We start from the raw sequence: 113,504 nt of genomic DNA, 5'->3' as shown, positions 1-113,504 counted from the left end.
CAAAAATTTGGTGGTTTGGGCACTATCATTTTTTTTTTGGGGGTTAAGCTTGCTTGTTCTTTTTTATTTAACTTTCTTTTTCATCACAAAACATAGAATTAATATTTCTTGTCATTGATATATGAGCTACGATGTACTTTGTGTACTTTTTTTGTCCTTTTATCTGCAGATTGATTTGATGGCAAAAGTAAAAAAGAATCAGAGATTATATGCATGCCCTTTTTTTTCCCTCATCTTTGTCATGTGATTGTGATATTGCTAGCATGTCATTACTTTAAAAAATCTCATATGCATGCGTGAACTTTCCACCTTTATATGTTGTGTGAGATAAAAATTGACCTTTCTTATTTTTCATGAGAAGAAGAAGAGCTAAATTACAACTCTGTCCAAAGAGAACTTTTAGCTCATTACTAAACAATTTCAATTTTAACTAATTAGTGAACATTTTCAGCCGTACCTCTTTGTTTGTTTGCATTCTCCTTTGAGATTGAGATAAGACCTCATCCGTTCTGTTTTCCAACTTATTGTACCGACTTTTTCGTTTACATTGCAATCTGTTGCTTCTTTGTTCGTTTACATGCTCTTTTGGGATTGGTATAAGATCTCATCCATTCTGTTTCTTAATTTATTATACCGACTTTTCCATTTACATTGCAATCTGCATGCTCTTATAGGATTGGGATAAGACTTTATCTGTTCTGTTTTCCGACTGATTATAACAACTTTCCATTTACATTGCAATCTCTTACCTCTTTATTTGTTTGCATGCTCCTTTGGGATTGGGATAAGACTTCATCCGTTCTATTTTCCAACTTATTGTACCGACTTTTTCATTTACATTGCAATCTGTTGCCTCTTTGTTTGTTTGCATGCCCCTTTGGGATTGCGATAAGACCTGAGCCATTCTATTTTTCGACTTATTGTACTGACTTTCTGTTTACATTACAATCTGTTGCCTCTTTATTTGTTTGCATGCTCCTTTGGGATTGGGATATGACCTCATCCATTCTATTTTTTCAACTTATTGTACCGACTTCTCCGTTTACATTGCAATCTATTACCTCTTTGTTTGTTTGCATGCTCTTTTAGGATTGGGATAAGACCTCATCTGTTCTATTTTCCAACTTATTGTACCCACTTCCCTGTTTACATTGCAACTTATTGTACCAACTTTTTTATTTACGTTGTAATATGTTGCCTTTTTGTTTGTTTACATGCTCCTTTGGGATTGGAATAAGACCTCATCCATCCTGTTTTCCAATTTATTGTACCGACTTCTTATTTATATTACAATATGTTGCCTTTTTGTTTGTTTGCATGCTCTTTTGGGATTGGGATAAGACCTCATCCGTTCGGTTTTCCTATTATTGCATTGCAATCTATTGCCTTTTTGTTTGTTTGTATGCTCTTTTGGGATTTTGTTCTATTTTCCAACTTATTGACCTTTGGGGTTCCACTCTGTTTTCCAACTGGCCTTTAGGATTTTGTTTTATTTTCCAACTTATTGGCCTTTGGGATTCCTTTCTGTTTTCCAACTTATTGTATCGACTTTTCTGTTTACATTGTAATCTGTTGCCTCTTATGAAATTAGGATAAAATCTCATCTATTCTATTTTCCAACTTATTGTACTGACTTTTTTTATTATGATTATATAAACTCTAATACTGAAAGCCCACAATAATGGGCTTTATAATCCCATTATTAATTATGCTATAATATGTTCTAATATTAGCTATTTATCTACATATTTATTATTATTTATTTTATAAACTAATTATCGTATTTGGTGTCTTTTACAAAATTATATAAACCTGTTCAAAATTTATTAAAAGATGTTAACAACTTGGGTGAATTTTCATCATGCTAATATGGCAGGGCAAGAAAATTCAATATAGAAGGGGGAAATACAAGTATTTTTGTTCAAATTTTGAAAACCATATAGAATCTATGGAAGAAATAAATTGATATTGAATTTGCATGATGAAAAGGAGGATGCATTTTTCTTACAAAACCTTTCATGAGAAATCACACGTTTGAATAAATTTTGATGTAGCTAAAGGCTTAGATTATCGATCGATGATCTCCCTCTAGAAAGAAAAAAACTGAGCAACAAGGGCGTAATCAAGATAAACTCACACATACTTCTCTTCCTCATCCACGTCAACCAAGGTCTGGCAGGAAGAACAACAAGGTCTGAAATGGATTTCCATTTGTTGAACCAACCCACTAATCTTAAGGAGTTTCCAGTTTTGAGCTTTTCAAAAGGGTAGAATGCATCTGCAAGTATATAGACCTGGGACCCTTTCTCCTCTCAGAAACTAGTTCCAAGGAGGGGGCACAGTGGCCATAGTAAGAAGAACGTCAAAAGAACGTACTTCCGCTTTGCACTAAACTATATCATATAAAAGTTCTGTTAGATGCCGACATATTTGAATGCTTTAGGTTCTAGCATCAGCTTCCAGACAGCTCGCCAGGCTTCAGTAACCGTGCTGAACTAATTCTCCGAAACTGTTATAATGAATTTTGCATAGATAAAGGCCAGTAGACAATGGTAGAGAGAATTCTGCCATAATATAATGCTGCTGTTACAGTTAAGATAGTTTTTTCAGAAACGAAGATATCCATATATAATGGCTCACTTCATCATTCCAGAATCAAAAGAACACCACAAAATGGCGATAACTCGAAGGTTTTACCCCAGTACCAACAAGAATTCAAAGGAGTAATAGAGAAGAATCCAGGTGACATGATGAAACCAGGAGAAAGCTTGCTACTCGTCAACTATAACAACAGCTGCTGAAGGTGATGAAAAGCTAGATATCATACCAAGAAAATCTCTGAATCCGTAGGCATCAATCAATATTTATGCAGACAACCGTTTCACCACCAGCAAGATCTTCAACGGGTAGATGATGGCGTAACTCCACCATCAAACGGGCCGTTGCAACCTATATGAAACTACTCCTTCAATTCTAAAACTCAACAGCCTCATTATAGGAACTAAAGCGATAGCCAATGTTTTCCTTTGGGGTGGAATCTCGAGATAAAACATTAAAGAACTGCAAAAAGGGGAAGAAAAAACTCAAACCTAAAGTTCTGCAATCAGATAGAAAATATGACATCGATGGCCTTCATGCATCATGGCAGATCTTCATGTATCACGGTGGATCTCGATGTATCGTCGCAGATTGTTTTCTCAACCGAATCATCTTCATCACTGACACACAGGGAATATGAAAAAATAGCCTGCAAAGCAATGTGGCAAGAACAGGTCAGAGACTTGCTAAGGTGGAACAGACGTAGACACAGAAAAAGCATGCACGCAAGCATAAATGCACACACCAAAACAACCATAACCGACCCCCTTTCCTGAGTGAGAAAAGAGACCTGTGTATAATCTATTGTTACATCAATCATCAAGGTAATAATAAGATCCAGCAGCTTTCTGGTCCCTATCTTTGGTAGAGTCCAACTTGTTTATCCGAGGTCTGTAGTTAGTGGGATCCCGCCTAAAAGTAATATTGAGATGCTGTTTCCACAATAAACCAAATATACACTCTCATGGTCAATAAGGTCAAAATATTGTAGATGGGATTATGCTTGGATATCATGAAATTCAAAATAACTAATATATAAACAGATGAAAGAACAGAATATATTAGATAAATAATGAAATATATTTTGGCACTTACAGATAAGAAGCGATTCATCCCAGATACCAATGACTGAGGTGCATTGGCTGTACAATCCAGAGAGGCTTTCCCCTCATATACAATAACTTTGTCAGCCAAGTAAGTCGCCATGATGAAATCATGCTCAACAACGAAAGCAGTTTTCTTTGCATGAAGGATAAATCTCTTTATCACCTTTGCGGCAACAATACGCTGCTCTGAATCAAGATAAGCACTTGGTTCATCTATCAGATATATGTCTGCAGGCTGCACAACTAACCCCAATCAATACCAAAAGCATCAAAAATGAAAAAAAAACTCAACATATTCATAAAATGCGTTTCTTCTAAACAATTTCTTATGATCCAACAGTAAAAGTATTATGAAACTACAAATTAGCAAAATCAATAATTACTCCAATGCCAGATTTTTCCCTTGCACAATACAAAAATTAAACACCAATCTACTCGGTTATAAATTTCAAATATGTTGTTTTGTGTTAATGAAAAATAAGCATATTTGTATGATGCAACCTAATATGTGAAGACATGGAGCAAATAGCATCACTATATTAGCTGTTACTTGAATAAGAAAATGATTTATAAGCAGAATAAACCACCATGGGCAGCCATTTGCTCTCAAACGTAATCATTGCCTTTAGTAGTTAAGCTAAGAAATAAAGATTATCAGAACATCAGACGGAAGAAATTGGAATGGTAAACATATTCATGGTTGTGACCAAACATCTAAGCGAAAAAGGAATTCCATTACGGCGACTGTTCCCAAATGGTAAGGTATGGAGGTTTCAATTGGTCAGCCTATGTGATTATAGCCTACGACATTTTCCTTCCGAAAGTAAGTAAACTAAGTTTGATATGGGAAGCTGTTAATGTAGCGAAGATCTTTCATTGATTTTTCAGATTTTTCATCCATCCAATTCAGGGAAGCTTCGTCAAGTGCTTCCTTCTCTTCCCCAGATTAATCTCACTCCACCAGGGAAGTTGGCTTTCACAAAGCAATAGACAACTATGTAAAGAAACAGGAAGCATCTCAGTCATGGAATGCCGTACCGCTACGTACCGGTCCGGCCGTGGACCGGTACCGGAACGGATAAAAAACCGGTATTTCCCGGTTTTTTATCCGAACCGGCCGGTTCGCACCGGTACGATTTTTTTTTTTTTAGAACCACAGCGCCGCGCGCTGTGGTTTTTGAAACCACCGCGTACCGGCCGGCACGGGACCGGTACCAGCCGGTACGTACCGGACCGGACCGGTACCGTACCGGTCCGGCCGGCCACCGGTACGCCGACCGGTACCGGTACGGCGGACCTTGATCTCAGTCCTTTTTCTGATCAGTGCTCGAGAAGGGCAAACCACTGCCATCATTCAGAATGGAGCAATTTAAGAAGGTATGCACCTCTCGAATAAGGAATAACCTACCAGTTCACGTGCACTCTGTTCTGATCACTGCCATAGACCAGTGTCAAATTCCTAGCATATCCCTCTATTTTGCAGGAAATTGGGAATGTTGAACATTTGCATGAAAAGAAGGTTGATGATATTACAGAGCAAGCTGATAATGGGATTTAGCATTGAAGAGATTCTTCTTGTCCCATGGGTGTACTTGGAAAGTTGAATGGCAAGTCAAGAAGCCTATGAAAAGCTCATTAACCCCAGCTAGGAATAAATGTTATTAAATAATAGTGTTTTAAAAAAATTCAACGTCTATAGCATGTTCAAAATGCAAGACTTACAATACAACATTTGCCTTATGTGCAATAATGACCAGCAGGGATTTTTATGAAGGCTTATAATACAATATTTGCACTGTGTGCAATATTTTTTTCACACAACTAGAAACATAGGAGGATGGTTTAGATCCACATGTAGGTTTTCATATTATTGTAACATCAGTTACTATTTTAGGTGAGTTTTAATTGGACAAGGACAATATATCTGGAATTAAAATTTAGATTTATAGCAGATCTATAGTTATAGACAGATTCTGCCATTCTTCATAATCTAAAGGCAGGCATTTTACAAGCATAAGCAAATGCTTGGGCAGCTGCACTAGATAGCCTATTTGAGGTCGAATACTAAATAAAATTAATTTCTGTCCAATTGAGAGGGAGAAATTCCTAAGCAGTTTCAAAGAAAATTAAGGGCCCATTAGGAACACAAAAAACAGTATGGTCAAAAAAGGTATCTTGCAACAGTCTCCATATGAACAAAAAAGATTGACCACTAGATGTAATTATTCATCATGTTTTCTGAAACTAATTTCATAAAGAGAAATTCCTTTACCATTTTATTAAAAAATTATGACTCTAAAGTATAATAACAGTAAAACATTCTATAAGATCACTGTAATTTTATAAGGTACTCGTTACATCGCAATTCTCCTTTCCAAATAAAATTAAGTTTTGAATATTTAATGCAGAAAATAAATTTATGCAAAAATTATTACCATGAAATCAGAAAAGCAAAACAAAAAGAAAGAAGCATGTCAATGGTAAGTGCATAAGTTGCCAAAAAAATAATTATACAAACCTTCCCAAGACATAGACACAATGCCACCCTTTGCAGCTCTCCACCAGAAAGATTTACAACTTCTTGGTCCATTAATTGCTCAATTTGCAAAGGTTTCATGACATCAGTTGTGAATTGAGGATGCATATATGAATCCCGAATTTTTTGATGCAGCAAGTGTCTCACAGTAGATTGAAATTTTGGACTGATCTTTTGAGGCTTATATGAAACATTGAATTCAGGTATTTCAACATCTGCATCTTCCACCACATCAGGCTTTAACAATCCAGCCTGTGAATTTGCAACAAAATCAAAAAGGGAGGCCAACAAAGCAAAGTTAATAGTCAGTATACAACAACATCAGTATATTTTTCTCTTTCTTGAAAAATTTTTTATATCATCCCCCTACGAGTCTATCCATCATAAAAGAAGATGAGCAACCAACAGCACACACCAATACTGTATACAGAGAGGAAGAGAGTTATTTTGTAGGGTGATGATGCAACAAGTTGGTACATAAGGATTATGCCAAAACACATATGAAATGACAACTACGCACAGTTAATGCTGCTCACATAACCAAATCATTTAGTTGCGTCACTAGTTATCCAAGTTTTAATCATCAGTTGCACATGATTAAATAACTAAAATCTCAATTCCACCTTTGATTACATGTGACTAATTTTAAAGCATGTGTAACTCCTCATACATTCACCATTGTATGAAGAGAACTGGAGTGGGACATACAAAGCCGGAATCGAGAAGTGAAGTTTCCTTCTGTAGGACCCACAATGTAAACATGAAGGGGCACTTGAAGCCAAACTCCCCCCCCCCCCCCCCCAACTTTCCCTCTGATAGGCGCATGCATAACATGTGCAAAAATACTAGCATTTTGAATTATAACTTTCGAAGGAAAAAAAAAATTAGAAACCTGTCCAATTTAATTAGCTTGAGTTTCATGAGGGCATCATGTCACAAGCAATACGTTATACTCAGAAAATTTGTATTCTTGTTCAACACCTCTCTCACCCTCAAATTTGATGTGAAGTGCCAACACCTAACCTCTCTCATGTGTACAATTGTCCATCCAAACCCTCTCTCATGAGATATCATGAGCAGAAAACAACCTCCTTATATGGCAACCGTAAGGGTCTTGCTTTGCAAGTGAGGTCACAAAGCTCAATTGGGTTAAATCATCTGGTTCAAGCATATTCTGCAATATGTACCAGATCAATCAAGTAGACGACAGCTATGATCTGCAAAACGTCATCACAAGTCATGGAGAAGCGTCGACTGAGTCAAGTGTCTAACATGAATCAAGCATTATTTCGAATCCTCTTAAAGTTACATATGACCAATTAAATCCCTTTCACCTGCAATAGCATGTTCCCTTCAATTCCCAAATAAACTTGTCCAACCTCAGGTTATCACCGATTATCGACATAATTAAGCTAGCTTGCATTATCAGGTCAAAAAAAGTTGAAGATTACAGCAACGGATATCCGGATCAAAAGATAGAATAGTATACCAGCATCCGAATAAATGTTGTCTTTCCAGTTCCATTTTCACCCAGCATGACAATGATCTGAGAATCAGTAAATTCACCCCCGATCACAGATAACTTGAAATTACCCTGTGTTTTACTCATGGTAGGGTATCTGTATCGTTGGTAGCCCTGGATCTCCTCACCACTCTCTTGAGGAGTCTCGGCAACCTGGAAGGGGCAAGAATATCAAACCATTATACTGGATTATCATTGTATAGCAAATATAGACTCCAAAATGAGAATGTTACCTTAAATGTGAGAGATTCATCTCGAAAACGGAGATTTTCTGTAGGAACAAAACCGGCCAAGAAAATGTTAATTCCTTCTCGGACAGAAAACGGTAGAGTAACAACTCCATAAGCTCCTGGTTTCCCGTACAAGCAACAAATGAAATCTGATAAGTAATCTAGGACACTGAGGTCGTGCTCCACGACAATCACATAGCTGAGAAAGGAAAAATGAGTGAGTTATAGAATATTATTTCACAATGGAACCATTAAAAAAAGAAAGTACAAACTAGAAATCGCCAGTACCTATTAGGCCTGAGCAAGGACCGAACAACTTGTGCAGCTTTAAGCCTCTGTTTTACATCAAGATAACTTGATGGCTCATCAAACATATAAATTTCTGCATTTTGTATAGCAACTACAGCAATTGCAAATCTCTGCAACTCTCCACCAGATAAATCGCCCACATTACGATCAATAACCTGATTCAACTCGAGATCAATGCACAGTTCAGCCTTCATATCTCTCTCATCTTTTTGGTCAAGCACCTGACCGACATTCCCTTGAACAGCTTTGGGAATGTGATCAACATACTGGGGCTTAATAATTGCCTGTTACGTGCCAGAAAGTAATTACTGAAAAGAAAAAAACTGAAAAGGAAGGAGTCCTATAATGAAAAATAAAAGAAACCAGAATCGATCATCATAGTTCAAGCAGTATTAATTATAATGACAACTGGACCTGCAGACTGAAATACTGACATAATGGCAGACTTGTAGATGGACGTGGTGAATGCTTGCAGTAGAAAAGCTACTTATACAACTTTTAGGACAAGAAATTATTAGAGCAAAAGTTTTAAATAGCAAGGGCTTTTAAAACCCAAAGCTATAGCAGAAAATTTTCTGTTACAACAACTAAAACATTCAATCTAAGGCATGCATTAGCCTCATAATAAAAAGAATATAAGAGAACAATCACCTAAAGCAGCTAGCTCAGATTGATGTTCCAAATCATTATAAATCACCTATAAAAGTGTTCTCTTCAAAAGATATTCATAATACAGATTTGAAGTTATAACTGCATCCAAAAATATAGACAATAATCTATCAGCATCATAACCATCATCTTTTTGATATCCATGATGTGTCACAATATCCCCAGAGAATTCCCTAAAAGAGAATCAAAATCCTAAAGCATATACTGAGAGGCATGTGCTCCTTATTTTAAAATGACAACTGGTGTGGCAATTAAAGGCACTGGCCACAGTTGGTTAAATTCCACCAACCAACATTCTAATATTAATTGCAAGCATGATAGTATATCCAGAAAGGTTCAAACTGCACCAGACAGAAACCTAAACATCCCAAAGATATAAGATGCTATAGTATAACAGGATATCTACTAAGGGTGCAGTAGATCAGTTCCTGATTGCAAATGATATAAAATTTGAGGTCACATAGCAATACAAATATCTTACATTATACATAGGATATGACATATGTTTTTTAAAAAAATATATCAAAATGTTAACATTAATGCTTTCCATGAAGTTACTCTCCAAATATAATGTGATGGAGCTATGTAAGCAAGCATTATTGGAAACCATGACTTACTTAAAAATGAAAAGAATACATTTGCATCTAGGTCCAATCAAAGTTGCATAAGAAAGGATTTAGTCATCTGACAATTTACATCATTGGACATCACAAATGCACTGTATCTCCCAGAGCAAGATTTCATAACCAAGCGGTTTATGATTAATATAAACCTAAAATTTACCACTGACAATAGCAATGTAGTATTATATAACATGTGATATAAACAATGAGAAACTAATAGAACAAATTGGTTCACACCCACATTCAGTTTATAAAAAATCAACTAAGTTTGTGCGCATATGCACCTTCAGATTGTCCTCCAGAATGCGTGTAAAATAATTCTGGAGCTCAGATCCTCGGAAATATGTCAAAATTTCCTGCCAATCAGGAGGATTCTGCAAAGAAAGAAAAAAATAAAGTCGTGTACATAAATAAATCCAGAAACATATACAGATGAATAGGTCGAATGGGCATTACATTGTATCGACCCAAGTTGGGTTTCAACTTCCCAGCCAACACCTTAAGGGCAGTCGACTTGCCAATACCATTTGTTCCAACTAGGCCCAACACTTGCCCAGGTCTTGGAACTGGTAACCTACAGTTGTAGGGTTTTATCAGTGTCTTTCAGGAAAATTTAAAATTTTAAAAATAAGGATAAACATTTCATTTTCTACTAACCTGTGCAACTTGAAGGTATTTGGTCCATAGCGATGGGTTGTATCTTTATCTAAATCCTTTGGTAAGTTGATAATCTGAATTGCCTCAAAAGGGCATTTCTGCATCACAAGGCAATACAACAACAATGTTAAGGAGACATACTAACCAAAAATGTAGATGTTGAGCAGAGAACATATATACCTTGACACAGATACCACATCCGATGCATAACTCCTCAGAAATGAAAGCAATTTTTGATGCCGGAGTGACTTCTATACAAAGTTTTCCTGCCAAAACAGAAGCAAAATTAGTCTTACAGAGCCAAAAAAAAAGCATACCTACAATGGTTCTACTATCCAATAACAATAACAACAAGAATCATACAATGATAATAATAACAATAACAACAATAATAATACAATGATAATAATAACAATAACCACAACAATAATACAATGATAATAATAACAATAACAACAACTAGCCTTCTTTCACATGGTAGGAAGAATGATGATAAATAATTTAATGCATCTAGTACTAACAGAAGAGACAGAACCCCCTACTAGAGAGAGATACTATTATACGCATGCCACAACCTGCAAAGGTCCATCCCAATAAACTAAGCAACAAATACATTGTATAGGAGGACGATGAAGGCATCTAAGAATTTGGAACATTAAAACCGACCATCAAGAGTAGTCAAAAATCATCAATTTGCAAGGTTAAACCTAATGATGGCTTCTGGACTGGAGCCTTCCAGCACAGCTCATTAACCAAAGTTCAACCCAGGCCATAAAATGTTTAGAGGTTTTTAATTCAAACTAGTACAGCCTTAGAATTCAAAAAATTCATCAGTTGCATTCTCTGCTACAACACTGTAATAACACCCACACTTTACAGCCAACTTCACATGGCATTTCTAGGCAAATTATATGAAAACGTGCATAATGAAAAGTTGGCTCAGAATTCATACATCAGATAAACTCCTGCACCAAGAGGCGGAGTCGTGGGGCATATATTCTCACTAACATAGTAGCAGGAAATATTAAAAAAAAGGAATCAACAAGGGAAGGATTAGAAGAGATCCTAAAGCATGTTTTGTTGGACGCCAACTTTTGGATCGAACATCCTCAGCTGTTAGGAAAATATTGATAACCAAGGACTTGACTGTATTTTGACTGCAAATTCACATGGTTATCAAGGAAAATATCATTACTGAGATTCAGCTAAACTATAACTCGAACAAACTATGTGGAAAATGGCACACATTGCTTGGCATAATCTAGATTCAGAACTCCAGGACCCTGTGCAAGCCCAGCTCATTGCTTGCAAGGTGCAGATCCATATATCCAAAAAGTGGAACCTTGAGCATGATTCCTCCAAACATTTTGGTGAGAAGTTCACAAAAAAAGAGAGTCATAATCGCATCTTCCAATGAATTAAGGGTATGTTTGGTTGTAGGGATAATTGCCTAGAAAACTTACTTTCCTCGAAAGAAACTAGTTTTTTGATTGTTTGTTTCTCTAGAAAATTAACAAATTCGGAAAGTTTAGAACTACTTTCCCAGAAAACTTTTGCTTTTTTTAAAGTTCGATATTTCCTTATCATTTTCCATGCATTTCCTTGCAACAAACTTACGCTAAGCAGAAATATGAATTTGGGAGAGTATCTTGTTAGACAAGGAGTACTATTTGAGCAGTCCTTACGGACTTATGCACATAGAATGGAGGCAAAAGACTAGATTGCACTTTGTTTACATCTTTCTTTCTTTCTTTTCATGTTCCCTGTAATCTACTTAAACTCCATGACCATCCCCTCCCCCCCCCCAACAAAAAAAAAAAAACCCTGGAAGGAAAAAAAAGGCACCGGCCAGTGCTCTTTCCAACTCAAGGCTATCATCTTTCCAGTATCTCAACTGAGATATCAGTTCGTATCAGTATCAGGCACTCATTGATTTGATCTAACTGACATATCATATCAGCCTTTATTATTCTGGTCGATGCATATAGATAAATCTCAATATATTCACCAATAACTTATTCAAATATCAGCTTGTTTTTCATAAACCATCCATTACAATATTAAATATTCAAATTAATACCCTCAAATGGTCATTAAATTTGGGCTTACTATTTTGGCCAAGATCATGGTATCTTAATTCTTAGGTCCTATCATACCAACCGAAATCTCAAAAATCTTGGTCTCTTTCCATTTTTGCTGATTTTAAATATCACCTGAGATAAATCAAGATCTTGATCCATCTAAATATCAACCTGTTAGATGAACTCCAGTTTGTGAGTTGTGTGGAGTGCATGTCTAAGCTTTGGATCCTTTCAATACATAAAAATTTCTTCTTATGAAACCATGTCCTAGTATAATACCTATGTTTAAGTGCCTGGGTGCAGATATTTTAGGGTAAAGTGAAGGGCCCAAGTAATATAAGTATCAACCACCACTAAGATTTTTGAGATTTCTAGTAGTAAAACCTTGCTTTCACTTCCTCTTCTCACCAACCACACCCTACTGCGCCTACAAAACTGCCCAACTTGGCCTCCATGATGACTCCCCATCCTCCTCTTTGCCTCACCATCCTGCACCCTTGAAAATTCTATGTTCAAGGACAACATAGATTATAGACCCTATCTAAAAACAAACCAAACCAGGATCAGTATGGAAGCAGTAGCTCGTGTCGTGGTCATATATTCTTGATAGATCCTTGTAAATTCTATGTTTATATACGCATTAGAAGCTATCAATTCTTGATAGATTTTGGTCCAGAATTTTTGCAAACCTAACTCATTTATTATATTTTTGCACCCAAACATTTTTTTTTCTCTTTTTTGGCTGCTTGCATCCGGTCCTTATTTATTAGATAACTTTTCTCTGATGAGAAAAGAAGCAATAATTTGAAACACACATGCGAACGTTTCTCTAAGTGTCTGTGCTCTGGAGAGCCATGCAATCATGTAGCATAACAGAACAACAGCGAATCATTTAAATTAATGGGGTTGTAGGAAACCTGAGTACCTTTAGAATACCTCCTAACTATGAATTTCCATTTTGTGTGTTTTGTGCTGGTGTCCCCAGCTTCAAGTGAAAATTTTGATTCAAAATTAAAACCTGCTGCAGGTATTTCCTCCAGTATTCGCACCATCACCTTCGACAGTGTTCCATGAGGAAAATTAAAAGAAATTGAAAAAGAAGATTCAATTGTAGGCACATTATACTCATGGGCTAATATAGGTTCAATAATTAGTCAGCCATTATTTTTTCATTAACACTTTCTTTATTTTCTCAACATCCAAACAAGATCACTTATACATATGCTGACAACGCCCAGATCAACCTACATAAAGAACTTTAATATTTGACTCTCGTAAGGAGCTGCGGAAGCCCTAGATGGAATCAGCAGAGAAATGGATTATATCAATTCTGCTCCCATTTACACAAATTACGACATATCGCCCTTCATCCAATACAATATTCTTAAATTCAGGTATAAAAAGAGCTAGGTACTTCTACTTCTCACAGGAATCAACTAGCATATAGTATGCAAACAGGTCTAGATCAACTAGCAACTCATAACTTTCCAAAATCAACCCTCCCAGCTACCACAAGAAAAGAAAAGGAGCAAAAAAGGTCTCCGCCCAACATGGATTGGTATTATAAGCCAACAGTCAGAAGTACAAAGGCCGCGACAGGTGTTCCAGAGAACAATCATCGAAATCCTTCTGCTGAAGCTAAACATATGCGATGGCATCTCATATCCAATTCCTCCAACAACACCCATAAAAGAATAACTTTTCTCAGCTCAAAAAAAACAGCATGATCTTTTATCGAGATTAAAATCAGAGTTTAGATTAAAATTATAAATTCATCGAGATCCACGCAAAGCCACTCCGACAGATCCCAGGAAACGAAATAGCAGGCACAGAAGCTCAAAATTCCCTCAACTAACTTTAATATTCTATATTAAAGATTTTTCTTTGAGAACAATACTTCAATAAATTAGACTTCAAAACACGAAAACACAAAAAAAAAAACTTCCCTAGAATCAAAGGATAACAATCTTTAACTAGAAAAAATCCCAAGTTTTAGATCAAGAACGCATTCTTTTCACGAAACAGGAATTTAACAAACCTGTTTTCACGACGGGGCAGCTCTTCTTGCACTCCTGGCGGCATTTCTTGGGCTTGCAGCGATCGGAGCTGACTATGGCGATACGAGTCAATCGATCCGCCATCGCTCCCCCCTACTCTAGACAAGCAGATCGCCCTCGCGCCGATCCAAAACGGAACCCCGCTCACAGAGAGAAGCAGAGAGGAGGCTCCCGCGTCAAATAAACCTACGACGAACGAACCCTAATGGGAGGTGAGAAGGATGGAAGAAGAGAGGCGCCTGGATACCTCTCGCTGCGGGTGCTTTGCGGACATAGAAACCCTAGAACCTCTCATATCGGAATTGGAAGCATAAACTGGTAAAAGTCGGAGTAACAGTATGTCGGCGTGCCACGCGGCAGGCGCGACAGGTGGCGCGGTAGGCCCAACAAGCTATTGGACCTGGCCAGGTTTAATCTGGGCTTCGGCTCTATAATGTTGGGCCACATGAAGCGGATAGTTTAGGGAGATGTGCGCGGATCTCAAAGCGATAACATCATGTTCACCAATCTAGACGTGGGGACGTCTTTTAATCCCAAAATATAATTTTTGGTAGGTAAATTACTAAAATTCGAACACTGGCATTTGTTTGATGCTTTATGTTTCTCTTTTTTTATGCCTTTTTTTCTTGGTTGATTTGAACTGTACAAAGAGAGGTCAGATGATCAAACATATACATAAGTCTCTCGAACAGATCTCACCCACTGCATTGCATGACTTTTATTTGATTTTAAATGAGTGTTCGAGTTTCATGAGTGAGTGAGAGAGAGAGAGAGAGAGAGTGAGAGAGAGTGAGGGGGGGGGGGGGGGGCTCATCCATATTTTAATAATTCATATCTAAATTTTCGAAATGCACCACCCAAGAACCGGACATATAACTTTGATTGCTAGGTAAAGAATTCTAATTTCACATTATAAATAAATTTAGATGCTTGCATGCATGCCTAGGTTTCTATCGAGTTGCTGACCTTGCTAAGTTTTGCATTTTATTTTTGCACTGATTATTTTTATCCATGCATGTACAGACTAATATATGCAATGAAATGTTCTAGTAAAACAAAACAGATAATGCGATGAATTAAAGTAGAATTTTAAGTTAAATTAATAATATTCATTTTTTAGCAAAATAGTGGCAAGCCACCCCACATTTTATTGATAAATGAAATAATATTCATATAACTCATACATCGCCTGTTCTTTGGTAAATCATAATAATTATTTCATATTCTTGATATGGATAGGACAAAGGAATGGATAAAATTACTTAGCAAGTTATTTAGTGTAGATTGCAATGCATTTTATAATGAATACAATGCTTTGGCATATATATCAACATCTAGTGTTGAATTGTCTTAAAGATAAAATTAGTCTATTCCAGTTTCAAACGAAAAGTGAGGCCATAAAGGTTGGAGCTCGGGAAAGAAGTTTACATAACTTGTGGATTCTACTGAACCATTGATTAGCTCCATCCAAAACAACTTGTTGATTCAGGAGATATCTATTTATTTTAGGAATGAAATATTATCTACTAGGTGGAAGGTGATTAGATATGTTGGATGGATGTCTGATGGAGACTTTTAATATTGAATGTTAAATGATGATCAAGACAAGTCAAAAAGAGTAGATTCAATATAAAATCTAAAAAAAATGATATATTCAGCTAAGAAGGACGAATGACAGCATATGCTAGCTGTGAGGTGGTTACATATTTTTTGTACACTTGTTTATGTTTTCCATCTATCCTTAAACATACCGAAACATAACATTGGAAGCTACTGAGGCAACATAAAAAAGTAAACAAGGGAAAAGATAAAAAAATTGCAGCAATATTCATGGAATGAAATATTATATACCAACTTGGAGGTGGTTAATTAGATGTTTTTGGTTGATGAGTTGATGGTTTTATATTGTTAAACTTTGGAAATATATCAGTCAATAAGTGTTGAAGATGCAATAAATTTAAAAAGAAAACTATAATATTTATTTTAAGCAAGGGAAAAGTTTATATCAACTAGGACTTTGATGTTTTCTTTGTATATAGTGATGATCGTTGTCTATCGTTCAACTTTCTAAAATCAAATGTTACACGTTGGACAAATAATATAAAAAATAAAGTGAATTTAGAGAGAAAATTAAAAAAACATTGGAGCATTTATTTAGTAGAAACGAGATATAACATGCTAGACTTTAAGCTTTTGAAATGGTATGTTGGATGCTAGTTGAGTAGAGTAAAAAATACAATAAGTTTAAAAAGAATAAAAATTACTGCAACATTTTTTTGGGTGAACACAACAATTATTTATGTATAAATAAAATATTATATGCTAGCTAGGAGGTGGTAAGGTGTTTTTTTTAGATGCGGTGATGGTTTCAATCTTCTGATAACCTTTGTAATAGAATGTTAGATGCTATCCAAGCAGAGTAAAAATATGGTAAGTCTTTACAAAATGCTATAATATTGATTTAACTAGAAATAAATATTACAAGCTAATTAGGATGTAGTTTGAAATTTTCCATGGATAATTTGATGCTTATTGTCCATCCTGAACTTTTTGAAATAGAATATCCTATACAAGTCAAGTAAATTCAAAGATATTAAAAAAAATAAAAAAGTGAAATAAAAAAGTGAAACTATTTATTTGAGTATGAAAGAAATATACATGCCCATTGCCAACTAGGAGGTGCTTATATGTTCTCTCTGGATATGATTATGGTTTTTATCATACTTAAACCTTTTAGAACAAATGTTAGATGCTAGTCAAGTAAAGCTAGAAATGCAATAAATTTAGAGACAATAAAAAAATGCTATAATATTCATTTAAATATAAATATATATCACATGCTAGTTGGGGTGATTTGTTGTTTTTTTGTGAATGTGTTGATCGTTTGTATGCTCTAAACCTTTTGGAACAAGATCTTAGATGCTAGTCAAATAGAGTTAAAAATATAATAAAATTAAAGAAATATAGAGGAATTGTGATAATGTTGATTTAATCAAGAATGAAATGTGCTTGTTGGGAGGTGGTCAGGTGTTTTCTATGGATATTTTCATAGTTTCTATTTGTCCTTAGATCTTTTGGAATAGAATAGCAGATGCTAGCTAATTACAATGAAGAATATGATGAATTTAAAGAGGAGCAAAAAGAAAATTATATAAATATTTATTTAAAGAAAAATATAAGAATTGCAATAACATTCGTCTATCCATGAATAAGATATAGATGAATAAGATATGTGTGCTAGCTGGAAAGTGGTCAAGTAATTTATGTGGACATTTTAATAATATTTGTCTATCATTAAACCTTTTAGAACAAAATGTCCAACAATTAAGAATAGTCAAAAAAATATAATAAATTTAAAGAAAAGAAAAAGAAAAGTTTGTTATAATAATTGTCGTAACATTAATTCGGTTATGAATGAAATATGTGTGCTAGCTCGGAGAAGGTCAAGCATTGCTGTCAATGTTTTTAGAGCTTTTATATTCTTAAACCTACTGGAACAGAATATAAGATGCAAATTAAGTGTAGTCAAGAATAAGAGACTTTAAAGAGAAAAAAAAGGAAAATATTGTTACAATATTAATTTGAGAAAAAAAGGAAATTTTGCGATAACATTTATTTAGTAAGTAGTGAAATATGCATGCAAGCTGGAAGGTGGTCAGGTGTTTTTCATGGATGCTTTATAGTTTTTTGTCGGCCCTTAAAACCGTTGGAACAGAATGTCAGATGCTAGTTAATGGCAGTCAAGTATGTAGTGAATTTAAAAGAAAAAAAATATATTAATATCCAATAAAAATATATATAATAATATTCATTTTGCCTGAACGGAATGTGTGTGCCAGCTGGAAAGTAGTCAGGTATTTTCTGTGAATATTTTCATAGTTTTGTCTGTCTTTAAATTTTTTTGGAGCAAAATATCAAAAGCCAGCTAAGTCTAGGTAAGAATAACGTAAATTTAAAGAGAAGTAAAGAAATTTTTGTTATAATTTTTATTTAAAAAACATAAAAGTTATGATAACGTTCAATTAATGAGGGACAAAATATGTAGGTCAGCTGAGAAGCGGGCGGTGTTTTCTATGGATGTTTTCATAATTTTTGTCTCTCCTTAAACTTTTTGGAACAAAATGTCATATGCAAGTTTAGAGAGAGAGAATAGAATAGCAGATGCTAGCTAATTACAACGAAGAATATGATGAATTTAAAGAGGAGCAAAAAGAAAATTGTATAAATATTTATTTAAAGAAAAATATAAGAATTGCGATAACATTCGTCTATCCATGAATAAGATATAGATGAATGAGATATGTGTGCTAGCTGGAAAGTGGTCAAGTAATTTATGTGGACATTTTAATAATATTTGTGTATCATTAAACCTTTTAGAACAAAATGTCCAACAATTAAGAATAGTCAAAAAAATATAATAAATTTAAAGAAAAGAAAAATAAAAGTTTGTTATAATAATTGTCGTAACATTAATTCGATTATGAATGAAATATGTGTGCTAGCCCGAAGATGGTCAAGCATTGCTGTCAATGTTTGTAGAGTTTTTATATTCTTAAACCTACTGGAACAGAATATAAGATGCAAATTAAGTGTAGTCAAGAATATGATGACTTCAAAGAGAAAAAAAAGAAAATATTGTTACAATATTAATTTGAGAAAAAAAGGAAATTTTGCGATAATATTTATTTAGTAAGTAGTGAAATATGCATGCAAGCTGGAAGGTGGTCAGGTGTTTTTCATGAATGCTTTATAGCTTTTTGTCGGTCCTTAAAACCGTTGGAACAGAATGTCAGATGCTAGTTAATGGCAGTCGAGTATGTAGCAAATTTAAAAGAAAAAAATATATTAATATCCAATAAAAATATAAAAATATAATAATATTCATTTTGCCTGAACGGAATGTGTGTGCCAGCTGGAAAGTAGTCAGGTATTTTCTATGAATATTTTCATAGTTTTGTCTGTCTTTAAATTTTTTTGGAGCAAAATGTCAAAAGCCAGCTAAGTCTAGGTAAGAATAACGTAAATTTAAAGAGAAGTAAAGAAATTTTTGTTATAATTTTTATTTAAAAAACATAAAAGTTATGATAACGTTCAATTAATGAGGGATAGAATATGTATGTCAGCTGAGAAGCGGGCGGTGTTTTCCATGGATGTTTTCATAATTTTTGCCTCTCCTTAAACTTTTTGGAACAGAATGTCATATGCAAGTTTGGTTAAGAACACATCGAATTAATGAGAAAAATAAAAAACATTACATCAACCATCTAAACGATATATCAATTATCATGTCATAGGTTGAACGCAACTATTTTGAATTAATGCATCAAGTTAATAGTCTATCTAGTATGATTCGTAGCCCATCATACAATATGTATCATGCATTGACACATCAATTTGTAACCCTACATTCATCTCAAAGATGATAGTGTGGCACGTCAATTTATAACGTTATATTTTTCTCAAAGATGATAGGGCATGCCCTTGAGGTTCTCCATACATGGTCATTCCTCAGCTACAGTATGCTACGCTAAATAGTCCTGAAGCAAACCCCAATCCTCACTTAGAGGGCTAAACTTGTAATGGGATGCAATTTTTTTGGGTATAAAAATTTGTTTTGCAAAAATTGTCCCATTTTTGTCGAGGGCTGCTGCAACGTGGGAAACTAACTTCCAGTTTCAGGACTGGGAATATCAGCTGCCCATCCCAAACCGCATGCACAATTATTCGCTATTCACTGCTCAAAAATGAAGCACAATTATCCAAAACGTCTACTCCTACGATACGTTTCAGAATTTTATGGTCTAGTTACGTGTTTGCTGTTCCCGATTCGCATACCCGATCTGCACTCCTTCGAGCGCTGATGAGGAGCACCTAAAGAACGTAAAGTTAGAGTCCTGCGCACAAGATACAGATAAGAAGTTGAAGACACACCCGAAACTATACCCAAGTCATTAATGTTGGGCCCACTGGTAACAGTACACGGCTGGCGTCAATAAAACCACCGTGGTCTTTCCAAGGGGGTACAATTCAGTGTCCCTCTTCGCACTTTATATAGAAACAAAAGCGGAATGGAAACCCAAAGCTCTCCTCTTGCGCTCTTCCCCTCCTCCTCCCCTCGCTCTCTCTCTCTTTCTCGGTGAGAGGTCTTCAAAACCGTCGCCGGCCGAGCCAGCTTCGGAAGCCAGCAAGCCGAGCCCGAGCCGATCCGTTCACCCCCTTTCTCCTCTCCCGTCGTCCGCATTGGGCGCGCTATTCCGAGCCGGCTCCATGGACGCCGACTACTCCACCAACGGTGATTCCAAGTAAGGACGTCTCCGTTAGTCCGGGACCCTCTACCGCCGTTATGTCTGTGTCGACTTATAACGGTTTCCATCCGCAGGCACCACCACTTCGGGGGGAGCGCCTCGTACCAGGATCATGATGTGTCGTCTTCGTCGGGATGGAACTCGGCCCAGCAGAAGCGCAAACGTTGTCCGGTCTAATGCCGTCTTCTCCCTTCCCTTCTCTCCCTCTCTCCTTTTTTTTTTCCTCTCTCTCTATTCCCCCTTTTTCTCCCTTTCTTTCTTCTTTGTTTCTTGAATTCCCAATTTTGTGCTTGGGTTTTTTGTTCTGTTCGCATGATTGCACGTGGCTTATGGTTGGGATAGACAAAGCTGCAATCTTGATGGTTTCTTTTTTTGGAATTCCTGGTCCTCTGGTTTAGTGTAGTTTGATTTGGTTAGTTTCGTGACATGCATGATCGATTTCATGGAAGTCCGCGAGATAGGGTTTGGTATTGTTGCGTTTAACTTCTGAAAGTTGTTTTTTTTTTCTCGTTATTCTGGGTGATCGAAGTTGTTCGATTATTTTTTGAATAGTGATCTTAGGGTAGGTAGTGGAGATGATGCTTGTTTATGCTGTCACTTTGGTTGGATTTTTGTGATGACTTGACTAGGGTCAACTTTTTCAAGCTGGGCATTTTTTGTCTTGGTAAATCAAAAAATTGAAAGAATTGCGTGCAGGATGAAGGTAGCTGGGGGCCTGGGGCTTCACTTTGAAGGGTACAATTCTGAGGTGCTGAAAAGGAAAATATAAAAAAAAAAAGAGAAGAAGAAACCCTTGTTAAGGTGTCGTGGTTATTATCACCATCATTATTATTTAGTAACATCATTAAATTTTAGCAATAATAATAATAATAACAACAACAACAACATTATTATTATTATTATTATTGTTGTTGTTGTTGTTATTGTTAACATTGTTATTGTTGCCGATCATTATTACTGTCAGTATTAATCTTGAGGCATTGAACATAGACTCATTATAGGTCTTTATTGATAGCATCGAGAGAGTTCTACAAATAAAATCTGAAAGATTTTTTGTTGCTCATGCGGAGAATAAAGGATAGATCACCACTCATTCCGTTGGGTTGTATGCTTCTTTTAGCTAAGTATGTGTAGAACATCTGTCCAAGGAGTAAGAAAGAAATGGTTAATGCGCCTAATTGATTTTACAAAGATAAAGACCAACACTCGCCATCTCAGTACCGAGCCCCTACTGGTATTGTGCTGGTACTATGTCAGTATGTTTGGTACGGGGATGAATTCGGTGTACTGAGACTTGGTACACCTCCCGTATGGAGCCTCGGTTTGGTACCTATATAATATGGTACACCTGATATGGGGTAGTACGCACCGGTACAGCTCACCATGCTAAAAACAAATGCGAGAATTTTCCATATGTAGAATACTTGGAAAATCATTCTTGAGAGGATCAAAGGGGTATCTCAAAAAACCATCATCACTTCTTCTTTCTTCCCTCTCTTCATGTCGGTTAAGAACTTCATGTATGCACAATTTCGATTATGAATTACAAACAAAAGCAAGAAAAGTATTAAGATCAAGTAGTTGCTATGGTGTGCTTAAAGATCTAAATGTTCTTAGGGTAAACTGAACCCAGGAAATATCGGAAAGGTTTCCATTTATTCTTTATCTTTTGTCAGTCTATCATAAATTTATCCTTACATGAACATTTCTTTGAATTATTGGAAACTTAAATTCTTTGTTTTCTCTTTTTTTGTGTCTGCTTGTGGAATAATTGACATCTGCCTCCTCCTTAACAATTTTCTTTAAATCTCTCCCCATCACTTAAGAATTTTGAACTTGTGCTCTTTTAAATAAATATGGTACCTGGCCTTATAACCTGCCTATTGCTTCAAGCCTTCAACTGTCTAGTAAACAGACTGAAAAGGTGGGCCTTCTGGTTCAGCTTGTGCCTATCATTGCCCTGCCTTGCATTGGTGTTTAGATGAAAAGAAAATCAACTAGAAAGAAGTGACTAGTTCCTACTAATCATTGCAAAACATTGGACTGCTTTGATTTTGAGATTTGATCTATAATGTTTGATTTCTTTAGTTTCAACCTGCTTTGAATAAAATGGAAGTTCACTTCAATTTGCTTGGTCCTCTCTTCTTATACTATGTTTGTAATACCCCTAAAAAAAAAAAAAAGGTCTCGTGGGCCGGCCCGGAGTGGCCAGGCCCACAAACTTGACCCGTGCCTGGCACGGGGGCGGTCGAGGAAGAAAACCCGGCTGGGGTCTTCTTCCTCCCCGAATCCAGTGGAGAAGAGGGCATCTCAAGAGATTTTGCTTATATAATTCCCCCTCTCCTCCTCTGATTTTCTCCACCCAAATTACCGGAAATCACCGCCGAATCCGAAGCTCCTCTTCCGAGTCCTTCTTCCTTGATTTATCGTCGGAAAGCCACCGGAGCGCCACACCGGATTGAGGTAAGGCTCCTCCTTCTCCTTCTCTTTCTTCTTTGTTGTTTCCGGCCTTGTTCGTCGTGATTGGAGCCGATGCATCACCAGAAAATCGCCGAAACAGGGATGCCCTGTTCATCCCTGTTTCGGTCCTCATCCCTTTTGTTTCGGCATTGCCGGCCGCCGGTTTGGCGGGGCTGGGGCCACCGGTTTGGCCGGGGTTGTGGCCGCCGTCAAGTGGGGGCCGGGCCGCCATGGCCGCCGCCCTTGGACCTCTGAGGGGGGGAGGGAAAGGAGGCGGCCGAACGTAAAGAGAGGAGAGAGAGGGTTTCTCTCTCTTCTTCCGCTCTCCTCTCTTTCTCTCTCCTCTCCCTTGATTTCTCTCTCCTATTTCTCCCTCTATGTTTCAATCTCTTGGGACTCTCTCTATGAGACTTTCTCACTCTATGGGTTTTCTCTCTAAATTTTCTCTCTCCAATTTCTCTCTCTAGATTGGAGTTTTCTCTCTCTCTAGTTTGATCTGGGGAGACCATTGTTTGTAAGGACTGCTGGATAGTCGTGATTCAATGGAGGATTTTGGGTTGTCAGATACTCCAGATAATTTTTAATATTATTTGGTTCTGTAGGGTAACAAACTGTTGGACAAAGAGACATTGAGCAGGGTTCTGTGCACCCTAGTTCGTAGATCAAGGTGGTCTGTCTAGGTTGTCAGCAAAGGGGTAAGAATCCTTGTACGCCAATCCTGCATGATATAAATATTTTGCACCTATCTATGTATGATGTTCTATGATCCAGATAAGTAAGAAGCAAAAATAATTTTATATTAAATTGTATTTTGATCGTATTCGCTTGTGGTTGGTATCATGATGGATGCATCATGCATGCATGCGCATAACCTATACTTGCATAATTGGATTTATGGATGTGGTGCTATAGATTAACCTTGATATTATTGGTTGCCTGTCATGGGCTGGAAACATGACCGGGTTAGTCTAAAGCTGGAAATTAATAAAATGGATTGATGTGTGGATGTGAAATTGATTAAATGAATATTGACTTTGGGCCATCTCGTTATTATTGGTTTGTCCGTCACAGGCTCTAAGTGTGACAATATTGGTTTGCCCGTCACAGGCTCTAAGTGTGACAATGTTGGTTTGTCCGTCACAGGTTCTAAGTGTGACACTATTGGTTTGCCCGTTACAGGCTCTAAGTGTGACAATGTTGGTTTGCCCGTCACAGGCTCTAAGTGTGACACTATTGGTTTACCCCGTCACGGGCTGAAAACGTGACCGGAATTTGGCCCGAAGTCGGAAAGATAATTGATCCGAATCAAGTTAATATAGAATAAAAAGAAAAGGCATTGAAAACAGTAATGAAGATTTATGAGCTATCATATGTTATATCATTCTTGTGTGGCTGGATTTTCATTGATGGTTGATGTACATACTTATATTGATTATTTGAGCCTGTTGGAAGTTGTTTATGATTTCATGAAATGTGCATCAATTTGTCGTGGTTTTCAAATCTATATTATTATTGTGTTGGAGTGGATGTGTAGGGGTTCTTACTGGGCTGTAAAGCTCACCCCCTTCTTTTTTCTCTTTTCAGAGTTGCAGGATGCATAAACATGGATGGGTTGGGAGAGCGAGTATCAAAGTCATTAGCTAGTTAGTTAGTTTATGTTTCTTTGATTTCGATGAACATTTGAACATCTTGTAATTGAACCAAATTGATTATCTAGATATGTTGAATTTGTCAATTTGAATTAATTAATTAGTTGTGTATTTATTATATTTTTGTTTATCTTAGGCCTTGCATGATTTTTAGGGCACTACTCTAGGGCTCATGCGGCCGGTTGCGTACCGGACCCGGGTGCTGGGTTCGGGGCGTGACAATGTTGCTTGTTCTATGCACTCCAACCTGAGTATCCTTACAGAATTTGGTAGGAAACATCACTTGGAAACCATCCTAGCTAATAAGAGAATTATGATCAGATCAGCTTGGAAGTGGCGTGACTCATAATTTCAGTATATTGCTTTTGCATTTGGATGAAGTTGCACCAATGAATGTGCAATATTGTATGGTGGGTCCACTATCAATTGGATCTTGAGCCTAATCTACATTCAAGCATTCTTCGACTGATAAATGATTTTGTGCTTTGTAGTAGTTGGTAAATTATTATTATTATTATTTTGTTGGAGAACCATTAAGAGATCCATGCAGTTGGTAAATTTTGCATCAGAATGAGGTATAGACATTTTACACTATCAACAAAACCAATGTCTTTCTTGGTAGTTGTCAAGAAGGAAGAGTTTTTATAAATGATCTAGTTATATCTCCCAAAGTCATCTAATTGTTTCCCCTTAACCTGCTATGTGCAGGTATCAAGTACCTTAACATTTAAAACCTTTTAGATGGTTCTGAGATAGGGTAGTATTTATCTTGCATTCTGCCATTCCGGTAAATTTTGCATCAGAATGAGGTATAGACATTTTACACTATCAACAAAACCAATGTCTTTCTTGGTAGTTGTCAAGAAGGAAGAGTTTTTATAAATGATCTAGTTATATCTCCCAAAGTCATCTAATTGTTTCCCCTTAACCTGCTATGTGCAGGTATCAAGTACCTTAACATTTAAAACCTTTTAGATGGTTCTGAGATAGGGTAGTATTTATCTTGCATTCTGCCATTCCCAGAAATGCTAGTGCTGCTTAATATTCCAAGTACACAAATAAATAAATATATATCATGTATCTATCAAATTAAAGGAAATTAGTTGATACGAGGTTCATGCTTGATTAATCTTACCCATCATGTCGCCCTTTTAAGGCCCCCCTCTTTCTTTTTCTATTTCTTTGTATTGACTGGTCCTGGTTAATTGCGATCATCACTTTTTGGTATGCAGGGCTCTGTTACATATTGAAATATCATGGTCTTTAATTATTGAACCTTCAAGCATCATATTTGCAGCGATCGCAATAGGCCCTTTTGACTCTTTTCCTCTAGCACATCAATTTTAAGTGAAAATGTCAGCCAGATTTCTGTCTTCTTATAACATGTCATATTTCAGTTTGTTAAAGAGATGCATCTGCTAGGCACCATACTGTTCTCTCGAATACTATAAAATGTCAAATCAGTCTCTTGATGCACTTTCCTTGTGTGTCCTAACAGCAAAAGTATCATAGATCTGCAAGAATCTGCTCTCTGATACCATTTGAGATAAACTTGATTTAGATGCTTAGACAAAAAAAAATGGTTGAATTTATAACTTCAGGTGAATTCTCAGTCCAGTTACACAAAAAAAAAATGTAGACATGCCATGCTTATAAGGAAAATAAGTGGTACATTCATTCTGTTTTCTCAAAATCTAACATAAAAGTCTTAAACTTAAGTCAATCCCACCTTTTATAAATAAAACTAACCAGTCTTCATCTTCGAGGATTAGTCTACGATGCAAACTCCCTGCTATTGCTTTAAATTTCTAACTTTTTTAAAAAAATAATATACAAATATTCATTGAAGTGAGGTTGGGTTCTTGCTTATTTCTGCCCTTTTGTTGTCTTCACAGTTGGGCCACAACAACATAAAATAGGGTTGATTGTGCTTTATAGTTCAATGAATGGACCCTTTCGTCCCAACACTATCCGATTCTCCATGAATATCTCCATGAATAAAATCTGAAATAAAGTAATAAAATTAACATAGTCTAGAACTGTCGAGGGAAAGATGCACACAAACTTCATAAGAGACTTAGAAAAGAATTCTAATCGTATTCCCATGTAATTATTGACCACATCCTCATATCTGGACTAAATAAACAACATGAATATAGGCCATCGGAAGGAAAGAGAAAAAAACTAGAGCAACCTCAAAGGTGGGTCAAAAAACGAAAAAGAGTAAATTCTAATTTTATGCATCATCTTTCTCTTGGTTCCATCTTCATCCATATCTCTTCCTCTCTTGCGATTGTGCTTCTTATAAGTTGCCTTGGATAAATTTAGCTCTCTAATACATGCAGTGATGTCCTTCTTGTAATTTTCTTTTTCTTATGAGTTAAATTGGCATTTATTGCACAATATTGTCCTCCAAGGATTCTCTGCATCAATTATTGATACCATTGGAGCCACATTGATCCTCCTAGCCTGACCATCCCACCATCCTTCCCCATGAAAACACCCAGAGTCCCACCCAGGACAAAAGGAGAAAAAGATTTACCGAGAAAGATGAAGTTTTGCTCTTATTGTAGAGCTGATAGTAAAGAGCAGTGTCAATGGGTCGGACCAGTCCAAAAAATTACAAGCCCAGGATTGGAATGTAGGCCCTCGGCATGGCTTAGGGCTAAGAAGTTGAAGCTCAAGCTAGTTTGGGGGAGGCTTGGGCTTTAGATATTAAGAAAATCTAAGACAGGCCTCATGCCAAGCCTGACTTGGCTTGACAGAAAAACAAAGCCCTGGCCCTGTATGTTGATGTTACTTTCAAGCTACATTATGGTTTAGGCCTAAGCCTATTGTTTCCATCTCTAGTTCAGGCTCAAGCAGACCTTGTCTTGATACTGTTACCTGTAAGAGTCTGCATGTCGAAAGGTTTGTTTATAGCTTTATAAGAATTTGTTTTGGTGATTTTATGTTTGGATTTAGATCTATGGTGTCTTTTAAATGATAAGTTTTACTCCTTGGGTCTATAAGGACAAACTACTTGTTTTGCTTGATCTTTTTGCTATTATAATTTATGATTTTGAAGTGCCTTGAGGATAACTTATTGAATTTTGCATGTGATATCTTGAACATAGTAATTTTAACTCCTGTTTAGAGAAGTATGGCTGGCTTATTTAGAGAATATTCAAGGAGGGGAAGTTGTAAATAATATCTAATCAGTTACAGGGTAGTTTGTTAAGATATTGTAGACTTATAGTAGATTATCTCTGAAACACTAAAAGTTGAACTCTAGAGAATTTGTTCTTAATATGGTTCGGTTGTCATTTAGCTCAGAAGAAGCCTTAAAATAATTTACTCCAGCTGCAAATTGTGTTGGGATTGAACAAGATCAGTTTGTTCGACCCATTTCTACCTTTTGTTCTGTCAAATTTGTTTGTCACTCTTAAACTATTTTACCGCCTTTTCCGTGAATGTCATTTACCTGCAAGTAAGCTGTGGTTTTTATCTGCTGAATTGGCCATGCTGGTAATAAAGATAGTTTTTCCATCTTGTTCTATGTTCTTAGGTGTTCTTTTTTTAATCTTTGGCAGGTCTGTCATAAGATTAAGAAGAATGTTTATTGTATGACTATACAATCTCCATTACATTATATTTCTGTGATCTCACTAACTCTCTTTAAATGCTCTTGCCAATAGCAAATGAGATTATTATATAAGATTGGATCTCCGTGATTTTCTAGAATGCCATTTGGTCTAAAAGCATTCGAGTCAATTTACTGAAATTTATTATTACTGAATAAAAAGGCTGATGTAAGTTTCCAATGATTTCATTGGCTTCCACTCTTCATTTTGGTGATAATACTATTGATCAAGAAAGGGTCCCTTCTTTGCTACTTATTATAGAAACCAGGCGGCATGCCTCTATATAGTATTTACTTGACTATATATATGTATATGTGTGTGTGTGTGTTTTATTACTCATACTGTTTCTGTTTATGTTGTCAGTTTTCATTTCATTAGTTTGAGATATTATGAAATAAAACACGACTTCAGCAGTAGTTTTGTCTTGTGGCTGTATAAAGTGGATTTTCTATTTGTTGTTCAGGAAGGATTTCTATCATGGTTGTTCTACATTATGACATTCCATGACATATGATCTGAACTTGCAGCTCTTTTTGTCTTTCAAATTTACATAGATAAAATGCTCTTCCAATTGTATAATCAGTAAGATAAAAATGGTTTCTATAGACAGAAACCTATCAATATTTCTGTCTTGAACATTTTTTTTACATGATATGCTCAATTTAAACCAATTTTGTTCATATTAGTTGGTTAAATTTTTCATTAATAGGAGGGTATTATTTCTAATTATGTTTGGACGATGCCCTTTGCTAATTACCATTTTTGATTATCTAATACTCTAACCGTTTTGTCTCTGGATGCTCTTATTATATTTTAACTTGTTTAATATGTTTATATAATTTCACTTTTTTATCCACTCCTATTTGTTTGGTATGCTTCTCAAATATGGATGCAGCCTTGTTTGGCTGAATAAGGTAGAGGTATCAAGCATATTGGAGAAGCTAGGATGATGAGATCTATTATATCGTGATATTTTTGGTATATCCAAATAGTTTAACACAACACATAAATATAGTATTGTCGCATATTTTTCCAAACATTCTATTAGTACGAGCTTATATTCCGCCGTGGTTCAATTTATTCTGTTGCATTGATTAGTGGACTTTTGAAATAGTTTTCATAGTTTTGTACTTACTCAACTAGCAACTTGTTTACATATTGTAGGTTGTTCCTCATGAGGTCATTCAAATTGATGGGGATGATAATCCAGATTCAGTTGTGATCATCCAAGAAAGTAGTTCAGACTATAAGAATAAGCAAACTGTGGAATATGATATGGATAGGCAAAAGGAAGTAAAGGTGTGAACAATTCTTGAATGTATACAGAATACTTTTCATGATCAAAACCAACTACTTTGCAATTTCTGGTACCAGTATCATTTGATAACATGGATATAACGAATTCTTTTTTCCTTGAATAAATTCTGCAGGGTGTTTATTCCAATGAACTTATAGGTTCTAGTTCAAATAGTTCAAACCTTGGTGTGCAAAATGACATTCTCATGCATACTGTGGCATGCCCCGAGCTCAGCCTAGAAGATTTTCCCTACATGGATGAAGAGGAGGAATATGACTATGATGAAGATGATGAAGACTATGAATATGATGCTGAGTTGATTGATAATGATTGTAACTATAGTTTGGTTGCTAAGTTTGATGATTTGGATCTACCTCCAGGGGTGGAGGCTTCGGTACCATGGTTGCAAAAGTCCGAACCCGAAAGGCCAATTGATTTCAAGCTGAGGACACAGATTGAAGATGAAATTGACAGCAAATTTAAATCATTCAAGCAGTTCGATACTGTTGGGGATTACTCAGACCATTATTATGCCAATTCATCTGCATTGAATAAGGTAAGTTTGTTAATTATTTAAATTCCTCTTGTTTCTTCTCAGCTTTGGCCATTGTTATTTTTTTCCCCATTTTGGTATATTAATATCAGCCATCAAAAGATTGGACAAAGAGGATTCAGCATGAGTGGAAGGTCCTGGAGAAGGATTTACCAGGTGAGTGTGATCTGTTGAAAGTCGTGCAACTATAACCAATTTGTGATCTGCTAACTGTTTCTATCTATTGACTTCTTCCTTCTATTTTCGTTATTTAATATGGTTTTAATGATATGTTCCTCATTAATCTCAAAACAATTTTTTTCTAATTAATTCTTGGAAAATATTATGCATCATCTAGTTAAGTATGTTTCCATTTGTCAAGCTTGAATGACTTAGCTGATGTGTTAGAACCCAAGAGGATTGTGCAACAATAAAAAATATGAGATGTCTTAGGGTGATCTTGTTTTCCACTGAAAAAAAGGGTGATCTTGTTTTGATCTGAAAGAGGAAGATTTAAAGCTAGTATTGATGCCTGAATTATTAAAAGACCCTCTTCACATATTCTTGGCTAGCATATATATGAGCACCATATGCTACAACTGAAGCTAGATGCTCTTTTCATCATTGTAGTCGTTTGCCTATTTTAAATCAACCATCCACAATGTGGAGAAATGTTCCTACTCTTTGGAGGTTCACAAAATTCACTTTATATATGCCTACAAGATCACGATTTCACATCAACCATCTCTTGAATGGAGGGGAGCAGGGTTTAGGGCTAGTGGTGCAAAGAGCAGCAAAACCTGTCCTGTGGATATGTAACCTAACTTTCAGGTGTATGGCCTGGAGCTAGATGGTCAGCCAGAGGTTTAACCTGGCAATCCACTGCTTTGAGGAAGCCTCCTAAAAATCCATCTGTTCAGAAGGTGCACCCCCTTTGGAGAACTTGTGGTCCAGGGTTGGCTAGAGGGAGATCTCAAGGGTCTTGGGAAAGGAGCGCTGCAAGCGGAGAGGTGAGGTGTTTACAAGGATATCTTTACTAAGTAGATCTTGTAGACAAGTCTATATGTAATCAGCAGAGCAGGCTTATGGATAGGTCCATAGCTTCTGCTTGCATGTCACTATGTTGTGGGGTCTCGAAGCTGCATGAACCAGCGTCTTGTGATTTGCCATGCGGAAATGTTAGACTTATTTACGAGGCTGGCTGCTGCTGATATCTTTGCACTTAGCCACATGGTGGCATAGATATAACTAGTCCAGCTGCTTTTGTAGAAAAAAAAATTGGTAGTTACCACTAAAATCTGGACCATGTTATTTAACTCCAGAATTTGGTCTCAAGGAACCTCAAAGGAGAGGCTTTGCTCGAGCAGTTTCACCCAGAAATTTGTTGAAGTGAAAAGTTCTAGTGATAGTCTTTTCCAGCATTATCATCCACTAGATTTTCTCGGGCTTGTAGTGTAATCTGCCTTTTGGTTTGAATATCTGTTGCACCAGAAATAATGTTTGCTATTGCAGAATCCTTTGATTGCACCATTTATGACATCGTAAGTACATCAGTTTTCTATACTTTAATTCATTATGATGTTTTTGGTTGCTTAGGTTGCACAAGGATATGTAAGTTGAAGCTCGAATTTCATTTAATTGTGTTCACTTTCTAGTACTTAATTTATGTAATCATATTGGTTTTGTTATACTTCTTCAGAGACGATATTTGTAAGAGTCTATGAAGGTAGGATGGATCTGCTGAGGGCTGTTATAATAGGACCAGCAGGAACTCCTTATCATGATGGCCTCTTCTTTTTTGACATTCAGTTTCCTTCTACCTATCCACAATCACCCCCGGTATGTGAGTGGTCATGTTCTCTACTGACTTCTCTATCTCCAACTTGAATAATAAGAGAACTTTCTTAAATGTGCAGGCTGTACACTATCTTTCTGGTGGACTCCGACTTAATCCAAACCTGTATGCCTGTGGGAAGGTCTGCCTTAGCCTTTTGAACACCTGGTCTGGCAGCGGTTGTGAAAAGTGGAACCCGTCAAACTCGACCATGCTGCAGGTCTTGGTCTCAATTCAAGCTCTGGTTCTGAATTCAAAGCCATACTTCAATGAACCAGGATACTCTAGGACTGCTAACACGCCCCAGGGGGAGAGGAATTCCTTGGCATACAATGAGGAAATCTTCTTGCTGTCCTGCAAGACAATGTTGTACTCTCTGCGGAGGCCTTTAAAGGTGAGGACTATTCCTTATTATCTGTAGCACCTCATGCTATAAATACAAAGTAATATGTATAGTTTAGAAGGCTTCGTGTACCCTCTGGTATATTCATGATCACAAGAAGCTTTTAAGAATACTAGCATATTTTGAGCAGCGGAAGCTTTACATGCGTAACTTCATATATGGGTTCTTGCAGCATTTCGAGGACTTTGTTGCAGGACATTTCTGCAAGCAGGGACGTTGTATCCTTGTCGCGTGCAGAGCTTACATGGGCGGTGCTCAAGTTGGGTCTGTCATTAATGATGAGGTGCAAGATGCTGATGAGGATGATAAGACTCCGATAACAAGATTCAAAGTCACACTGAAGAAACTCTTTGAGGAACTTTTGATGGAGTTCACTGTCAAAGGAGCTGATTGTGATGAATTTCTTGCTCAGAAAGTCAATGCTGGAGCAGTTGATGTCGCTAAAGACTGTGATACTACACTGAGGCTTTGAGTTAAAATTCCAGTACCAATGAAGCAATTTTGCCTAGGTAGACATGATAGTTTCCATTTTTATATAAGTTTAGAATGGACAATGGTAACTTGTGAAATTTTCTGTGCCTAGCTTATGCATCTTGTAAATTGGGCATCTAGATACCCCTAGGCCGAGGTTTTGAACTTTTGATGCTTATGGAGGATTCTTTAGAAAAAGTACATTGCTTCCTATTGGTATCTTTTTTCTTTTAGACACCATCCTTGAGTTCATCTCTTTTTGGCATTTCATCTCTTTTTTGTGCGATCCTTCTAATCAAAAGTTTAGTTGTTGATATCTGAAGCTGAGGAAGTAATTTTGCATGGAGACATGTTTAATACATAGCATGCAATTTCATCAGTTGGCAGGCAGCATACTGCTTATGTTATGAGTAATACATCAAGTCATTCCTAGGATGATAATGACATGCTAGATATTTGCTTCCTGATGAGTATATGATATGCTTTAATGTAAGGTTGGCTCTTTGCTGATATTATGATGCTGTAATTATGATATCATATGACTGAATATCTAAGGAATTCATGTATTTTTACTGACGTTTGGAACTTAACAGAATATAATGCATTTGAAAATCGTATAATATGATACTGCACAATGTACACCATAATGTACTGAACCACATCACATATTATTTTAATTTTGTTGTTCCCAATCTCTCGAGAGATTTTCTGGCATTTTGCTATGTAAAATTATGGGATGCATGGCTTTACATGGTTCTTTTCCATCCTTATCTGGGACGGTGGCCATCTTATTTGTCTCATCAATAATTGAGTAATGCACCACCTTACACTCAATTGTGCTATGGCTAAACTGTTGAAAAGATCTTGCTAGCCTAGCATGCTGGTAAATTTCCCCTCAAATGATCTCTTCTGCACTCCACTCCTCTTCTCATAAGATCGAGGTTTCGAGAGAGAGCTTCTTCCATCCTCTCCGTTACCCTTCAGCCTAGTTTCCTCTTCCTGCTCGCTATTCACTAAGCCATCATTCCTCTCTTCTCCCTTTCTGCTGGCCAATCGCTCTTCTCCCATGATGACTGTTCCTTCTCGGCTCACCAACCCCAGCCCATTGGAGAGAGACTGGTTCCCCATCTGGCTTGGTTAACTCCACACTGAATGTCAAATTTCTCATCTCGATTCCAAGCCCCCCATCATCCTCCCACATCCCCAGAGTCTATGCAGCACAATTCTTCCCTGATGATCTATGAGAGACTGCTAGTCGTCGTCCGTCTCAAAGCTAGCCTGCTCTTCCAAACAGCCGAGAATGCCTGCCGCTCTCCTGCTCGGTCGGATGCCTGACTCCCCAGGTGAGGTGATTCTATCTATCTGTGGTGGGGTTTGGATGTTTTAGCACAGATGCTTGGATCCGGCCATGGTTTTTACAAACGAGGTAAATTGACACTTCAGAACTACATCTTTAGGCTTTAGTTCGCACTAAATTTGATTACTGGGACATTTGAAAGTCGATATTCGGGTACTGATCATTTCGATCCTATTTCCGTATTGGGTTATCATGACAATGAATAGAACTATAGATTGATCTCAGAATCTCAATGGACACTGTTTTGGTGTTGAGTGTGGGGATAGCTCAGTTTAGAGCAGAATATAAGCATTTCTTCACTACTCAAATCGTTGCATTCCAGGTCTGCAGGTAACTGCAATCCTCTAGGTGAGGATTTCAATTTCTTGCCACCTTTTGTGTGTCTCTGCCTCGTGTCTTGTTCGGATGTTGGGAAATTGCAACCATAACTCCCATTCCTGAACCTGTTCCTTCTCTTTGCAAAATGACACTGGAATTATCCACCCTTCCAATTCCACGGGCCATTACCCTTACTCTTTAAGTAAAGAGTATAGCGAGAAATAGCATTTGAGGAAATCATGTGGCATAAAGAAGGCAGGAGGCCATTCAAGCGAGTTGCACCAAGATGATGCTTCACCTAGAAATTTGGATTTTGGCATGACTGCAAGCAATAACCATGCATGGACTGATGCAAGTTTCTATCCCTTCTTTCCAGGTTACAGATTTGACAGAGATGATTTCTATTTTGATTCAGAATTGCTGCCCAGCAACTTGCAGAATAAATATCTATGGTCAAGGCTTTAGTTCAGTGCCTTATACAGGATGGGACGAGGATCCTTCATTCAAACTAATGGAACCATTGTAACCCAACTGATAAGAGCGGCCAAATCAGACCGTTTCTGTATCTAGAATTTGGATCTAAATGTTTCCTATTTATCCACTAGACGATTTAACTTGACTCTTTTGATTCAGAATCAAACATCATCTTCTTTTGGATATCTAAAAAATTTCTTCTCTTCTTTTGAGGAAACACATGCCAAGCATTTTGAATGGTTCGTTATTGTGCATGACCGAATAAAGAGTTGGAAGGTGTTCTGTTTGGGTAAGCGAGTGAGTGTTTTCAATCTTTTGTCTCCCCTTATTTCTACTGCCCGACTCTTACTTGGTTGCTTTTGTTCTTTTTTCCGGGAAAATCCCCTTCTTTCTTGTTTCTTGTCTTCTCGTTTGTAACCTTTCTTCTGTTCTCTTTTGGGGTGGCACACACCCGGGCTTGTATATTCTTTCATTCAATTCAATGAATTTAGGGTGGCTCAAACGTTCCTTACATTAAAAAAAAAAGTAAAAAAAGAGACTAGTTGATTATAGATCCAAGTCCACCCTATCCATTTGCATCTGGTTTATTATGGCAGAATCTGCCGATCTCTCAAATATGATATAGGTGGAAAAGATAATGAAAATGATTTGAGAAGGATGGATATGTATCTTTGGCACGAAACAAGGATTCATGAACCCATCATTGGATCACCCATTGGTTGCTTTGACAGGTTGATGAATGATAGAGTGTGGTAAAGATATTGGTATAAAGCTTTTTAAAATTTTGATTTTAAGAAAAAATTCATGAAGTTAAATCCACACGCAACGATGCAAAGTCAATATTTCTTAGTGATCTTTGTTGCCCAATGCTTTGAGTTTGTCGGGCGAGCATATCTTGAAATATTTCTTCAGAAGTGGAAGATACCATCTCATTATAGAATCAAGCCACACACGTAATAAATGAAGACCAAAGCCCCAACTTCTCCCCACAATTGCTCCATTATCCTTTTTCTTTGAATGATAGCTGTGGAAAATCTAGCTATTCCAAGTCTCTCCGCAGACTTTGAACAGTCCCACCAAAAAAATTAAATTCCTCTAGGACCTAGTGCTCCATTTCATTGGATTAAGTGACTTGTATGGACTTGTCTTCTACGTCCATCAAATTTACTAATTGTCAAGCTTCCTTGACTGAACGACGGGTCTGGGCAAGTTTTCCTAAAGCCTACTGCCTATCCAAGAAATTTCTTTCTTTTCTTTTTGTAGGAAGTACTGATCCAAGAAATTTCGAATAGCCTAGGAATAATGGCATTGACTTACGGCCTTAGTGGCATTCCTATAATAATTCAAATTAAAGTTGAGCCTTCTTTCCTTTTTATTTTTATTTTATTATTATAATAATAATTATTATTTGATTGAAAGGGAGGTTAAAACCACCCATCTTTTATTGATTTGAATCTAAGTATACAAGAGTCAGTTGCTGCCAAAAGGAGGCAGCAATTCAAGAAAGAAACAAGATTCTGTTGCAATTTAACAAGGAGCAATCTGAACGTGAGATCGGAGGCTAAAAAAGAAAACAAGAAGTTTCAGCATCCATGCAGAGAACTCCTCTTTAGATCGCAACGTTGCGGACAGCAATTGGGCGGCCATTTCAAGATCTATGTGACATCAGACTTCAGAAAAGAAACTTGTAATTCCCTGGACCTTATGCCATATTGCCCCAAAGGCCGGCTGCATTTTGCTATCACATAGGCTAGGCCAATCATTTAATAAATGAATACCTTCAATAGAAATAGACAAAAGGGAAGCTTGCTTATTTTGAAAAAAAAATAATCTTGTATTTCGTTCTTTCCAACGTACTCAGGGTTGGGCTGATTTTATAAAAAATCCTCTTCCTCCATGCAAGACAAAGGCCTTCAAATGTTGAAAGAGAGGGTAAGACTCAAAGGGAAGAACAAATTGCCTTGAGAAGAAAATGCAATTAGAAAACGATTGATCTACATAAATATTCGTGATTGAGTTCAAAGCGCGCAACTACCTAAATTTTTTTTAAGCTTCTTTCAATTTTTTCTTCCTACATAACCAATATATTTGAGGCACATTGATATTACCCTCCTTATATTAAGAAATTGATACAGAGATAAAGAGATACCCTGCTTCGAAACAATATAATCTTCGGCCCTATTTAGAGAAGCCAATGTTAATAAGGTTGGCATTTCTGAGTGAGTATAGATCTTCCATGGTGCGTAGTTTACATTACAGAATCTAATGCAACATTCAATAGTCATCATTAGAAGATGGATGATAATTAAATATGGTATGCGTATGTGTCATGCATGACGTGCGTGTGGGGGTGGGGGGATTAGCCTAAGGTGACACGAGAAGAAATCTAAAAGCTAGACAATAAAGCGGCAGGATATGGTTGAATTATGGCCCTGTCCCACGCAGACATGGGATAAACTAAAAAGATAACAGGGATTAGCCTCTATAAGCAACATGACTGGCTTCCATTGATGGAGAGTAAGGATTGAATGAAGCCCACTGTATGATATGCCTCTTTTTTTTTTTTTGATGGCCATCGATCTATATATATATATATCCGTGCGCAGCGCTGAGGTTCTTGGGTTTTCTTGAGCTACCATTGCCTGCAAATTGGGGGGCTCCTGTTCCACGTCCCAACTACCAACGGTCAAATGGCCCCTCCCTCTCTTCGTCCTCCCCTTGTTTCATTGAAGAGTTCCGTGCTTCGGCTTGGGGTTAGAACTGGGTTATCTCCCTTCTCCTCTCCTCCATGGTTCCTCCTCCTCCTCCTCCTCCTCCTCACTTGCATCTCCCCTTCTTGCTCCTCCTCTCCCGGTGGAATTTCCTACGCCAGCCACTGCAACTCCACCGTCCCGGAAGCCACCCCCGCTGGCCTCTTGGGCGATTCCTCCACCTCCTTCCAGATCCCCAATGGCTACTACTCTGGTGGCGGCCGCCTCCTCGGCTCCTTCCCTGAATCTTTTGGCTTCCGTGCCAAAAGCCTCCACCAGACCCAGACCTCTGGCGTTCTTCAGGTCGATGGGACCCTGGTCTTCGACGGAAGACGAGGAGTCGACTACTATCCGAATGGGACAGATAGCCGCTATATCCGCCATAGGAACTCAACCGCGAGGAGAGAGGCTATCTTTCAACTCTCTGGCTTCTGGTCCGAGTCCGCCGGCAAGCTTTGCATGGTGGGGCGTGGGTTTCTCCGGGGCAAACGAGTAGGTACCTCTATGGATCTCTCTGCTGTTTTGAAGCTCAATTACCCTGACAGTTCCAATATCTCCACTAGCATGGCAAATGGCACTGTCGAGAGCTTGGATGAAGCCCAGAGCCCGAATCACTTTGATCCCATTTCAATTTTGGCCTACGCTCAGAAAAATTACGAGTACACGATGATTTCCCAAGCGAATGAGTCGTGTTCTCATATTAAATTTGAGGAAGAGCTGGTAGGATTCAATCCTGGTACGGTCTGTTCCAATCTCCAGCCCTTCTTGGATAGGCCCTTTATATTGGACACCGGGAGCAGCTGTTCTTCCGGGAACTGTGACCCTTTCGGTAAGGGTCCCAGGATTTTCCCAGGTTTCATGTTTTTCAAGCCGATCCAGTGTTCGGACGGTGGAAGGATGCATTTTCAAATAGGTTTCTCCAATGACACTATGGCTGCAAATGATAGAATCTTGGTGCCTGACAAGTCCTTAGTTGGAGAGGGGTTTTGGGATCAAAGTGAAAACCGTCTCTGCCTCATGGCTTGCCGAATACTAGACGCTAAAGGGAGTTCTTTGGCCAATGCCTCTGTTGGTGATTGCACCATTGGGCTTAGCCTGGGGTTCCCTGCATTTTGGTCAATCTCAATTCGGAGCACCACCATCGGACGTATCTGGAGTGGAAAGAACAAGAATGATGCTGGCTACTTCAGCATGGTTTCGTTCCGAAGTTTGCAAGACGGTGTTGATCCAATTCCTGGTTTGAAGTATGAGTACACCAAATTGGTTGCTGTCAAGAAATTTTGTGTAGAGAACAATGTTACAAAGCTGGGGAAGTGGAGATATCCCAATGGTAGATACTTTGATGACATGAGGTTTTCTCTCTCTCTCAGAGATGTGAATGGTAATGATGCATGGGGACAAGCAACTCCGGTATTCATTGGTGAGACGTATCATGGGAATGATGACTCTGTCATGACAAATTCAGGGATGAACCACACCCTCTGGAATGTAAGTTATGAGTTAAGCTATACATTCTGGAATGCCTCTTCTGTTGTGGATGAACCAACTGTGACTACGGCAGAAGGTATATATAATGCTGAAACCGGAATGCTTTGCATGGTTGGCTGTCGATATCCAATTTCTTCAGTTGCTAGAAAACAAGCAAATGGTGCGGCCTCTGATTCCATGGACTGTGAAATCCTCATCAACCTCCAGCTCCCCCCTCTAGATCCACGGGCTGGAGAGCATTTTAATGGCACAATTAGGAGCCTGAGGGAGAAATCAGACCCACTTTTCTTTGATCCTTTACAAGTCTCATCCTCTAGTATATATAGAATCCAAACAGCTGAAATAAGCTGGAGGATGGACATAGAAATCATTATGGTTCTGATCTCTCTCACACTTTCATGTTTTTTTATCAGAATGCAGATCTACCACGTCAAGAAGCATCCAGATGTTCTTCCTTCCATATCCATCCTAATGCTTGTTATTCTTGCTCTTGGCTACATGGTCCCTTTATTCTTGAACTTTGAGGCATTCTTTGAGCATCATAACCGATATAGCATTCTGCTATGGAGGGGTGGATGGCTTGAGGTTATCGTGAGGGTCATGACAATGGTTGCTTTCTTGTTAGAATGTCGTTTGCTTCAACTGGCATGGTCTTCTAGATCAGCAGAGGATGGCAAGAAGGGACTATCAGTCCCCGAGAGGACAGCTCTCATGTTGTGTTTGCCTTTATATTTTGCCGGGGGACTAATTGCTTGCTTTGTTCATGTAAGTTCTCACAGGCATAGTTATGCTATTTCATACCACCGTCATTCCCTGTGGGAGGATCTGATATCTTATTCTGGGAATCTGATATCTTATGCTGGTCTGGTACTTGATGGCTTCTTGCTTCCTCAAGTAATTCTTAATATATTTGGGAACTCCAAAGACAAGGCTCTCACTCCTTTCTTTTATGTCGGTACTACTGCTGTTCGTGCATTGCCTCATCTGTACGACGCCTATAGAGCTCACCATTTCTTTCCCCAACTCGTTTCATCGTACATCTATGCTAGTCCTGATGAGGATTTCTACTCCTCCGCATGGGATATCATCATTCCTTGTGGAGGTCTCCTCTTTGCAATGCTTATATACTTGCAGCAGCGGTATGGTGGTGGTTGCATCCTTCCTGCAAGATTTAGAAGGCCTGGTCATATGTATGAGATGGTTTCTATGGTTAGTCTCTAGCTCTTTCATAAGAAGATCCTGGATGGAGATCATGGGTTGCACGATACTTGGGACAAGGAAGCTATATCTAGTTGATGTATGTGTTCGACATGTGGATGGAAATCTAGCCATATACTGGGACAGTAAGTTTGTGTTTTTCTTCTTTCTTTTTATTGTAGTTCTAGTACTGCTCTATTAGGGAATGGTACAATGACTATCATAATGGTCATTGCTTATTGTTATATTGAAAAATAAAAGGTAACAATGTTATTGACTCAAATGAATATATTACTGAATTAGAGTTTATATCTTTTACCAAAAAAAAGTGGATTGTGATCTTTTTGTTCAAATAACAATTAAGGTGAAGCAGGGTCAGGAACATTTTGAAATTAAATGTAATGTTATTCATGTTGGAAGTGGAATATCAAATAATGATCATTACTTTCATTGTACGAGCAAGCAGGCATGTGCAATGCATGCCAAATAGTGGATAATTAAATAAAATAAATGTAAAATTTATGAAAAATAAATTAGAAAGAACCGACCTTATAAAGTTTCAGAATTGAAAGTTTCAAAGCAGTAAAAATTTAAATTTGTTTTTGATTAGTCACTAATAGATCAAATTATTTCATAATCAATGAAGATCTCCAAGTATTTTAATTAGATTTAGATTTTGGCAGATTGCCTTTTTCATTAGGAATTCCATACATCAATTGTAAATTCGATTGGAGAGCAAAAAAGTTCATTAAGTAAATATATAGAAAGTATATTTCTTGTCATTGTTCTAACTAAAAGCAATTTATCGATATATTACCATATAAGGAAAGGGTTACACTACTGAAAAAATTCCTTGAAACATCATCTTAGTTTTTATAGGCAGAACTTCTTTGAGTTGTTCGTTGTTGTGCCTAGTTGAATTGGATGGTGGAATTTATTTGGGTTGAGCTGACTACTGCACTGTCAATATTGAAACTCAGATTTTAGTTTGGGACTAGGCTTGCTCCATGCTCGCGTATGGAATCGATTCAGTTAAGACTAAAGGCGTGCCTACCTATCCATTTGCATCCAGCCACCAGAAAACACTTTCTTTTGGTGCAACATAATGTTTCTTGAAAAATTTGTTTGCATTGCATATTTCATAGATTAGCTCATTTACAAGACTGGCAGAAGACAAGCAAAGAGATTGACAGAAAATCAGCCGAAAACCTTTCAAATATATGCATATATTACCAGAAAATCATCTTCTCTCAATGATTTTCTCTGATCTCATGTTTTGGATGAGACAAGTGAAAGCAACCTCGATGATTTCTCCACCAGCAATGTAAGTGAAGTTTCGTTCCTGTTGTCTCTTTTTTGAGGAAAAAATTTGCTCCGATTGTCAAAATCAAATTGCTTGCAGTCTACATGAAGACCCTAATACCCGACTTCTATTATGAGCTGTGAAAATTCTAGAGATTCCAAGTCTCTCTGTATACCAAACCCTGCAAAAAAGGTAACTCTGTCTGTGGACACAGTGCTCTACTCTCTTGACTGACTGGCATGTTGATGACGAACACCCTTTCTATTTCGAAAAAAAAAAGATGATGAACATGGTTATGATCTAAAGAACCCAAGCAGTTGAAACAATCCGGAGGATGAATGTAAAAATCATTGTGGTTCTGATCTCCCTCACATTTTCATGTATTTTTATCAGAATGCAGGTCTATAATGGTAAGAGGCAACCAAATGTTCTTCCTTCCATCTCCTATCATAATGCTTGGCATTCTTACCCTTGGCTGTATGGTCCCTTTATTGCTAAACTTTAAGGCCTTCTTTGACAATCATAATCAAGATATGCCAAACCGTTCCGAACCAAATGATACAGGACGATCCCGTACCGTACCGTACTCGTTCGGTACCGGTAATATGGTATGGGAGGTGTACCGACACTCAATACTCCGAACCAGCTTCTGTATCGGACGTACCGACATAATAATAGAGTGGCATTGGTACGGGGTTTAGTACCAAGACGATGTACCTCGATCATAACTAATAGAATGTTCTGTTGTGGAGTGGTGGATGGATCGAGGAGAATGAGGTTGTTGTGAGGGCCATGACAATGGTTGCGTTCTTGTTACAATTCAATTTGCTTTAAGTGAAACGGACTTCTAGATCAGCAGAGGATGGTAATAAACTCTATAATTAAGAGATTCATGAATTAAAAATATAAATTAATGTATATTTCTTATTCTTCTTGCACATGCATCGCACGTGCAGAGCGCTTGTATGCTATTCTATGTATTGTGATGCAGACTACACTGTTTCCGCCAAGGCTTCTGCTGTCTGATGCGTATATTTCTTGGAATGGGAATATTTATTGGATGTGACCCATATATAAGCAACAAGTGCATTCATTTGGATTATATCCTATCTTCAGTTGGAATGAAATATCATCATAATTTTCCTTGAAATATCATCTTTATATAATATAGGCACAGCATTTCTAATTGTTCTTTGTTGTGCTGATTGAATTGGGAGCTGGTGGAATTTATTTTGGTTAGGCTGACTTCTGGAACATCATATTTTAACTCAGATCCTAGTTTGGGATCGAGCCTGCCCCATGCGCTCGCATATGGAGTGATTTCTGTCAGGATTGCATGCATGCCTGAGAACACCTTTACCTTTTTTCTTGAAACAAAATTGTGACATAGTGTTTCTTGATAAAATAGCTTGCATTGCATATTCCCTCCATTAGGTCATTTCAAGACGCACAGAAGGTAAGAAAAGAGATGAGAGAAAATTAACAGAAACATATACATGTATCGCTGTAAAATCATCATCTCTCTCTGTCTCTCTCTGCCCGAGAAAAAATGAAGGTGGGGAAGTGGAATTGACAAAGAATCCAGAAAAGAGGCAAATGTTCTGGACGTGACAAACTAAAAGCAACCACAATTATTTCTCCACTAGCCGTGTATGTGGAAGCCTCCCTCCTATTTTCAAGATCAAATAGCACGCAATCAGAACAATGAACAAGAGACTTATCTTGTTGCTACCTTTCAGTCAATACAGTATGAGAATTCCAAAAATTTTCCAAGTCAGTCTGTGGACTCGACAAAAGAGAAAGACCAGCCTTCTAGTCTTCTAATCTTATCTGACAGCTGTTAGCCACTCTTCCTTGTCTTGCAGACTTATACTCTGCTCACAAAAATTATAAACACTATTAATATACCCAGCTGACCCAGGGACTGGGCAAATTTTCTTCCACATTTCCAATCAGAGAAACTTCAGATAAAATCTATTTGTATTATCAATATGCCCAGCTGACCTCAGGGACTGGGCAAATTTTCTACCACATTTCCAATCAGAGAAACTTCAGATAAAATCTATTTGTATTATTGTATTGTATATACACCACACACCGCACATTCCCGATATGCCCTCGTCTGCTGGAAAATTGAGGCAGCCGTCTTCTGGCATTCACGTAATAGTTTTAACAATTTATGGACTTTCTTGTCCTCTCAGTTTTTTTATTTCCTCCACGTAACCGGTCCCTACATATCTCAAGAGATTGGCGCCTTGTCCAGCGTCCCAACGGTCCAATTGGAATTTGGAGCTGCTTCCCTTCTTCCTCCTCCCCTTTCCTCCCCCAAAGAATTCCATGGCAAGTACCGCGGTTCGCATTTCTCCCTTCCTCTCTCCTCCATCGATCGTCCTCCTCTTTCTCACCTTCCTCGCCTCTTTTTCCTCCTCCTCCTCTCCACCCACCGAAATCTCCTATGCCGAACACTGCAACTCTATCGTCCCCGAGTCCATCCCCACCCGCCTCCTTGTCGACTCCAACTCCTTCCAGATCTCCCACGGCTACTTCTCCGGCGGTGGCCACCTCCTCGAGCCAGATTCCAGCTCCGGCCGCTCTAGACCAAAGTCCATCCGATTCCGACCTGATCACCTCCACCAGACCCAAATCCCCGGCATCATCCAGGTCCGTGGGACCCTGATCCTCCGCGGTGGAAATACTCATATCCAGGCGAACTATACGGATTCGATAGACGGCTCTCTTGTCCATTATAACCACACTGTGAGGAAAAAAGCCAGCTTTGACCTCTCTGGCTTCTGGTCCAAATCTTCCGGCAAACTTTGCATGGTGGGACGCGGCTTTTCCCAACACGCTGCAGGAGGTAGCTCTCTTGATCTTTCTGCTGTTCTTAAGCTTAATTATCCTGAGACATCCGATATCAATACTAGCTTGGTCAATGGTACTGTCGAGATCTTGGATGCAACCAATAGCCCAAATCACTTCAGTTCCATACAGGTTTTAGCCTATGCCCAGAAGAAATATGGGTACACGATGATCTCCCAAGCGGAGGAATCGTGCTCCCATCATAAATTTGAGGAAGAATCGGTAGAATTTGATTCTAATTCCTACTGTCCTAGATTCTGGAGTTTAGCAGATCAGTTCTTTAGATTGGACTATGGCAGTGATTGCTCTAGTCCGAATTGTGGCCCTTTCGGTACGAGTCATGACTTATTCATGTCTTTGAATCAAATCCAGTGTACAGAGGATGGAAGGTTTCATTTTTATATAGGTTTCTCCAATGGCAGTGAGCATCCCTACAATAGCTTGTTCGTGCCTGAGAAGTCCTTAGTTGCTGAGGGGTTCTGGGATCCAAGTCGGAACTGGCTCTGCGTCATGGCTTGTCGCATACTTAACATTCAAGGGGATTCTCTGGCAACTGCCTCGGTTGATGATTGCACAATTGGGTTTCGCTTATGGTTTCCTGAAGTGTTGTCAATCAAGAGTACCAGCAGCGCCGTCGGTCATATGTGGAGCAACAAGAATGTGGATGATACCAGCTATTTTAGCAATGTTTCATTCTTTAGTTTTGGCGACACTTTTGGGTTGGCTCCTGGTTCAAAGTATAAGTACACCAAATTGGATACCGTGAGGAACTTGTGTGTAGTGAATGATGTTGCAAAGTTGGAGAAGAAGAAATATCCTGATGGACGGTCCTTCCGCGACATGAAATTTGGTTTCCATGCAACAAACTCCAATGGCAAGAATGCATGGGGACAGGCAACACCGATATCACTTGGTGAGACGCATTATCAGAATGCTGATCCATCGGGATATGTAACTCCAATATCAGTCGATGAGACATACTATGGAGATTTTGATTCCTTCGTAGCAAAACCAGCACGAACATTGGTAAAGAAGGAGCAGACCCACTGGGATGTAAGCTACAGGATGAGCTATACCTTCAGTGGTTCAACAATGGATGAGAATGTGCAAACTGAGATCTCATCAGAGGGGATATACAATGCAAAAACTGGCATGCTCTGCATGGTAGGATGTCAGTATCCAAGCTATTCATTTTCCAAAAAACAAGGAAAAGGTGCGAATAACTCCATGGACTGTGAAATTCTCATCAATATCCAGCTTCCCCCTCTGAATCCAGAGACTGGAGAGCTTTTTAGTGGCACAATTAAGAGTACAAGGGAGAAATCGGACCCTCTTTTCTTTGATCCTGTAGAGGTTTCCGCATATGCTTTTGTCACAACAGGCGAAACGGTCCGGAGGATGGATATAGAAATCATTATGGCTGTGATCTCCCTCACACTTTCATGCATCTTTATCAGAATGCAGTTTTACCATCTCAAGAAGCATTTTCCTTCTATATCCATCACGATGCTTGTTGTTCTTACTCTTGGCCACATGATCCCTTTGATGTTGAACTTCAGAGCAATGTTCTATAAGAATCATGACCCACAGAACATTCAGTACCGGAGCGGTGGATGGCTCGAGGCAGATGAGGTTATTGTGAGGGCCATGACAATGGTTGCTTTCCTGTTGCTCCTCCGTTTACTTCAAGCGGCATGGTCTTCTAGATCAGCGGAGGAGGGCAGGAAGGGCCTGTGGGTCGCTGAGAAGAGAGCTCTCATGTTGTGCTTGGCTTTGTATCTTGCTGGTGGACTAATTGCCTGGTTTGTTCACACGAGGCTGTATGAAATTAAATGGTGGAGATCTGAACATTCGGTTAGGCTCCAACATTCTCTGTGGAAGGATCTGATATCATACTGCGGCTTGATACTTGATGGCTTCCTGCTCCCTCAAATCATATTAAATATCTTTTGGAACTCCAAAGACAAGGCTCTGAACCCTTTCTTCTATGTCGGAACCACCATTCTTCGTGCAGTGCCTCACTTGTATGATGCTTATAGAGCTAACCATTTTGTTCCCCATCTCAAATGGTCATACTTCTATGCTAGCCATGATCGAGATTTGTACTCCACTGGGTGGAATATCATCATTCCTTGCCAGGGAGTGCTCTTTGCATTTCTTATATACTTGCAGCAGCGGTTTGGTGGCGATTGCATCCTTCCTAAAAGATTTAGAAAGTCTGGTGAGTACGAGACAGTCCTGAGTCCTTAGCTCTTTCAGATAAACTTCGTGTGGAATTCGTACTATGCACAATAAAGCTATGTTTAATTGCTGTAATGTCTGATCCCTGAGTGGAAATCTAGCCATATAGTGGGCCATGAATATTTCATTTTCCTCTTTGTTGTTGTACTTTGTGCAGTTCTATGTTGAGTGGCAGTAGTATAATGCCTTCTTGTACTATTTTCTTGAGTGTCGAGCACTGTTTTATCGCAATGTATAATTTACTTATAAGATGGAAAATAGTGTTAATGAATTAGTAATGGGTGTGCCTATTGGACGATACCCCTGATTGGGCGGACGCGTCTCCTGCAAACTCGTGGACGTGTGGATCTATTTTTGGTAATTTATCTATTTTGGTGATTGTAATCAGTGGAATTCTTTTTCCTTTTATTTGGCAATATAATAGGAACTGTTTTCCTTGATTTATGGAAGCCGTTCCTTCTCCTCTTCTTCTACTTTTGCCTATAAGTGAAAGGAGAGCTATAGCCCTGTAACAATAATAAAAAAGTGTAAGGGATTTCTACTGTGGATGTAGGCTTACTACAGCCGAACCACGTTATCTCTTGGTCTCTACTTTTTCTCTCTTCCTCCTCCTTTCCATTAAAATCTTCTTTAGTTGCCTAGATTTTATCATGGTATCAGAGCTTTGATATCACACCCATCCAGTATCATGGCAGATTCCAGTAGCACCACGAGTTCTGATTCGGCTTATGTTCTCCATCCTTCTGACAATCCTGGTATTTCTCTCGTCACTCAAAGTCTCACCGGAGACAACTATGCTACCTGGTGTCGGGCCATGCACATGGCCCTCATGGCCAAAAACAAATTTGGTTTCGTCGATGGAACCATCAGGAAGCTTGATTCATCCGATGCTAAAACCTCACAGTGGGAGCAATGCAACCGAATGGTATACTCCTAAATCCTAAATTCGGTGCATCATGACATTGCCAATAGCCTGATGTATGCTGAGAAAGCTAACGAAGTATGGAGTGAACTCAACGACCGTTTCTTCCAACAAAACGCTCCTCATATATTCCAACTCTCTCGGGCTATCGCTACTCATCAACAAGGTACTTCTCCAATTACTACTTATTTTACTAGCCTAAGGGCATTATTATGGGATGAACTATCTTCCTATAGCACTATTCCATCTTGCACCTGCAGCTCCTCGAAGGAACTCACAGCTATTCAATAGCAAGAAATGGTGATGCAGTTTCTTATGGGCTTAAATGAAAGCTACAATGCCATATGTAGTCAGATCCTCTTAATGGATCCTCTTCCCACTGTTAGCCATGCATATTCCCTGTTACTTCAAGAGGCACGACACTGCAACTTGCATTTGGTTACTTCTTCTACTGATGCTGCTGCACTTTTTGTTAGTCGTCCTCCTATTTCACAAAAATGTACCTTGTATTGTGCTTTTTGCAAGAGGACCAATCATACGATTGATCGATGTTTTCTTCTCCATGGATTTTCCAATAAAAACAATGGGCATCCATAGCATGGGAGGAACAAATCATCTTCTTCCAATCAGCGCAGCCAGCAAGCTTCTGCCTCTTTGGTCACTACCACTAAAGGCCACGCTCATGAGGAGCCCTTCACTCCAGATTAGTATCAGCAGTTGATAGCCCTTCTCTCTACCATGGCTCCTACTACTTCATCTAGCCCAGCAGCCAATGTTTCTGGTAATATCTCTTGTCTCTCTGCTTCGATTTCTTCATATTGGATTATTGATACAGGGGCTACTCACCACATGGCTTGCTCCAAGTCCTCCTTTGTCACACTAACCCCACAATCTACCATTGCTCCTGTCACTTTACCAAATGGTCACACTGCAAATATCTCTTTTACAGGAACTGTTATTTTGCCTAATGGGCTTCGCCTGGATGATGTTCTTTATATCCCTTCCTTTAATCTAAATTTACTTTCTATTTCTCATCTCACACGTACTTTTTCTTGCCTTGCAATTTTTCATCCCGATCATTGTCATATTCAGGACCTTCAATCAAAGAGGGCGATTGGAGTGGGTGGACCTTCAATCCAAAACTTCTGTTTACCTCTAGGATTTCGAATACTTCATTGCTGGGAAACCCAACTCCTTCTCCTCTTTCTCTATTGCTCACCCATTTTCTCATTGTCTCTCTTATTCTCGACTCTCACCTCCTCACCGTGCCTTTGTGACTGCTCTCACATCCTCTATCACACCCACTACCTTCACTCAGGCCAACAAACACTCACATTGGCGAGCTGCCATGGATATTGAACTTAAAGCATTGGCTGACAATAACACTTGGCATTTAACCATCCTTCCTCCGGACAAGCATGCCATCGGATGCAAATGGGTTTACAAGACCAAATATAAGCCAGATGGTTTTGTCGAACGCTATAAAGCGTGGCTTGTTGCCAAAGGTTATACTCAATTGGAGGGTCTGGACTATCATGAAACATTCGCACATGTTGCTAAACTCACCACTGTTCACTGTCTTTTGGCTCTTGCTTCCATTTTTGGTGATTTACCTATTTTGGTGTATGGTGATTTTAGTGATTGTAATCAGTGGGATTCTTTTTCCTTTTACATTGGCAACATAATAGGAACTGTTTCCCTTGATTTATGGGAGCCGTTCTTTCTCCCTCTTCTACTTTTGCCTATAAGAAAAAGGAGAGCTATAGCCCTGTAACAATATTAAAAAGGTATAAGGGATTTTTACTGTAGATGTAGGCTTGCTATAGCCGAACTATTTTATCTCTTGGTGTCTACTCTTTCTCTCTTCCTCCTCCTCCTTTCCATTACAAACTTCTTTAGTTGTCTAGATTTTATCAGTGCCTTTGTGTTCATCCAGTATGAGTTTATATACATATACCTTTAATATGTTTGGAATCTTACTTCATGCATGCACACATATTCATACCATCTACCAGAATGATGACTATGCTTTAAATATCTTACCTCATACCTACGTTTTTTTTTTTTGAGAAAAGAGTCAGGCTCAAAGAGCATTAACAAAATTTCATGGAGGTAATGAAAGAAACAAAAACAGCAAGGCCCTACAGAGAGAAAAAATTGTCACTACCACTATCATCATATCATTTTTTTTCCTTCTTCTTCCTTTTTTTCTTTTGATTGAATCACCATGCATCATCATGGTTATTATTTTGGAGAAAAGAATTAGTGGAACTCAACTCAGTTTCATCGAGCAAATGAAAGCAAGAAAAATGCCAATAGGCTACCAAAACTAGAGAGATGTTTTAGTAGACAACCCTAGAAGGTTTAAGCATATAATACCATGAAATCATTGTTTCTCTTGGATTTACTCTTCTCTAATTTTTTAGTAGACAAGTGAACATAACCTGAATTGTTTATGTCCTCCGAGAGTGGAAGCAGAAGCATACTTTCATAGTCGAAATCAAAGCGCACAGGTTCCAGACAGACACCAAAGACACAGTAAATGCAAGCTCATCCTTTTCTTTATCTGGAGAGTTGTGGGAAATCCGACGATCAAATGTTCCTTTACTGAAGAGCTGGGAAAATCCGAAAACCCCATTTCTGAAATTACTCCTTCTTAATGTAGTCCAATGCTCATCTCTTCTAAGACTACTTGACTTGTTTCTTGATGGTTTGCCTTTCTTCTTCATCAAAATTTACCAATATGGCCTATGCACTCGACTAATCTCAACGCGCATTCGTAGTATCGAGGCTCGGGCCGATATTTCCACCATGCCTTATCTGAAACCCAGCCTCCGTCCTATTTTCAAGATCAAATAGCACGCAATCAGAACAATGAACAAGAGACTCTTATCTGGTTGCTACCTTTCAGTCAATACAGTATGAAAATTCCAAAAATTTTCCAAGTCAGTCTGTGGACTCGACAAAAGAGAAAGACCAGCCTTCTAGTCTTCTAATTTTATCTGACAGCCGTTGGCCACTCTTCCTTGACTTGCAGACTTATACTCTGTTCACAAAAATTATAAACACTATTAATATACCCAGCTGACCCAGGGACTGGGCAAATTTTCTTCCACATTTCCAATCAGAGAAACTTCAGATAAAATCTATTTGTATTATTGTGTTGTATATACACCACGCACCGCACATTCCCGATATGCCCTCGTCTGCTGGAAAATTGAGGCAGCCGTCCTCTGGCATTCACGTAATAGTTTTAACAATTTATGGACTTTCTTGTCCTCTCAGTTTTTTTATTTCCCCCACGTTACCGGTCTCTACATATCTCAAGAGATTGGCGCCTTGTTCAGCGTCCCAACGGTCCAATTGGAATTTGGAACTGCTTCCCTTCTTTCTCCTCCCCTTTCCTCCCCCCCAAGAATTCCATGGCAAGTACCGCGGTTCGCATTTCTCCCTTCCTCTCTCCTCCATCTATCGTCCTCCTCTTTCTCACCTTCCTCGCCTCTTTTTCCTCCTCCTCTCCACCCACCGAAATCCCCTATGCCGAACACTGCAACTCTACCGTCCCCGAGTCCATCCCCACCCGCCTCCTTGTCGACTCCAACTCCTTCCAGATCTCCCACGGCTACTTCGCCGGCGGTGGCCACCTCCTCGAGCCAGATTCCAGCTCCGGCCGCTCTAGACCAAAGTCCATCCGATTCCGAGCTTATCACCTCCACCAGACCCAAATCCCCGGCATCATCCAGGTCCGTGGGACCCTGATCCTCCGCGGTGGAAATACTCGTATCCCGTGGAACTATACGGAAGCCAGCTTTGACCTCTCTGGCTTCTGGTCCAAATCTTCCGGCAAGCTTTGCATGGTGGGTGTCACGCCCCGAACCCGGGGCCCGGGGCGCGAGCAGACGCCGCGCACCTGCAGGGCGGACCCCGCAGGCACGCAAGGCAGATAAATCAGATTCCACATCAATAGCTAAACAAAGATAAATTTCAACTTTCAATTCAAATGTCCATATATATACATAAGTCAAAAGAAAGTCCATAACTACTGGCTAAATACATCATGATCACTCCATCCCGTAATCCCCATAATTATATGTCATCACCTGAAAAAAAATGTAAATAGTAGGAGTGAGCTAACAGCTCAGTAGGCAACATAATGCAGTAAAGTCATCATATAACATGTCGTCATGCATATAAAAAGCAACTAAACTCATGAATCCAAAAATCCACACGATAATCCGTAAATCCGATCCGAGACTCAAAATAACTCAACCGCATGACTACGGCCACATCACCCAGTGGCATGGTTACACCGAAGTGCCAATATAACTCTCCGAAGAGCCGCTCCACTGAGCCAACGCACCACTGTGCCGCACCCCCTGGTGCCAAACTCACGCTCCACTGAGCCGCTCCGAAGAGCAAAATGCACCCCTGTGCCGCCACTATTCTATCACCGGTGGTCGCGGTGTTGGAACTAGTTCCTCAGTACAAGTCGACAGGGCCAACGTATCATCCCATTGGCGGGGCCTAGACTATAGTCACGCGGATTTTAAAAATCAACAAATCAACTTTCCAACTCAAGTCATGAACAAACTCCCAATAGTACAGTACATAACAGTTCATGAAATAAAATATTAATTTCTAATTCTAACACATAATGCTCATAATAATTTAATAGTTTATGAAATTAAATGCTTAATACTAATTCTAACAATAATGCCAATAATAAATCATAACATCAACATATGCAATGTACATGTTAAAATTCTACTTTAAAGCAATAGGTCACCTACCTGGGTTCGCTTAAAAATTCCTGCCACAGATATCACGAACCCCTGATTAAACATAAATATTAATTATTTAATTAATTAAGAAACATAATTTAAACTAATTCCAACCCCTTAAACTCCTAAGTCCATAGATACAAGAATGGGCCCCTAAGATCCAACATAGACTCTAAAATCAGAACCCTTTAAACCCAAGTCAATTGTGGCCCAAAACAGATTAGGCCCAATTGAACCAAACCAGAGGTCCAGATCAGATTTCGGGCCCAACCCAAACCAGCCCACAGATCCAATCAGGCCCAACTCAGCCCAAAAACAGGTCCCTAGCCCAACCCAAACCAGGTCTGATCAGACCATAACAAAACCCATTCATAGAATAGGTGGAACCGGTTCACAATTTAAAACCCGGTTCAAAGTCTGGTTCACCCTTGAGGCACGGATTTCAAAGCAAGAAAAAACACCCAGGCCGAATAAAGAAGAAGAAGAAGAAGAAGAAGAAGAAGAAGGAGGAGGGGGGGGGGGGTGGCTGGTGGTTCCGGTCGGCCAGCCGCCGCCGGCCACTCTGCTGTCACAGGCGGCGGAAAGAGATGAAGAGAAGAAGGAGAAGGAGAGGAAGAATGGGAGGAAGAAAGGAAGGAAAGAGAGGGAGACCGGGGCTGGAAGCCCGGCCCCCGTTCACCCACCTCCGGCCGAACTCGTTTCGGCCGGATTGACCCCGGCCGGCCACCGTCGGCCGGCCGAATGCCGCAAAAAAAAATTTCCCAAAAACAGGGAAATAAATCCGGTTGACATCCCTCTTTCTTTTCCCTTTTAAATCCATAAGAAAAAGATAGATGGTTGTCTTCCTCACCTCCGGTCGTCGACGATGGATCCTCGGCGGCGTTGGCGGCTCCGGCGGCGACGGGGCTCCGGCGATCTTCTCAAAAGAGGGGAAAAAGAAGAGGAAGGGATGGGCTCTCAGAGAAAAGAGAAAGGGAGGGAGGGAGAGAGAGAGAGAGGGAGAGGGAGAGAGGGGAAGAGGGAAGAGGCGGGGGGGGGGTGTGCGGAGATCCCGCTGGCCGTTCGGCCGGCGTGGTCTTCGTGGGGAGACCACGATGACCCAACTGAAGTCGGCACTCCTTGCCGACTTCAGTCGGATCTTCACAGTGGGACGCGGCTTTCTCGAACACGCTGCAGGAGGTAGCTCTCTTGATCTTTCTGCTGTTCTTAAGCTTAATTATCCTGAGAAATCCGATATCAAATCTAGCTTGGTCAATGGTACTGTCGAGAGCTTGGATGCAGCCAATAGCCCAAATCACTTAAGTTCCATACAGGTTTTAGCCTATGCCCAGAAGAAATATGGGTACACGATGATCTCCCAAGCGGAGGAATCGTGCTCCCATCATAAATTTGAGGAAGAATCGGTAGAATTTGATTCTAATTCCTACTGTCCTAGATTCTGGAGTTTAGCAGATCAGTTCTTTAGATTGGACTATGGCAGTGATTGCTCTAGTCCGAATTGTGGCCCTTTCGGTACGAGTCATGACTTATTCATGTCTTTGAATCAAATCCAGTGTACAGAGGATGGAAGGTTTCATTTTTATATAGGTTTCTCCAATGGCAGTGAGCATCCCTACAATAGCTTGTTCGTGCCTGAGAAGTCCTTAGTTGCTGAGGGGTTCTGGGATCCAAGTGGGAACCGGCTCTGTGTCATGGCTTGTCGCATACTTAACATTCAAGGGGATTCTCTGGCAACTGCCTCGGTTGATGATTGCACAATTGGGTTTCGCTTATGGTTTCCTGAAGTGTTGTCAATCAAGAGTACCAGCAGCGTCGTCGGTCATATGTGGAGCAACAAGAATGTGAATGATATCAGCTATTTTAGCAAAGTTTCATTCTTTAGTTTCGGCGACAATTTTGGGCTGTCTCCTGGTTCAAAGTATAAGTACACCAAATTGGATACCGTGAGGAACTTGTGTGTAGTGAATGATGTTGCAAAGTTGGAGAAGAGGAAATATCCTGGTGGACGGTCCTTCCGCGACATGAAATTTGGTTTCTATACAACAAACTCCAATGGCAAGAATGCATGGGGACAGGCAACACCGATATCACTTGGTGAGACGCATTATCAGAATGCTGATCCATCGGGATATGTAACTCCAATATCAGTCGATGAGACATACTATGGAGATTTTGATTCCTTCGTAGCAAAACCAGCACGAACATTGGTAAAGAAGGAGCAGACCCACTGGGATGTAAGCTACAGGATGAGCTATACCTTCAGTGGTTCAACAGTGGATGAGAATGTGCCAACTGAGATCTCAGCAGAAGGGATATACAATGCAAAAACTGGCATGCTCTGCATGGTAGGATGTCAGTATCCAAGCTATTCATTTTCTGAAAAACAAGGAAAAGGTGTGAATAACTCCATGGACTGTGAAATTCTCATCAATATCCAGCTTCCCCCTCTGAATCCAGAGACTGGAGAGCTTTTTAGTGGCACAATTAAGAGTACAAGGGAGAAATCGGACCCTCTTTTCTTTGATCCTGTAGAGGTTTCCGCATATGCTTTTGTCACAACAGGCCAAACGGTCCGGAGAATGGATATAGAAATCATTATGGTTGTGATCTCCCTCACACTTTCATGCATCTTTATCGGAATGCAGTTTTACCATCTCGAGAAGCATTTTCCTTCTATATCCATCACGATGCTTGTTGTTCTTACTCTTGGCCACATGATCCCTTTGACGTTGAACTTCAGAGCAATCTATAAGAATCATGACCCACCGAACATTCTGCACTGGAGCAATGGATGGATCGACGCAGATGAGGTTATTGTGAGGGCCATGACAATGGTTTCTTTCCTGTTGCACTTCTGTTTACTTCAAGTGGCATGGTCTTCTAGGTCAGCGAAGGAGGGCAGGGAGGGCCTGTGGGTCGCTGAGAAGAGAGGTCTCATGTTGTGCTTGGCTTTGTGTCTTGCTGGTGGACTAATTGCCTGGTTTGTTCACACGAGGCTGTATGAATTTCAATGGTGGTCTGAATATTGGGTTAGGCTCCAACATTTTCTGTGGAAGGATCTGATATCAGATTGTGGCTTGATACTTGATGGCTTCCTGCTCCCTCAAATCATATTAAATATCTTTTGGAACTCCAAAGACAAGGCTCTGAACCCTTTCTTCTATGTCGGAACCACCATTCTTCGTGCAGTGCCTCACTTGTATGATGCTTATAGAGCTAACCATTTTGTTCCCAAATGGTCATACATCTATGCTAGCCATGATGGAGATTTGTACTCCACTGGGTGGAATATCATCATTCCTTGCCAGGGAGTGCTCTTTGCATTTCTTATATACTTGCAGCAGCGGTTTGGTGGCGATTGCATCCTTCCTAAAAGATTTAGAAAGCCTGGTGAGTACGAGACAGTCCTGAGTCCTTAGCTCTTTCAGATAAACTTTGTGTGGAATTCGTACCATGCACAATAAAGCTATGTTTAATTGCTGTAATGTCTGATCCCCTGAGTGGAAATCTAGCCATATAGCGGGCCATGAATATTTCATTTTCCTCTTTGTTGTTGTACTTTGTGCAGTTCTATGTTGGAGTGGCAGTAGTATAAATGTATAATGCCTTTTTGTACTATTTTCCTGAGTGTCGAGCACTGTTTTATCGCAATGTATAATTTACTTATAAGATGGAAAATAGTGTTAATGAATTAGTAATGCTTGTGTCTTTGTGTTCATTCAGTATGAGTTTATATACATATACCTTTAATATGTTTGGAATCTTACTTCATGCATGCACACATACTCACACCATCTGCCAGGATGATGACTATGCTTTAAATATCTTACCTCATACCTACGTTTTTTTTTTTTTGAGAAAAGAGTCAGGCTCAAAGAGCATTAACAAAATTTCATGGAGGTAATGAAAGAAACAAAAACAGCAATGCCCTACAGAGAGAGAAAACTATCACTACCACTATCATCATATCATTTTTTTTTTTCTTCTTCTTCCTCCTTTTTTTTCTTTTGATTGAATCACCATCATCATGGTTATTATTTTGGAGAAAAGAATTAGTGGAACTCAACTCAGTTTCATCGAGTAAATGAAAGCAAGAAAAATTCCAATAGACTGTTTTAGTAGACAACCCTTGAAGGTTTAAGCATATAATACCATGAAATCATTGTTTCTTATGGATTTCCTCTTCTCTAATTTTTTAGTAGACAAGTGAACATATCCTGAATTGTTTATGTCCTCCAAGAGTGGAAGCAGAAGCATACTTTCATAGCCGAAATCAAAGCGCACAGGTTCCAGACAAACACCAAAGACGGAGTAAATGCTAGCTTATCCTTTTCTTTATCTGAAGCGCTGTGGGAAATCCGACGATCAAATGTTTCTTTACTGAAGAGCTGGGAAAAATCCAAAGACTCCATGTCTGAAATTACCCCTTATTAATGTAGGCCAATGCTCTTCCCTTCTAAGACTACTTGACTTGTTTCTTGATGGATTGCTTTTCTTCTTCATCAAAATTTACCAATATGGCCTATGTACTCGAATAACCTCAACACGCATTCATAGTATCAAGGCTCTGGCCGATTTTTCCACCATGCCTTAAAGCTTGCAATCTAAGAAAAATTCAAATAGCCCTTGGACTCACTGAATTATAAGTCGGCACTAGTTTGAGCACCTACCATAAACCAAGCACCATTTAATCCCGTTATAATCTATATAGCAATCAATCACTATAATGTCCATGTCCATGTCCGTGCAGTATTTTTGCAATAATAATAACAAAAAATGGGCTTCCTTGTCCTCCCACTCCATCCCCAGCCTTTATAAAATCCCCCAAAAAACAGCACGTCCCAACGGTCTAATTCCTGACTCCTCTCTTCTTCCACCTCCTCAACACTTCCGTTAAGAGACAGGATTATGGTTTCTACCTTCTCTCCTCCTCCTCCTCCTCCTCACCTTCGTCTCCCCTTCTTCCTCCTCCTCCCTCCTTCTCTGAGAGCAGAGATGTCGTCTCTGACCTCTCTGGCTTCTGGTCCAGATTCACTGGCTATGGTGGGGCGCGAATACCTCCTCATCTCTGTTGTTTTCAATCTGAATTATCCTGAGAAATCTAACATCCTTGAAATAATGTAGCTAACGGCACTGTCATAGAGCTTGGATGCAGACCGTAGCAAGAATCAGTTTGATTCCACTTTGCTTTTAGTCTATATCCAAAAAGAAATTTTACAGGATGGTAGTAACATAATCCTGTTCCCATCATAAATTTGATATAAAAAAATGCTAGCATTCGATCCTAGTTCCTCCTATTCTAATTTCCAGCACATTTCCAATGGGCTCCTTAGATTGGACTGCAGGAACAATTGCTTTAGTGAGAACTATGGACCTTGGGTGGGAGTCTTAGATTCTGCCTTGGCCTTTATGTTTCTGAATCCAGAACGGATTGGATTTGACATAGGTCTCTCAGATGTCGATAGCTGCCTATACAGCAGAATCTTCGAGCCCGAGAAGTCCATAGTTGGTGAGGGTTCTTGGGATCAAAATGGTGTTAACTAATCAGTTAAATATAAGCTCATAAAGAAAGAGCCAACAATGTATATCAGATTCGACATCCTTCAAAAGGGGTATAAAGTTAAAAACATATAAGAATCTGGATATCCAAGATCCAACTCATAACCTTCAACAAACTTAGATCTAATACAAAGATAAAATTTCAAAAAAATTTCTAGTTTCATTTGTGATATGCTTTAGGGTACGATATATAGGGTTGTCAACGGGCTGAGCTCCTCGGGCTCGGCTCGGTAAAAGCCCGGCTCGAGCTCGGCTCGTTAATCAAACGAGCCCGAGCCCAAAATAAGGCCCCTTTAAATCCGAGCCCGAGCTCGAGCTCGAGCAGCTCGCGAGCCCAAACAAGCTCAATTGGATTTAAATCAGACCCAGTCACCCAACCCGAGCTAACCCAAATCCATTTAATTTCTTTAAATCGAATTGGATTGGTTCAGGTTCGCACTCAGCCCGTTAACCCAAACCCAATCCGTTAACCACTTAACCCTTCCCTCCACGGTTCCACCTTCTCTTTTTTTTTTTCTTCCCCTTTCTTCTCGTTTTCTCCAAAAGCTTCCCGCACCGGCGCCGGGTGTCCCTCCCCTCCCCTCTCGCCTTCCTCCTCCACCGCCGATGCCTCGCCGCTTCCTTCCGCTGCTGGGAAAGAAATCACACCCGAGGCCCCTCCCCCTCTTTCTTCTCCATTTCTCCCCCTCCCTTTTCCTCTCTTTGCCGACTCCTCCACGGCTCCACCGGCGAGACTGCGACAGAGAAGCGGAGTCCCTCGCACGGGAGGGTCGGGCCACGGCCGGCGGTGCCCGCCGCCGAGCCCGCGGTGCCCATGGCATCCTCGGCAGTGCCTGCGGCCAACGCCCGTGCCGGCAGTGCTCGCGGCCGAAGCCGGCGGCCGCCGCACGCAAGGAGGTGAGTCCATTCTTCTCTCTTTTTTCTTTCTTTCTTTCCTTCCTTCTTTCTTCTATTCTTCTTCTTTTCCTTCTTTCTTTCCTTCATTCTTCTCTCCGACGATGAACCGTCGGAACCGAGATCTCTCCGACGGAGACGGAGACGGGGACGGAGATGGAGATAGGGCAGGCTCGAGCTCGCCGCTCGGGCTCGAGCTTGGGCAAACGAGCTTTACGAGCCCGAGCCCGAGCTGGGCTGTGCGGCCCGAGCCCGAGCCCAATACAAGGCTCGGTACCGAGCCCGAGCCCGAGCTCGAGCCGAAAAATTTGGAAAACGAGCCGAGCCGAGCCTGCGGAGGCTCGGGCTCGGCTCGGCTTTTTAACAGCCCATTGATATATCACATGAGCTAAGCACCATTTATGCTCCATTTAGAGGAGCTGTTGGCAGCAGAGCTTTTGAAAGTACAACTTTCTGAAGTAGAGCTTTCATAAAAAATTATTTGCTATTTCGAGACTATATTTCCAAAGTATTGTACCACTTTAATATGTGTTTGATAAACAAATTGAAAAAGTACTTTTGAAATAACAAAATGACCATAAAGAACATGCATAGTATTATACAACAAAACATAATAAAATATAATGTATATTAATACATAAAGATATGATATAGTATAATATTAATGTAATATAATATAATATTATTATAATATAGTAATATAATATTGTATACTATAGTATAATAATTTAATATAATATTAAATTATTTAACATAACATATCAATGTATTATGATATAATGTATTATAATATTATATTTATAGTATAATATAATAATAAAGATATAAAATAGTTTAATTATTAGCATAAATTAATTTTTCATAATATAACAAATTTTCTAGTTAGGTGATAAAATTGGTTAAACAGTTTTTAAAGGGACATTTTGTATAATTGTTATATTTTATCATAGATATTTTGATCAAAAAAACAATTTTCCGATTGGACCTAATAGTGCTTTTCCGAAAAGCTCCAAAATGGAGCTTCTCTCGAAAAACTGTTTTTAGCTTTCTGGAAAAAATAAAACAAATTTCCGAAATTTTTACCAAACACCTCTTTTTCATCTAAAAGTGCTTTGGAGGGCTGGAAAGTATTTTTTAGCTCTCCAAAAGCTCCCCCAAATGGGGCTTAGTCCCGTTATAATCTCTAGTAATCAAAGATTCCAAGGTTGATGTCCATGTAGTGGTTTTGTAATAACAACAACAAAAAGATAGGCTCCCTCTCGAGAGAAATTATATCCTACACGGCCGGCACAATGTGGCTGTGCATACTGTCAATCACAATTATTCATCTGGTGCACCGAGATAAATGTTTGATGAATGAGGCTTACAGCAATAGATGGCTATGATTAGCAGTGTACAGAATCATATGAAAAAATCTCTTTCAGGTGCTTGCTAGGAAGGTATCATCTTTTGCCACTTGCTAAAGTAAAAGGTGGAAGATTTGATTCTGATTGGAATCAGCCCTCGGATATATTCCTGTAGCTTATTGGACTTAACGATTATGGGCTGACAGTGAAGAGAGCGCTGGGCCTGGAAGGCCGTTCGGTCTGCGGGACCTTCTCTCTCTGGAACTTTCTTGGGTGATCGAGCTGCTAAACCTCGCCGAGACACCAGGCCTCCTAATTCCTTCTATTTAAAACCCACGCTTCAACCCCACCTAAACCCTCGAGAAACCCTAGCAGCCCCAGTACCGCTTCCGCACAGGGGAAGTGGGAGATGCTGCGAACGGTGGCGACCGCATCCGCGGCGCTGAGGCGGCTGGTGCTGGCTTCCACCCGGCCATCGATCCTCAGCCGGGCCGTCTTGGCGGGGCCGGTCCTCTCTCGCCTCTCCGTTCGTCGCTTTCCGGTCTCCCGCCCCTTTCCCCTGGCTTTGGATCTCTCCCGCGGCTACGCTGGCGGCCGCAGAGAGCGCATCCCGTATGACGAGGACTCGGACGATTCCGACGGCGAGGAGATTATAAAGCACGAGAATTTCGGCTCGGACGAGGAGGGGATCTGGGACGACACCGACGGCGCCGAAGACGTGGACTTCGACGAGGAGGATTTCTCCGGCGAATCGACGGAGGAGTCCGATTAATGGGAGATGAGTTTGTCTCATCTCGCATTTGGTTCAAGGGTCTTGCTTTTCCTTCCTTTTGTTAGTTGGTGTTATTTGAGTCCTTGGATAGAAAAAAGAAAGGGAGAGGGGGGGAGAGAGAGAGAGAGAGGTGATGGAATAGAAGAAACAGAGTGAGAGTAACCATTGTGGGGTTGTGGGTGGTCGGGCCTTTAGGGTTTAAACTTGTGTTAATGGTTGGTTAGCTTGGAATGCTCTCATGCTATTATCTGATGTTTATTTGATAATAGTTTGATAATGCTGAGTCATGATGGTTTCTCTTGGGAGTGAAATGAAATAATGTACTTTTAGTAGTCTAATAAGCTATTTGTTGGTGCATCTTTTCTAATGTTTATTTTCTAACAGTTTGATAAAGCTATGAATCATGATGGTTTCTCTTGTGAATGAAATGAAATAATGCTCTTTTAGCAGTCTAATAAGCTATTTGTTGGTACATCTTATTTAATGTTTATTTGCTAGTAGTTTGATAAAGCTATGAGTTATGATGGTTTCTCTTGTGAATGAAATGAAGTAATGCTCTTTTGGTAGTCTTCTCTTGGTTATGATTTCTATCATGATTGTGACTGGAAACGTAGGCACCAAAACTATGGATTTCCCTGACCATTTATTAAGAGATTCAGTATACCCTATTTAAAATGTTATTAACGGGTCCTCTATGAAAGAAGCTCCTTTATATTCTGTTCTATATTGCAGCAGTGGCATCTGTTGGTGCATGCAAGACATTTCAGATCACCATTCACGTAGTTAATTCTGCTCTCTGTTTTTTTTTGTCTGTTTTAAGCTATCTGCAAACAGTTTACTTCTGGGGGCAGTAATTGGATTAGAATATCAGCTCTTGTTCCAGTACATTATTATTATTATTATTTTGTCTTGTGTGCTTGCATGCAACGATTTGTTCCACTCTGTGAAGGTCTCAGTTTCATGTCATGCCTGTTAAGTAGTATGTTGATTGATTGGATTCTCGAAAAATATGAGTTCTATAAGGGTTTGGATGAAATTGGAGAGAAACCATATCACCAATTATAAAACCTCTCTTTCCTCCACCAAGAGAATGCGTCTTGCGTACCAGCCTCCTGCCACACAATACCAGTTTCCACCCACAAATTCTTCCTGCAAGCTCCAACGCCGGACGATCAGATGAGCAATGCAGCAGAAGAGCGCATGAGCCTAACATCATGTCTGCATAACCTTCAATTTATTCAGCTTCCGTGCCCCATCAGCAACATAGCCGAACCATCAAAATTCCACTTCCAACCAGTATTACTCTGATCCTTGCCACCCAAAAATTTATACACAGATGATGTTGCTTGCATTTACATGAAGCCCCATCATGTACAGAGTATTTTGATTTATTTATCCTAGTTCTTTTATAACAACTGTTGATGCAGTACCAATCATCTCAAAGGATCGATCAAAAGAGTTATTGGTGCCAAATACTTGGGAGAACATATATGTGTAGGTTGTGACTGTTGGGGTATTCGACATTATTTTGATAATCTTAATCCACGTATCTTTTGATGACTGCATGATTGTCGTAGAATGCTATTTGAACCATAAATGTTTAAGCAATGGAAGACATGTTAGATCTCCGTGTAAAGAACAAGAAATCTAACGAAGAAGCTGCATGAAATTATGAGTCCAGAAAAAAAAATTTTGCCACTTTAGTGGCAGCAATGATCGCTGCTTTCCCCTAAACAATCACTTTTCCCTCGTCATCAGAATATAATCCAAACCAATTTTTTTACGAAGGAAATCGCTAGCTATGCGAGCAGACAGTAGACACCCACTTGAACTTTCCACAAAAACCTTGCATAGGATTGAAAAGATGAACTGCCGACATGAGAGACGACGATTGGTATTTCCACAAACACCTTACATGCAACTGCAAAAGTATAAAACCTCCTTACATGCGACTCCCAAAGTAAAAAAGGGTTCAGCTGGCAGCCCCAAAATCGGAGACGAGTAACAGAGGGTAATCCATATTTACGAGTCTTGCTCGTCCTTGCGCTCATCCTTGTCCTTCTCATCCGATCCAAAATCCAAAACGAATCCTTCCCATTCTTCCGACTCCACGTCCTCCTCCTCCTCTTCCGCCGGCGCCAAATCCAAATCCATTTCCTCGATCTCCTCCTCCTCGGACTCGGAGTCCTCGTCCTCCTCCGGCTTGGTTTGCATGGGCGGGCTACGGCGGGCCATCCGGGCGTAGCCGCGCGAGGAGACGGCGACCGGGAGGAGGACGAATCTATGGGATGGACGATGATGGACGGAGTGGTCCGTGCGAGGAGCGCGGATCGGAGCGGTCGAGATGGCCCGAATGGGGATCGACGGCGTTCGGATGGATGCCACGGCCCGCCTCCTCAGAGCCGTCCACGCCGCCACCGTCTTCCGCAACATCGCCTCCGCCGAAATGGATGGGAATTGGCCAGCAACGACTAGTGAAAAGAAGCGGGCAAATCACTCAGGGTATACCCTTTGGTCGGGGGAAGAGGAGCTGCCACATGCGCTCCGCGAGTTGCTTTATTTTGATTTTCTTGGATGTATTCGTACACGTATTATATGAAATACCCGTTTTCAGCAAAAAAAAAAAAAAAAAAGAAGCGGGCGAACGTGTTGTTGCTGGGTTTTTTTTTTTTTGTGTGTTAGACGGAAAAAAAAAAAAAAAAACCTCAAAGCGCTCTAAACAACTTTTTCTTCTTACCCCTCCCCTTGTTTGGATTTAGATATACATCAAGGTGTAATTCCGCCTATTCTAACCTAGCTCGATCAAAATTAAGCACTGTTAAGAATTAAGTGCAACCAACATTTTGATTTTATTATTTGAATCTTTGATATTAACTATGAAGAATTGATCCTCTCTCATGTCTAGCATGAAAAAAAATGCTATGATGGGCCTTTATTTGTATTTTTATTTTTTTATTAAATACATATTTTTCAAATGGAAAGAAAAGTGCGCATCTCAAACAAATTTAGAGCAGTGCTGTGGTAAATCAGAAATGTCACACTACAAATCACCGTTCTTTAGATTTCTCTTCGCTTTGTTGCATGGCATAGTTTTTGAACCAAACAACTTCGACTAATATATCTAAAATATCAAATCATTGTTCAAAATTCATTGGTCTTAACATGTTCCATCAAGTATTGAAAGTTATCATTCTAATGATGCATTTTTTCCAATTGATGTCATTCTATGGAAATTTTGATTAAAAGCCGTCTTTTCTAATTAAGCCTAAGCATGGTCTTATGGACGACAAACTCCTATACTGAACTTGGGCCTGCATTGGGAAAAAGGCTGGTCGAGCCGCCCAATTTATGGAAGATAAAAAGAATGTATAAAAGAAAAGGAAAGAATACAAAACCACTCAAACTAAATAGCCATCGACGCAAAATAGTTTGAATCAAACTCCAAATCTTAGCGTCTCCTACCAACTGTTTTCGAGAGCAGATATATGACCGGCCCTTGAAAAGCCTTGGGCCCTTTCGGAGGACTTGGCCTTCTGTGAAGGACCGGTTAAGAATATGTGCTTGTCCCTTTCCTTCCAGCAGAACCAGAAAATTGTTGGCATCAACTGATCAGAAGCTGGGTGGAAGCCTTTAGGAATGGTAGATTGTTCCATGCCGTCCATTGTGTTGATGAGAGGTAGGATATGATGATAATCAATCAGCATCCTTGGTTATGCAGCCCATGCACCGCAGGGTGTTGAGTATCGGCTGCCATCAGGAGCTCATAGATTGCCTTATTTGATGGCCGTTCATCTCTTGATGGTACTGTAAGTGCACCGCAGAGGAGGATCCGTGCTTAACGATAATTTGATGATTCACCGTACGCTCATCTCTTCTTTGTGTGCGTACAGGTCATCTTCAATTTGTATTTTATACTTCACCACTCCAAGAAGACTTTAAAGTCTAACTTGTGAAAGCCTCTTCTGAATCTTTTTCGCTTGAATCCTCTTTAGGTCGTCCCCTTCCTTTTTTGTGTGCCTGACATTGCCTGTCTTTCCAAAACTAATCATCCACTATTTATATTTTATACTTCACCACACTGTAAGACTTTTAAAGTTAATGTGTGAAAGCCTCCTTCAAAACCTTCTAGCTTGAATCCTCTTTAGGTCCATCAGGAAAATCAAGTTAGCCAGAGTGATGTTGCTAACCTTTCATAGCCATGCGATCGTTGAACATGGCTTCATCTTCATTGAAGACCTTCAAGCAAAGACATCCATCTTTGTGAACCTCGAGTTATTTTGCACGCTCTAAGCGTGCTCCGAGTATCCAGCACAATAAATCCTCTACATTTTGTAAATGCTCTACATTTTTCTCATTACAGCTGAATGGCATTACACTATTTTATGCTTGAAAGATTTTAAGTACTTATACAAGATCAAAAAATCCAAATAGCATATTTTGTCTAGCATTTTTGGATGAGTTCTTTCATTGTTATAAATAGTATTGAATCAGACCTGATCTATAGCCTATGTATAATTAGAGCATACTAAAAGGCTTTTTTAGGACTGACCAGATGTTGGGCTTGTAATTTAAAATGTCCCCTCACCGCTCACAACATTCCCCTTCTCCTCTTCCTCACAATAATTATGCTATAACATTATAATACCATTATTACAATAGAAAAATAATATTATGATAATTTTATAATATCATCATGGTATTATTATCATATTTTATTGATAACTTTAATTACATATAATAATGAACACATAGTAGTTGATAGTTGCTATAAGTGTACGTCTAATTATATAATGTAAATACATAAGTTATGATTATAAATATATATCATATACTTGTGATTATAATAATACGTTTAATCATTATGACGTCAAGTTATTTTATAGTGATATAATTACTATAAGCAATATTATTTTTTCATTGTGTATAAAAAATAATATAATTATTACTATATTGCAATTTTGAAAATGCGTCATTGCTTCTCAAGGGCATGACCTTACAAGAGAATTATCGTACCTCCTTACATGTTAGATAATCAACTAATTGTAATTATATTTGTTATTTTGAACTGCAGATAATCAAATCAGATTTTTTTTTTTTTACAAATACAATTTTAGGTACACATAGTTAAATTATAATCTATAATTTAATTATATGCAATTGAATCGCAGATAAATAACAATGTGGGTAAAGTAGCCAGCAGGAGCATTAATCATGGATACGTATGGTTAGTATCGTTAGAGGAATGTTATACGGTCACGAGGTTAATGGGCTCTGTGATGCGACTGTCTTCGCTCACAATACCGCAATCAGTTGGGCCAGGCCTGCTTGGATGGAGCTGGGCCTATTTGCGACCACCAGAAACCCAGCCTGCACCATATGAGGAATGGGTATAATCGTAATTTAACCAACAAAACCTCTGAAACCCTAGCTGTATCTATATAAAGCAAATTAGGTTTTCTGAAACGCCTCCATCCGGGGATAACTCGATAGCCGACCAAAGCCGCCGTCGGCGCGTTGTCGTCCGAGGTAAGGAAAAATGGTAAAGTTTTTAAAACCAGGGAAGGCGGTGATCGTCCTCCAGGGGCGGTTCGCCGGCCGGAAGGCGGTGATCATACGGTGCTTCGATGAGGGCACCCGCGACCGCCCCTACGGCCATTGCCTCGTCGCCGGCATCCTCAAGTATCCCAAGAAGGTCATCCGCAAGGATTCGGCCAAGAAGACGGCCAAGAAGTCCCGCGTCAAGGCCTTCTTGAAGGTGGTTAACTACAGCCACATCATGCCCACCCGCTATACCCTGGATGTGGATCTCAAGGACGTTGTCTCCCTCGACGCTCTCCAGTCCCGGGACAAGAAGGTGGCCGCCTGCAAGGAGACCAAGGCTCGCTTCGAGGAGCGCTTCAAGACCGGCAAGAACCGGTGGTTCTTCACTAAGCTCCGCTTCTAGAGCGCTTCTAGAGAGAGGTATACAGTTCATGAGATTGATGCCCGCTGTCTAGGGTTTCTTTCGTATTTTGTTCTGGATCGCTTTGCTTGGTTGTCGTTATGGTTATGTCTGGTGTCATTTGGATTTGTTATTGGATCTAGTAGACCTTTTAATGTAACTGGTACTTAACTGTTTTTGCTTGGTTATATGTAGGATGAATGGATCCGGATGAGCACAATTATGAAAAATGCTTTTATTAAATTGTGGGTTTTAATCCGTGTATTTTTTTTGTTAATCTGTTTTTATGGTGTTATGATGATCCTGAAATTTTTAAAAAAATGAATGATGTTGATTTACATGTGTTGATGATGGTACGCTATCTTAATCTTTAGCCTCATATGGAGTTTAACCCTTTTTATCTAAAATCGTCCCCCTATATAATAGGTGCCAGTGATGTAATCTAGATAAGTCCTTGAGTTTTATTAAAAAGAAATGAGATCATGCTTTGTGAAAGCAGTGGTTTGAATAAGTTATCAAAGATGTGGCGACTGATTTTGTTGACATTAACTATCTATGCAAGGAATACCTTTGGTAGATCTAATTGGAAGTTTCCTATGGGAGGCAGGAGGGGATCTCAAGGTTCTAACCGAGCAGAACTTTTTATGTTATTAAATTGGTCTTCTACTATCTTCCCGCAATAAGCCATGGATGAACAGAACTGATTTTGCACTGGAGTTTCCATAGTTTCACGGCAGCAGTTCCTATCAACAAATTGAGCTGGATCTTGACAATCATAAAATGAGAACTTTTTGATAGTGCTCATGACTTGATCTTCTCCTTGCCTTAGCTTGCAGAGTCCTCGTTTGTTTGAATTGATGATACTAAATATTGATGGACCTTTGGGTTTCATGATGACAATATCTTATTTATGGCCAGACTCTTTATGTAAAAGATTGGTATTCCTACAGGCCCCCATCAAAACGATTTTTTGGTTGGATTCCTGACTTTTGTTTCTTGAGACTTGGTCCTGGCTTTTCATTCTGTCCAAATGATTACAATGATGGCTCTGCCTGAAATATGATTTGTGCCCAAGTATATAGAGGTTAGTTTACTTCTGTTCGAGCATAACAGCAAATTGGTTTTCATAAGGTGAGTGATTTGATCACCCTGAGACCTGTAATTTCTTGCAGAATCCATCTGACAAAGCAGAGTAAATATTGATATGTAGAGTTGAACTGTGTGTGGGATTAAAAATCTCCATAAGTAACTTTGCTGATATCCTTTCTGAATGAAACTGATTTATATGAATAATTAATATATGGCTGTGCTTTTTTATTGCCTGGTAAACTCAAGCAGGGGATCACCTTCCACATGTAAAATTGTATATTAATCTACAAAGCTGTTGCTGACTTTTCCTAAACTAGAGCTGCTTGGGCTGTCTCGACTTCTCAATTGTGGAACTACATTCATTTCTTAGGAATACTGTGTTCAGTACTTGAGCTACTGTGTACTATGTACCAGAAAGTCAATCCTATTTTTTATGTTTCTAATGTAGATTTGGTTGCTATTGCTATGCATGTCTCCAGTGGCTTCCATGGCATAGGACATCTTGAATAAATGCTAGTTTGGAGATTTGATGTTAGGAACTAGGTTTTGTAGTCAATTGATAAGAATCATTGGGTTGATCCTGTATCTGAGATTTCATAGAGTCAAGTAGATTGATAGTCCAATAGCATGAAAACATCAGTATTCCTTCAACCATTTTTAGATAAGTTTTCCTCAAGAAGTTAAAGTGTAGTGCAATCACAATCATGATGTGTATCTTTAGGACAGCTTCTCTCATTGTAGTCTTCAATGTATATGATTCTTTTTCGAAGAGTAAACAGATTGTTTGATGTTCCAGCTTGTAGTTGATGTCCACATAAGTTCTCTCCATCACCCCCCCTCCTTTTGATTTCTGCCCATCTTCCTGTCCTGTGAAATTTCATAATTGTTTTGGTAAACATGTAATGCTGGGACATATGAGCAGGTATGATTTATTTCCCAATTGTATAAACTAGTACGCTTTTTCTCGCGACATCCATCCATGTGCTTGGTCCTTATAATTTATTCTTGAGACTTAATATGTATAGAAGTCAGCTTGTTTAATTGATTGGCTTCCTTGTGATCTTTTTTGCTGTGTTGTTTGTTTTTGCTGACTGCCTATTTGCTTGGATAAGATGTGATAGGCACTCTCTTCTCTCCTTCGCGCATTGTGCATTCTCCATTATTTTTTGTTCCTTGTGAATTGCTTGTGTTGATTATGTTTCCCTCTCTTACCAAATCTATGGATGATTAATACTTCCCCAGTAATTCAGTCATGCTTTCTTTGCTGAGTCTGGATTGAATCTTGTATGTGATTTGTCTCTTCTAATCAATTCTTTTCATCATTGCATTCTTTAGGTTATTTGAGAATCTTTTTCTTAATTCACCACTGTAGTAGTTGGTTGAGACAGTTTATCTCAGGAAACATCTTGTTTGCATATCCAACCTTATCCACAAATCTAAAAATCCCTCTTCTTCCATTGCTGTGTTGTTGCTCTGACAAAATTACCAACAAGAGTGTTTATATGACAGCAATAATCTCATCATCGTGAAAGCTATCTGGGTAAATCTCATTAAATTGATGAGTGTTCAAGGGCATCCAGCAAAACTTTTGTTGAAAATAAAGAATTAGTTGGTAAAGCTTTTTACACTCTCATCTAAAGTCATGAAGACTGCTTTTTAATGCTGTTATCTGCCTCACTTTCTTGGCATCAAGTAGCTAGTCGAGTCAATGATGCAGTTTGATTGTGGATGTGGAACAGAAAAGTGTGAATAACCTACCTTATTATCAAAAATCCAATGGTAAATGGGCAAGAAAAGCGTGAGGTAGGGTCATATCTCAACATGTCAAGGCATCAAGTGGTTAGTTGAGTCAATGACATAGCTCGGTTATTGACAGGGAATAAAGAAGTCTTAACCACTTGCTGGCAAAGTGAAAATGCAAGCATCCTTTGGATAAGGAAAAGAGTGTAGAGAGGTATTGTCATTAGCTCTGTAGATAAAATTTTCAGAAGAGGGAAGCGAGGTAGAGTCACAATGGGAATGTTGCAAGTTATTGTACAAATTCCTTGTTTATTTTTAGTGAGAATTCACCTACATTTTTGCAAATTGAAATGTGAGGTTAAAATGCAGAACACGTACGCCACAACAGCTCCGTCTTGGCTAAAACTTGTATCTTGTTGTGCTCTTATTCCAGCTATTACCCTTGCAAATATTGATCTTATGCGTGCCATTCCTTGTTTCATGTATATATATGGCCGCACTCATTCTATATCCATCATCATCTTAAAGATACTGTCACTATTCGAGTTCACTGACGCATCTGGAGCTCATCACATAGTGTAGTATTTTACTTGAAAAGAAATTTGTGGATTATATATGCATAGTGTTAAATTTTTTCAGGTATGGCCGATGTTGTTTCCATTTTTATTTATATTTCTAGCAGACTGTAAGCCTCAAAATTAGAGTAAAATTTGATTACTTCTAGGGTTTTCTGGTTGTCTGAGTTTTTTATCTAGTCCCTTTTAAATAAAACAAATATATGATTCTCTGTAAAACAGAATTTACACAAAAAAGGGGGAATCTGTTCTTTCAAGCATCTTTTTCAATTTTTTTGACCATCATGACTTTGAGAATAGGTTTTGTGAAAAAACAAGCAAAAAATGTTTTCATAAAACTCATTACTTCAGATTTTGTATAGACCAGGTGTTTTCCCACTGAAGTGTAGTGTAGCAAGATATTAGAGCTTTCAGATGAAACCAAGCTGTGTTAAGGATTTATTTTCATCTCATTTCTGATTGCATATGAATCAGTTTCTAATCGTTCTTTGCACCATTTGTGTATGATAGGATTCTTTACCTTTATACAATCTTCTGGGGTGTCAGTTTTAGTTAATATGGTGCAAGCGTTTCTGGATTGAACTCGTTTGGTCCATCAGAATAGCATTGAACTTTTAGTGTGAATTAGATCTTCTCTTTCAAAGATTTTTCATTACAGCTCCACAATTAGATTATCTGCATATTCACATCCTTCAGTTGTCCTGTGACTCTGGCTAGGGTACTCCAATAAGCCTTGGCGGGTCAGTATCTTTTCAGCTACTTTCTCTGCTATTCCTTGAACCAACAAAATTTCTGACTGGATTGTTGAGGGCTATTTTTACCGACATGCATTTTGTCATCCTTTGTGTTCATCTTGTTCCCCTCCCTTTCCTTTGTCTGGTTGCCTGTTAAATGCTAGATGAATCTGTAGAGAAACCCCCCAAAAAAAGAATTGTTCAACTCAAGCGTGGCCAGAGGTGATGAAGACAATTGCAATAAAGCTTTGATGTGTCGGTTTGGTAGTGTTTGTTTTTGGGTTAATATGGTTGGATCAAATGAACTAAGAACCCCTGTACAACTGATAATTGGTATTAGCGATGAATGAAGCATGGAATCTTGAAGCTGAAAAGCTTATTATCACGGACATGGACACGACCAGCCATAGACAGACTCGGGGGACATGATAATAAATGGTTGCAATATAGTGATTGATGATCTTGCAGCAAAAAGGATCAACGGTCGCAAATTGCTTTGAGCGACTTGGTATTTTGACCAACCGGGGCGACGTAATCAGCAATGGTGAATTTGGATGGTGGAGGGTCTTTGCAAACCCAAATACATACTTATAGATGTACAATTATTCTCTGTCTGCCAGTGGGACTGCTTGCATCCACACGTCCAACCAAACATTTGCGTTTATCACTCCTGTGATTTGCCTTATTAATTCCGTGAAAGCAAATGAAGCTGTTATTTTTTTTGCACTGGTTAATTATTTTCTAGCCTGATTGCTAATAGAGCTTGCTTTGGAATATAATTCCACTGTATTTTATAATTTCGTATTAATTTTTTACGTATCCATGGTTTGGACAGCATATCTCCTGGATAGGAGATACCAGTAGACGCCGTCTACTTCTCTAGTACCTTCTGCGAAGAGAGACCCCCAGCTGGCTAAGCTGGCATTTGTGTCAATGTATCATGCTGTCATATCACGGTGGGACGCTCGGTGAAATCTCGGCAAGGGAATCTGCTGTCCCGCATTTACCGATTAGGCGGTGCTGGGATAGTGGAATATCTTATTCGTCTGATACGGGGATTTTTATTTTAAATTTACAGGAGGGAGGGAGAGAGAAGCGATCACGGTTAGTCAAGATGCTCGAGTAATCTATTGTTTCTATCCCTGAAATATTTAGTTTTATTTCATTAGTTTCTCTTGCGACTATATCTTGACCCATGCTATCCTGCATTCTTGCCATCTTTTCTTGAAAAGCTAATCTTAGCCTACCTCCAAACTAGAATTGATGATAGGATCCCTACAGTTTCTAATAAGATTTGCTATTTTTTCTGGCTTATACTTAACAAGCCCAAGGGCCCAATTATATTAATTTTTAACCTAGTTAAGTCCAGCACCTATTGTAATCCATCCAGACTAAACCGACAGGGTTATCCGTCATCGCCAACTAGTTCTCACCTTGCAAAGCCTCTTATCGGTTAAAACGAAAATAAGAAAAAAAAAAGAACGTTTGTTATCGGGAAAAAATGAGACCTCTGCCTTTCACCAACAGAAGATAATGGATCGTATAATGGCTATACAAAATATGTTTAAACAGGAAGATACAATTCATGCCACAATGCAATCAGATACAGCAACCAAATTTCCAGGAGTCACAGGCTGGCAATCTGACTCCATCTCAATCAATCGTGTGCAACTTCAACTCAGTACCTGGGTGATTCTAATCAGGGTCAGCCTCGTGATATATTGTATGCTTCTAGATCTGTCTTGAATAGCCCGTAATATGTTTCAAAGACTTGGTAGAGGAGGGCTCACAATGTCTCCATGTGGAGATCAGCCAAGTTAGGGGGCGACATTGGTGGAATTGCTTCCTTGTGGACACTGCTCATCTCCAATATTCTCCTTGCAGTTGCTTGAGATTTACCGTCACTGCTTCCTCTCAAGGTGCTGGCGGTAATTGATTGGTTTACACCAGCCCTCAAATTAGGAACTGCAGAAGAATTTTTGTTCTGAAGACTCTCCACAGAAGACAAAAATTTCTCCCGGGTGATTGTTTTTGCAGATACAACTGCCGAGGTAAAAACACCAGACTCCTTCAAAGCTTGTATAATGGCCTGAAAATAGAATTGTTAGAAATATGGGTTGCAAGTTAGCAGTAGTAGGGTATAGAATATGGAACGGATAGAGTTTTTAACTAATATCTTTCATGAATTTGAGAGTGAAAGTTACCATGGGCGTATATATTCGGGTCAAGATACCCTTCCTGAGGAGTTTCAAATTGAGTTGTTTGTCAGTCCATACCACGCGTTCACGAAACCTGAAATGGAAATTGCAAGTATACCGACAAATGTTTGAGCATTATATTGGAAACAGTATAACAGTGCTGTTGTAGGAGAATTAAAGCTAGCTGCATGATAGAAACTAGTTAAGAGAATGCAACTAGAGCCACATCAGATGATTATTTATATGAAATTCCTTCATCTTGTCATAATAGGAGTCCATCCAGGATTTCTTTCATGTGCGTAAGAGTAGGTCTAATCTACTCCCACATGAAACCAAGAAACCAAGTAACAATAAGATATGGCCACAAATATTGCTTAAGAACAATAAACCCTTCAAATTGAATTATAAGAACATTTGACAATTTTGTCGTCATAACTCAAAGCATTTTCCCATCAAGCTGGGGTCAGTGATCAACTCAGCACGAATTGAGAATATTTATGTAATGACTGACAAGATATTTTAGGATAATTCAATAATATTAAGAAAGGTAGTTGAGGGAATTACCATCTTAGCATTTCTTCCTCGGTGGCAGTTGATGCAATAATGAAAGCCTAACATGCCGATACAGAAGTTGTCAGCACATGCCATCACAAAAGAAAACAGAAACATCTTCAAAAAAAATGGAATTTAACTAATTACCATGATCGCTTGAAGGTTTGTTAAGATGGCAGATATACTGAATTTCTATTCATAAGTTAAAGATCCATGTCAGATAAAAAACTGTAGGACGCTATTGTTGTTTATGAATTTGCAACCCTCATCTAAGATTGAATTGCTAAAATCACCTAATATGGTAGATGATATAATGTAGGAATGTGCTGACAAGTTCCACAATGGCTAACTAAGATGTATAACTTAAGGCTTGTTAGATATGCTAAAGATTATATATGTACATATGACAAATTGACTCATACATATGCGTTAATATACATGCACATGAAAAGCAGACATTGGTGGATTTTCTTAGTAAAACTTCATGAAAATACAGCTATTTTCTTTAGCTTATCTGAAATGGACATTTTAGCTTATTATAATCTTTTATGCATTTTCTCATATGTAGTAAGCTTATAATTAGACTTCTTCTATAAAATGATATCTCAAGCATATACACACTCTTGTAACTGTATCACTTATGATCCCTCCTGCACTGACAAGGCAGCTTAATTTTCGTTTCAAGAAACAGGTTGATTGGCAGCCAAAGACAACAACAACAAAAAAAAAACATAGATGTAGATGCTTAATGGCCATTGTCCTCAGAACATTGCATATGTCAGAAATGGTTGAGATCCCGGTTCTATTTGCAAATATAAAAAATTTAATTTAAGTTGTACGAGTTCACCTGCATAAATTGATCCTTTCTAGTTTATACCATAAACATAATTAGAAGAGACTGTTGAACTGGTGAAAGAACACTCACGTCTCTATCAAACTCCAGCATAAAGCATCTCTTGACATCATCCTTTGTTGGTTTACAGCCACATCTATCACGCCTTGATGTCAAGTCTGAAAATTTGGTATATGTGTAATGCAGAATTGCAGCCTCTTCCAATTTGATCTCACTATCAAAAATAACACGAACAGTCATAACTCACAAGCAGTCCTACGTGAGTAATCAAAGCCACAGAATCAAATAAGATTTGATGCTTAACATTCTAAAATACTTTCAGGCAATATATATTCACAAGGAACAGTCGCATCTATAAAGATGAATTAGGCTGCGTAAAAAGGAATAATCTTACTTTGGGGTCTTCATATAATTGTGCCATCTATGTGCACCATTAGGGCGAAGATATTCTTGAATACGCGCAGCAGATTTCCCATTTCCGTAAGTAAGAAAGTAGTTTGGATTACCACGTGTTGCTTCCTTGTATAAGCCAAAATATGTTTCCTTGGGAAGATGATCATAATTCTTCTTAAACATAGAAATCTGTTGGGCCACAAAACGAATTTGCATATTCAATAGAACATTCTTGACATATTCCAAAAATTTTCACATTGACAACATCCTCACCACATTAGAAAATGTAGCAACAAACCAGATAATTTGATTAGCAACATGAGACATCAATTACCTCAGTATATGGATCTTTAATATCAACTCGTTCTATGCTACTTTCCTGGAATCCCAAAAAAAAAAAAAAAATCAGATCTACAACATGAAAATTATCTATTCACATTATAATGGAGGTCTGCTTACATAATTTGGAAAGATAACCATATCAACATTGCCAGGTACATCTGACAGCAACTGCCTTAAAGAGTACTCTCGAGCACCAGCTGGATGTATTAACTCATCAGTGTCAAGATGAATGATCCAGTCCATACCGATGTCCTTCCATAGAAACAAGCAACAGAGCATATTATGTTCCATATCAGTATCATAGCAAGCTAAAGTGAAAATGCATGTTAAATGATGACAAAGGATAACAAAATGTTGAGAGCAGAATCACCTCTACTGCAATATTGAGCCATAAATGAATGAAACAACTCTAACATACCAGCAGTAAAGCAGAATAAAGGCCAGATGCAATAATTTGGCTAGTCAATCTTGATAAAAAAACAAAAGAAGAAAAAGCTGCTTAACATGCAAATAGCGATATAATTGGTCATACCCGTGCCAAAACAATGGCCATCTCCATATTCAACGATTGTTTCACAAATAGTTCATAATTGCATGGTTTGTAAAAGAAGCCTGACAACCAAGTCTCATTCCAGATACGGCTATGGTTCAGAAGAAAACAAATACACATTAGCTGGTATTCAGATAATTGTGATAAAAAGTATCCAGTAAGTAATTGAAAAAGTTCTCTTCAACAAAGTAGAATAAACTCGTCATAGTGTCCGAATTCACATAAATCCGGAAGCAAAACACATACAGTTGTTTGTACTTCCTTACAATATATTTAAGCTTTTTTGGTAAACCAAATTATTATTCATTGTGGCCTTCTCTGAAGACCTAATCAGGCCAAATATAAATGAACTGACCTTTTAGCTTGCTTCTCCTCGAGTTCACTAGTTCTATAGATGATTTTGACCCCCTGTCATATAATGGAAATACAGTATCTTACTCAGAACACCAGTACTCGAGTCAGTGAGGACGGTTGAGAGGAAAAAAACATAGAGCAAATCGAAATGGAAAAAAAGAGAAAAAAGTTATTATATTTAAAAAAAGTTACAGGAATGGATTCAAGGACTGCTGAAACATTAGGTTTTGCAGCCTGCCCTTCAACAAACAGAAAGAAGGTTGTAACTCCGATGACTTTGTGATAGTACAACCATGGCAGAATTTGCTCCAAACCAGCTGAAGTGCTCGTTGTGATACATATCTGCATTAACCAAAAGGATGCCCCCAGTGTCATATGAGTAAAACTTGTTGAAAAAGTGGAATGCAAGAAAACAATGTTTGCAGGAAACCATCACTCGAACCCCTTAGCTAATTTCTCAAAAAAACCATAGAGCATGACATCCAACGGGTTTCAGAACTACTGTGAGGAAGTAAACATAGTTTCGTTACTTAAATTCAATGGGAAGCTTGAAAAAGGGAAAGTTCAAAGTGCGTATTTGTTGTGAAATTAGCGGACGTAATCAAGCGAATAGTTTAAGATCCAAAGCATGTGAAACAAAATTCCAGCAAGCATCCACGCTATTGATGATAGGATCAGCATACGAACTGAATTGATCATAAGACTATCAAAATCGAATTTTTAAGCACCACAATAGAATAGTGTCGTCCTCGAAACAAGAGGAGATGCCCTTCCAGTACATTAACACTAATTCACAAAAAAGGGAACACGAAGACATTTCACAAGCACTTCTAAGCTAAAGCCCATATCCCAATTCAAACTTCCGCCGCCGCTCCTCCACCTACCGCCTCATTCTACCAAGATCCACCCCAGATCCCACCATATAACCCTGGGAGAACGAAAATTAGCAGCAAAAGGAAAGAAAAAAATCCGACCTTGGGTCGCGGATCGGGGTCGAAATCGAAATTCCAGCCGCGGTAGAAAGGGAAGGAGGGGGAGGAGCTCCTGCCGAGGATCTCGGTGCAATCGGAGGAGGAGGAAGACGAGCGGAGGGAGGAGGAGGAGGATGAAGAGGAGCCTAGGGGGCTGTTCTCCATGCCGGGGAACATCTGTGTGTCGGTGGGCCAGCGGGAGGCGGGGTCGTGGAGCCCCCCGCGCCATTGGAGGACGAAGGCCAAGCAGGCGAGGGCGAGGGGGAGCGCGGTGAGGAGGAGGATGATCCGAGAGGAGAAGCTCGGTTGGGCGGCGGCGGAGGAGAAGGCGGCCGCCCTCAGAGGGGCGTTGAGACCCGCCATTGGAGAGATTGCTCCAGCGACCAAAAGGAGAAGAGAAACAAAAGGGCTTTTGACGGACTGGGACTTGGGAGGATTTTTTTTCCCTAATTTTTTTTTCTTCTACTAAATGTTTTTGTCCCGCCCGACTTATGCTATACCCACCTTTTGTGGTTCCATGAATCATCAAGAGTATCTGATTGCTTAGATCGGACGGTGTGCTTGTGATCACATTGCGACTCGTCTCCCAAGTTAGGTCCACTGGATTATAAATTATGGTGGGCGACGATATTGATTTTTCTTTTTTCCTTTTTGAGGAGGTGAATATTTGTCAACCAGAAGACAGACGGAAGTACCTATTCCCGACATATTTTGAAGTACTTTATCTCCATGCTGGCCCAAATACCGTTCCACCCTAATCGGGCAATAAAGAAGTGGTGGATATCTTCTTAATAATTATTGGAAGGCGATTAATGCTCATAAGTAATATGATTACAATCTCGACGATGATTACGCTAGCCTGACCATAATTGCACGATTGATACAGTTGTCACTGCTAAATCTGGCCTGAATTTTTTTCCCAAACTTCGAGCGGACTTAGGCAGTTAGGCCTCAAAATTTTTGAAAAATCCAAGTCCAAGCTTAGGCCTGAGCCCAACCCAAATTATCCGTTTGGGCTAAAAATAGCTCCAGCTCCAACCCAATTAAAGTTTAATATTTCATAATATTGCTTCACAAGTAAATGAGCTAGTTAAATAATATACGATACATTATTCTCGATTAAATTTATTTTTAATTTGTTCTTTACTTTTTCATTATTCTTTCTAGTTAACAACATACAAAAAAAAAAATTGATTCGGGCCTAAATTCAAATAGGCTCTACATTTAAGTCAAAACCCAATCTGAATTCTTTCGGATCTCGCCCAAAGCCTGGCTCGAAGATGGCCTGGCCCAAGCCCACTTTTAGCCCTAATCACCATGCGCATAATATGAGAAGTTATTACTATGCAGTTATTGCACAACAAGCCATTATCATGTAGTTATTATACACTCCGTTAATCTCGATCCCATCCTTTGGGGGAATTGGAAAATCCTAAATAAGTTATTATTTTCACCAATACTCTCACTTCGTAAACTCACTCTTTTTCACTGTCTTTCTAAAATTCAACTAATTTAAGTATTAGAGAGTCCCCCCACCCGAAAACTTCAGGTAAGAAGACTTTATTTCAGGTTGGATTTGCATCCTAAAATACAATCATCCACATCGTCATTATCCGCTAGTTCGAAGCTTTTTATCTTGGATCATAGCTAACCTTAATCTCACCTCGTGACTCAGCCAATCTTAGCTGACCTCGGATTTTAGCGACAACCGTTTAGTTACCCATACACTAGAAAAATTGTTTCTCCTAGATTAGCTGCCATTTTAAATTAAGTTTCAAGCCTCTATAATTATATATAAAATAGGTATAAATCTGGACAAATATGGATGTACAGAGAGATGTTTGATTATGTGAAACTAGCGGAAGGCACTAAATACAAGATATATTATGCACTAGATAGACACAAAATGGCAGTCAAATGAAAAGATAGAGTTTCTTTTTTGAAATACATATAAAAGACTGCGTTTGACTTCAAGTCTGCCCATTACATGTTTGATGTTGGAATGAAGCATATATTCATGTAGGCTAACCCAGTTTTCGCTAATTTAGATAGAAATTCTATATGTTACTTTGGTGGAGTTAATTTTTATTTTTGGATTGGGCCAAAGATGTTGATCTCTTTTGAGACATAACAATTTTGAAGATAAATCGGACTCTATAGTCTCATATGTGACACTGGAGTTCAGTTCAGTGTATCTTTAGTTAAATAATACAAATATAGGCTGTATGCAATGGAATTAGAATGTTTTTCTTAGATCAGGTTACAAACGTCACAATTTGGAAGATCGGACTTTCCTATATGCAAACTAGGAGTTAAATCATTACTCATCAATTAGATTATATATGTCAGAAAAAAATTATTGTTTTTTTTTTATCCAGTACTTTGGGATGAGGTGGCAGGAGACACCAGAAAGTTCAATTTTTAAAATGGACTTTATGTTAAAATTCTGTTTTCAAACTTAAACTTTATGGTGCATGGTTGAAAAAAGTAATCTATTATGTTATTTTTTTTATTTTTTTATTATATAAATTTTTTTGTACCCTACTAATTTAAAAAAAAAGCCCTAAACTGTCTTGAATAATTAAAATACCAAAAATATTTAAAAATAATATTAAAGATAATATATCAATTATTATTATTATATTATAATAATGTTTTCAAAGAAAATAAGTGGTTTCTATAAAGAATGATTTTTCTTCTAGTTCTTGATCTCTCTCTCTCTCTTAAGATTTCTCTTACTTTTGAGTAAGTTATGTATCACATCTATCTCCACCGAAAACTTTTTTATTCCTATTCTGCAACCTACCATATCCATTTTATGAGCAACCCCAAAGAACATGAATAATTAGAATATCTTTTCTCTGCAACTCCACGGTATCCATATTATGAGCAACCCTAAAGAACATGAACAATTAAAAGTATCTTTTCCTATCAGGATTCACACCTTCCCTCAAGTAGACAGGTAAATCTAATGTACTAGCTCAATGTTGTTCATTCTTTGCTAAAAAATAAAAGTTTTATCGTGATATCATTAGTTGTATAATTTAATCCATCAAATTTAAAAGAAAAATCAATATTATGTGCGCTATATTACGTACTCCAGGTTTTTGGAATGCACCATATAGGAAGCAAATATGGAAATGCTAGTTATTAAGCAAATAAACTATTAATGATAAGTTGTTGTTCTCGTCGTTTTTACTCTTTGTAGCTATTTTTGCCATTATTATCTTTTTTGGAAAAGTTTATCATCACCATCTTTATCCCCATAATTATTTTGAGGGTTATGAAACATCAGACAAAAAAGAGTTTTAATATCAACTATTTTTCTCTTCTCATCAATGATTATACCGCTTATGATAATAACTAATGATTGTACTTGAGCATGTAGTCAAGGGTTTTACCCTCTCACTGTGAAGATTGAGGGTTTATTCCCATTACCCTTGCAAGGAAGTTGGGTTAATTCCAAAATACGTACTATTTTCTAAAAAAATACTTATTAGAAGATGTTTAACTCAAATTTAAGATCTATTAAGTGGATTAAAGAGAGAGATGCTTACACTTTCCGGTATTTAGAACCACAATGTTATGAATTTCAAATTAACTGGGTTCAATTCTTTCTTAATCCCACCATAGAAAAATACATATTTTCTAGAATTCTATTAAAATAAAAAATAAAAAATAAAAGAAAAGAATATTTGGTGATAGCTCACCTCCGACCAGGAAACGTGCCAACTTCCTCCCCAGGTCTCGTTATGTGGGTTCGGGTTGTATCTTTCTCGCGAAAGACTGATTGATCTTCTTTCGCAAGATCAACCGTTGGATCTCGCCCCGCACAGACCTCCAAGCAGGCCAGAATGCTCTGCACAGCTGTCAAAGCGACCATTACATGATCCAACGGTGGTTTCGCACGAAGGAGGGCGAATCCTTCCTTCGTGCGAAAGATACAATCCCTGTTCACTGCGTTTACCGTATCACCATGGAGGAGGAGGAGGAGGAGGAGGAGGAGGAGGAGGGGCGCTTTTTAATGATCACCAATCACCATCACCTTCAAGGTTTCCTCGATCAGCAATGGCTACTCCTTGAGGTTACATATAGAAGATGGGAATTGGAGAAGAGCTGGAAGCGAGGGCGGGCATGGAAGCTAAACACCACAAGAGCAGGGGGGGGGAGGCTCCAAGCGACTCAAAGCAGGAGAAGTTTATGAAGGTGACAGGCAGCAGCTGGTCCTCCACGCACTGGCACGGGAGCACCACATGGCCTTCAAGCTCGTCGCAGACAAGAACTACGTACCGAGAAATTTGCGAGAAGCAATGAGTTGAAGGTTGGCGAGACCCTCGACGTGTAGGACGGCAAGGAGGAAGTCCCAGGGAGGGCGAGGAAGAGAGGACGACGAAAGGGGAGCTCCTTCTAGCGATGTTAAATTACGAGACGAGAGAAGAAGAGGAGACCAGGAGATAGTAGAGGCGGCCTTGTCATCGATGGGGCTTCTGATGAGCTACCCATTCCTTGTAGAAGTTTTTCCTTTTTGTTTCTTTTATTTGCCCTACCTTCAGGTTGGTTACCTCTTGATGCAAAGGAACAAATGTCTCAGACTTTAATACCGGCATCTTCGCCGCCGGCTTTGCGCCAAAAAAACGAAAAAAAAAAGATGACTAAATGAATAAACAAACACTTATGTGTGTATGTGCAAAGGTGCTGGCTGTTTGTTCCTTCATTACGTATTTTTGTCTTCTTTTTTGCCTTCAAGTTTTCCTAATTTACCATGTTGTCTTATAATATACTCTGAATATAATGGTAAATCATGGAGGTGGTCAAAATATTTAGGGTGTAAATAGAAAATGTCTTTTGAGAAGAGTAAATGAAAAATATCAAATGATTTATGTGGATGATTTCTGATGTACGAAAATTTATCTTGTATGAAAAGCCAGAAGGCAAATGAAGAGCAACGCGCCTCCACTTTTCCTCGTGCCAGTCACCTTTTTCATTAAAAGACTTCTTGGCAGAGAGAATTTGGGATGTCCCTCTTCATCCTGGTGTTTCTTTTTCAGATGAAAAAAGTACTAATTCAGTAGAGACAATTTGGGAACGAGGGTGTTTCTTTATGCAAACACGTTGCATGAACAGCAAATTCTCTCTTTTGAAGTGGACCCCCATCAAAAATACATAAGCCTGCATGTGAAGGAGCATAGCAAATTTCTGATGCAAATTTCTCAAGCAAATCACACACATGGAATCACGCAAAGGGGCACCAGGTTCCACAAGCAGGTAGTTTATGCAGACACACGAACGAAGAAATCAAACGTTCAGAGATGAAGGTATCAACAATACTTGCATCACGGCATCTCAGTCATCACCAGAAAGAAAAGTGTTGGAAGATACACATACAGAAACACCTAAATGTGTTAAAAATAATAATCTCATTGCTAATATCATCATTATAGTACATATAAATTGATCCAGTGCCATGTTACATCTTAAATTATGCCGAACCAAAAATTGATCTTACACTTAAATATCCCAAAAAAATGAATTACACAAACCATTGCTTGCTCTCTCTTTTTTTCCTTCCTTTTGAACAAGCATCTCTGCTTCACTAAGCTCCCTTCGAGTCAGAATGAGCTCAATTGGACAGAGTTTCAGTTGACCTGTAGGGGCAATATAATTGACAACGTCATCCGAGGTTCTTTCTCGACAAATCCTTTAATAACTTGAACGGCTAAAGATTCAGACAATAGCCATGTGACTAGTGAGGAAGAAACTGTTACAAAACTATCCATCCATTTCAGGCTTTTAAGTTTCAAGACGCGCTCAATGATAGTGAATTCAACGACTTACCGAACTCTGTTGGATCAAAAAATGCTCAATTTCATTCTGACAAGGCTTTCACCCAGAAGCATCTTCACTCATCATTCTAATTAGAAGCAAATGAGGAAGACTGGTGTCCATTGTTTCACATTTGCACTGCATGATTTGCACTCTGGATATCTGCTCTTCCAGAAAAGATTGCTACAGAGTAATCTCCTTCGTTCTGTTTCAAATTGGTCCTACTCTTCTTCCATGCTCCTACGCGATGGACTTGATCTTGTTTCTATAGGGAAAAGACCATTTTCAGCTCTGAGTGCTTTTGGACTCTGAATCTGAAGTTGCTTTGGACAAAGAGAATCAACCGACTTCTTTCCGAGGAAAAAGATTTGCAATTAGACGATGTAAGACCACAAAAAAATCTATACAGTACATACCGAGCACCAAGAGAAGCTAAGTTCATAATGTTGACAAATGTCAGAAACATCTCCCAACAAACCGATAACGATCTTGCAAATTGTGATCCTGTTCAAGTACATGCAAGTCAAGATATGGAAGCAGACCACAAAATGCTCATTCTCTAATAAGACACCATGTCAAATTGTAAATTGTAGTCTATGGTTTTATATTATTTTAAGGGTCATTGCGCCAAAAAGGCCCTCTTTTAAGCATTTTGGAACTCTGGGGTTAGGTCACAGATGTATCCAATTGAATTGAAGTCCTGTGCATTCTCCACCAGATATGGGTTTTGTCAGTGATAGGGTGTACCTTGTGCTTGTTTCAAAAATGATAAACTCATCTTCATATGGTAGTATACCATTGGATACTAAGCTAATTTTCCTTCAAAAATCATGGAACAAGCCTTCCTGATTTCCAACGAACTACCACCTTGGTTGTTGAGGAAAAATGACAGTCTTCCTAAGATTATCAGATATTTCACACATAAACAAAAGATTCCAAACCCCTGGAATACAAGTATAAATGCAAAGCTAATTTTTGGTACAATTGATTCCTTTGAGAAAAACATATTAAATAACCAGCAGCATGGGAATCACATCATATGCAGATGATGATTTATACTAAAACCTAACATATCGAAGGCCAAATATATGCATGTGCATACATCTAACTGATCAAACAATTTTAATGCAAAAAAGAAAAAAGACAAAGGGAGAGTAAGATTGATAACTGCATTCATATACAATTGAAGAATGCCCAAGTAAATCCTAGATACCAACAGCAGCAGAAGCAGCGACAACAATTTAGGCAATAAGTTCCCAACTCTAAGAAGGTAGTCATAGTGTCATACAAGCTTCAACAGTTAACACCCATAAAATTTCAACCATTTGAAAAAAAGTACATTAAATGGGGATCACTGCAATTAAGTTGGAATGCATACAGATTTGTAATAAGATATGGCATGAACCTTCATACATGACACCGTAAGCTTCAAATCAACGTAATCTTTGACTCTATTTTTCTAGCTGAATGAATCTTGGTTAAGTATCAATCTGAGAATTTCCCTTCCTCTTCTATACTGTACTGGAAGAGTCATGTGATGTATCCCTCCCCTTCTCTCTTTTCAAAAATATCGCTTTTATTAGTATCCTTGTCCTTGGTTCTGGAATCATTCCTTTTGACCTCATCTTGCTATAGAACTGCAGAGCCTCATCTAACTTCCCTTGTCTGTGAAGTCCGTGAATCATAATGGTGTAAGACCGCTGATCAGGACCTAATCCACTTCTCTCCATCTCAGCCCATAAATACCGAATGCCGCTTTGATATTTCCACTGCACATACAGGTTTAATATCAAATTGTAGGTGTCACCATCAATTTTGCAACCAGTTCTTTCCATTCTATACAATAAATCGGTAACCTCTTCTGGTTTCTTAGTCATTTTTAAGATATAAGAGTAAGTTCTGGTATTTGGGAGGCAACCCTTTTGTTCCATCTCGTCCAAAAGTTCATATACTTTTTCCATCCTCCTTATCTTACAAAGGTGCTTTATGAGAGAGTTATAGGTTGCTACATCTGGAAGGCAACCGGGCTCGCCCATTTCACCAAAAATTTCAAGGGCTTCCGGAATTCTCTTCTTAAAGCACAATGCATCAATAATGCAATTACAGATCATCACATCTGGCTGAGACCCTTTCTCCTGCATAGAAGTGAACAGTTTCACTGCAGAACCTAGCTTCCCAGCCTTGGCCAAGGAATTAATGAAAATACCATATGTGACCACATCCGGTTGGCACTTGGAAGAGATTATGTCATTCCAAAACCTTTTAGCATCACGTAAGCTTCCCGACACACACCAGCCATTAAGAATAATGTTTCTGCTCCTTATAACAGGAGGGAACTCATTTTGCTTCTTAAGAAAGAGAGCTTCAGCCTCTTCAACATGTTTGTATCTGCAGAGAGACATCAAAAGAGTCTGGAAAGCAACCATGTCAAGCTCAAAGCCATAATCTTTCCTCTTATAAAACATATCGATAGCTTCTTGTACCTTATGAGCACCTGCATATCTATTTAGCAGAATTGAAAAAGTTTTCTCATTGATGATGGACATGCCTCTCTCTTTGGGAATTTCATCGAACATTTGCCTCATTAGCTTGATCTGTTTCATCCTACCAAGAATATCAAGCATCTCATTGAAAGCCCTTGATCCATAAGCATAACCTTGTTGGGTGGATGCCCAATTAAAAAAAGATAATGCAAGCTTCCAATCGGACCGATGCCTCCGAAGGACCTGCACAACTAAGTCCTCACCGAGTGAAGGCACAAACCGATTGAGGGCTGACTCTAGCTCACTTGTGCTTTCATGGGACTTCAGAATTTCTTGTATCATGGCAGCATATTTAGTGATCGAATCATTGTCAGATGCTGCGCGATCAGCATTAAGCAGTGAATTGCTCTCAATTTGTGAGAATGAATTCATATAACATGATCTAGATTGCGCATAGGTGCCCGAAGAACTTTGTGCATAGAAATATTTGCAGGGAACATATCCATTAGAAAGAATATTCTGAAAGCGACCAGATAATCCTTCAGACCTGACACTTTTCCTTCCCAATTCATCTTGTTTATATGATGCGTAACTTGGAAATAGAGAAGATGTCCATTGAAGTAGATAACCATGGTCGATAAGCAGTTTGTTTTCTGAAGCAAAATAATAGATTACACAATAATTAGCAAATAAAAAACAAAGGACACTGAAATTTCATACATACGTAGTCTATCAGCGAATTATAAAGAAAGTAGAAGAGATGATAAAGTATTAAAAAATATATTCTAGCAGCAATTTGCAACGAAAAAAGGGGAAAATTTCAGGATTATACCACAAATTCTAAATCAAGCAAAAGAAAAAGGAAAAAGAGGACGGTGTGGGACGAGTGGAGAAAGAGTTTTCATAAAATCCCCGATCAAGAAGAAGCAAAACGGAGGAAATTTAAAGGAAATTACCGAGGCTGGAGAGGGAAAGGAGAGGCCTGGACTTGGAGACCCAAGAGAAGAGCATAGGAGACTTCAACAGCAGCAACAGAGGCAGAGAGGGGAAGCGGGGAATAGGGTTTATTCGTCGAGTTCCTCCTCGTCTTCCTTCACTCGGACAAGGCCAGTTTCCGAACGAGCGCATAGAAACTTCTATGCGTGTACAGTGGAGGTTATGGTTCAAAGGGAAGCCTTAGCCTCGAACGGCAAAGATCGCACAATTTGGACGATTCCAGCGATCACAGCCGCAGAGCTGGGCCCACAAACTCCGACTGGTGAGTCACTGAAGTGCGGAGGATCCTGTGAACTGGTTATTGCACAGAGGACCATAACCAGCGAATCAGTAGATGACGCGTAGAATAATTTAAGTTTGTCATTTATGGTTGGTAGATTTCGCTGTAGCGTGTTCGACAAGATCTGGGCGCCTGCCTCCATTTTGGCGCCAACGCCTCGTCTTGCCGCCAAAATTGCACCGCTGATAGATCCTCGAATCGCAGCAGAGGGAGCGAGTTGGGGCGAGCGAGAGGGAGGGAGAGATGGATGCGTTCGGGGGATTCTTCGTCGACGAGAAAGCGGTCCGAGTGGAGAACATCTTCCTAGAATTCCTCAAGAGGTACTCAAGATTCTACCCTTTTTTTACTCTTTTCTTAGGGTTTTCTCTTCTTTTCTTGGGGTTTCCGTTAGATTTGATCTCTTATGCTTCTTCTTGTTGATGTATTTAAGGTTCAAACTTGATCCCAATGCCATGGAGCTCTTCTACGAGTCGGAGATCGAGGTGATGAGGTCCAAGGAATCCACTACCATGTATGTGGATTTCTCCCATGTCATGCGCTTCAATGACGTTCTCCAGAAGGCCATTGGGGAGGAGTATCTCAGGTAAAATTCTTGTTTCTTTACCCTTTCCTTTGGTTCGGATTCAAAGACATGGTATCAATTTGGCTCATTTTTACCAGATTCGAGCCCTATCTGAGAAATGCTTGCAAGAGGTTCGTAATGGAGCACAAATCAAGCGAGAATAGGCCTGCCATCATCTCCGATGACAGCCCTAATAGAGACATAAATGTCGCATTCTACAACATCCCACTGCTGAAGAGGTATTGCCGGATTCTTGGATTTTTTTGTACCTTTTAAAAGTTATTTTTTTCCTTCTTTTCCTTCCATTGGTTGGAAAGTTGCTTCTTTTACTACGTATAACTTGCTTGGAAAACTGGAATTGTTCTAGACTGAGAGATCTGACGACATCAGAGATTGGAAAGCTGACCTCAGTGATGGGGGTGGTAACACGGACAAGCGAGGTCCGACCTGAGCTCCTGCAAGGGACATTCAAGTGCCTTGAATGTGGTGGAGTTGTAAAGAATGTGGAGCAGCAGTACAAATACACGGAGGTAAATTTAGCTAATTCCGTTTTCATCTATAATGTAATTATTATCAGGTGATCCTTATTTCATGATATGTTCGTTTATTGTACAACTTTATCAAAAGAAAAAAGAAAAAAAAAACTAATGTCTTTCATGAGTTATTTTTTTTCAATTTCGAGTTATTAGTGAGTCGATTATGATCATAGTGATTGTCATTTTCTTTAGCCCATAATCTGCATGAATGCAACATGTGCAAACCGAACTAAGTGGGCACTGCTCCGGCAAGAAAGCAAGTTCACAGATTGGCAGAGGGTAAGGATGCAAGAAACATCAAAGGAGATACCTGCTGGGTCTCTCCCTCGTTCCCTGGATGTCATCCTCCGGCATGAGATTGTTGAGAAGGCAAGGGCAGGAGACACGTAAGCTTGCTCACCACTTAAGCTATCTATAACCAACATATGATATTCACTTTTTTCTAATGGTCACATTTCGGGCATATCTAGGGTCATCTTCACAGGAACTTTGGTTGCGGTGCCAGATGTGATGGCATTGACTTCACCTGGTGAGAGAGCAGAGTGCCGGCGAGAGGCTCCTCAGCGTCGGAATGCATCTGGCGGTCATGAAGGTGTCAGGGGCCTTAGGGCTCTGGGAGTAAGAGACCTCTCATATCGCCTTGCTTTCATTGCGAACTCTGTGCAGGTTTGAATATTTTCGAGTGGCAATTTTGGAATCCAATATGTTGTTATCACTCTTCTAATCCAGTGTTTTCTTTTCTTTGTATTCCATCCTTCTGGTGTTTAGCTTGCAGATGGTAGAAGGGATGGGGACATCAGGGACAGGAGGATGGATGGTGATGACCATGACAAACTGGAGTTCACTGTAGGTTCTTGAATTTTACTAGCTATATTTCATTTCATTTCATTGATTTTCTCTACCTGACAATTTTTGTTCATGCTTCTATACTGCTCCAAGGTCAGAGCTGAGGATTGCAGGCCATGGTTTAAGGCCTTGTCATGTGTGAATTATTGTCCAATTAGCTTTTACACTTAGTCAGCCATTATGGACCTTCATGATCTTGTTGAATGTCCTAAGCATCATTTGCTTTTTCATTTACCTTGTCCAGTTTCAACATTTAACTGGAGATTTTTTGCTGTCCAGGTTGTCAGGATAATATTTATTTCCATGTATTTAATATGAATTTCTTTTCTTATCTTTAGGTCTTACCTCTTTGCACCGTCTCCAACAGGAGCCCCTTGTGCCTTATTACATTTTCATTCCCTTGTTTTGTTTTCACATGCTCAAAAACATCACTGTATTGTTCTCAAGCTGGCATGCAACGTCATTTTTCCACCACCTGGTCTTGCTAAAGATATACAATTTTATTTGACTCTTATAATTTTCTGTGGCAGCAAGAAGAGGAAGATGAGGTTATGAGGATGAGGAACACTCCTGATTTTTTCAATAAACTAATTGATAGCATATGTCCCACTGTTTTTGGCCATCAAGAAATAAAAAGAGCGGTACTTCTTATGTTGTTGGGCGGTGTGCACAAGTTAACCCATGAAGGAATCAACCTTAGAGGTGATATCAATGTGTGCATTGTTGGAGATCCGAGTTGTGCTAAGTCTCAGTTTCTAAAGTATGTATATCTTCATCTTTGGCTATTCCAGACAGCTTGTTTTCTTCATAGTTGTGACATTTTGATTAATCTACTTAGTTTTGCAGCATTGGAACCACCAGTTGATCACAACCATCAATATTAGCTATTAAATCAAAATAATACAACTATAAATATTTGGGCCGATGCAAGATAGAATTAGATGAATGTAACTTGTTTGGTCCAATTTAGATGGTCAGGGCAACTAAAAAATTCCTAACATTTATTCAAGTGCCCAGCTGGTTGAATAATTAAGATTGATGATCTGCTGAAACACAAATCAATAATGTGCCTATTAACTTGACTGTTGTTCCATAAAAAACAATGTTCTATTTCCTTTTTCTACATTTATTATTTCACAATGCTCATTTCACTATGTTTATCTGCACAGTCATTGTCAATTGATGTATTCTTACCTATAATTGTCCATTCAACAGGTATACTATCGGCCTAGTTCCCCGATCTGTTTATACATCAGGAAAATCCTCATCTGCTGCAGGTTTGACGGCAACAGTGGCTAAAGAGCCTGAGACTGGCGAGTTTTGTATTGAGGTATTTGTTTTTGGCAATAGCTATTCTACATCTTTTCAACTTATCTTATCTAATTTTATACAGATCTCAAAAGTGAAATTACAATTATGTGCAATGGTGAGCATGACATGTTGAGGAAATGGATATACACGTACATTGCACTTTGAAAAGTTATCATGGATCTGGTTGGTTCATTATCAAGTGATCTCTAGTTACTATTAAACACTGACTGGGTTGATTTTTTCATCTGACCTTCTGAAAACATTTCTAAAATTGTTTTCCATTTGGTGTTTGCAAACATCTTCTGTGGAAGAATGATTGATTCTAAATAGAGGATGGCTAGAACATTTTGGCTTTTGTTGTTTGCTCAATCTAGTTATCAGATGCAATGCCTTTTCCACAAAAAAAGCAATGCCTTTTCTTAAATGAAGAAAATTTAAAAATCATTATTATATTTTATGGTCTAGATTGCATGTTTATGAAGTTTAGTCTTGTTTTTAATTGACTGTTATTTTGTATGGTATATGTTTTGTCTTTACGGGTAGGTGCACTGATGAAATTTTCTGCTAGAGCATCTCAGTATTTCTTATTTTCTCGAGCTAGTCATCAGATGCAATACATTTTCCTTTAAATGAAGAAAATGTCAATGTGCAATAACTTTGAATCGTTACTAAGTTTTACAGTCTAGATTGTGAGTTTATCAAGGTTTGGCAGTTTTTAATTGATTGCTACTTTTTATGATATATTCTTTGCTTTTACAGGCAGGTGCATTGATGCTGGCTGATAATGGTGTATGTTGCATTGATGAATTCGATAAAATGGATATAAGGGACCAGGTAGATTTTTTTACTGCAATTACTTTTGTATTTTTAACAAGTTGAGTGAGTGGAGTGCTGACTTCTGTAGTTGATTTTAAGGTTGCCATACATGAAGCAATGGAACAGCAGACTATAAGTATCACAAAAGCAGGAATACAAGCCACATTGAATGCTAGAACCTCCATTTTAGCAGCTGCAAATCCTACTGGAGGACGCTATGACAAGTCAAAACCACTCAAGGTATGCCTTTCTTACAGGAATTTTGATCTTTTTTTATCTAGCTTGAAAATTTCATTTTTACTTATTATGAGTGACATAGTAGCAAATGATGTTTGGGTTTTGTTACATTTTAATAGGTTTCTGATCCTTATCTGTGATCTTTAAATCGTACCAAAGGTCTTCTATGCAACTTTTGAATTAAATCATGACAAACAATCTTGATTCTCTCTTTTGTACAGTACAATGTAGCCCTTCCTCCTGCTCTTCTGTCAAGGTTCGATCTAGTATATGTTATGATTGATGAACCAGATGAAAACACTGATTACCATATTGCCCACCACATTGTGAGAGTTCATCAGAAACATGAAGATGCACTTGCCCCTGCATTTACCACGTCAGAGTTGAAGCGTTATATCACATATGCAAAGTCATTGAAACCTCAGGTATGTTACTTTTCCTTGTTGCTTGAGCCTTGTGTACTTAAAAAAAATTGTGATCTTCTCCATGACTTAATTCTTGATTGGGCTATATAAATGCAGCTGAGCTCAGAAGCAAAAAAAGTGCTAGTGGAATCATATGTCACTCTTCGGAGAGGGGACACTACTCCTGGAACCAGAGTTGCTTACAGAATGACAGTTAGGCAGCTGGAGGCATTGATAAGGCTATCTGAAGCCATTGCTCGGTGTCACTTGGAGAAAGTGGTATGCAATTTTTTCCTCCCACTCTCTTACTGTGCATTATATCCGTATGTTTCTCAACTACATGGATAGTGATGCAAGTTTTTCCTCCTACTCTGTTAAGTGGGCTGAATTTTGTCATGCTATGAGTTTTCTGCTCATGCACTGTGGGTGCTCTTTTAACATTTTCTGGGTTAATGCTTTTAGGTGCTTCCAGCACATGTTCGCATGGCGGTAAGGCTGCTAAAAACATCCATTATCAGGCAAGAAATTTTTCTGTTCTTCCACTTGCATGATGTTTTTTTCTTCGAATGCTTAAATTTAATATAAACACATGTTATGCAGTGTTGAATCAAGCGAAATTGATCTTTCTGATTTCCAAGATCATGAAGATGGTGATGGGAACAGAGCTTCTGATCAAGCTGCTGCAGAACCAGCTCCTGCAAATGTTGATCCAGTACCAGAAAATGAAGGTGGACTGTTATATCAATATAATCAATTGATCATTTGATTATGAATTTAATATCATGATATTAATTACTTATAGTTTAATTCAAAAATCTTAATAGGTAATGAACAAGAGACTGAGAGCCGACAGAAGAAGAAACTGGTTATAACAGAAGACCATTTTCAGAGAGTTACTCAAGCTCTTGTTATGCGCTTGCGACAGCATGAAGAGGCAGTAATGCAAGATGGTATGAGGAACTCTGTTGCCATGTATTTTTCTTTTTTTTCTTTTTGTAGACATTATGTTTTGTCTTTGCTCTTTTTTTAGAAATATGAACTGTCTTTTTCGGCCAGTTGAAAAGGACAATAATCTATTGCATCACTGATATTGTAACCCTAAGGTCATCTGATTACCAATTTACCCTTTTTTATCATACTAGATACTTCACTAGAAACTATGCTGCTAGATGAAGTTGAAAGTGATTCACTCAGAGGTGTTGGTGAACAAAATATATGGTCACATATTCACCCTGATGCAGGCCATCTCAAAAGAGAAAAACAGAAGCATACAATTGTGTGCTTAAATTTACTGAAATATGCGAAGATATACAATAAAATATTAGCTTGGATGATTTTACTGGATAATGTAGTCTCTGAGTTACATTCACCCACATTGACTGTGCATATGCAAATCTTGTAGTGTGACTGATTAATGAACTGACAAAAGCATACATGTTTGGGCACTTTTAAATATATGCGCAGAAAATACAGCTACCATTACATCAAAATAACTATATGTAAACATGATGGTTGTTGGCTCCCATGAGCATCTTCCAATAAAATTGGAAATAAATAGGAATTTATTATGTGAATTATCCTACTTTTAAGTCAAAGGCATGATTGCTATTTTTGAAACTAAGACCATGATCAATGTTTGGTGTTTCAATGCTCCTACTATAGGAGCACCATGATATATTGAGAAAATATTATCTTTAAAATTTTATCAGAAAAGTTTTATTTGAAAAGACCGGAGGCGGCAAAGGGTGACCATGCCTAGGTAGGTGCCAAGAGGTCATGTCAAAATAATAAATTTGAAACTAATATAAATAGTGAGAAATGTTTAAAAATAATAATTACAATACAAAAGATGAAACATAGCATATCAAGTAGGATGCAGTAAGTTAAGATCCAAGAAAATGAAACACAGCATATCACATAAGATGCAATAAATCAATCTGAAGTACCATCTTGATAACATTCAAGACCAATTATAGATCAATTTCAGCCTTCATACTCAAACCTGATACAAAACATTTAAGGTGGGCACTTAGGCAGCCAAGCAAGCAAGTTTTTTTTAAAACCAATAATAGATGGTGTTTCTGTTGGAGGATTAGTGCAGCATCTTTTTCAAGCGTAGATTGCATTTGTGCTTATTTGGCTCCGCACCTTGTAAATGGAAGGTGCCTGCTGTGTTTGGGGATTTAGTTTCTTTAAATATATATAGTGGACAAAGCCCCAGTACTTCTAGGAGTGTAAATTTGGGGAAGCTTTAGGCAGTCCCTATTCGTAATGGAAACTTGGGCACTAAGGCAAAAAATTTACATGGAATTATCTTGCCTCTCTTCTTAATGGCTTTAACGTTCCTAGATAAGCCTGAAGAGCAGCTTTGTTAACTGCAAAGTTGAAATGCCCAGAGAGCTTCTGCAAATATGTAGAGTCTTATTGACTTGAAGCTTTCTTTTAATGGGTATGAGAATTCATTTACTTTACATGCACTAATAAACATATACGCATGCATACATGCTTCTGATTATATTTAATCCTTCAATGTAAATATATGTCATGTAGTAATTTTGTTAAGTTTTTCTTTGCTTTTATTTTCAGTAAGTAATTTTCCTTGAGGAGAGCTCTTCCTAAGGAGCTATTGCAAAGGACTCTTTTCACAAAACCATGAACATATTTGGATAAATTATTTTCAAGCAAATCAAGCCACTTGCCTCTCAAATTTCAAGAGGCATGATTTTAAGCACAGATTTGTTGAAGATATGTTAGCACTAGTTCTCTGATAGATTTTATCTAGTTCCACTGTGTACTAAGTTTAGGATTTGTTATTGTAGGCATAGCCATACAAGCATAAGAAAGTATTATTTAAATCCCAAGCAAATCTCGTTGTTATCAATTTTTTGGGAGACATGGTGAGAACTAAATTTTCTTGTTTGGTCAGTGCTTCGTGTCATCTGGGGGGTCAAGCTAATGTTACAGTTCCCGACTCAAGTGATATCTCCTCCAATGTGTGATTTTTAAAATTTTGCAGGAAGTGGTTTGGCTGGCATGAAGCAAGGCGATCTAATTGTTTGGTATGTCGAGCAGCAGAATGCCCAAGGTGCATACAGTTCCACCGATGAAGTGCGGGAAGAGGTCAAGTGCATCAAAGCTATTATAGAGGTATACCTAACCATGAAGAATGCTAACTTCTTCAGTCCATGTTATACATTCTAACCATTTGTCAAGACGCTTAAAGCTGTGGAAATGGTATTAATGCAGAGGTTGATACAAAGGGAAGGACATCTGATTGTCATAGATGATGGGACAGGCTCAGCAGCTGCAGATGGTGGTGAAGCGAGGAGATCCTCTGAGAATCGGATTTTAGCTGTGGCTCCAAATTATGTCATTGATTGACAAACAACTTATAAAATTTTAATTTAAGACATTTCCAACAATCAACTTCCCACTTTGGATGTCCCGTTTGACGCTTCTGCTTATACATTAAACATAATGAAGATATCTTTGGAAGAAAACAAGGTGAAGACATCACAGACTGCAGCTGGCCGTTGCTTGTTTTAGCTGTTTGATGGCAGCAACTAGGGTTTCCCATCAGCATCGCCAGGAAAACAGATACTTGGTGAGTCACTCTGTATTGATGATTCATGCTCATGCTGCATGATAGAAGCAGTAGGGCCATTTTTTGGAGATCTGCAGGTGAGAATTTTATTGGATCAAGGAGAGAATGATAGCTTTATTTTGTTTATCAACAAAACTTTACTCCTATGTTGGCTGATAGATTGTGTTTTTTCTTGTAATGCATTGGTTCGACGATGTTGTAATCAAACAACAGCTTAAGCTACAGTATTTGCTTCCATATGACATTGTCCAATGCTCTCTAAGTTTTATAAGTTAAAAAAATTTCATTTATATTTTCTTTTCTTTTAATGTGAAGAACAAAGATTCCAATAAATGTTGATTTAACCCAACTGATTTGTGAAATGGGTGAGTCTTCCGCTTCTTTATTGAACTCCAGTTTTGATTGCTATGGACCTAGCCTGTCAGCTATGCTGCAAAATAAAATATCATGATTCAAAATCCAGATGTTATCAATCTGCACTTCCTATGGTACTGGTACTCAAGCCGGTATGCTATACGACTTTTTTTGGTTCATTCTGCCTGCTGCATTTCGCTTGCCTTTCCACTCGTAGAGATATGATTTTTGTATAGAATTAGTCTTGTAATTAGGCATAAACATAGCATTCGCCAAATTGGATGCGAGGAGCACTTAAATTTGATCAATCACCTGTTGTTTCCGTTGCTGACCCGGGGAACTGACCATACTCGTCACCTTGTTCTCCGAGTCCCACCAGCTTTCCTACCCAAACCCTTTAATAAAAAAAATCAATTTCTTTCCCTGGGGGGTTGGTTGGAGTTTTTAAATGAGAATGATGAAAAAATAGCATTTTCATGCAAAAAAAATTCATAAAAAGTATAAAAAAACTATTTTTTTCACCGGTTAAATATTGAAATATTTTTTTTATTTTTTTTTTGCTAAACCTTGAAATATTTTTTAAAAAAAATATTTTTAAGCTATCAAAATTTATAAATAATTTTTTTTGAACCTAATGAATCCTTGTTGCTGAATCCAGTGAAGCTCTCTTAACATGCACAGATGGGGTGTTTTGCAACTGCTCAATTTCTAGTCCACCCACTGATCCACAAAATTGCACTATAATACTTCGAAGTTGGGTCCTAATTAATTCTGGACGTATCTCGTTCCAGTTCCATTTCTAGCTCGATTTGAGACCTTAAAAAAATCTTAAATTTAGTTTGACTGTCAATAGCAGGGTCTCTCTCTCTCTCTCTCTCTCTCTCTCTCTCTCATATTAAGCTATATATCCGGCATGTGAGTTGTTCCACAGCAATCAATTAACGTCACGCTTTTACAATGGTTGCTTGCAAGACCTGGCATGCGTCATAAACAAAACCTTGGTGAGGGCAATCCAAAACCCTGGCCGTTCATGTTGATGCCATTAATGGCGTCCCTCTCAGCCACAATCCTTTAGCTTTGGTTGGTGATGATTGCGGGCTGGTGGTCCATTTGTCCTGTTGATGAGAGCATTTATTCCTCCCTCCCTCCAAGGCTGCAACAAGGCTCGCACGGACAAATTGCATCTCTACCTTCCCCCACTCAATCACTATTAGCAAATTAAAATCCTGGATCGGTCGCCGTCACCGCCAAAGTATTTTGAGCGCATGACTTGGACACGAGCTTTCGATACTTTAGGGATTGTTCGGATACCTGTAAGGCTGTAAGCGGAGAAGAAGTATTTTGACCGTCACCGTTTGGTAATCTCCGAGTCCATTAGCATAAGTGGAAGTACTTATAACAACTCATCAGGGGGAAGGAAGGGTTCCATGTGAGGACCAGATATATCATCTGAACATCTGGCATGTTCATTTTATGCAAGCATTTCTTCCTATTGTAAATGCCAAGCAATTGAAATAATTTTTCGTGCATAACTAGTCAGCTCTAGTTACTCCAATAATTCAGAAATGCATAAAAAATAGATAGAATCAACTATAGAATAACCTTCTTGCTTCCCATGGTTACTACTAAGGCTGCAAATGAGTCAGGTTAATCTGTTACTGGACCCAACTCACTTAAATCCGACCCGATCCATTTTGGATGACCGTGGGGCAGGGTCGAGTCCTAAAATTGGATCTGTTTCATTTTCTAGGTTGGGTCTGGATTTACTGAACTCAGATTAGACTCAAACCGATCTGATCCATTTGAAATTTGAGTAATTTTGGATTTTCAATCCTATGGCTCGATTCGACCCGATCTGACTCGAATTTGTAAAATTATTTTGACTCGCAGGCTACAGCCCGAGAGGGTTCAAACAAGTTCTGAAGCCATAGATGGGTTGATCCAAATCCGACCCGACTCAAACTCAAATTTTTTGGATTAGGTTTAGGTTATATATGGACCTTTCCTATTTGCACCCCTTACTGATTATATTAATTGTCGCATTCGGAGAACATTCTAGCTAGCTTGCATTGACTCATAATTTTTATCGACCAATAAAATTAATAAATGTCATGTCATTGTATATACAAAAGTTTATCTAAAAAATTAATTAAAAAAATTATTTAAATTTTTAATTTTGTATAAATTTTTAAAATTTATCTTGTGTATAGGCTATAATTGATGTGAAATTAAACACATCAACTAGCCACCTAATAGAAGAGACGTTGAGACAGCAGATTTGCATGATTGCTTCCAACAGGCCAGCTATACCCAGCTACAAGGAACTGTAGTCAACCGGGAGGTTCCAATTAGCCCTCTGATTCAACTAATCAAACGGGTATAGCTGCCGAGATACATCAGCTATATGCTATCACCCTAGGCCCTGGCTCCGAATGCCTCCTCAGCAAACGGGACGCTGATGCCTCTCAACTTGATTAGATGCCTCACCACCCTCCTCATTTCACGGACCCCACCACATTAATAACTTCTATCTCTACCTGCCACTAGGTTTCCATCCTGACCCAGATAGCCAAAACTAAAAGACTGCTAATAAAATGTCAATGCAAACTTATCAATATTCCTATCCATGGCGTTGCGTGTGGGAAAACCTCCATGCGAGGAGAGCAGTGGAGGGATCAAACTGTCTAAGGATTAAGCTCTTGACCTCACCCAGGGTATAGTTTCTCCTGCTCAAGGCCCCGCGCGGGGGTTGCCATGGCGCTCCCAATATCTGCGTGGGGTCTCGGGAGACATCGGATGCACTATCACATGAAACCAGCCCTCCTGTTTCTGACTCAATAAAAGCTGTTCTTATCTCCACAACCTTCTAAGGAAAGCTATCAAGTATTGCAAGGACAACGTTATATACATCAAACCAAGAAATAAATGGCCCCGATTTAGTGTCACTCTTACAGTTTGGTGTATAATCAGAAGGAGATGGGAGTGAAGGACAGCTAGCACAAAAAGAATGGACCCAAACAAACACAGCCCCTCTCCTCAGAAGCCTTTCTTTCCTTTGTTCATTTCTTTATGAGATATTACACTACACAATGATAAGGATGATAATAGTAACAAATATGATAAGAAAACCCAATCACCTTCCAAAAGTGAGAGAGCCCAAACATATACCACGCGGCAGTTCATAATACTACACAGCTTGCCCTTCTTCACAGCAGCAATAAAAACGAAAACCCAACATAAATACGTAGAAGAAATGAAGGAAGAAAGAGAGAAGAGAGAACGTAAATGGAGGAAAGAAAGAATAACAAATCATGTGAACGTGGGGTGGTGGTAGTTGTACAAGTCCATGGGGGTTGGAGTTGAACTTGGGATGACCGAACCCATAGTCAAGGCTTTGGCGGCTCCTCGGCCGGCGCGGCGGGGGTCGCCTCCTCGGTGGGAGGAGGGGGAGGGGTGGTGGCCTCCTCCGCCTGTTTGACCTCTTCTTTCTTCTCTTCGGTGGCTGCCAATGCCTCCTCTTTGCAGCTGCTCTCCTCGGCGGGGGCGGCTGGCTCGGCGGCAGGGGCCGGGGCCTGCTCGGTCACCACGAAGGTGGAAACCCTCTCGAAGATGAAGAAGATCGGGCCTGTGACGTAGCTAGGGCCAAACTTGGTGGCGGCCTCGCCGGCGGCCTTAGAGCCAGGGAACTCTGTGACAGAGATACATGATATCCTCCCATCAGATGGCTAAGCTTTTTGTTTCTTCTTTAGAAAAAATATAAAAACGAAAGCCTTTTTATTACTACTGAGATTATGTTTATGTTTTATTACCGATCTTCGCTAATTCCTCAAGGAATTTAGTGACAGCCGTCGAGTTCTCCTTCACTCCTGCTTCTGTGCGGTCCTTCACCACAGACTGTATCAATAAAAACCATTATCATAAACAGTCTTCTATGGTGAATACATATATTATGGTTCTCTCAGAAAAAAAAAAAGAATATATATTATGGGAGGTGCTATATAGATATATATATGATGTTTGAATCAATTTCAAATAGTTTTACTGAAAAATAATCTTACCAATATTATCTTATTTTATGTCTTTTTATGGATTGGAGAGGCTTTAATTACCTTGATCTCAGCGGAAGAAGCTTCATAGATCTCTACTACTTTGGGCTGGAGCTCGATCTTTTTCTCTTCAAACTCCTTGTTGATCTCCTCCTGTACCAAACCAAAAGTATAAGGTAGAGGAAAAAGAAAAGCACAGAGCAAGAAGGAGATGGGAAGCAAAAACGCCACCTTGGACTCATCAAAGGACTTGCACGCCTCGGCAGCAGCTGCCTTCTTGCCGTTCTTCTCGAACATCTTCTTAATCTTTGGAAGAAGTTTGGACTTCCAGTAACCCATCTCTCCTCTCTTTTGTCTGCTACCCTCTCTTTAGTTTGCCAAAAGTCTATATGGAAAGCAAGTGCAAGAGATGTATATTAACATCTGAGAAGATAACAAATTAACAGCAGATAACACCACGACTCTTTAGCAAAAAAAAAAAAAAAAAAAAAACACCACGACACAGGTATCAATCAAACCATGTGGAGGGAAGGAGAAAAGAATACATACTAGCTAGATCCCTCTTCTCCCCTTCTCTCCTCGTCCTCTTCTTCTTCTTCTTCTCTTTGCGACCAAGGAGCCGGAATCACCAACCGTACGTACAAAACAAAAGTAATGTCCAGGAACCACGAAGCCTGGCAGGGAAATATAGAAGGTCCTGCCACCAAAACAACCTTGTCGTTCTCTTAAATTACGATAACATCCGGGGGGTTCACAACGCCGGTTACGTGGCCGCGGCTTTTGGCTTGAGATGCCGGCGCATGATGGGATTAGGAGGACGCGAGAGGGTCTACGGTCATTACGTATAATAGTAAGGGTATTACTGTAAATATACGTTGGAAAGAGGGTCGAAGTTTAAGAACCCGGGAGCGACAGCTGGCGATACAGAGACGCAATGCTTGGGTGGCACTCCTCAGTTTATGGGTCCCACCGAGAGAAGGAGGGAAACGATTTTTTCCATTAAAATTCTCCTCGTGTGGGCCCAGGGAACCCAATCGGGGCCTCTCCCCTACCACGTGGCTTCGCTGTCTGGGGGATCCAAGCCGCGGTGGCGTCTTTCGTTTTGCTCCCAAGATGACCACACGTTCCGCTATCACTGCCTCAATTTGAAAATTTTTGTTTGGTTGCACCGCTTACCATCCGGTGAACGGTGGCAAATCTCCTCCCACACGTGCAAACCAAGCCCTGGACGTGGTAGGTACACTAAACCACCGCAGATCATGGAAGTTATGCTCCCATCCAAGATGTTCGTTGCATCAAATCACCTTTGGTGGAAATTGATGTATATTTACCTTCATATCTCCTACATCTCTCTCTACCTTGTCTTTTATGACAGGTAATTTATTTGATCAGAGTTACGCATTCAAGCAATGCTTCAATGAGTTGTAACTCTTGTGCAGTAGGTTCATATGAATCATATCAGGTCTAATCTTAGATTAACCAAGTAGACATTAGCAATTTTCAAGTCATGGAAATGAAGTTGTTGAAATCCGGCCAAATTGGGAATTCAAGTAGAGATCTCTTTTCATTCAAGTCTATAAAATTCAATCCAAACGTAACGAGTTTTATATCGAGTTCAGAATTGTTTAATCTTTGCTTGAATCTAATTTTAATAAAACTAGTTGCCACTAATCTATGATAGCGTTGGATCTAGCTTGAATCAAGTAGATGATTAGTTGCAGAGTATTCTAATGTTGCATAGAAGCAATAGTGCGTTGGTCGAATGTTTATATTAATATTTTGCACAATTATATTTCAATTCTATCATAAAAATATCAATAGCCAGTAACTCAGCTGGTTGGCACTAATTTTTTTTTTGGAAGAAATCTCAATTCCAATCAGAGGGGTGCCAAATAATCACTGTATTCTTGCAATTGCTGCTTAAGTATCATGAGGGTGAACATAAATATTAGCCATTGCAATGAAGAAGATTCCAGGATAAGCTGAAGACTGAAAGAGCTAAAAATATCTAGATCAAATATGAACATAGGCAGAATCTTCATCGAATATTTGTTGGAGAAGTCAGTGACTTTAGGAGGACACCAAAATCCAGCTTGTCACAGCTCAAAGATTTGAGGCAATCTTTTGGCAGATCAGATTGGCTGGCTGCATGGCCCAGACGAGGACAGCGCGTGAGTTGGTAGAGCAATGGCCTAGTTTTGTGACGCCGGTAATATCGGAATCCGAGGCGGCGGTTTTCTGGCTCCTCCCTACCAAGAATCTACGTGATTCCAGATTCTTTTCCTTTTTTTTTTTTTTTTTTTGGTAAAAGATTCTTTCCTGTTTCACTCGTCATCCTCCGCACCCATTTTCATCTCTTTCTCCACGGTCTAGACGAGCCTTTGGAATGACCCAGCTTTAAACCCTTTCATGACACAAGGGCCCAACTGCCACTCCATGTGGGCCCCTTTTGCACTGAGAGCGGGCACACGCAAGGAAAAAACGTCGTCATGATGTTTATCTCATGTGAAGAACGGAGAGGCTGGAACGGAACCCAAGGGGGTGGAATTGAGGTGAAATTTTTTGTTGGATCGGACCGACTAGTGGACCAATCACACACATATATCTTCCTCGTTTAATATGCTCGATGGTCTAATTATTAGATGGATGAGGTCAAGTGGATCAGCCAAATAATCCCTCGCGATATAAACCTTTTGTATTTAAACAATTCAAGCTACCTATTTGTATGGGCTCGTACAGACATATGTTAGTCCTGTATTAGTTATTTACCGGATAAATATTGAATACTTGTAAAAAACTAAGAAATGCAAATAAAATTTTCTGACGAGTCTTTTTGGGTAAAGTTCTGAATTGTGATATAATGGTATCGAAGCGTATTCGGCTTATGACCTATGTGGATAAGAGGACACTGCAGCATGGGTACAATGGAGCTGACCACGAGCTAATCGTGGTGTTTGTGATTGGATTAAATGGATTTGGATCCTTAGCTTGACGAAGACACCATAGTTTAAACGGGAAAATATGTAAGGACCTGTATGGGTGTCTTTTTAGTCCTACATCAGTTATTCGCTGGGTAGATTTTGAGTACTTATACAGGACCAAAAAACTCAAATAATACATTCTAATTAGTCATTTTGGGTGAGGTCCTAGATTACGACATAATAATTTGCTCCTAATAATACCGAGCTAGCACATCTTAGTAACAATAAAGCAAAAAAAAAAAAGGATTGTTCCAAATAGTGTCAAAGAGTGGATCTGATCCATGACACATGTGGACTAAGAGATACTTCAACATAGGTTTAGATTGAATTTGTGGTGCATCTGAATGAATTTGAATGAATTTGGACTCATAGCCTGATGAGGATAAGGATCCGTGCATGCATGTGTTTAGTTCTACATCGATTATTCATCAGAGAAATCTTGAAAAACTCAAAAGATACATTTCAACTATTTTTTTCTTAGGATGAGATGGTTGTTATACTTATCTACCGTGCATGAGCTCCACGATTTGGATTGGTCCACTCAAGCTGTGATTTGGTCTGCCACGGCATGTGGCGCGAGCTGGTCAAATACGCATTGCTCTTGGCCAGCTAGCTTTCTTGCACGGGTGACCTGCTGTCTTGGCTCGAGCATAAAGGAGGAATGAGAAAGGGTGACGTTCACAAGATACCTCTTATCTCGAAGGATTGCCTCAGAAAATTTAGGATGAGGCAAGTTTGTCTTGCTGACGTGTACCCTAATGTGTTTCTTGCTTTCAAGCAACCTATTATGAGATGTGCATTGAGGGAGTGGGGTCAACTCCCATAGCCCATAGAACTATAGAAGGAGGTTTAGCGAGACTTGAATCAATTTATTAGCAGACGAAGACTCACATGAAACTTCCATTTCAAGCACAAGTACTAATCAGTAGCTTGTCAACAAATCAAGGCTTGTGCCAATGGAAGAAGTTGAGCTGCGTAGAGTTGCAATGCTCTGACCCAAGAAATTAGAGTATGTTCTACCACAAATGAACAAGCTGTACGCCGCCATGTTTTTGATTCTCATGTTGGTTCATATATATGAAGCACTTAAATCTATTACTACTACTAAATATTTTTCTTGAATTGGTTATTCTTTTTTGGGTGCTCTTGATTCGAATGGTTATTCCTTCATAATACCTCCACAGGCCAATGATCTGCCAGATTCATAAGATGATAACCGGGTCAATTTCTTGTGCTTTTTTTTTTTGGTGGGTTGGTTGGGGGGTGTTAAAAAAGTCACTAAGGACCAGATCTCATATAACTTGCTTCATGTTATGGGACTTTAGTTTGTTTCTTTGGCGGATATTCCTTATAGGATCCACCTAAGATATTATGATTAATTTTCTTAGACAGCATCATGGTGGTGTTTAACTAGTATAATTGAGAAGCCCCACCATTCAATCAGTACCATAGTTTTGTTGACAACATTAACCTTTTGATATGACGGTTTCTCCCTCTAAATTGTTAGCAATTGATAATTAAAGTACTAAACAAGCTTTGTGGTACAATGCAGATGCTAATCTATAATTACTCTGGCTAGATAAATAATGGAAAAAGTTAGAAGGTGGTGCAACGGCTAGCGATGGCAATGGGCTGGCCGACTTCACTCGAGTCAGATATAAAAGCATTAGCTTGCAAACAATTACTTCTATAGAAATTTCTATGGAGGCATCATTAATTTGCCCTCCGGTTGAATATCCCTAGTCTTTATCTGCTAGCTAGTATAAATTTGATGATATAGCATGGTGAAAGGCAATGGTGTGGTAGATGCGATGGCTGGTTGGGGAGCTAATATTCATTGAAGCATGAGCTGGGATGGAGCTTCTCTCCCATTGAGAAATTTTGGACGGTGTAAGAGCTGACAAGACACGTTGAATCCATGGGAGAGAGTGGTAATTTTTGATGACCCAAAAAAAAGGAGGGCACCAGCAGATGGCTTGTTAGAACTAAACCTAGCCTTTTGTACCCAACCCATGTCAAGTCCAGGGATGTATGTGATAGCCCGTATATGGGGTGGTCCTCGGATGTAATCCGGAGTCGGATTTCAATCACGGCCGAGCTCTATTTAGAACTACTCTCTATGCTTTCTTCCTCCCCACTATAGAACCGGCCCTAATCGGAGTTTAATCGCCGGATTCTTCTCATATGCCTTCCACAATTGTCAATCATTATCAGCACCATTGTTGTGGCCAGGTGAAAGCCAAAATTCTTTGACTAATCCTTCCTCTACTTCCTTTCGAGTTCATGGATCAAGGATTCCGGCTAATGATTGCCGAATTTTGGCCGAGAAGGGGCAAAGCCTTTGTTTCCCTTATTTTGACTAGTTGGCTTTTGTTTTTTTCTCGTTACTGGCGGGTTCCACCGCCAGCGCTTGTCGCCGGAGTTTTCTCTTGATCCTTTGTGGTGGCTTACGACCATGGGCGAATTTTCGGCCGCTGAGATTGCCCTAATTCCAGATTTAAGGGGTAGGAACCTCTGTTTTTGTTTGTTTGTGGTGCTATCATCCGCCTAGACGTGGGTCCCTGACTTCGGGCACCACCTGCAACCATCCTTTTTCTTCTCCTTTCTTCTTCCTTGGCAAGAGTCTCTCTCTTATTTTCTCTTATTTCTCTCTATGCAAAGTCTCTCTCTTGACTCATGGGTCAAACATTTTGATTGATTTAGGTTGACCCGTGCCATTAACAACCAAACCCAGACCTCTGATTGAACTCGGACTGAAATTCTCTCTCTTCTCCATCCTTTCTCTCTACAAAGTTTCTTTCTTTATCTGAACTTTCTCTCTCTAGAGTTGATTGGACCCGTGAGTACGATTCTCAATGATTTTGGATCGACCTAAGTGAAGAATCCTGATCCAGGAGGTCCCGCTCTGGTTCTTGCCAAACACTGTTAGATTTGATTACCCCTAATCTCTGTTGAACAATTTATACCCTAGTCCGAGCATGATTCGATGAAATCATCTTAATCGGACCAACCAGGATGTCAGACACTCATGCTTGGTCAGCCCTATGAGGGTGTTGGAATTTAGAGTTTTTATTTTTAAAATAATTTTGATGAAATTCTAATGAAAAGTATAATTTTGGAATATTAGGCTTTGAGAAGAATTTTTGGAAATAATTGGATTTATTAGTTGGATTGCATTTGCAAGGTAAGTAATGATCTACCTTTTCTAGATTTTTTATTTATATAGTGTTATTTTTATATTAAATAAATTGTTCATCGATTTATATGTGATTTATAAATTTATCAGATGGCGTTTTAAATGAAAAATAGATATGTAACTTGAACTAATATTTTTTAGACTATTATTATGTTGATTGGATTATGATATATATGTTATTTGGTAAAAAAGAAAAAAGAGAATTCGATATGTATCAGATTTGAACTCTCAGCCTGACTATATTTTGAACCCTACCAATTGGGAATTATGCATTGGCACTCTGACTATTATTAAGCTTATTGATTCTGCTTCTAGCCCCACCACAAAGTATAACTATGGTATTTTGATCCACTCTATAGGGTATGAGTGCGGTATTTTGGCCTACTCTGTAGGGTATAAGTGCGGTATTCTGACCTACTCCGCAAGTTATAAGTGCGGTTCAGTTCTGGCTTAGCCATAGGGGTATAAATGCAGCCATAGTCTAAGGCTGTTGAGTTAAATGTGATTTATTTCGAATCAGATTTATGATTACGTATACGAATATTTGAAATTTTGGATTTTAATGAATTTGTGTTTTGAAATGGAATTGATTGTGTCTTTATACTAATTTACCGTAATTTATATTTATATTTAATGTTATTATATGAATTGTCTAGTTAAGGTGTTCATTACTTACTTGGTTGTCTAGCTCATTATATAATTTTTACTATTTTTACAGATTCGAAGAATTAGCTCGACTTGGGAATTTATTGTGAGGGAGCGATTAGAGATAAGATTTTAATATCTTTATTTAGATTGGATTTTGTTTTAGAGTTGATGAAAGATTTTAGAATATTATTCATTTTGCAAGCTTTTTAATTTTGTTATTTAATTAGAATTTAAGCAGTATTATTTAAATTGCTTTTGCTGCCTGATTATGATATCATGATGAGATGCTTTACATCTCGTGGAAAAAGTTTTTTATGAGTATGCGACGGTTGTCACGACCTCTGGCTCGCGAGCTTGGGTTGAGGGCATGATATTGTATGATTCTGATATGAACAAGATGATTTGGATCTTTTGCAGTGCGTGTTTTGCACCACAGAAAGTTGTACGACTCCAAATAGCTGTCACATCATTTATCTCAAATATAGATAACTATCGCCTATCTCGAGAATCCAAATAATCGTGCTCGATGGCAAATATGATGCACACGAGAGATGAGCAATAGTTGTCCATCTTCAGGATGTATGGCGTAGTTGCTATCCATAGCTATACCATCATTAGGTGCAAAACATGCACCATAGAGCATTCTAACACAAGCATGATACATATGACGTCCAACAATGAATTGCTTGAAAAATAATGGTCGTAGCCTGCTTGGTACCTGAATGGGCCATGGGATTTGAATTTGGATCCAGAGCTATAGGATACCAGGATTTTGTATCAAGGTGACTATGGCGTAGGAAAAAGATATACATATTATGAAAACATATTCCATCATGTCGTAAAAAAGCCGTAGGAAAAAAGATATTGACATTATGACAATGTATTTGCTCATGTTGTCAAGCCAAAATCCACTCCTTTTCTGCCCTCCTCCTCCTCCTCACTTGGCCTGATGGCTGGATCCGATGATGCGGAAGCGGAATGGGCACTTGCAGACCTTGTGGGATGGCTTGGAAGTTGGAAGGAATAGGATTCAGAATAGGGGAAATAAAAAAGGAAAAATGAAGATGAAGGAGGTGAAGGGCATTATGATCTTTTTATGAAAATTAATTATGCACTGGAAATGGGTATGGACCGGTTGTTAAAGTTATGTTCAACAGGGATTAAACATTACAGTCCGGTCAAAAAATGGACCGGACATTAGTTTCTCCTAAAGTTATGTTCAACAGGGATTAAACATTACAGTCCGGTCAAAAAATGGACCGGACATTAGTTTCCCCTATTTTTTACACCAAAGAGTATTGTGCATTACTGCAAACTGTCGTATCATCCATCTTGGATAAATAGACAGCTATCATTTCCCAAAAATAGAAAGCATCGGAGATATACTTCGGCCTCCTCTCTCTCTTCTTTTTTTTTTTTTTTTTTTTTTTTTTGATAAAGATGTATGAGCAACCGACCCATTGTGTAATAACCCCAAAATATTTTTTTTATATAAAAAAGGATAGAATAGTCATTTAAAATTAATATGAGGGGTAAAATTGGAAGGAATGAAAAGATAATGGCATAGTTGTAGATGCGTTGAAGTGGTAAGGGTAAAATTGGAAAGGAATCAAAAGATAATGGCATAACCGTAGATATGTTGAAGTGGCAGGGGCAAATTGGGAATTTAATAATATTAAAAAAGGGTGAATAGTGTTTTGATGTGATTTAATTGGAGGGTTTGAGCTACGGAATGAACCGAGAGAAGAAAGGGAGGGGTTCTCAGGCGACAGAGAGGAAAAAAAAAAGAAGAAGAGGGAAGGAAAGAAAGAAAGAAGAAGAGGAAGGGGATTCAAGGAGAAAAGGGATCCCGGTTGCACTTCCAGCTGAAGGAAAAAACGTAGATCTCCTTCCCCTCTACGCAAGGACCTCGATTTCCAAAAAGAAAAAGGTAAATATCCATCCCTATCTAGTCTTTTGATGACATTAGGCTATACAAAGGGTGGATATAGTCTAGAGGGGTCGGATAAGGGTTGTAGAGGTGGTTAAAAGAAGAAGAATCGGATTTTGACAAATTTTTCCGATACTACGGAAAAACTGTGTCGAAGTCCCAACTTCGGCGAATTATTTAGGGGGTCAAACGGCCTCCGATGATGATGCATGTTATCTCTTTGGAATCCTCTATGAGTGTAGAATGTTAGGTAAAAATTTCATCAAATTTGGAGTCTGAAAAGTGGATCAAACCCGGGATGAAGTAACCGGCTGTCGGTCCGGGTTACTGTTCATCCGGGTGGAAAATAGGGGATTTCATGCTATAATAGGGTATTAAGCCTAGATCAAGCTAAAAGGGACCTTGTACTCATGCAAGGGAGTCCCTAATACACATAAATGGTGAGTTAATTAATTAAAAAGAAAAAGAAGAAAGAAAAGAAAAGATTCAGGGAACAGGGGAGTTGAATCAATTAAAGTTCCCTATGTTATAATTGGCACGTAGATTATAGCCCTTGATACAAGACTAAATGTATTGTAAATGCATGTCACAGTTGGGCAAGAAGCTAGAAAACAAGAGGAAGAAGTTCCCCACTGCCTGCTGTAGATTTTTGGAGGCGTATCAGGGCTGTGCCGGATTGACAGGTGAGTGGGAGTCATGTACTTTGCACCATGAGCATTCCTTATTCATTTTCATGAATGTTGCCAAGTGTGACTTGATTCCACCTGAGCCTATTGATTAATTGTTGTTGTAGATTCCTCTATATTTTGTTCTCCATACTTGATTATTCTGTACATGCATTCGAGGGAACATTGAGAGGAATTACGATGGATCTGAATTGGGAAATGACATCTTTTGTAAAGTGATTTCATTTCATCTATTTCAAAGACTTGTGAGTGGGAGTTTGTACTTTGCACCATGAGCACATTCCTTATTCATTTTCATAAATGTCGCCAAGTGTGAATTGATTCCACTTGAGCATATTGATTGATATTGTAGTAGATTCCTCTATATTTTGATTCTCCATGCTTGATTATTCTGTACATGCATTTGAGGGAGCATTGAGAGGAATTACGAGGGGTTGATGAGTAATTAAATTGATTCTGAATTGTGAAATGACTTCTTTTGTAAATTGATTTCATTTCCTCTATTTCAAAGATTTGTAGAGCCCATTTCAGTGGTATATTGAGTTGCATTGTACATCCTTGACCCCTCACTCCCAACCCTGATGTTAGTTTATGATTGGGTCGGAGTCGAGTGAGCGGTAGTCTTGATCATACTCCTTTTTAGTAGAGTATTGGGAGGGTGCATTATGGCATTTATGCATGGCTTGGCAGTATCTGCAGGACACCTATAGTCGATGGGGGTTGAACATCGGCCTTTGTGCACATAGTAGCCTTCTGGGTGGGCGGAGCCCAGTCCCTTCCTAGGGGGGGACACGGCCCTAGGCGTAGGATCGGCCGGTCCTACGACTTATATTCTGCTTGCCGCCGGGCATAGTAAGACCCCGCGAGGTGCAGTATGGCTTTCCGCGGATGTAGAATTCCCGCGAGGTGCCGTTTAGTATGTAGATGTGAGATGGATTTCTGTTCTGGATACTGGCCAGCATTTATATGATCAGTGTGGTGTATTATCCTGCATATGCATGTGACAGTAGGGAGTTGTTGCTGGTTCGCCTGGGGCGTAAAACCCACCTCCCGATAGCTGTCTAGCATTTATGTTATCGGTATGGTGTCTTATCCTGCATATGCATGTGACAGTAGGGAGTTGTTGCTGGTTCGCCTGGGGCGTAAAACCCACCTCCCGACAGCTGTCTAGTGATGATTTACATATTGGTGTGGTGTCATATTCGATATATGCATATGGCAGTAGGGAGTTGTTGCTGGTTCGCCTGGGGCGTAAAACCCACCTCCCGATAGCTGTCTAGTGATGATTTCAGCATATTGACACCTGATTTGTATGTTCCAGCATTATGATCTGTTGAACATATTCATGAGTAGCATATATGTTGACTTGATTATTCCATATATGCTTCAGATGAGTTGATATTGATTGTGGTGATATTGATGATTTACTCCATATTCTCTATGTTGAGTTCATGTTCATGTTGTTATTGATCTTGAGATTTCATCTCGAGCCATGATTATATTCTGTCTCATGTGCATAGTACTCTCTACTCCACTCACTGAGTATTTATATACTCACTCCCCAGTTTGGTGTTTTTGATTGCAGGGCAGGTATTGTATAGAGAGGAGCAGGATTAGTGGTTGCCTGCTAGCTGTGCCGCTCCATAGTATAGTATAGTATAATGTAGATAGAGGTTTATACCCTTTTGGTGTATTATAAACCTTCTATTGTATATAGTGTATAGTTACAGTCATAGATCCTGTTGTGGATATGGGTTTGACCATGGATGGAATGGGAACCAGATTTTTATACAGATGAGTTATATGCCTGAGATAATGTATTAATATATATTGTCCAGGTTCATTATGTGACGGATTATGTGATTGCTACTCTGACAGGTAGTGTGTTGTATGTATTGAGATAATCCTGACAGGTCACTATAGGAAAAGTGATCATTTTGTGCATGTATCATGCCAAATTTTTCAAGATCTATTGATAATTGATAGGTAGTAGGGTTCTACGCGGTGGCTGGTGGCCTTATGCCTACCCGCACCCTAGGACCGTCGCGGCGGCCCGCCGGGAACGGGGCGGGGGTCGTGACAAAGCTTGGTATCAGAGCAAAGGTTAAATAAGAGTCCTGTCAGAGCAATAGGATGAGTCAGGATTAAGTATAGGATTATACTATGGAGCATAGGATTTTTCTGTATGTTATTTTATGAGTCATTTACAACTCAGTAAAATATATCATGACTCAGTGTGTAACGACCATCCTCTCTTTTTGACTTTTTTAGAGAGATATAAAGAATACCTCTAAGGAGAGGACCTGCTCGTCCTGGAAGGAGGATGGAGCCAGATATAGCATTGGATGCGGGTTCTGCACATGTCGAGCCCCAAAGAGAAAAACCTCCTCCTGCTGATAGACGGAGGGTTGATGATCAAGGAGATGTAGGAAGTAGAGATGCATTGATGGAACAGTTACTGGCGGAGAATCAGGCTCTGAGGGAGCAGATTGCTCGGAGGAAATCTCCTGCCCCGTCAGTAGTATCCATCCCACCTCCTGTACCTGTGCCAAGAAGTTTGGCCAGGCGGGCTCTAGATAATGAGGGGATTACTGTACAGGAATTTCTGAGGCTCAGAACCCCAGAGTTTAAGGGGGAAGAAGGTGAAGATCCTCAGAGATTTCTGGAGGAGACTGAAAAGATGATACGGAGACTGCCCTGTTCTGATGCAAGAGCTATAGAACTTGTAGGGCTTACAATGAAGGAAGATGCCTGGGGCTGGTACCAGAGGCACGTGGAGGACAGATTGTACAGTAGGAATCCTCCAACCTGGGAAGAGTTCAGGCAAGCAGTGATGGATGAGTTCTTGTCTCCAGCTGAGAGGCAGAATCGGGCTCTTCAGTTTGAGAGGCTGAAGCAGATGCCCGGAATGAGCGTATCTGAGTACGCTCGTGAGTTCACTAGATTGGGGAAGTATGCTCCTTACATCATCCCCACTTAAGCTGCCAGGATAGAAAGATTCAGGCGGGGTCTGATTTCCCCGCTTTATAATGCAGTACTGGCAGTAGAGGTCCCCACCTTATCTAGGCTGATTGATAAAGCAAAACAGTGGGAGACCAGAAACAAAGAGGAAAGAGCTGAAAGAGAACAGAGGAAAATGAGTATGGGGAAAGGGCAAAGCAGTAGAGATAGATCTGAGGGAGTAGATCTCTCGGAGGGCCCGATGGAGCAGTCTGTACGCTCAGCTCCACCTGCCCCACGTAAGAGGAAATGGAGGGAAAGAGGTCAATCACAAGATACTTTTCTACCATCAGTACCTCGTCCTCCAGTCACTATGGCCAGAACTGAATCTAGGTTCCAATCATGGCCAGTATGTGGCATATGTGGGAAGCAGCACCCTGGCAGATGCAGAATGGGTCAGGGAGTGTGCTACAGATGTGGACAGCCGGGTCATTTTGTCAGAGAATGCCCGCAGGGTGCCACCCAGCAGTTTGTGCCTTTGGCATCCTATCCTTCTGTGCAGATGGACAGGCCTAGTAGTAGGGAGCCTGTAGGCAGAGGTAGAGGTCAAGCACAAACATCACAGCAGAGTGTTGGACCATCTCAACTGTCAGCTCCAGTAGGCAGAGGGCAAGGAAGGGTGTTCACGGTAAATCCACAGGAGGCACAGGCATCAAATGCAGCTGTGACAGGTATGCTCCTCATTGATAAGATTAAAGCTAGAGTGTTATTTGATTCTGGAGCTACCCATTCAGTCCCCTTATTTTGCTAAAAAGTTAGCTAAGGATAAGATATTAATGCATATCCCCTTAGCTATTAGTACACCTGTAGGGGATAGTATAGAAGCGAAGTATGTATATCCTACCTATGTGGTAGAGATAGAAGGTAAAACACTCCTAATTTATTTGATTCCCAATACCACACCGAGCAGAATATGAAGAGCAGATACACTCACCCCTTTGAGTAATCAGGTAATTTACTCTTTTAAATTCGAGGACGAATTTTATATAAGGGGGGGAGGATGTAATAACCCCAAAATATTTTTTTTATATAAAAAAGGATAGAATAGTCATTTAAAATTAATATGAGGGGTAAAATTGGAAGGAATGAAAAGATAATGGCATAGTTGTAGATGCGTTGAAGTGGTAAGGGTAAAATTGGAAAGGAATCAAAAGATAATGGCATAACCGTAGATATGTTGAAGTGGCAGGGGCAAATTGGGAATTTAATAATATTAAAAAAGGGTGAATAGTGTTTTGATGTGATTTAAT

General features: G+C 39.2%; 10 protein-coding genes and 1 long non-coding RNA gene across 24 annotated transcripts; 6 read left to right on the top strand and 5 right to left on the bottom strand.

Moving 5' to 3' along the window:
• Positions 1-2,553: 2,553 nt before the first annotated feature.
• Positions 2,554-14,794, bottom strand: LOC103702532 (ABC transporter E family member 2-like). Of its 4 annotated transcripts, none has more exons than XR_015987322.2 (13): positions 14,370-14,700; positions 10,431-10,516; positions 10,251-10,348; positions 10,050-10,167; positions 9,878-9,967; positions 8,281-8,585; positions 7,996-8,191; positions 7,730-7,915; positions 6,223-6,492; positions 3,694-3,939; positions 3,344-3,530; positions 3,090-3,247; positions 2,554-2,949 (listed from the first exon to the last, which is right to left on the bottom strand). XR_015987322.2 is itself a non-coding variant. In XM_008785001.6 (12 exons), the coding sequence occupies exons 1-11, from the start codon at positions 14,470-14,472 to the stop codon at positions 3,411-3,413; spliced, it is 1,818 nt and encodes a 605-aa protein (XP_008783223.1). In that variant the 5' UTR covers positions 14,473-14,794; the 3' UTR covers positions 2,554-3,247; positions 3,389-3,410. The 4 variants fall into 4 exon arrangements, 1 of the variants encoding a protein (XP_008783223.1); XR_005512872.3 differs by having other exon boundaries at positions 3,389-3,530; XR_005512870.3 differs by having other exon boundaries at positions 2,554-3,247.
• Positions 14,795-20,412: 5,618 nt separating this feature from the next.
• On the top strand, positions 20,413-35,328 carry LOC103702531 (putative ubiquitin-conjugating enzyme E2 38). 4 transcript variants are annotated; one of them, XM_026802783.4, is made up of 9 exons: positions 20,473-20,690; positions 20,768-20,864; positions 29,590-29,724; positions 29,856-30,278; positions 30,368-30,431; positions 31,954-32,093; positions 32,171-32,482; positions 32,664-33,000; positions 35,014-35,328. In XM_026802783.4, exons 1-8 carry the CDS (start codon positions 20,656-20,658, stop codon positions 32,961-32,963), a joined length of 1,506 nt encoding a protein of 501 aa, XP_026658584.4. In that variant the 5' UTR covers positions 20,473-20,655; the 3' UTR covers positions 32,964-33,000; positions 35,014-35,328. The 4 variants fall into 4 exon arrangements, with proteins under 4 accessions (XP_008783220.4, XP_026658584.4, XP_038984993.2 ...); XM_008784998.5 differs by lacking the exon at positions 35,014-35,328 and having other exon boundaries at positions 20,413-20,690; positions 32,664-33,202; XM_039129065.3 differs by lacking the exons at positions 20,473-20,690; positions 35,014-35,328 and adding an exon at positions 24,738-24,796 and having other exon boundaries at positions 20,772-20,864; positions 32,664-33,202.
• A 1,518-nt stretch (positions 35,329-36,846) lies between these two features.
• On the top strand, positions 36,847-40,855 carry LOC103702592 (uncharacterized). The gene has a single exon (XM_026802782.4). It carries the CDS (start codon positions 37,802-37,804, stop codon positions 40,568-40,570), a length of 2,769 nt encoding a protein of 922 aa, XP_026658583.4. The 5' UTR covers positions 36,847-37,801; the 3' UTR covers positions 40,571-40,855.
• Positions 40,856-43,948: 3,093 nt separating this feature from the next.
• On the top strand, positions 43,949-47,207 carry LOC103702591 (uncharacterized). Its single transcript, XM_008785082.6, has one exon. The coding sequence runs from the start codon at positions 44,187-44,189 to the stop codon at positions 46,956-46,958; it is 2,772 nt and encodes a 923-aa protein (XP_008783304.4). The 5' UTR covers positions 43,949-44,186; the 3' UTR covers positions 46,959-47,207.
• Positions 47,208-50,340: 3,133 nt separating this feature from the next.
• On the bottom strand, positions 50,341-52,887 carry LOC149753544 (uncharacterized). Its single transcript, XR_016413293.1, has 2 exons — positions 52,662-52,887; positions 50,341-51,971 (listed from the first exon to the last, which is right to left on the bottom strand). It is a non-coding gene; the product is annotated as an uncharacterized LOC149753544 (long non-coding RNA).
• An 859-nt stretch (positions 52,888-53,746) lies between these two features.
• On the top strand, positions 53,747-56,071 carry LOC103700269 (uncharacterized). The gene has a single exon (XM_008782222.6). It carries the CDS (start codon positions 53,747-53,749, stop codon positions 56,069-56,071), a length of 2,325 nt encoding a protein of 774 aa, XP_008780444.6.
• Positions 56,072-66,673: 10,602 nt separating this feature from the next.
• Positions 66,674-67,407, top strand: LOC103702530 (large ribosomal subunit protein eL27x-like). Its single transcript, XM_008784996.5, has one exon. The coding sequence runs from the start codon at positions 66,760-66,762 to the stop codon at positions 67,165-67,167; it is 408 nt and encodes a 135-aa protein (XP_008783218.1). The 5' UTR covers positions 66,674-66,759; the 3' UTR covers positions 67,168-67,407.
• Positions 67,408-72,786: 5,379 nt separating this feature from the next.
• Positions 72,787-78,001, bottom strand: LOC103702529 (glycosyltransferase-like At2g41451). The gene is made up of 11 exons (XM_008784995.6): positions 77,519-78,001; positions 76,737-76,886; positions 76,546-76,598; positions 76,173-76,281; positions 75,758-75,892; positions 75,633-75,677; positions 75,300-75,487; positions 74,978-75,119; positions 74,065-74,111; positions 73,507-73,594; positions 72,787-73,391 (listed from the first exon to the last, which is right to left on the bottom strand). The coding sequence occupies exons 1-11, from the start codon at positions 77,876-77,878 to the stop codon at positions 73,089-73,091; spliced, it is 1,620 nt and encodes a 539-aa protein (XP_008783217.3). The 5' UTR covers positions 77,879-78,001; the 3' UTR covers positions 72,787-73,088.
• A 4,914-nt stretch (positions 78,002-82,915) lies between these two features.
• Positions 82,916-86,964, bottom strand: LOC103702528 (Tetratricopeptide repeat (TPR)-like superfamily protein). 8 transcript variants are annotated; one of them, XR_015987317.2, is made up of 5 exons: positions 86,778-86,964; positions 84,717-86,474; positions 83,755-83,842; positions 83,351-83,603; positions 82,916-83,160 (listed from the first exon to the last, which is right to left on the bottom strand). XR_015987317.2 is itself a non-coding variant. In XM_008784994.5 (2 exons), the coding sequence occupies exons 1-2, from the start codon at positions 86,947-86,949 to the stop codon at positions 84,850-84,852; spliced, it is 1,797 nt and encodes a 598-aa protein (XP_008783216.3). In that variant the 5' UTR covers positions 86,950-86,964; the 3' UTR covers positions 82,916-84,849. The 8 variants fall into 8 exon arrangements, 1 of the variants encoding a protein (XP_008783216.3); XR_015987318.2 differs by having other exon boundaries at positions 82,916-83,273; positions 84,744-86,474; XR_003384781.4 differs by having other exon boundaries at positions 82,916-83,603.
• A 297-nt stretch (positions 86,965-87,261) lies between these two features.
• On the top strand, positions 87,262-95,652 carry MCM6 (minichromosome maintenance (MCM2/3/5) family protein). Its single transcript, XM_008784993.5, has 18 exons — positions 87,262-87,417; positions 87,528-87,680; positions 87,758-87,898; positions 88,027-88,189; positions 88,388-88,581; positions 88,666-88,861; positions 88,964-89,041; positions 89,572-89,801; positions 90,257-90,371; positions 91,112-91,186; positions 91,268-91,408; positions 91,627-91,830; positions 91,927-92,088; positions 92,272-92,327; positions 92,410-92,537; positions 92,634-92,759; positions 94,826-94,956; positions 95,056-95,652. Exons 1-18 carry the CDS (start codon positions 87,341-87,343, stop codon positions 95,188-95,190), a joined length of 2,505 nt encoding a protein of 834 aa, XP_008783215.4. The 5' UTR covers positions 87,262-87,340; the 3' UTR covers positions 95,191-95,652.
• A 3,148-nt stretch (positions 95,653-98,800) lies between these two features.
• LOC103702525 (plasma membrane-associated cation-binding protein 1-like) lies at positions 98,801-100,504 on the bottom strand. The gene is made up of 5 exons (XM_008784992.6): positions 100,363-100,504; positions 100,045-100,198; positions 99,877-99,966; positions 99,577-99,661; positions 98,801-99,455 (listed from the first exon to the last, which is right to left on the bottom strand). Exons 2-5 carry the CDS (start codon positions 100,150-100,152, stop codon positions 99,154-99,156), a joined length of 585 nt encoding a protein of 194 aa, XP_008783214.2. The 5' UTR covers positions 100,153-100,198; positions 100,363-100,504; the 3' UTR covers positions 98,801-99,153.
• Between the last annotated feature and the right edge of the window lie 13,000 nt (positions 100,505-113,504).

The sequence above is a fragment of the Phoenix dactylifera genome, chromosome 5, assembly GCF_051530095.1.
Source record: "Phoenix dactylifera cultivar Ajwa chromosome 5, Ajwa_hap1_PhDact_Kaust_v1.1, whole genome shotgun sequence".
NCBI lineage: Eukaryota > Viridiplantae > Streptophyta > Magnoliopsida > Arecales > Arecaceae > Phoenix > Phoenix dactylifera.
Note: the sequence above shows the minus strand (reverse complement) of the source record. Positions and strands in the feature narration are given on the sequence as shown.

What these genes read in the sequence shown, in the direction of transcription:
- LOC103702532 (XM_008785001.6), bottom strand. Translation starts at nt 14,472, where the DNA reads ATGGCGGATCGATTGACTCGTATCGCCATAGTCAGCTCCGATCGCTGC. An exon ending in AATACCTTCAAGTTGCACAG is followed by an intron (nt 10,168 to 10,250) that starts GTTAGTAGAAAA and finishes CTACAACTGTAG; the next exon opens with GTTACCAGTTCCAAGACCTG. An exon ending in TCCTTGCTCAGGCCTAATAG is followed by an intron (nt 8,192 to 8,280) that starts GTACTGGCGATT and finishes TTCCTTTCTCAG; the next exon opens with CTATGTGATTGTCGTGGAGC.
- LOC103702531 (XM_026802783.4), top strand. Translation starts at nt 20,656, where the DNA reads ATGGACGCCGACTACTCCACCAACGGTGATTCCAA. An exon ending in CCTGGAGAAGGATTTACCAG is followed by an intron (nt 30,432 to 31,953) that starts GTGAGTGTGATC and finishes ATACTTCTTCAG; the next exon opens with AGACGATATTTGTAAGAGTC. An exon ending in CTCTGCGGAGGCCTTTAAAG is followed by an intron (nt 32,483 to 32,663) that starts GTGAGGACTATT and finishes GGGTTCTTGCAG; the next exon opens with CATTTCGAGGACTTTGTTGC.
- LOC103702592 (XM_026802782.4), top strand. Translation starts at nt 37,802, where the DNA reads ATGGCCCCTCCCTCTCTTCGTCCTCCCCTTGTTTCATTGAAGAGTTCC.
- LOC103702591 (XM_008785082.6), top strand. Translation starts at nt 44,187, where the DNA reads ATGGCAAGTACCGCGGTTCGCATTTCTCCCTTCCTCTCTCCTCCATCG.
- LOC103700269 (XM_008782222.6), top strand. Translation starts at nt 53,747, where the DNA reads ATGACCCAACTGAAGTCGGCACTCCTTGCCGACTTCAGTCGGATCTTC.
- LOC103702530 (XM_008784996.5), top strand. Translation starts at nt 66,760, where the DNA reads ATGGTAAAGTTTTTAAAACCAGGGAAGGCGGTGATCGTCCTCCAGGGG.
- LOC103702529 (XM_008784995.6), bottom strand. Translation starts at nt 77,878, where the DNA reads ATGGCGGGTCTCAACGCCCCTCTGAGGGCGGCCGCCTTCTCCTCCGCC. An exon ending in AATTATATGAAGACCCCAAA is followed by an intron (nt 75,120 to 75,299) that starts GTAAGATTATTC and finishes TATTTTTGATAG; the next exon opens with TGAGATCAAATTGGAAGAGG. An exon ending in TGCTGGAGTTTGATAGAGAC is followed by an intron (nt 74,112 to 74,977) that starts GTGAGTGTTCTT and finishes TCGGCATGTTAG; the next exon opens with GCTTTCATTATTGCATCAAC.
- LOC103702528 (XM_008784994.5), bottom strand. Translation starts at nt 86,949, where the DNA reads ATGCGCTCGTTCGGAAACTGGCCTTGTCCGAGTGAAGGAAGACGAGGA. An exon ending in CCTTTCCCTCTCCAGCCTCG is followed by an intron (nt 86,475 to 86,777) that starts GTAATTTCCTTT and finishes ATTTTGCTTCAG; the next exon opens with AAAACAAACTGCTTATCGAC.
- MCM6 (XM_008784993.5), top strand. Translation starts at nt 87,341, where the DNA reads ATGGATGCGTTCGGGGGATTCTTCGTCGACGAGAAAGCGGTCCGAGTG. An exon ending in ATGACAAACTGGAGTTCACT is followed by an intron (nt 89,042 to 89,571) that starts GTAGGTTCTTGA and finishes TTTCTGTGGCAG; the next exon opens with CAAGAAGAGGAAGATGAGGT. An exon ending in AAATGGATATAAGGGACCAG is followed by an intron (nt 91,187 to 91,267) that starts GTAGATTTTTTT and finishes GTTGATTTTAAG; the next exon opens with GTTGCCATACATGAAGCAAT.
- LOC103702525 (XM_008784992.6), bottom strand. Translation starts at nt 100,152, where the DNA reads ATGGGTTACTGGAAGTCCAAACTTCTTCCAAAGATTAAGAAGATGTTC. An exon ending in CTTCTTCCGCTGAGATCAAG is followed by an intron (nt 99,662 to 99,876) that starts GTAATTAAAGCC and finishes TTATTGATACAG; the next exon opens with TCTGTGGTGAAGGACCGCAC. An exon ending in TGAGGAATTAGCGAAGATCG is followed by an intron (nt 99,456 to 99,576) that starts GTAATAAAACAT and finishes TCTCTGTCACAG; the next exon opens with AGTTCCCTGGCTCTAAGGCC.